Genomic DNA, 144,179 nt, shown 5'->3' with positions numbered 1-144,179 from the left:
CACAAACCGCAATCCTCTGTCTCAGCTTCCCAAATGCTGGGATTACAAGCGTGCGCCACCACGCCCAGCTCTCTCCACCATCTTTTATCCCATTAAGATATCTGACTATAATGCACCAATAAAAAAATTAAAAAAAGAAGAGTCATGATCCTACCAGGAAATCATTGCCTGGTACCACTGGCCCTTGGTGAAGCAGCTGATGGGAGATTAATTATGTGTAAAATCAAGCCAGGAGAAGGAAGAGCTGGACAGAATGAAGGCTCATTTATCCATCTGAAAAGCAGATATTAAGCACTGTGCTGGGAATAGAAACTGATGATGAATAAGAAAGATTTCCCCCAGGAGGGAAATAGACCAGTATCTCGACGATGAGTTCTATTATTCACACATTAGATATTTATGGAACAGCCACTGTGGACTGGGCCTTGCTCTAACATGGGAATATAGCTCTGAACAAAGCACGTGAATATTCTTATGTGTTTTATTGTCTAGAACTGTGGTGAACAAAAATAATTTGAGCCACATATGCAATTTAAAATTTCCCTTCTAGGAGGGTAAAGGTAGCTCATTGGTAGAGCACTCCCAGGTTCAGTCCACAATACTTTTAAAAAAAGTCCTCCTAAAACTGTCTTTGAGGTGGGCCTGGTGGCACACACTTGTAATCCCTGCATTTGGGAGGCTGAGACAGGAGGATCGTGGTTTGCGGCCAGCCTCAGCTACTTAGGCTCATTGCAACTTAGTGAGACTATTTCAAAATAAAGAGCCGGGCGTGGTGGCGCACGCTTGTAATCCCTGCACTTGGGAGGCAGAGACAGGAGGATCGCGCAGGTTCGAAGCCAGCCATGTGCGCTGGCTTAGGAGACCCTGTTTCCAAATAAAAATGTAAAAATAGGTCTGGGAGTGTAGCCCAGAGGTAGAAGGGCTTCCAGGAACCCCAGTACCACCAAAAAATAAAATAAAATAAGTCTGGGAGTATAGCCCAGAGGTAGAAAAGCCCCTGGGTTCCATCCCCAGTACCACAAAACAAACAAACAACTCTCTTTGAAGTCCTCTGTGTGTGTGTGTGTGTGTGTGTGTGTGTGTGTGTGTGTGTGTGTGTGAGAGAGAGAGAGAGAGAGAGAGAGAGAGAGAGAGACAGACAGACAGACAGACAGACAGACAGACAGACAGACATGGATGAAACCCAAGGGCATTCTACCTCTGAGCTACACCCTCAGTCCTATATTATTCTTTTATTTTAAAACAAGGTCTCGCCAGGCATGGGGGCGCATGCTTGTAATCCTTGTGCTTGGTTTGAAGCCAGCCATGCTGGCTTAAGAGACCCTGTTTCAAAATATAAAATAGGTCGGGTGTATTCATTTCCAGTCACCCCCCCAATGCCATTTTGGCATGGGGCTATATTTCTATTTTCTGTATTTCTATATTTCTAATAAACTTCTTAAAAAAAACAAAAAACAAAATATAAAATAGGTCTGGGAGTGTAGCCTGGAGGTAGAAGGGCTTCCAGGAACCCTAGTACCACCAAACAACAAAACAAAACAAAACAAAAAAACAGGGTCTCGGCCGGGCGTGGTGGCGCATGCTTGTAATCCCCGCTCTTGGGAGGCGGAGACAGGAGGATCGCGCAGGTTCGAAGCCAGCCACGTGCGCTGGCTTAAGAGACCCTGTTTCCAAATAAAAAAGTATAAAAATAGGTCTGGGAGTATAGCCCGGAGGTAGAAGGGTTTCCAGGAACCCCAGTACCACCAAAAAATAAAACAAGGTCTCAAAACAAAAACAAAACAAAACAAAAAACAAGGTCTCACTAAGTTCTGAGAGCTCACTCAGTTGCTAAGGCAGGCTTCGAACCTGCGATCCTCCTGTCTCAGCCTCCCAAGTTCTAGGATTACAAGTATGCACCACCACACCTGGCTTAGTATATATTTAATACTTACAGCACATCTTATTTTGCACTGTGGCTAGTAACCAGATTATTGTTCAGCACAGATTCAGATGGTAAGGAGTTCAAAGGCCACCAGAAGAGGAGTGCTTCAAGGATGCCTCCTTTACAGGAGAGCTGCCGTGTCTTATAGGGGCTTAAGCTGCTCCAGCCCAGGTCATCCATTCTCTGGCACCCCCTCTATCCTACCTTGGCAGAGCAGGTCCAGGTATGTATCAGGTGTGCTTTCTGGGTATAGGACCCCAAGGCTTGGATGCGCTTCTCCAACACAAGCCCTGCCTGCAGGAGGTCACCTCAGTGCACCCAGGGTTTGTTTCTTCATTTAGTAAAAACAACTTCTTCCCTCCTCCTCCTCCTCCTCCTCCTCCTCCTCTTCCTCCTTCTCTTCCTCCTCCTCCTCTTCCTCCTTCTCTTCCTCCTCCTCCTCCTCCTCCTCCTCCTCCTCCTCCTCCTCCTCCTCTTCCTTTTCCTTCTCCTTTTCTTGTGGTGTTGGGGATTGAACCTAGGGACATTTTACCTCTGAGCTACACCTACAGCCCTATTTTTATTTTTTACTTTAAAACAAGATCTTGCTAAGCACTGAGAGCCTTGCTAACTTTCTTGCTTTTCTTTTCTTTTTTCTCTTTCTTTCTTTCTTTTTTATTTCTTTTTTTTTCAGCACTGGGGTTTGAACCCAGGAGCATTCTACCTCCGAGCTACACCCCTCACCCCTACTTTTTATTCATTATTTTGAAACAGAATCTCACTAAGTTGCAGAGAACCTAAGTAGCCGAGCCTGGCCACAAACCGCAGTCCTCCTGTCCCAGCCTCCCGAGTACTGGGATTACAATCGTGTACCACCATGCCTGGCTGAGCCTTGCTAACTTTCTGAGGCTGACTTTGAACCTGCTATCCTCCTGTCTAAGCCTCTCACATACTGGGATTATAGGCGTGCACCACCATGCCTGGAAGTCAATCATTTTTTATTTACTGAGCAACTATTAAGTGCCAGCTCTGTGCTCAGCACTGGGAGGCTGAGCACAGAGCTCAGCCAGTGAGCGGCTGTTAGCTCATACAGTTATTCCTAGACACCCATAGGGGCTGGTTCCAGGGCTCCCTCTAGGGATACCAAAAATACACACATGCTCAGGTGATGATATAAAATGGCATAGTGTTTACACAGAACCTATGGGCATCGTCTCCTGTGCTTTATATCATCTCTCAGTTACTTACAATATGTAATAGAATAAAATCATTGTTACGTTACATTGTTTAGGAAACAGTGACAAGGGTGAAAAGTCTGTATATCCAGTAGGGAGATAGCCATCAGAGTCCTAACTATGGAGTACACAAATGAGACCCGAGGTGTGGTGATCAAGAGAGGGCCGGGGAGCGGTGGAGGGTCTGGAGCTGCAGGAGGGGACGGCAGGGGACAGTGGCGCATCATTTCATCCTCTTGGATTAAGCATTTTGCTCAGCCTGGGGCGGGGGGGGGCACTAAACATTTATTTTTAGGGACATTCTGGAAAATTTCCCCTCCAGATACCTGCAGATGCAGAACCCACGAATGCAAAGGAACCAGTTAGAGTGTCCTCCAGGTAGAGATGCTATCTCCCAAGAAGACACCATTAAAAGCCACAAGAAATGCAATGGAGAAAAGTGAAAGGCTCAGGCTTAACCCGGGCTGGACCTCTGTGTGTGCCGGGTGTCAGGAAGGAGGTTACCCCAGCAGAGGGGTCCGCATGCAACTGCAGCCTTGGGGATGCGGGCAGGAGCCTCCTGTAATGGGTGTGAGAGGCGCAAGCCACGCGCCTGCCGCAGCCAGGGGACCTGGGTGACGTTTCAGCCTCTCTGCACCTCAGTTACCTCCTTTAGAGGGGTATGGTCAAGGTTAAGCAGACTGATGTGTGAAAGTTCTTGATATAGCAGATGGCTCGATCCACGATTAAATTATTGATCTGTGCTATTAATTATTGAAGTTTCTTCTGTCCCATAGCCCGGTTTCCTGTGTGTTTCTGTGTCTAAAGGATTTGGGAGTTAAAGGCTTCAAACCAGAAATTTCTTGAGAAATGGAGACAGAACCTCCCCCCCCCCTTCTCTTTTTCTCTTGTTTTATTTTATTTCATTTTTGTGGTACTGGGGACTGAACCCAGGGGCATTCTACCTCTGAGCTACACCCTCAGCCCTATTTTTCTTCTTTTTTTATTTTGAAACAGGGTCTCACTGAGTTACAAAGGACTTCACTAAGTACCTGAGGCTGTCTGCAAACCGCGATCCTCCTGTCTCAGCCTCCCAAAGGCTGGGATTACAAGCGTGCGCCACCACACCTGGCTACCCATAGCACTATTTAATTAAAAAAAAATTTTTGTGGTACTGGGGATGGAACACAGGGGTATTCTACCTTTGTGCTACACCCCCAGCTCTATGTGTGTGTGTGTGTGTGTGTGTGTGTGTGTGTGTGTGTGTGTGTATACTGGAGATGGAACCTAGAGGCTTTCTTCCTCTGAGCTACAACCCTAGCCCTATTTTTAAAAATTCTTTTTTTTTAAAAATAGGGTCTGAGTTGCAAAGGGCCTCACTAAGTAGCTGAGGCTGTCCTCGAACCTGTATCCTCCTGTCTCAACCTCCCAAATGCTGGAATTACAAGTGTGAGCTACCACACCCGGCTCCCAGCCCTATTTTTTTTCTTTATTTTGAAACAGGGTCTCACTGAGTTACAAAGGGCCTCATTAAGTAGTTGAGGCTGTCCACAAACTGCGATCTTCCTGTCTCAGCCTCCTATTTTATTTTTTATTTGGAAACAGGGTCTCACTAAGTTGTTGAGGGCCTTGCTCTAGTGCTGAGGCTGGCTGCGAACCTGTGATCCTCCTGTCTCAGCCTCCTGAGTACCGGGATTACAAGCATGTACCACCAGGCCTGGCTTAAACTTGAATTTTTTTTTTAATGTGTGGTACTAGGGATTGAATCCAGGAGTGTTCTACCTCTGAGCTATACCCCCAGCCCTATTTTATTTTTTATTTTGAAACAGGGTCTAAGTTGCTGAGAACCTAAGTTGCTTTGAGCTTGCAATCCTCCTGTCTTAGTCTTCCAAGTACTGGGATTACAGGTGTGTGCCATCATGCCTGGCTGTAAACTTGATTTTTTTATTATTATTATTATTTTTTTTGGTGGTACTGGGGGTGGAACCCAGAGGCTTTCTACCTCTGGGCTATACTCCCAGACCTAATTTATATTTTATTTAGAAACAGGGTCTCACTAAGTTGCTGAGAGCCTCACTAAGTAGCTGAGGCTGGCTTTGAACCTGCGTGATCCTCCTGTTTCAGCCTCCCAAGCGCGGGGATTACAAGCCTGCGCCACCACCCCCGGCATGTAAACTTGATTTTTAAAACAAATCTTTTATTTTAGAAAAATTAAAGACGTAGTACAGAGTTCCCATATGCACTTCCCCTAGCTTCTCCTAACATTAGCATCTTATGTAACCAACTTATATTTGTCAAAAATAAGAAGTCAACACCAGCACATTGCCATTAACTGCATTATACACTATATCTGGATTTTCCCGGTTTCCTATGATGTCTCTTTGCTTTGCCAGGATTCTATTCATAACACCTCGTTACATGTACTCATCATGTCTACTTCATCTCCTCTAACGGGCACCGTTTCTTAGTCCATCCCTGTTTTTTGTGGCCTGTTTTTTGTGTTTTTTGTAGATGAAGTGTTTTTATGTGTGTGCGTGTGGGGTCCTGGTGATAGAGTGAACCTAGTACTTGGGAGGCTGAGACAGGAGGATCACAGGTTCAAGGCCAGTGCATGATAACTTTGGAAAGTCTGTGTTTCAAAATAGGAGATAAAAAGGGCTATTGGGGGTAACTCTCTGGATTCAATCTACAGACACACACACACACACACACACACACACACACAGTGTTGGTAAGATATTTGTAAGGTGTCTCTTAGTCTGGGTTTTTCTAGGTGAGGGATGGCCTATCACATCCTATCAGTGGATGCCGGGTGTCAACGTGGCTCCTCACAGTGAGTGTAACCTTGATAACTTGGTGATGGCACCGCCAGACTTTACCCCTGGTTAGTTACTGTATTTCCCTTTTCATACTCTAATCTTTGGAATATAGGCTTGATTTTAGAGGATATTTAAAAATATTCTGAAATCTTTCCTCAACAACGAAAGAATACTTTTCCGAAGTGTGCATTTACTAATATTATTTGCATAGTTATAATATTTACAAAATCTCTAGTATCAACATACAGACTATAATATGCAACTACAATGTAAGGTCCAAAGAATAATAATAAAAACAACAAAAAACGATGGAAACCCCTTAGAGCTGAATAGTAATGAAAACAATAGTTATCCAAGCTTGCAGGTGGCAGCCAGAGGTCCACAGGACAGATGCGCAGCCCCAACGCGCCCACTGGGAAAGACTCTCCCACCAGCGAGGGACGCGAGCTCTTCCTTATCCTAGCTTTGTGAAAGGAGTATCATTTCATTGGCGGTGCTGAAGGGAACAGGGTTTTTATGTTCCATTTGAATTATATTTGCTAGATACTGCTTTGTCTAGAGATACTGCTTTTGTCTAGTTTTATAACAAAACAAACAAAAACCCAAACCCCAAATGTTAGGAGTTGGCAATGCGGGCCCAGTGGTCGAGTGTTTTGCTTGGCATGTGTGAGCCCCTGGGTTTAATTCCCAGTACCTCGAAAACAAAAAACGAACACAAAAACCCCTGTAAGACAGACAGAGAGAGAGAGAGAGAGAGGGAGGGAGGGAGGGAGGGAGGGGGAGAGGGAGAGGGAGAGGGAGAGGGAGAGGGAGAGGGAGAGGGAGAGGGAGAGGGAGAGGGAGAGGGAGAGGGAGAGGGAGAGGAGAGAAGAGAAAAGAAGGAGAGAGAGAGAGAGAGAGAGAGAGAGAGAGAGAGAGAAATGAATTGGGGCCCCCTTTTTTTTTTTTTTTTTTTTGGTACTGGGTTTCCTGGAAGTCCTTCTACCTCCAGGCTACACTCCCAGACCTATTTTATATATTTTTATTTGGAAATAGGGTCTCTTAAGCCAGCGTGGCTGGCTCTGAACCTGCGCGATCTTCCTGTCTCCTCGCCCAAGCGCGGGGATTACAAGTGTGCGCCACCACGCCCGGCTGAATTGGGCCTTTTTAACTCAGAAGAGTGTGTTGTGGGTGCTTTGGTGTTCTGGGGCACGAGTGAGGGCCCAGGCAGCGCCCTTAAAAGCAGAAGAAGGCAGCTCAGGGGAGTTCGAGGAGGCCTTAGGTGTCAGGGAGAGCACACACTAGCTAAGGCAGACCTTGGGCGTGCAAGACCTCGGGCAAATATCGCTTACTTGGCCCATCTCTTCCTGTTCAAATCCAGACATTATTTCTTCATTTTCTTCCTTTTTATAAAATTGCTGTTCCTGCTTAACTTCCTATCTATTACCACACACAAATTGGAACTCCATATTGAAACAGTATAGATATTCTTGCTTTTGTAGTTCCCTAACCTTACATGCAGGCCCAATCATTACTCACGATGCTTTATCCTCTACGGGTGGGTGACTTCTTCTCAGAGATTGTTACTGCACCTCCCTGGTGAGAACTATGAATCTTAGTGTTACCCAGAGTCTGCAGAAAAGTCTGAATAATGTATTTTCTGATCATGCTCAATTTCTCATTTGAAATCTTGTTAGTTTGTTTGTTTATATTTGTGGTGCTGGGGATTGAACCAAGGGCATTCTACTTCTGAGCTACATTCCCAGTCCTATTTTATTTTTATTTAGAAACAGGATCTCGCTAAGTTGCTGATAGCCTCATTAAGTTCCTAAAGTGGACCTCAGATCTGTGATCCTCCTTACTCAGCCTCCCAAGTACTGAGATTACAAATATGCACCACCATGCCCAGCTTGTTTTATAAATATGGGAAGACACATTTTTCAACCATGTTATGAACTCTTTAGGCCCGAAATCACTGCATGCCCATAACACAATCACTCCCAAGGGTATTCTACCTCCAAGACACACACCTAGTTCTATTTTATTTTTATTTGGAAACAGGGTCTTCCTAAGTTGCTGAGAGCCTCACTAACTTGCTGAGGCTGGCTTCAAACCTGTGATCTTCTTGCTCAGCCTTCCAAGTACTGGGATCATAAGTATGCACCACCATGCTTGGATTTTTTAAAAATTTTTTTGATGCTGGGGATTGAACCCAGTGGCATTCTGCTTCTGCGCTACACCCCCAGCTCTATTCTATTTATTATTTATTTACTCATTTATTTTTGTGGTACCAAAGATTGAACCCAGGGACATTCTACCTCTAAGCTACCTCCCCCTCCCATTTTATTTTTATTTTGAAACAGGGTCTTGCTAGGTTGATGAGAGTCACTATTTACTGAGGCTGTCCTCAAACCTGAAACCTTTCTGTCTTAGCCTTCACAGGGGTGCACCACCATGCCCGGTGCTTCGTTTTTTATTTGGAAACAGGATGTTGTTAAGTTGCTGAGGTTGGCTTTGAACCCGTGACCCTCTTGTCTCAGCCTCCCACGTCCTAAGATTACAGGTCTGTGCCATCACGCCCAGCTCAACGTGATCACTTTAGATGGTGACGTTGCCCTGCCCTTCATTAAAGACATGATACTGTCAGTTGCTGTGGCAGTTCCTCCCTGGGAAGTACGTGTTGCTGTTATGGAGTGACATCTCAACAACCCCAGGAGGTTATGGACAGACAGAACGTGCGCGTATCACGTGCGCGTATCACTCTAATGACGGTCCTGGGGTGTGGCCTTGGGAGCTAAGTGGGTTTAGATGAAGTCGTGAGAATGGGCGTAGGGCCTTTATAAAGAGAAAAAGAGACAGCAGAGCTTCCTTTCTCTCCCACGCAAGGGGTAGAGAGAAGGCAAGCCAGGCAGAGGGCCCCCGCCAGCAACCAAAGCAGCTGGCACCTTGAACTTGGACTTTCTGCTTCCAGAACTGAAACAAATGACTTTGGTTTAAGCCACCCAGGCTGTGGCGTTTATCAGAGTAATCTGAGCAGACTAGGGCAGAGGAGACAGGCATTGCTGCTCCAGGACAGACTGACATGAGGCGTGGGATCTGCCAATGCACGAACACTCTGGGGCCAGTTGGCTAAGGGGGTGCACAGGTAATCCTGCCACAGCATCACCCTGGCTGCAGCAGGCCAGCTGTGGTACTGTGGTCTGAACACACAGGTAAAGCCTGGGACCCACACACAGCTCAAGCCCAAGCACTTGCCGGGACAGCTTGGTAGTCCAGAGCCCTGAACTCATTCTGTGTCCAAAATGAGGGAGAGCCACTCATAATCACCATAGGAACATCACTGGTGTGTGTGTGTGTGTGGGGGGTAGGTATTGGGGATTGCAAAAAAATTTTCAAGGTACACTGGGCATGGTAGCACAGGACTGTGTAATACCCGTACTTGGGAGGCCCAGATAGAAGGATCACAAATTCAAGGCCGATACAGAATAATTTGAAAGGGCCTGTTTCAAAATAATAAATAAAAGCCAGGTGTAGTGGTGTATGCCTGTAATCCCAGTACTTGCCAGGTGAAATAGATGATCAAAAATCTGAGGCCAAGCCAGGCGTGGTGGTACATGCTTGTAATCCCAGCATTCCAGAGGCAGAGACAGGAGGATCCCGGTTCACAGACAGCTTCAGCTACTTAGCGAGGCCCTTTGCAACTCAGCGAGACCCTGTTTCAAAAATAAAAGGACTAGCTGGGCGTGGTGGCACACGCTTGTAATCCCCACGCTTGGGAGGCATAGACAGGAGGATCGCACAGGTTTGAAGCCAGCCGCGCTGGCTCAAGAGACCCTGTTTCCAAATAAAAATATAAAATAGGTCTGGGAGTGTAGCCTGGAGGTAGAAGGGTTCCATCCCCTTCTACCTCCAATGAATGAATGAATGAATGAATAAAAAAGGACTCAAAGAGCCGGGCATGGTGGCGCACGCTTGTAATCCCAGCGCTTGGGAGGCTGAGACAGGAGTATCACACAGGTTCGAAGCCAGCCTCAGCTACTTACTGAGGCTCTCAGCAACTTAGTGAGACCCTGTTTCCAAATAAAGTATAAAATAGGTCTTGAGCCCGGCATGGTGGCGCACACTTGTAATCTCAGCATTCGGGAGGCTGAGACTGGAGGATCACGGTTTGCAGACAGCCTCAGCTACTTAGTGAGGCCCTCTGCAACTCAGTGAGACCCTGATTCAAAATGAAAAATAAAAAAAATAGGGCAGGGGGTGTAGCTTGGAGGTTGAATGCCCCTGGGTTCCATCGCAGTGGTAGAGACATAGTGGAATGGAGAAATCACATCATCAAACAGGAAGCCAGATAGGCTGGGTAGAGCCAGGAGCAGGCTCCTATAGCAACCCTCTGGAAGAACTAACCAGAGTCCTGGAGAAATACCTCAATCCCTTCCAAGGGCATACCCCCACTGACTCTCCCATTAGGCCCCACCTTTTATCCCAAAACATCAGCACACAGGGGACCAAGCCTTCAACTCACGAACTTTTGGGGGAACACACTTAAACTATACCCAAACTATATATGGGTAGTGCTATCTCCCCCTCTCCTTTCCAAAAGGAGGAAAAAGAAAACCAGAGAAATTGCCTACAGATATACTTCACAGGCAGCTGTCTAGTTAACAGTTTTTCTTTCTTGTGGCTCTTGAGAAGTGGTGTATTTACCATGACCATATAGTTTACCCCCAAACTTAGTGGCTAAAACAATTACAATGCCTATTTCACTCTGGAGCTGCTCTATGGAATGGGTTCCACAGTCTCTGCTCCTCTTGGTGGTGGGTGGACCAGAGCCTTAAAGGCTGAGGACTGGCGTCATCTGAGCCCGTCCTCGTGCATAGTCTAGCCATGGACGGATGCTATCAGCTGAGGCGTATCTAGGGCTTTCAGATGGAACACCTTCACATGGGCTCTTTATGTGGCTTGGGCATCCTCCCAACATGGCAGCTGGGGTCCCTAGGTGAGCAGAGCATAGTGATAGAGAGAAAGCCAGGTGGAAGCTGTCTCCTCTCTATGACCTATCCAGGGGTCACATAGCATCACTCCTGCCTGTTGGTTGGAATGGGCCTGGATTCAACCAGACTCAAGGAGAGGGGATGCTGATCTCACCTCTCAGCGGGAGGTGTGTCAGTCACTTTGCAGTAAGACTCGTGGGATGGGTCGTGCAGATTGGTGAGGCACCATCTTTGGAGAACAGTCTGTCACAAAGCTTATACCACTGCTCCTTCTCCTTTTCTCAGCACAACACCTTTCAAAAACTATGCAATGTGATATTTTGATATTTCAGCTTCTGACAAAGACATTCTCTCATTTATTCTATCAGTGATCAAGCTGTAGAACAAATATAAATTGTGTATTGTTTGAAGAATACAGAATGCTCTGCTCTGTATAGCATCTCATATGTTTCAAAGTTTATTGTACATATATGCTTTTCTCCTGTTCCAAAGTGTTTGAATGTTTATTTTAATTTTCTCTCGAGGGGTGTGTGTGTGTGTGTGTGTGTGTGTGTGTGTGTGTGTGTGTAAAATAACATAAAGATAACACTATTTTTATGTTGGTTTAAGTGAAGTCTTCAAAAGTTTTAAAAAATTAATCTGCAAAAAAAAGTTACTTTTTTTTTTTTTTTTGCAGTGCTGGGGATTGAACTCAGGGGCATTCTACCTTAAAGCTATACCCCTAGCCCATTTTTTTTTCTTTTTTGAAACAGTGTCTCACTAAGTGGTGGAGGACCTCATTAAGTAGCTGAAGCTATCCTTGAACCTGTGATCCTCCTGTCTCAACCTCCCAAGTACTGGAATTACAAGCATATGCCACCATATATGGCTTCTAAAAAGTTTATTCACAGCAAAGGAAACAATCAACAGAGTGAAGAGGCCACTTATGGAACAGGAAAAATATTTGCAAACTATTCACCCAATAAGAGATTAATATCCAGAATATATAAGGAATTCATCCAAACAGTAAACAAACAAACAAATAACCTGATTTAAAAATGGGTGGATTAGCCGGGCGTGGTGGCGCACACTTGTAATCCCTGAGCTTGGGAGGCGGAGACAGGAGGATCACGCAGGTTCGTCAGCCTCGCTGGCTTAAGAGACTTGTTTCCAAAAATAAAAAGTATAAAATAGGTCTGGGAGTGTAGCCTGGAGGTAGAAGGGCTTCCAGGAACCCCAGTACCACCACCAAAAAAAAAAAAAAAGGGTGGATTAGAGCTGGGTTTGGTGGTGCACACCTGTAATCCTCGAACTTGGGAGGCTGAGACTCTCAGCAATTTAGTGAGACTCTACTTCCAAATAAAAAATAAATAAATAAAACAGGGCTGGGGTTGTAGCTTAGAGGTAGAATACCCCTGGGTTCAATCCTCAGTGTCCTCCCCACACACAAAAAAACATGGTTGGATCACCTAATAGACATTTCTCAAAAGCCATTACATGGCTGGGCATGTTGATGCATGCCTGTAATCTCAGTTCTTGGGAAGCTGAGACCAGAGGAGAACAGGTACAAGGTCAGCCTTAGCAACTCAGAGAGACTGTTTCAAAATAAAAAATCAGCCGGGTGCAGTGGTGCACACCTGTAATCTCAGCATTTGAGAGGCAAAGACAGGGTGCGAAGCCAGCCTCTGCAATTAAACGATGCCCTCAGCAACCTAGCAAGACTCTGTTTCCAAATAAGAAAAATAAAAAATAGGGCTGAGGTGGGGTGTAGCTCAGAGGTAGAATGCCTCTGGTTCAATCCGTGCCCATGCTACCAGGCCCAGCTCTGTTCTGCCTTCCTTAGCACAGATCTCCTCCTGGTCTCATTATGTCTGCAGCATTTCCAGGGATTGCATCTTGGCTCCAACCATGAAGTAAGAGAAAAGTGAAAAACACAAACTTTTTCAAGCACTTCATTTTTATTCTAGGTCTCTCTTGGGACTTCAGTCTACATCTTATTGGCCAGGACTTTGTTTCACCACCACCCCTGCAAGGGAGCTTAGGGTCTGTGTTTTGCTCTTTAGCTTTTGTAGTGTATAAAGGGAAAAGAGATAGTTGGAATAGACATTGAGTGAGTTTTTTAAAGTATTTGTTACCCTGTCAACACCTAATGGAACTGTATCGTTAGATCCACAGTGTCCTGATATGTTCTTTTTTGTGTGTGTGTGGGTCTGGGGATGGAACCCAGGGGTATTCGACCTCCGAGCCACACCCCCTACCCTTATTTTTTTATTCTTTTATTTTGAAACCAGGTCTCACTGAGTTGCAGAGGGCCTCGCTAAGTAGCTGAGGCTGTCCACGAACCACGATCCTCTGGTCTCAGCCTCCCAAATGCTGGGATTACAAAAGTGTGCCACCACGCCCAGCCTGATATATTCTTCCTTCTTTCTTTCTTTCTTTCTTTCTTTCTTTCTTTCTTTCTTTCTTTCTTTCTTTCTTTCTTTCTTTCTTTCTTTCTTTGTGGTACTCGAGATGGAACCTAGGGACATTCTACCTCTGACCAACATCCCCGGGCCTATATTTTATTCTTTATTTGGAAATAGGATCTTACTGAGTTGCAGAGGGCCTAAGTAGCTGAGGCTGTCACCGAACTGCAATCCTGTCTCAGCCTCCCAAATGCTTGGATTACAAGCGTGTGCTACTATGCCCAGCCTGATATATGATATACTCATTCATTCAATCAATCTTTCTTTCTTTCTTCTCTCTCTCTCTCTCTCTCTCTCTCTCTCTCTCTCTGGTACTGGGGATGGGGCATTCAATCTTCAGCTATACCCGCGGTCCTATTTTTTAGTCTGTATTTTTGAAGCAAGAGTTTACTGAGTTGCAAATGGCCTTACTAAGTAGCTGAGGCTGTCCTCCAACCACATCCTGTCTTAGCCTCCCAAATGCTGGGATTACAAGTGTGCGCCACCATGTCTGGTTTATTTATTTATATATTCTCTCTCTTCCCCCTCTTTCTTTTGCGGTATGGGGGTAGAACCCAAGGGCATTGTACCTCCTCCGAGCTAAATCCCCAGCCCTAATTTTTAGTCCTTTTTATGTTTGAAATAGGGTCTCGCTAAGTTGTGGAGGGCCTCACAAAGTAGCTGAGGCTGTCTACATCACAGTCCTCTGGTCGCAGCCTCCCGAACGCTGGGATTAGAAGCATTCGCAACCATGCCCAGCTCCGGCTTATTCTTACTCATTTTTTTCTCTTCCTTTTTGTAGCTATTTTCCTGGAGGTTGGGTAAGGACCTTAAGGAATGCTTTTCTGTTTTATCGTTTTTATGAGGATACCAGTTTCCTTGTCAGTCCTTCCACGGTCCCTTCTGAGAGTGAGGAGTCTTATCTTCTTCGATCTTCTCCGACAACCTTGCTATAGCACTACTCAACAGCCTGATCTCTCTGAATATCCAAGGTTAGTCTCAAGGCCAGGCCTCTGAGAAGAATTCCACCATTCCTCTTTTCTAGCAGTTCAAGTTTCCTCCTTTATATTCTCAGGTGACATTATTTACCCCTCTAGTGCTATTGTTTTCTTTGTTGAAGTTGAAACCAAATTATTAAAGGAGGTAGTTTACAAAACATCCGGTGTGCAGCAGGTGCGCAAGCTCTTCTCTCTTGCTGCTCATGTCATACCTCCTGCATCATACTAAGCCATTCATTGAAAGGCTCCGAGTTGATGTCCATTTCATCTTCTTAACCCACATCAGTTCTGGCTAATTCCATGCTCATAATTAATTCTATGCCCATTTAACGAGGGGTCCTAGAACGGGCATCATTTCAAAGGAAGAGCGCTGTTATGGTGGACGTAAGAAATGCCTAGAACCTGGGTAGTAGCCAGAATTTTGCAGAGAAGCCTGTCACTCTTCCGCCCTAATAACAGGTAAGAGTCTGGACTTTCGTAAAGATTCACAGTGACCCAGGTGGACGTCTACCCAGCGCACGGAGAAGAGATTCCTGAGCCAGTCACTCGACTCCTCCCTCTCCACTGGAGCCGGAAAGGGACCTCGCGCGGCCTTCTGGGATCGCTGCGCACGCGCAGCTTCCGGCTCCTTGTCTCGGGAATTATTTGACGCTACGGGTCCGGCTCCGCTGAAGTCTCGGATCGGGCGCGCCGCGCACGCGCAGTGGCCCATTCGGCCGGGGAGTTATTTGACGCCGCCGCCCCTGGCAGTCGGAAGTTGCTTGAGCAGAACCCAGCCGGCCGGCCCAACCGGCCTTCGTCGTCCCCGGGCACCCAGGGAGAGTCACGGACCAGTGGACGCACTGACCGCCTGAAGGCTGCCGGCCGCGGCGGTGAAAGCGCAGACCCCATGGCGCGGGTCGCGTGAGGCGGAAGGCCGAGTGCGGCCGGCGGCGGCGCCCGCCCCGGCGATGCGGGCCCCGCCCGTCGCCTCAGGTAACCGGGCGGTGGGCCCCGCCGCGGCCGGACCCTCCCCTCCCCTGGGGCGGTCGCCGGGCCGCCGAGGCGGGTGTCCCGGCGCCGGGCGCTCCGGGCACCCAGCCTCCCGAGGCGCACCCTTGAGTCTCGAGGGCACCCACCGGGCGAGGGGAGCCTGGACCCGGTCCGGTCCGTGCAAGCCCCTTCTGGCTCCCGCGGGCCGTCCCGCCGGGCGAGGCCGTCTCCGGGCATCGGGGGAGGGGGCGGGTCTGGAGCCCGGGAGACAACTCCGCGAAGAATTTGGTCCAGCGGAAAGGTTGGTCCAGTTGCTGCCGCCCAGTGGGGATGATGCTGCCCATTGCAGTGACGCACGGATGAGGAAGAGTTAGGGATGAGAGTAAACAACTAACCCTGATGGAGTGCGTGCTGTCCGCCCGGCATTGTGCCCGTCCGTCCGTTCGGCACATCCAATTTCACAACCACCCCGTCAGGCTTTCCCCCCATTTTTCTGATGAGGCAACTGAGACCCTGAGCGGATAGGTGACTTCCGATCCCAAGGTCATAGCTGGCAATTTGAACCCAGGTAGTCTGACCCATTCAGAGTCAAGTTTTTAACAATTAGGTCAGTGGCTTTCTAACTTTGCTGCATGGTCGAATCACCTGGGGACCTGGGGAAAACTTTTAAAGATTCTTGGTGTCCACATAGCACCCTAAACCAAGTAAATAAGAATATCTAGGAGGAGGAAGCCAGATAGTGTTTTTCGGAGATCCGCTAGTGATTCAAGTGTGCAGAAAAGTTTTAGAGCCGTGACAGTGGATAACTGCATCTCAAAAGGTGGGTCAGTGTTTCTCCAGCTTAAGCCCGCAAAAGAAATGAGTGGACACTTGTGAGACCCTGTTTTAAAATAAGGAATAAAAAAAATAGGGCTGGGGGTGTGGCGCAGAGGTAGAATGTCCCTGGGTTCCATCCCCAGTACTGGGGGGGAAAAAAAAAAGTGCAAGTTCTACTGCAACATCTTTTCATTACATCCACAGACCACTACTGCTGCACCTTGTGAGAGGCTGTTGGAGTTGGGAAGTAACTTTATTGAAATTCTGAGTCACTTGGGCCTTTTAAAACGTGTATGTCTTGTAAAATTGGTTTGCAATTTTCCTAAGTAATGTGCTAATGTGCTCCTCACGGATACGGTGTCTGTAGCCTCTGGGTTTTCTTTGCCTATGCTGTTCTTCTCCCTGGACAGAGGTTGCCAGGCTTTCTCACCACACACACACACACACACACACACACACACACAATTTTCTCTCTTATACAACACACATACCCTTTTCTATTTGTCTCTACCTGTGTAACTCCCAACATTTCCTTCAGATGTTTTGTCCCTGACGCTCCACCTCACCTTTATTTTTCCTGTCTGCCAACATAACAGAACTTGCCAGTTATTCTTCTGTGTCGTACTGTCCTTTTGAGTAGGTTATGAGCAATGAGAGGACGGGTACCACATTCTCTCCATTTCTGTATTCTGCTCAGCTCTTCTTTATCTTTTGCACTATTGGGGACTGAACCCAGAGTCATTCTACCTCTGAGCTATACCTCCAGCCCTTTTATTCTTTCTTTAGAAACAGGGTCGCACTCAGTTGCGGAGGGCCTCACTAAGTAGTCAAGGCTGCTGTGAACCTGTGATCCTCCTGTCTCAGCATCTCATGTACTGGGATTACAAGCATGTGCCACAAGCCTGGCCCTCTCAGCGCTTTGACTTAAAAACCCAAACTTTTACTGATGGCGCATGTTTGTAATCTCAGCATTCAGCGGTGGAGACCGGAGGATCGCGGTTTGCAGACAGCCTCAGCTACTTAGGCCCTTCACAACTCGGTGAGACCCTGTTTCAAAAAATAAAAAGGATAATCAAGGCATGGTGGGCGCATGCTTATTATCCCAGCATTTGGGAGGCTGAGACAGGAGGATCTGTGTTCGCGGCCAACCTCAGCTACTTAGTGAGGTCCTCTGCAACTCAGTGAGACCCTGTTCCAAAAAATAAAGACTAAACTATCAGGCTGGAAGTGTAGTTCAGAGGTAGAATGCCCCTGACTTCCATCCACAGTACAGAAAAATAAAAAATAAAAAGACAAAAAAATAGGGCTGGAGCCGGGCATGGTGGCATGCGCTTGTAATCCCAGCATTTGGGAGGCTGAGAGGAGGCTCACGGTTCATGGACAGCCTCAGCTACTTAGGCCCTCCACAATTTAGTGAGACCCTGTTTCAACATAAAGAATAAAAAATAGGGCAGGGGATGTAGCTCAGAGGTTGAATGTCCCTGGGTTCCATCCCCAGTACTTAAAAAAAAAAACAAGAAAAACTCTTTTACTGAATACAGTATTTGAGTGTCCCATGTGTTGTAGATAGACTTCATGCTGTAAATAAGTTCTCTATTTTTCTTTTTTTTTTCAGCCCTATTTTATTTATATTTTTGAAACAGAGTTGCGCTAAGTTGATGAGAGTCACTCCTTGCTGAGACTGTCCTCAAACCTGTGATCCTTCTGTCTCAGCCTTCCAGGTACTGGGATTTGGAATTACAAATGTGTGCCACCATGCTCGGCTTTTGGTCAAATTTTAATGTCTGATCGTACTCAGACACAATCAGTTCTATAGTGGAAGCCTTTCTCTTTCCCTTAGGTTTTTGCATGTGTTACCCTGCTCATCCAAAAAGTGTTATCACCCACTAAATGTTCGTTCCTTGTTGGTATAGGTAATTACAAGTAGTAATTGTTGTAATTGGTAATTAAAATTGCAACTGATTGTAGTCCATCCTATTCACAAAGGAGAGATAACATGAAAAGTACTCTGTGAAGAGTAGAACCTTGATATCAGAAGAATTGAAAAACCTAGTATTTCAAAATTTCCAAACTGCCATTGCCTACATACTTATAAGTTTTAAAGGAAGGCAGGCCAGTGAATCAGATTATATTTGTTCTTGGTTGGTCTTAAAACCACGAAGGCTTATAAATGTAAGTAGGTGACTATGTTTGTGAAGATTATTATGAAGAGATAAAAATTGTTAAAGCAATTAAATATATCGAGGTAGGTAGTAGACCAAATATACATTAAATTAAATTAATTAATTAATTAATTTATTTATTTTTGTGGTACTAGGGGTGGAACCCAGGGGCATTCTACCTCCAAGCTGTCCCCCCAGCCCTATTTTTTTATTCTTTATTTTGAAATAGGATCTCACTGAGTTTCAAAGGGCCTCACTGAGTAGCTGAGGCTGTCTTCGAATTGTGATCCTCCTGTCTTAGCCTCCCAAATGCTGGGGTTACAAACGTGCGCCACAATTCCGGGCTTACATTTTATATAATATTCCTTACAGTACAAATACTGAGAAGAAGCCAGGTGTTGTGGCACATGCCTATAATCCTAGGACTTTAGAGGCTGAGACATGAGGATTACAGGTTTGAGACTCACTACACAGATTGAGCAGTGTAGCAAGACTCAGCAATCTAGCAAGACCTTGTTTTAAAAGCTCAAAGGTAGGCCGGGCGTTGTGGTGCACACTTGTAATCCCAGCGCTTGGGAGACTGAGACATCAGAGGATCACGCAGGTTCGAAGCCAGCCTCAGCTACTTAGTGAGGCACTCAGCAACTTAGTTAGATCCTGTTTCCAAATAAAATATGAAAAGCGGTCTGGGAGTATAGCCTGGAGGTAGAAAAGCCCCTGGGTTCCACCTTCAGTACCACACACTCACTAAAAAAAGCTCAGACACTAAAAAAAGCTCAGAGGTAGAATGCTGCTGGGTTCAGTCCTTAGCAAACCACACACAGATGACTGTTAAGGGATAATTTTTTTGGTTTAGTTAGGTATTATTTGCTCAGTTTTCAGGTTAAGACTAACATAGAAACTGATGGGGCAATTCATGTTAAATTCAGATACTCAAGAAACTTGTCCCTGTTTTTCTGATTGGATGTAGATAGAGTATCCAGTTCTGGCCTCAGCACATGGAAGAAACTCAATCTCTAAGCCTGAGGTTTAAGTCTCTAGTTACCCCCAAAATAAGGGTAAATAATTCCACATGTTTATATAAAGCCTAAAAGTGACTACTCATGATAGCCTGAGACCTAGGAATGATTTCAGGTGTGCTCCCTGACATGTACAAAGACCCTCTGGACAGAAGACATGATTTCCATTGGTGCAAGATGACTGAAGTTTTAGAATTGAGGTCTTTGGAGTTTAATTCAAACTTTGTATCTCTGTGCTACACCCCAGCCCTATTTTTTTTTTTTTTTTTTTTTTTTTTTTTTGCGGGTCTGGGGATGGAACCCAGGGGCATTCTACCTCTGAGCTACACCCCCTTCCCTATTTTTTATTCTTTATTTTGGAACCGGGTCTCACTGAGTTGCAGAGGACCTCACTAAGTAGCTAAGGCTGTCTGCGAACCGCAATCCTCCAGGTCACAGCCTCCCAAATGCTGGGATTATAAGCGTGTGCCACCACGCCCGGCTCCCCAGCCCTATTTTTCATTCATTCATTCACTCATTCTTTTATTTTATTTTTTGCAGTACTGGGGTTGGAACCCAGGGGAATTCTACCTCTGAGATACACCCCCAGCTCTATTGGTTTTTTTTTTTTTTTTTTTTTTTGGTACTGAGGGTGGAACCCAGGAGCTTTTCTACCTCTGGGCTATACTCCCAGACCTATTTTATACTTTATTTGGAAACAGGGTCTCACTGAGTTACTGAGGGCCTCACTAAGTAGCTGAGGCTGGCTTCGAACCTGTGCAATCCTCCTGTCTCAGCCTCCTAAGCGCTGGGATTACAAGCATGCGACACCATGCCTGGCCCTAATTTTTATTCTTTACTTTGAAACAGGGTCTTACTGAGTTGCAAAGGGCCTCGCTAAGTAGCTGAGGCTATCCGGGAACCCTGGTCCTCTGGTCTCAGCCTCCCAAATGCTGGGATTACAAGTGTGCACCACCATGCCCAGCTTTAAACTTTTTATAGTTGAAGAAATTACATATCTTGCCTAGAGCTACCTGGTTAGCTTTTAGCTTCTAATACATCCAGGACTAGGAAACTGGCCGCCTTCCTTTGGGCTCAGTGTCCTCAGTGCCCTGCTCTCACGTGAGAGGATGTCTTGTTTGTTGTTAGGAAGTGTGTGTGTGTGTGTGTGTGTATTGGAGATGGGGGAAGCGGGCAGAGTGATTTGCTATATTTGAGATATCCAATTAGATGTTAAGTGCTTGATATATGATAGGCGCTTTGGTGTGTAACCTGGAAATATGAAGATAAAAGGAGTCATTAAGACATGACTTCTTTTCCCCAAAAGTTTATAGTCTGGTCAGATTTGTAATGAAAACAAAAGTGTTATATCTAAAGCAGCTCTACAAAGTAGAATTTTCTGTAATGATGGAACTATATCTTTTTAGTCCAGTATGAGCTAAAAGTAGTCACTTAGTAGTAGTCTCTAGCCACATGTGACTGTTGGACACTGAAATGTAACTATTGCAACTAAGGAACTGAATTGTTAAATTCATATAGTTACATGTGCCTATAGATACTGTACTGGACAGAGCAGGTCTAAAGCAAAAACTATGGAAATATTTATTATGATGGTGCTGGGGGTGGCAGGCAGGGTATTCAAAATTTCTTTGTGTAGACTAGCAAAAACTGTTTGGGAAGAAATGTAAGCAGGACTTGTCTTTCTTTCCTATAACTCAGATGTTTGATAGGATCCTGAACAGGAGTGGTGCATGGGTGAAATCATTCCTGATTTTGCTAACTGGATTGATGTTGACTTTTAAGGGCAGTGGGACTACAAAAGAATTATGAGCTGTGGTCCTTTGTCTTTATTAACTAACAGGTTATATGGATTCTGTGTGCCTCAGAATCCAGCACAGTCCATTTCTTTGTTCACTGTTTGGACACCCTCTTTTTTGCAAGAGTGCAAGAGTGAAAAAGGCATGCCTTGTAATGCACACCTTTGTATGTTCCAGACTATGTTGACTTTGGTTATTTTATTTGATCCTTCTCCTGGGTCACTTGAGATAGGGCCTGTAGATATTCTCCCTGCTTTACAGATGAGGAGTCTATGAAAAAGAAGTGCCAAGTGACCTGTTGAAGGTCATGGGAAGGAATTGAGTCAGACAAAAGGAAGAAGCTTAGGACTTTGAGGCAAGAGGTGGAGTTTCTTGTCCTAGCCCTATGTTTACTTGATGTGACCCAAGCAAGTCATAACCTTACATTGTTTCTGTCTCTTACTTAACCTTCCAGGCTGTTTATTGGAATAGATTGAAGTAACATGTGAAAGTTGTTTCAAAACAGTTATACAAAAGTACATCATCAAACCTAGATCTCCAGTAGTTTTCTCTCATACTGTTTTCATAACTCACATCATTGGTCTTAGTAAATACTATTATACTGCAGTGTCTCACTGATTCTTCTTTCTCACTATGAAACCTTCTTTTTGATTACCATTGTGTCCTATTAATATCCGCATATGTACATTGTAGGACAATCATGACATGTAGCATGCATTTAGTAAGTGTTTGTGTGGTGAAGTAATTGGTGTGTGGATTTATTTCTGAAAGCTTAAATTAATTGTTCTCTCTAGTTAGACTTGAAGCTCCTTGGGAACAGGGATGTTTATTTGCTATTATATTCCCTGTGCTTGGTGCATAGAAGACATGTAATAAATATTGGTTGAATCAGTTGATGTAATTAATGTCAGGTTGTGGTCTTAGTGTGTTCACCACTGTATTGATTATTTTGATAATTTGTCATTTAGAGTATACCTGCATGTTACTCTGTGGTGGTGCTTATAAGCTGTAAGCTGTTACCCATCACTCAGTGACTTGAAGACAGAATACCTAGAACATGGGAAGAAAATCACTGGATAGATGGGGGCAGTATCATCTTCTTCCCATCATATTGCTTCTGGAGCACTGAGGGTGGAGCAGCTCAGGCAGGTGGCCTGTGGAAGAAGATTTATCACTGACTTTAGTTAGGTCTTCACATCTCACTACAGTGAGCAACCCTGCTTATGCATTGCCGGCCACGTTGGAGTTGGCTGTTCTGCTGCCCTTTTATTCTGTCTTGTATATGTCATCAGATTATTTTAATAGAAATGTAGTTCCTGTTGTATCATTCCTATGATAAAATTAAACTTTGATTCTCTGCCTTTTTTTTTTTTCCTTTCTGCATTGGCTGTTTTATTTAAGGGTTTGTAACTGTCATCTGTCCCTAACCTTGTCCTGCCTCCTCTTCAAAAGCCCCTGAGCGTGAAATGGGGCTTCCCAGTTGATATGGGGGGACAGGCTTCCTGTCAAGGTCCAGCCACGGGACCTGGGAAACAGGGACTTTGAATCCCAAGCCATGGGAATTGGAAGGGAGGGTAGAAGGGCAGGGAGTTCAGTTCAAATGGGCAAGGCGCTGCTGGAAGGGTGAGGAGGCTGGAGAGGTCCTGTTCTAGCCTCTGTTGGGCTCCATTTGCCTAGGATGACCCCCTGCAGGAGCCAGGGCCCCAAAGCTGGAGGGAAGGGAGGGGAACTGGAGAAGGGAGCAAGTGAAAGACTTTGGGACAAGTGTGTCCAGTTCAAGTCCTTCAGGCACTGCAGTTCCTCAGAACTTCGTCTACAAGCACACTCCCTACATTCACACTCGCAGACACACCAACTCACCCACACCTGCTCCACATGCACAAAAGACGGCGGCAGTCCTGATCCCACACCTGTGCTCCTGGAATGTCTCTGCATTGGTGCCTAAGAAGATGAGTCCATGGCAGGTGGAACTGCCAAGAGGGTGTATCCTCTGCATTGCCTCTGCCACCTTGCAGACAACTGTCCCACTGATGTACACATCCACTGGTTCTGACAGAGATGTGATGAACATCTGGAATTCGTTTAGACATTGTAGAAGAAAGTGTTGTGGGTGAGATCCTTTTTTTTTGGTACTAGGAATGGAACTGAGAGGCATTCTACCTACTTCCAAGCCTGATTTTATTTCTTATTTGGAAACGGTCTCACTAGATTGCTAAGAGCCTCGATGAGTTGCCAAGGCTGACTTTGAACCTGTGATCCTCCTGCCTCAGCCTCCCAAGTACTGGGATTACAAGTGTGTGTCACGGCGGCATTTTAGACTCATGAAGGAGTGGTTGCTGAACAGGCAGGCTGTCTGTCATTGTGGGGCCAGCTTCTGCTTGCTTTCTGTGTCCTGTGTCTGCAGATGGTAGATCTGCACTTGCCTCCCCTCGGAGCAAAGTTTCCAATCTGTTTCCAGCTTTTACTGAGTTAGTTATAAATCTCCACTTGTAGCATTCTAAGTCTCTGAAAAATGGGTCAAGGCTCAGTTTTAAAATCTTACTGGCTTCTCCATAAAGCCTTTCCCCTGCTCTCTGGGTGTTTGGCTTCTGGTGCTTTTCTGCTACCTGGAACGAGTGTCCTTCCTGTTAAGTGTTTTCCCTTCTTACTCCCACTCTTACCTACTCAGTTTTACCTCGGTCAGTTCACGTTTGTCCTGTCTGTATTCTTCCTTGATCCTACTCTTCTGTTTACCCTTTTCCTCTAACACCTGCAATTGCCTATAGTTACTTAGTTATGAGTCTTAATCTCCCCTTTGAGACTCTACACTTAACAGAAAACCAGGGCAAGTCCTTTAGTCATCCCCGTCATGGCCTTAACACTGTCCACTGTACAAGCAGATGGATAGTAACTATTTATTATCCAATTTGGTGGGTTTCTGCCTGTATAGTCTGGATGCCAACGTATACTTATAAATTCTATGACATAAAGATTTATTAGTAAAAACTTACTGCATCAATTTGTACCAGCAGTTCTACTACTTAGTTACTTTGTTTTTTTGGTGGTTCTGGGGTTCCTAGAAACCCTTCTACCTCCGGGCTACACTCCGGACTTTTTTATTTGGAAACAGGGTCTCTTAAGCCAGTGCGGCTGGCTTTGAACCTGCGTGATCCTCCTGTCTCCACCTCCCAAGAGCGGGGATTACAAGTGTGCGCCACCATGCCTGGCTACTTGTATTTCTCTTGTGATCCCTCCTCCTCCTCCTCCTCCTCTTCTTTTCTTTCTTTCTTTTTTTTTTTTTTTTTGTGTCACTGGGGATGGAACCCAGAGGCTTTCTACCTCCTGGCTACACTCCCAGACCTATTTTATATTTTACTTGGAAGCAGGGTGTCACTAAGTTGCTGAGAGCCTCACTAAGTATCTGAGGCTAGCTTTGAACCTGCGCGATCCTCCTGTCTCAGCCTCCCAAGCGCGGGGATTACAAGCGTGCGCCACCAAATCCAGTTTACAGATGGTAGAGTGGGATTTGGATCTAAGAAGACTAGTTCCAGAGTTCTGTCTGTTAACTACTCTCATGTATGTTTTCATGCGTTCATGTATAATGGCCCTTGACTTGTATATAGTGTCAGTGTTTAATGGTTAACATGTAATGTCAGTATGCTCTAATTATGAACTTATCTGTTACTGATGGGAAGTTAAGTTATACCCATTTTCCCATCTTATATAATACTACAGTGAACACCTTGTGCATTTTTTCCATTGAGTTGTGTTATAAGGATGAATGTAAGTGGTTTTACTGGGTCAGGTCACCTGATACACTTTCTCCTGTATTGGCAAAACATTCATGTGTTCTTGATTGAATAGTTTAAAACAATGGCATGTCTTCCCGAGGTGTCTTCAAGTATGCCAGTTTATTGACAGGATGGAGCTACCAACAGACCCACGACAACATTTGGTTTTCAAACTGGTGGTTTTCATCTTTTTAAATCTACTACTTGGTAATGACTACTTTTTTTTTTTTTTTGGTACTGGGGATGGAACCCAGGGGCGTTCTACCTCTGAGCTACACCCCCAGCCCTTTTTTAAATTCTTTATTTTGAAACAGGGTCTCACTGAGTTGCCAAGGGCCTCCCTAAGTAGCTGAGGCTGTCCACAAACCACGATCCTCCTGTCTCAGCCTCCCAAAGGTTGGGATTACAAGCATGTGCCACCATGCTTGGCTCGGTTAATGACTACTTTTTTGTCCTGAAATTGACAATGTATAGCCTACCAATACACAGTTAATCAAATCTCTGGCATATGAAAAACATAATTTATTGCCCTTCCAATAAAATTAATATTTCAATAAAAGACTTATGCACAACTATATAAAATAACATAATGGTTGGGTGTGGTGGTATGTACCTGTAATCCCAGTACAGGAGGCCAGTCTCAGCAACTTTCCAAGTAAAAAATAAAGTATGCCCGGTAGCATAGCTGGGAGGTAGGAGGCATTAATCCCCAGCAACACACACACACACACACACACACACACACACAACATAGTAAGACAAGTTTGTGATACTTTTTCTTCTATTTGACATTTTTGAAATGCAGGCTAAATAATATACGTTTATTCTTTGTGGTTATGTTCCTGAAGTAGTGTGCAGTATTAGCAACTTGTACCACAGTGGCCTGGCCATTGGTGATAAGATTTTCCGGAGTGGAGAACATTGTTGATATGATAAGATTCTAAACATAATAAATCACAGTTTTTCCTTGATTTATATGATTACTTGATTGCTTTACTAGAAAGTTTAATGTATTATAAAAGAAAAGTAATATGTAAAATGGAGTTGAACTTTTAGGCTCAGACAGTTAAAAACAGTATGATTTTCTGGCAGATGTTCAAAAGTCATGTGAGATGCAGTGTAATTGTTCTGTGCAGAACTGTCTCATGCACTGCAGGATGTTTAGATTTCCTGACTCTGCCTGTAAACACCAACAGCCCACCCCAGTCATTGTGTTAATCAGAACACGTTTAATATTTTCACTGTGCCACCCCGAGGACAAGTGTGTTGCTCTACGGTTTCAAGTATATTCTTATTCCTAAACAGAGTTGAGCTTATCATTTGTTTTCTTACTTTAAAAGGCACAAAATAAGGCTGGACAGGTGGCGCACACTTGTAATCCCAGGCTGGGACGGGTGACAGTTTGGAAGCCAGCCTCAGCAGCTTAGTGAGATCCTGTTTCCAAATAAAATATAAAAAATAGCTCTGGGGTATAGCCTGGAGGTAGAATGTCTTTGGGTTCCATCCCCAGTAGTATTCATGCGCGCACGCGCACACACACACACACACACACACACACACACAGTTTAAAGAATGGGAATTTCTTTTCTTTTTTTAAGTTTTAAGGAAGGATTTAAAAGCTCTTGAACAGCCGGGCGTGGTGGCGCACACTTGTAATCCCCACGCTTGGGAGGCTGAGGCAGGAGGATCAAAGCCAGCCTCAGCTACTTAGTGAGGCTCTCAGCAATGTAGTGAGACCCTGTTTCCAAATAAAATATAAAATAGGTCTGGGAGTATAGCCCGGAGGTAGAAAGCCTCTGGGTTCCACCCCCAGTACCACCAAAAAAAAAAAAAAAAAAAAAAAAAAATTCAGTAGGTAAGGTTCCTAATCAAAAAAGGCTGATATGTCTACATGGGAAATGGATTATCTAATGTGAAGCTTTATCTGAAGAGTCTGTAAAAAGGCTTCATAATTAGGAGGAGCTGGTTTGAGGAGTTAGAAAAGTTTTAGCAGAGAGAGGGTATTTGAACTGAACCTTGAAGGATGAGTACTTCCTAAGTGCTTCCTAAGGCCTGGCTTTTCAGCAGTGGGTGTGGCCTGGACAGTAGTTAATAGGATGAAAGAATTTGAAGTGTTTGAGCAGTCATCAGTATTTCTTTGTGGCCCAACTTGTGTGGTGTTTGTGGGAAGGTGGTAGTAGAAGGTGATATAATTAGAATTTCAGTTAGAATTCTAGCAGTGTTTTATTTATTGTTGGTTCTTTTGAATTTAAAAACAAATCATAAATTTTATATGGAAGAACAGATGTCTGGAATAACCAGCAGTTTTGAAAAAGAATAATGAGGGTGGAAGGGACCTTTTAGATACTAAAGCATTCCATAAAGCCACTGAGATTAAGTCATTATGTCGTTGGCATAGTTGAGCAGAATGAATTAATAGATTCTAGTATAAATGAGAATTAAATATATTACAAAATTATATTTTAGTTCACTGAGAAAAGGATGATTTTTTTTTTTTTTTTTTTTTTTTTGGTACTGGGAATTGAATCCAGGGGCATTCTACCTCTGAGCTATACCCCCAGCCCTATTTTATCATTTTTTCGAAACGGTCTCACCTATTGCGGAGGGCCTCCCTAAGTTGCCGAGGTTGGCTGCAAACCTCCAATCCTCCTATCTCAGCCTCCCATGCTTGTAATCTCAGTTTGGAATTACAAGTGTGCACCACCATGCCTGGCCAGGATGCATTTTTAATAGATGATGCTGGCATAGCTGACTGTATATGTAGAGCAAAATAAAATTCCGTATGAATATGAAACTCTGAGTATAAAGAAACACTTTTATCTTTCAGGACAATCTAGCAGACTACATATACTCATTAGGGTTATGTTTTCAAACTTAGGGACCAAGACCCATAATACGAAATGTATTCTACATTGTGTAATACAATACAGAACATATACTATATGAAAAAATGAAGGAAGTCTAACAGAACATTGCTTATCATTACTGTATGTGATGCCTCTATCATATGTCTTATTCATAGAATTAAAAATGATTAGGCTGGGTGTTATGGTACATTCCTGTAGTCCCAATACTTGGGAGGCTGAGACAAGAGGATCACAGATTTGAGGACAGCCTCAGCCAGTTGAGATACGTTCAGCAACCTAGTGAGACCCTGTTTTAAAACAAAAATAAAATTGGGCTGGGGTGTATCTTGAAGGTAGAATGCCTTGGATTCAATCCCTAGTAACACACACACACACACACGTATTATCTGTTAAATTTATTTTATGGCCCACAGTTTGAAAATTGGAGGGAGTAGGAAGTAGAAACCTTTTTTTTTTTTTTTTTTTTGAGGGTCTGGGGATGAAACCCAAGGGCATTTGACTTCCGAGCTATACCCTCTGCCCTATTTTTTATTCTTTATTTTGAAATAGAGTCTCACTAAGTTGCAGAGGGCCTCACTAAGTAGCTGAAGCTGTCCATGAACCGTGATCCTCCGGTCTCAGCCTCCCGAATGCTGGATTGCAAGTGTGTGCCACCACGCCTGGCTAGTAGAAACCTTTTAAGTAAGACTCAAAACCAGAAGCTAGCTGGGCGTGGTGGCACATGCTTGTAATCCCAGTGCTTGGGAAGCTGAGATAGGAGGATCATGCAGGTTTGAAGCCAGTCTCAGCTACTTAGTGAGGCTCTCAGCAACTTAGTGAGACCCTTTTTCCAAATAAAATATAAAGTAGGTCTGGGAGTGGAGCCCAGAGGTAGAAAACCCCCTGGGTTCCATCCCCAGTACCCCCCCCCCAACCAGAAATTGTGAAATAAAAGTAAATATTTGGCTAGAGCAATGCATTTTCAATTCATACTCATAAAGTTGACAAGTAAATAAATAATGCTGATCTTGGCAGGAGGTGGAGGGTAGATAATGGAAGGACTCCCACTGATCACTAATGCAAATGGAAATCATTACAGCTTTTTTGGGAGAAGCAATCCAGCAAAACTTACTAACATTAGCAATACATATACCCTCTGATCTAACGGTTTTACTCTTGAGAACCTATTTCATAGGGAAAAAAAAGAGTCACTGCTTTAAGGAAACATGAACAAGCATAGTTTCCTGGTGACAGAAGAAAAAGGAAAATGAAATAAATGCTCCTTACCAGAGATTGGTTGAATAAAGCATGCTATACTTATGCCATGGAATATTACACAGCCATTAAAATAATCTATTATTAGTTAAGAGAATATTCATGAGATACTATTGAGTGGAAAAAACAGATATAAAACATGTATAGTTCCTAGCTATGTGTGACATTAGTGTGTTTGAGTTAGGGTAGAGCAAAATGCAGTGAGCTTGGAATGAAGCCAGACAGGAAATGAAAAGGGTGAATAACACTCAAACAAAATTCTCTGTACTATAATATTTGTGTGCATTTATGTAGGAGACTAAGTATAGTATATGTGTATATGTATGTATATGCCTTTATGCTTTGTGTGTGTATATGTATGATATCCACATGTATGGATGTGTGTATGTGTTAATAAAAAAGGCAAAAAAATTTGTGAGAGTAAGTTGTCTTCTGATGGTGATAGCCCCTATCAGACTTCCCCCTTTTTCCCCCTTCCATTTCTGAGAGTGTTTATTTTAGGAAGGCACCAGAATATTCTTGGAGAAAAATTTTTTTTTTTTTGCATTACTTAGGATGGAACCTAGGGGCATTCTACCTCTAAGCTACACCCCCAGTCCTATTTTTTATTCTTTATTTTAAAACAGGGTTTCACTGAGTTGCAAAGGGCCTCACCAAGTAGTAGCTGAGGCTGTCCTTGAACCGCGATCCCAAATGCTGGGATTACAAGCGTGCGCCACCATGCCCGGAACATCCTCTCTTCACCTAATGATTGGTTAACTTGTTGGATGGCGATCTGTCCCTCCTGCCGTACCATTTTCAGGCAGAGATCCAGAGGAGATCAGAAGATCCTCAGACTGGCCTCGAGCCCAGAGTCCAGAGTCTCTCAGATCCCAGAGGAAGCTGACAGGGTTGAATAGGGTGGGAGAGAGAAACAGGAGGGGCAGGGAGAGCGATGGCTTCTGTGGGTGGCTGGCTCTCAGGCTGTGTGGGACTTTCATTCTCCAGTCCTGTGTCTCTCAATTGGGATCTGCTCTTGGGGAAACACCAATGTTTAGTGAGCTAGAATGGGCTTTTCCCAGATAAAATTAAGCAATGCTAGTCTCTTCCTACTTTGTAGAAAAAAGTAGCTTAAGAAGTAAAACTTATAAAAGATTAATTGTACCCATTATTTTGCTTAAAGTATTGGCTGGGTAAACATATTTCAGAATAGATGAGCAGAAAAGACTTAATTCAACTAATATTCCTCATTTTTCGAGAGACTTCGGCATTTCATGGAAAATGTGCAGCATAGGGAAAGCAGTGCTGCCATGGTGAGTGTAGGACAGGGGGGACAGCATGTGTGTGGTCAGGAGACCAGGCCTTGGAGACGGCTCAGAATCCCGCTCTGCCGTGTGTGTGTGTGTGTGTGTGTGTGTGCGCGCGCGTGCGCACTACTGGGGATTGAACTCAGCATTCTACCTCTGGGCTATATCTCCAGCCTTATTTTTATTTTGAAGTAGGGTCTGACTAGGTTGATAAGAGTCTTACTACTTGCTGAGGCTGTCCTTGAACTTGAGATCCTCCTGTCTCAGCCCAAGTGCTGAGATTAGAGGTGTGCACCACGTACCCAGCGTCAGCTCTGTCCTCTTGTAGCTCTGGAGCTCTGCGTAAGAAGCAGGCTTCTCTGGGCCTCTGTTTTTCATCTGCAGTAGGGAGTATTCACTGAGTAGGGAGTACTAGTGCTCTTAGTAACATGTAGTACATATGTAGAAGTGGCAGCTTTTTATATGTTTTCTAAAGAACACTGAAGTCCAGGTGTTTCATTATTAGAAAACTGAGTGCTGCTGTGGCAAGAAATGAAGTATTCTCAACAAATTTTGTAAGTCTAATTCGACAGTGCTGGTGAGGAAATTGCAGGGTGCTGTCTCTCCTTGTCCATGGAGATAGTTCAGAGACTCCATTGGATGCCTGAATCCTTGGATAGTATAGAAACCTGCAGGTTAGCATAATAGAGGATCCGTGTTTCCCGACACAACACATTGCTGTTAGAGCACTTTTTAAAATTTTTTTGTACCAGGGATTAAACTCAGTGGCATCCTGCCTCTGAGCTATACCCCAATCCTGTTTTATGTTTTTGAAACAAAGTCTTGCTAAATTACTGTGCACTTGTTTTGAACCTTCAAGCCTCCTGTCTCAGACTCCCAAGTACTTGGATTACAGGTACATGCTACCATGTGTGGCTTATAACACATTTTCTGTTCATGTCTTTTTACCTGGAAATTTAATAAGTTTTTTCATCTTTACCAAGCACTTCTCACTCACTGTGGCTGTAACTTTTGCGGTATGAGGTACAAAAGCAAAACATTTCTTTTTCTTTGCAATTTTATGGATAGAATATTCATTCTTACTCAGGATAAGATTTTTTTATTTCCATATTAACTTGAAAACTTTAATTTTTTTCTTTTTTGATACTAGGATTGAACCCAGGGGTGTTCTACCTCCAAGCTACACCCTCAACCCTGTTTATCTTTTATTTGGAAATGGTCTTGTTAAGTTTCTGAGGCTGGCTTTGAATCTTCGATCCTCCTGTCTCCACCTCTCAAGTCTAGGATTATAAGTGTGCACCCTCATGCCCAGCTGAGAACTTTCATCTTTTCACTCAATAGAATCATTACTCATAGATACACTCTTTGGTGTATCTGAACTGCCAGCGCTGCTACTCTTACACTTTGGGGCCATTATTAAGTAAAACAAGGGCGACTTGACCATGAGCGCTGAGATCCATGCCAGTTAACTTGATAACCAAAAGGACTTCAGGGACAGTGGGTGGGTAGCAGGTACAGTGTGGATCTGGTGATAGATGGGTCCCGGCTCCAGCAGGATGGGCAGGATGGCTGGAACTCATCATGCTACTCAGTACCACACAGTTTAGACTTATGAAATGTTTATTTCTTGAATTTTCCATTTAATATTTTTAGACTACCATTGACTGTGGTAACTGAAACTGAAAAGTAAAACTGTGAATATAGGGGAGTCATGTGTTCAGAACTGTTGACTGAGAAACCTAGATTTTCTTTTTAATTTGTGCGTTGTTGTCTTCCATCTGAATGGGGTATGAGATGGTAGAGGCATACTGCACGGGCTTTGTCCCTCATCTTCGGACTTTCCACCCCGTCCTTATTGGGGGGGAGGGTTCCTGTGCTCTAGATCCCCAGTTGATCACTTGATTGTGCTGCTTTGCTGCAGGGTTCTGAAGGTTCTCTGAGAGGTGCTCTGACAGCTGCTCCTCAGATCTGCCTTCTTACCTCATCCCTCTGAGCTATTTGGGGACATTCCCAAATCATGTAGATTCTTCTCCCCACCCCCGTTTTTCTAGAGGCAGTGTGTTTGCGGCCTTTCTCATCTTGCTGTCTAGCACATCTGCGTTTTCTTTAGACTTCATTTGCTGTAGTATAGCTTGACATGCCTTCTGTTCTGTCCTTCCAGGTGCCATTTGGACAGTGCGTTAGCGGCACCATGTACTCTGAGTGGAGGTCACTGCATCTGGTGATTCAGAATGATCAGGGCCACACCAGCGTGCTGCACAGCTACCCCGAGAGTGTCGGGCGGGAGGTGGCCAACGCGGTGCTCCGTCCTCTGGGGCAGGCACTTGGTGCCCCCTCAGTGGCTGGTAGTGAGAGTTTACTAAAAACTGACAAAGAGGTAAGTGTTTCATTTCATCTTATTATGTAAACATACAAAGTTGTTACTAGAGAATTTGTTTAGTGCTGACTTTTTAATGAATTTCTTCCCAATTTACTGTAACTTCTCAATTTGTTTGTTTCTGTGTACTGGGGCTTGAACCCAGGGACTTTCTACCTCTGAGCTAGACATCCAGACCTATTTTATTTTATTTTTTTTCTGGTGCCAAAGATTGAACCCAGGAGCATTCTACCTGTAAGCCACACCCCCAGCCCTATTTTTTATTCTTTATTTTGAAACAGAGTCTCACTGAATTGCAAAGGGTCTTACTAAGTAGCTAAGGCTGTCCTTGAACAGCGATCCTCCTGTCTCAGCCTCCCAAATGCTGGGATTGCAAGCATGCGCCACCGTGCCAGGCTTTCTATTTATTTTGAAACAGGGTCTTGGTAAGTTTCTCAGGGTCTCACTAAGTTGCTGAGATGGCCTCAGACCTGGGGTCCTCCTACCTCAGCCTCCCAAGCCCTGGGATTACAAGCACGTGCAACTTCTCAGTTTTGATCTCTCTTGGCTTGAGGGCTGGGTTTGGAGTCTGTGGACCATATGAGGAATGGATTGTACCTTTTCACTGCTGGGGCTTCTTACTAACCATGTCCCATTCTTCACTTGATCCAGGTGCCCAAGACAGATTTGATATGAAGCCTTTCCCCTAAATTCTGAGCTCAGACTTCTCATTTTCATTTTGAGGCATGTTTGGAAGGCCTCGTCCCTACATTTTAGGTAGCCCCCACTGAGCGCCTACCTTATGCTAAATTTTCAGGCCACATGTAAGTGCTGAGCTCGGACTCTCCTGTATCTCCTATTCCTGCCTCCTGCTGCCTGGTGTCCAGGTTTAAGAGAGCTGGAGGTTAATTTCAGCCTTGCTTATTCCCCTTTCCCACCCTAAAGAGGAGACAAGAGGGTAGTCCTGGAATCCAGTGTCATAGAACTTTACAGTTCAACTACTTTGTGAGGATATCTTTGCCTTTTTCTTTTATCTGATAACTAGGGACCTGCAACCTCCTTTCACTTGTGTGGCTAAAACCAGATACTCTCACTCCTAATTTCTCATACCTTTACTTCTATGCTATTACAGACTTGTTTAACATTTAATGCTGTGAGCCATTTATTTCACTGGGTGTGGTGGTGCATGCCTATAATCCCAGTACTTGGGAAACTGAGGCAGGAGGATTGCAGATTTATGGCCAGCCTCACAAGGCCCTCTGCAACTTAGTGAGACTCTGTTACAAAATAAAATAAAATTGGGCTGAGGATGTAGCTCAGAGGTAGAATGTCTCTGGGGTCAATCCCTATTACCACAAACAAACAAACAAACAAACAAACATATTTAATACTCTTAGTCTTTGTGCTTGTTTTTGACCTTTCATGTATTTATCTACCTTGTCAGATTCAATTTCCACTTTAGAAGCTATTGAAGAGTGTGTGTGTGTGTGTGTGTGTGTGTGTGTGTGTGTGTGTGTGTGTTTTATTGGGGATCATACTCAGAAACACTCTACCACTGAGCTATATCCCCACCACTTTTTTATTTTTTATTTTGAGACAGGGTCTCACTAAATTGCTCAGGCTGGCTTCAGACATGCCTCAGCCTCTCGAGTAGTTGGGATTATAGGTATGTACCACCGTGCTCAGCTGTAGTATTCATAGTTTCTTTCTCTCTTTTTGTGTGTGTGACTGGGATTTAACCCAAGGATGCCCTCCTACACTCCCAGCCCTATTTTATTTTTATATTTGAGATAGATCTTTCTAAGTTGTTAAGGTTGGTCTTGAACGTACAGTCCTCCTGCCTTAACTTCCCAAGTACTGGGACTAGAAATGGGTATCAGCACACCAGCCTTCTCCTTTTTTAAAAAATGGCCCTGGGGATTGAACCCAAGTCCTTGTGCATGCTAGGCAAGTTCTCTTCCACTGAGCTACATTTCCAACTCTTTATTTTTTATCTTGGTAAGTTACCCAAGCTATCTTGGAACTTACAATCCTCGTACTTCAGCCTCCCAAATTGCTGGGATTATAGGTGTGTGCCACCAAGTCCTGCTGAGGCCCTTTGAATCCTGAATTTCTCTAATAAGCTGGCCTTTATTTTTGTCTTTGTGATATCTATATAGATGATCAGCATATGGTTTATTCCTAAATTAAACCTTGGCAGGGGAGCTTGGGGCAGCTCAGTGTTAGAGCTTTTCTGCCCCCACCCCCCTAGATAAAAGAAAACCTGACAGGGCCTTTGGCATGCCCTAGGCAACTTTTCCAAAAGAATCCTAGTATATTAATCTACTGTTACTTTCTCACATAGTGTTTTGACCAGTTATAAATTTAGTCACTCTGCCATCCTATGTCTCTTTTCTGGTCCTAAAGGACATCCTATACCTGACAAAATTTCTTGCTAAAGTCCAGATACTCCTGTATTAGAGAAGGCTATTAATGGCATGGTGAGAATAACTTCATATTTCTAATTGGATGACCAGGGTTTAAGTGTTCAGCTCCACCATTTTCAAATCAGTGGGACCAAATTGCTTAAACTTGCTAAGCTTCAGCTTGCTTGCCTTTCTTTCTTTCTTTCTTTCTTTCTTTCTTTCTTTCTTTCTTTCTCTCTTTCTTTCTGGAACTGGGGATGGAATCTCTGAGCTACAACCCTAGCCCTATTCTTTATTCTTTATTTTGAAACAGGGTCTCACTTGTCGGTCGCAGTGACGACTCTTACACGATCTTCCTCAAGCAGTTTTATTACCCCAGGTTCTTATACAGTTCCCGTAGATCTTCTCCATCTTCTCCCCCATCACTCCACCAACCCTCCTCCGTGGCACTCTACGTCTCTGCTGCAGCACACACCGGTCACAGTGGTGGCTTTGTGAACATGTCCGTCCCAGCTCGGAGCCCAGAGCAGGTCGCCAAGAAACTGCTCTTCCTGTCCACCAACCCTCTTAGCTCCTGCCCGCTAGGGCATGCGCGCTTTTTAACCTTCTCCTGGGCGGGCAGGTGGTAGCATGAGGCGCTGCGTCACTAATCATCCGTAAGGCGCCTGATAGGGCTCACTGCGCAGGCTCAGGGCACCGCCAGCCTCGTGAGCCTGGTGACTTGGCTGCAAGCCCAGGCGCCATCTTGAGTCCACGCTGGCAACAAGCCTGGGTGCCACCTCGGTCCTGCCGAGTGGGCCCCGACACTCACTGAGTTGCAAAGGGCCTCACTAAGTAGCTGATGCCATCTGTGAACTGCGCTCCTCCGGTCTCAGCCTCCCAAATCCTGGGATTCCTTGCTGCGCCACCACGCCCGGCTTCAGTTTTCTTAATGTATCAAGTTATGATAGTTTGTCCTCTTACAGGAGTAATTGTGTTTGTTAGATGATATTTATGAAAGTACTTTGTAAACAACAAGGACTATACAGTTGTCAGCTCCCTTCATCGTAACCCAGTTAATAAAGGAATGAAACTTGTCTGGCCTGACTTGATCTTTTTGAGCAGGCTGGTTCTCAGAGGTCATACTTCTATAAGTGTTCATTAATCATCTGCTTAGTAATTTGTCCCAAAGTTTGTCTGGAATTCACCTAATTTCCAGGTCTCTGGCATCTGGAATATAGTTTCATCCTTGTTTCCAAATTGGGTGTTTCCCCTTTGTCCTGGTGCTGTGTTCAGTCTTAGTGACTGCAGGCAGTGCTTTAGCAGTCTCTTGGGCAGTTTCTTTCAGCCCTTAGTATGTGATTCAGTGGGTCATGAGGCTGGAACTCGTTTAGTGCAGCTAATTGCCTTGTTTGGTCTTACCCAACAGCAGTCCTTTCTCACCTGTGTGTATCCTCGCCTGTCCATTTTAAGTAGTGCTCACTTTGGCAGAGAATACAGTTGCAAATAAGAGTTGAATGATTCATCTTCCATCCTGTCATTTGTTCCTATAACTATTGCATAATATGGAGATGGAATGTGACTGCATTTATGTATCTGATTTCTCAAATGATATGCATTCCTATATGCAAATAAAGTAGAGGAGTAAATCTAAAATTTTCTATTTTTGCATCTTTGATATCTTAGGAAAACTGAAATTGCTTTTTATTTCAGAGTGATCAGTAATAATGTCTAAAGAGGAAAAGCAAGCATAAGCTTGATATTTATTTATTTATTTATTTATTTATTTATTTATCTATTTCTTTATTTTTGTGGTACTGGGGTTCCTGGAAGCCCTTCTATCTCTGGGCTACACTCCCAGACCTATTTTATATTTTTATTTGGAAACAGGGTCTCTTAAGCCAGCAAGGCTGGCTCCAAACCAGTGCGATCCTCCTGTCTCCGCCTCCCAAGCGCGGGGATTACAAGCATGCGCCACCACGCCCGGCTTATTTTATTTATTTATTTATTTATTTATTTATTTATTTTTGGTGGTACTGGAGGTAGAACCCAGAGGCTTTCTACCTCCGGGCTACACTCCCAGACCCATTTTATATTTTATTTGGAAACAGAGTCTCACTAAGTAGCTGAAGCTGGCTTCAAACCTGCGCGATCCTCCTGTCTCAGCCTCCCAAGCATGGGGATTACAAGCATGCGCCACCACGCCCAGCTATAAGCTTGATATTTAAAAGTAAGTAACTTAAAGCCAGGCATGGTGGCACATGCCTGTAATCCCAGTATTTAGGAGGCTGAGACAGGAGGATCGCAGATTTAATGCCTCAGCAACTTATCAAGATCCTTAGCAACTTAGGGAGACCTTGTTTCAAAAAAAGGGGTGTGTGGCTGTAGCTATAGCTCAGAGATAGGATGCCCCCGGGTTCAATCCCTAGTACCAACAACAACAGCAACAAAAGTAATTTATTCTGAAACTCTTTGCTTGCGAAATGTCGCGTGTCTAATCCATGAAAGGTAGTTTCTTGCTGGGCACTGTGGTGCACTCTTGTAATCCCAGTACTTAGGAGGATCACAGGTTTGAGGCCAGGATCAGAAACTTAGTGGTATTCTGTTTAAAGAAGAGCTTGCAGATAGAATGTCCCTGGGTTCAATTCCTAGCACAAAGGAGGAGGGGGAGGAGGAAGAGGAAGGGGGGAGTGCATTCTCAAGAATAAATCTAATATGTATATTGAGATGGATATTATTTTTTTATTTTTGTGGTACTGGGGATGGAACCCAGGGACATTCTATCTCCAAGCTACATCCCCAGCCCTATTTTTTATTCTTTATTTTGAAACAGGGTCTCACTGAGTTGCAAAGGACCTCACTAAGTAGCTGAGGTTGTCCGTGAACCACGATCCTCTGGTCTTAGCCTCCTGAATGTTGGGATTACAAGCATGTGCCACCATGCCCATCTGAGATGGATATTCTATCAATTTAAAGGTTTGGTAATAGCCGGGCGTGGTGGCGCACACTTGTAATCCCAGCATTTGGGAGGCTGAGATGGGAGGATCGCGGTTCTCGGACAGCCTCAGCTACTTAGTGAAGCCCTTTGCAACTCAGTGAGACCTGGTTTCAAAATAAAGAATTAAAAAAAAAAAAAATAGGGCAGGGAGTGTACCTCGGAGGTCGAATGCTCCTGGGTTTCATCCCCAGACCTGCAAAAAACAAACAAACAAACAAACAAACTAAAGGTTTAATAATAAAAGATGTGAACATTTTACATTAGTCTTCACACATACAGGTAGGGATATATAATAATTAATTATGAATCTTTTCTTATGCTTAGGTAAAATGGACCATGGAAGTAATTTGCTATGGACTGACCCTTCCATTGGATGGAGAGACTGTAAAATATTGTGTTGATGTATATACAGATTGGATTATGGCTTTAGTGTTGCCGAAAGATTCTATACCATTGCCAGTTATTAAAGAGCCTAATTTATATGTTCAAAGTATATTAAAACACCTACAAAATCTTTTTGTACCAAGGTAAGTTACACCTGTATCCTATTATCAAGATAATACCAAAATATTCATAAATGTTACTTTATTATATATAGGAGCTGATTTCATAGTTCTTTGAATAGTAACTTAGTCAATTAAAGAATATGTTAGTATGAATAAGAAAGATGGGCTTATGTAATGCTTACCAGGAGGTGTTCATAGGTATCTGTTCCCTTTAAAGGCTTTTATCTTTGCTTCTGAGATCTGATAGGTATTAGATGTTAAAATGTGATATTTTCCCATTCCATTCCAAAAAAATTGCTTTTGCCTATCACAATACTTGTCTCCGTTTAAGCTAAAGGCAGATAAATCTGCTACTTTTGAGAGAAGCAGCTTAGAAATAAACAAACTTGAAATTACTATGGGAAGATTTATGGAAGGCCAAAGATTACTCTTGAAAATTTTACTAATTTTTTTCTATCTTCTGAGGCAAAAGCCTTAAATTTCTCTTTTCTTTCCCTTTTTTTCTTTTTTTTTTTTGGTACTGGGGATAGAACCCAGATGCTTTCTACTTCCACCCCCAACCCGGTTTTATTTCTTGAAACAGGGCTTCACTAATTTGAGGAGGACTTCGCTAAGTTGCTGAGGCTGGCTTCAAACCTGTGATCCTCCTGCCTCAGCCTTCCAAGTACTGGGATTACGAGTATGCGCCACCATGCCCAGCTAAAGGCTTTAAATTTCATAATGTAGCATAGCTGCGTTACTTGTTCTTCAAATTTTTTTTTTTTCTGATTGTGAAAGAATTGTTTCTTTGTGGGATGCAGTTCAGTGGTAGAGTGTATGCCTATCACAGGAAAAAACCTGGGATTCATCCCCAGCATGTGTGTGCATGTGTTTGTGTACGTGTATGCATATACACATACATAATTATTATCTATCCTTATAATAGATTTTGGGAAATATAGAAAAAATGGAGAAGAAAGCACTAGTTCCCTACCTATTTGTGAGGATCCAGTTTAAGCATTCATTTGTATGTATGTGTGTGTGGTACTGGGGATTGAATACAGGGAAATTCTATCTCTGCCCCCCTTTTTTTTTTTTTTTTTGTGGTACTAAGGATTAAACCCAGGGGCATTCTACCTCCTAGATACACCTCCAGTCCTATTTTTTTTATTTTTTATTGTGAAACAGGGTCTCGCTAAGTTGCAGAGAGCCTCCTCACTAAGTAGCTGAGGCTGGCCACAAACCTGTGATCCTCCTGTCTCAGCTTCCCAAGTACTGGGATTACAAGTATGGGCCACTACGCCTGGCCCCCCTGCCCTATTTTTTTATTTATTTTGAAACAAGGTCTCAGTAAGTTGCTGAGGACCTCACTAAGTTGCTGAGACTGGCCTCAAACCTGCGATCCTCCCGTCTCAGGAGTTAGAGGTGTGTGCCACCACTCCTGGCTTCAGCTGTGTTTTATGACTGTCAGAGAGGCAGTTATGCTTGTCTTTTGGCAAAGTTCTCCTTAGGACCTTTGTTCTGTCAGATGGTGACGAAGTTTTGAATTATTCAAAACCAGCTCTCTAAATTTTAACTTTCTAAATTTAGAGGGAAGTTTGCTTTGGAAAACCTTAGTTTAAAAAACAAGTCTTAGATGGGCCTGGTGGTACATGCCTGTAATTCCAGTAACTTCAGAGGCTGAGTTAGGAGGATGGCAGGTTCAAGGCCAGCGTCAGCATCTTAGACTCTTATTTCAAAATAAAAAATAAAATAGTCTTGCGGGTGTAGCTCAGAGGTAGAATGCCTCTGAGTTAAATTCCTACTAAAAAAAAAAAAACAACAAATTTCCATTATAGACTTTATTGCGTAGAAGTTTATTCAAGTATAAACCTCTTATCTCTCATGAACTGCCAGCTGTAATCTGGCCCCTAACCAGATGAGTTGCTGCTAACGCTGTGTGAGCATTGCTCTTTAGTCAGACTCATGGATTCAACATACCCCTAAGACTCAAAGATATTTGCCATCATCACTTTTGTCTTCTTTCTTCCCCTTTTGTCTTCTTTCTTCTCCTTCCCATTACCTAGCTGTCCACCTCTCATTCTTACTATTCTGCCATGTAAGGTGAAGTCTTACCTGACCACTGGCCCACAGTGATCACACTTCTCAGAACCCATATGGTACTCCTTCTATCGCCTTTGTATTTCTTACTATTTTGTTGCTTGTCATTTAAAATGTGTATGTTAGCTGGGTGTGGTGATGGAGGTTTGTAATCCCAGTACTTGAGGAGGCAGAAACGCGAGAATCGCAGGTTTGCAGCCAGCCTTTGCAACTTAGACCATTTCAAAATAAATGAATAATATGGGGCTGGGGATATGGCTCAGAGGTAGAATGCCCCTGATTTTCATCCCCAGTACCACCACCACCACCACCACACACACACGCAGACACCTACACACGTCTCCTTTTCCCATTTAAACAGCTTGAGGGCAGGAACTAAGCTGTCTGTGCTTTTGAGTTTCCACAGCACTGGATGCAATAGGTATAAATTAAATACTTGATAGTTGCATTTATTGACCTCTAACGGAAATAACAGGAAATGAATGGCAGTAATTAGCAAATTGTGGATAAGCAATTTTTTCTCAAATGGTACAGCTTTAATTTTTTTTTTTTTTTTTTTTACAGGTCTGGGGATGGAACCCAGGGGCGTTCTACCTCCAAGCTATACTCCCTGCCTTTATTTTTTATTCTTTATTTTGAAACAGGGTCTCACTAAGTTATGGAGGGCCTCACTAAGTAGCTGAGGCTGGCTGCGAACCGCGATCCTCCGGTCTCAGCCTCCCAAATGCTGGGATTATTTGGGAGGCTGAAATAGGAGGATTACAGGGTCAAAAACCAGTCTCAGCAATTTAGTGAGACTGTAAGCAACTTAATGACCCTGTTTCAAAAAAAAAAAAAAAAATAGGGCTGGGGATGTATTTCGCAGGTAGAATGTCCCTGGGTTCAATCCTCAGTACCACAAACGCCCCTCTCTCCACATACACACATTTTTTATCATCCTAGTTACCAGGCTGATTACTTGGCTTCTTTGCATGGGATAACCTCATGAGTAATATTGTCACTGTATCTTTTCTTTGTATCCATAACATTCCTCAGTACTCAGTTGATTTGTTTGCTAAAAAAGCTAATGGCAATTGAGTTAATTAGGCTTTTGTGTTTACTTAGAGATTCTCTTTTAAGAAATATGAATTTCTTTTAAATTGTTTATTTTACTATTTGGTAATTAGCTTGTTTTTTCAAAAGCGTGTTTGCAAAAAGGTTAGTAGATTCTAAGCCGGGATTGGTGGCACACGCTTGCAATCCCAGCATTTGGGAGGCTGAGACAGGAGGATCGTGGTACAAGGAGAGCCTCAGCTACTTAGTGAGGCCCTGTGCAACCTAGTGAGAGTTGGTTCCAAAATAAAGAATACAAAATAGGGCTGGGGGGGTCGCCCAGAGGTAGATGCCCCTGGGTTCCATCCACAGTACTGAAAAAAAAAAGGTAGATTCTGAAAGAGCACTGAACTGACAATTCTCCTGGTCAGTGATGTCATAGGGAGATTAGTTGAATATTTTCAGTGTGAAATATTTGGAATTGTGTTCAATTTCCCATTATTGAGTGTGTCAGTTTTTTAAAAAAGTTTCACAGTTCACAAAATTGTCATTTAAATACACTGACTCTCAAAATAGAAGAAACTACCCCTACAATTTTGCTAGGAGATTAAGTCAGAGTAGATGTAACTTTCCTCTTTCCCATCAGTTTGACTTTTTTTAAGATTTGAGTGAAGAATAAAACATTTTAAATGATTAGGATTTAAGAAACCTAAGATTGTTCTGAAGCAGAGGCCAACAAACATTTTTGTTAAGAGCCAGACAGTAAATATTTTCAGTTTTGCAGGTCACGTGGTGTTGCGACTACCCCATTCTGCTGGTGTAGCCGGATAGTAGCCATAGACTACATAAATGAAGGAGCATGGCTGTGTTCCAATAGAACCTGATTTACAGAAGCAGACGGTAGGCCAGAGTTCACCGCCCATTCTAAAGCAGTTTTTCTCAATACCGCAAGTTACTTCTTTTTTTTTTTTTTGGTGGTGGTACTGGGGTTCCTGGAAGCCCTCCTACCTCCGGGCTACACTCCCAGACCTATTTCATACTTTTTAATTTTTGGAAACAAGGTCTTTTAAGCCTGTGCAGCTGGCTTCTAACCTGCGCAATCCTCCTGTCTCCGCCTCCCAAGCGCGGGGATTACAAGCGTGCGCCACCACACCCAGCTTGCAAATTACTTGTAAGAGTATTGTAGGGAAAAGAAAATCTGGTGTTCAGACCTTCTCCTCATTTTTATTTATTTATTTATTTTTGCGGTACTGGGAATGGAACCCAGGGGCATTTGACTTCTGAGCTACGTCCCCAGTCCTATTTTTTATTCTTTATTTGGAAACAGGGTCTCACTGAGTTTCAGAGGGCCTCACTAAGTAGTAGCTGAGGCTGTCCTCGAACCGTGATCCTCCCATCTCAGCCTCCCAAATGCTGGGATTGCAAGCGTGCGCCACCATGCCCGACATCCTTCTTCTCATTTTTCTGTAAGGTTATCTTGTTTCTCCTAGCTTTGGGAACTTGAATCCTGCTTCTTAATTTAGGCCTTTCGAGTCAGTGTAAATGAGCAGAGGAGCACTCATTTCCTGCTGCTGGGCAGGTACCTGGATGGAAGTGTAGTGGCTAGGCCTCAGTTGCTTTGGAGGAATGCAGTGTTACTGCCAGCTTGACAAATGTCAGCCCCAGGACCACTAGTGATATTTTTATTTCTTATTTGGGCTTCCTCTTCTGTAGCTAGATGAGGTTTGGGGCTCTTTGTGTAATATTTTTTATTTTTTCTCAAGCCATTGAGCAGACACGAGCCCAAGCCGCATAGCTTTAAATGGACTGGATTCATCTCCAGCCGAATGTGGGGTGTCTCCCGCCCTTGTGGGGCTCTTGGCTTTTCCTAGGTGATTGTCTCATCATTTTGCTTTTGCTTTGACTTCTTAAGGGAAAACTTAGTGCCGTCATTTGATTGTAGCTCCAGGCTAAGTGTCTAGTTTTCTGGGAAATGGCCCACTCTGTATTCTAAGGTTGGGGTAGGAGTTCTATGGGTACGTCCTTCATTTTCTAGAATTGCTTGAGGAGATTCTGACTTTCTCTTCTCTGATTTAGGCATATTCTTGGTGTTCTTTGTGAAAAGTTACAACATGTAGAAATTTGGTTTCAGAGTCTACGTTAGTAATAGTGTAGATGCTGTCCTGGGTTTCACGTGAGAGAGCTGAAGGCCGCTCGCCCCTTGCTAAAGCAGTGTGTTCCCACCAGTTCTCAAAGCCTCGTGTGCTCCACCTTGGGAGTGGGTAGGGCTAGTGCTGCGCTGCCTCATCTCCTTGTCAACCTTAGGCACAGTGCTTTGCCCTATTTCATAGATTGGCCTTCTTCCCTCAGGGAAAAAAGTAGTCCTGCAGACAAAAGAGAATTAAAAGATGATTCTTCTAGGATATCTCGGGGCACCTTTGGAGCCTCTTTTATGAGCGCAACAGAAGTAGGTGCTCGTCTCTGAGCTAGTACCCCCACCTCATCAGTTTGGGACATTCCATTGCCACCCCCCACCCCACCAGGCTCTTCTCTCACGGACGTCAGTTAGCTTCAGAGGAACCGCGAGCACTGCGAAGTCACTTGTGGAATTCTTCTGAAGCAGCAGGAGTGGCATGAGTCTTCACTCAGCCAGGCACATTTTAGTCATAGACACTCCCAGGGGGAGGTTTGCGTTCTAGCATCCCCTGCCTCCCAGAAGTTTCCTAAGTGCTCACGGGAGTGGTGGGTGTGAGACCTCACTGGTGGAGTGCGCAGCGTGGAGAGAGCAGCTTTAAACTGAGGCGGGTGCGCCCAGCTCCGTCTGCCTGTGCCTCACTGGACCCCGCTCGCTGCATCTGTATGTTGCCTGTCCTTTGGCTGTTGCTGTCTCTCTTCTAGGATTGTCAGTGATATCTGTCTGTCTTCTTCAGACAGGAACAGGGCTCCAGTCAGATCCGACTGTGCTTACAGGTCCTGAGAGCCATTCAGAAGCTGGCCCGTGAGTCATCCGTTATGGCCCGAGAAACCTGGGAAGTCTTGCTGTTGTTTCTTCTGCAGATTAATGACATACTTCTGGCCCCGCCAACTGTTCCAGGTTTGTTTATTTTTTTCTCATTTATTTCTGAAAATATAGTTTACATATAAATTCAATGAGTGATCATTTCATCGGGATTTAAATGTTGGCATGACAGTTCACAAGCTAGGCTAATAATTCTTAGAATGGAAACCCTGGAAGGCACAATTAGCTGATGAAGGCATTTAAATTCAGTGATGGGTGTACTGTATGTGAAAGGACTCTGAGTTTTTCAGATTTGGTAAGGGCAGAAACAGTAGCTTGTTCAGTGTATTAGGATAGAGCCTGTATAGGAAACAATAAACTAGTTAAACTGTCATCTATAAATAAAGTACTAGTGGCAAAGTACTTACCAGAGTAGAATGTGACCAGTACTTGGGAGGCTGAGGCAGGAGGATTGCAGGTTTCAGGACAGCCTCAGCAAGTAGTGAGACTCTCAGCAGCCTACCGAGACCCTGTTTCAAAACAAAAATAAAAAGGACTGAGGCTATAGCTTCAAGGTAGGATGCCCCTGGGTTCAATCTGCAATCTCACACACACACACACACACACACACACACACACACACACACACACGAAAACTTGATAATGACAAGGAGGTATTTTGTTCAGCACATAAAGCCTCCAGAGTCTTAAGTGTTTTATTTGGACATATGATAGTATGCTGTCCATTAGCTAGCCATTAAGAAGCCTTCTTTTTTTTTTTTTTTTTTTTGGTGGTACTGGGGAGGCTGGCTTCAAAACTGTGCGATCCTCCTGTGTCAGCCTCCCAAGCACGGGGATGACAAGCGTGGCCACCACGCCCGGCTAAAAGCCTTCATTTTTATAAAACTTCATAGAGTGTATCTCAGAAGTCCTGATGAATATGTTAAAGCACAGCGTACATAAACTCTGAGTTGATACCGTAGTTCCCAGTCCCCTCACTCATCTTTGTACTCTTTACCAACAAGTGTGTGCATCCTTGTGTAGTCACACAGATGCAGGGTTCAGGAAAGTATCTAAAAAGAATCATGGGATTTAGTGTGGGAAGGGACTTCAGGATAGGTGTCGTCAGTACCCTGTCTGGTATTGATCAGTTAGTTCTCTGCTGCCCCCCCCTTGTGCCATTGTTCTTTCAGCACGAGGTAGGCGGTTCATTCCTTCTTGAGCTCTTGATTCTTTTTTTTTTTAATTTATTTTTTAAAATTTATTTTTATTGGTGCATTGTAATCATACATCACATTGGAATATAAGACTTGAGAGGATATACAAGCACACATCATCCAATCAACCCTCATCCAGTCCCCATCTCATTCCCTCCCCCTCCCTCCATCCCATGCTTGTTTGGTGATTAACTTTGATACATATGTTTATGTACCTCCTGGTTTTTTTTTTTTTGGTGGTACTGGGGTTCCTGGAAGCCCTTCTACCTCCGGGCTACACTCCCAGACCTATTTTTACATTTTCATTTTGGAAACAGGTTCTCCTAAGCCAGTGCGCACGGCTGGCTTCGAACCTGCGCGATCCTCCTGTCTCTGCCTCCCAAGCGCGGGGATTACAAGCGTGCGCCACCACGCCCGGCGTACCTCCTGTTTTTTAAAGAGGCTCCATCCTCCCCTATTCCATACCCTCTGATTGGTCACCTTAATTGCTTCACTATAGGGCCCTTTCTATAGCCCGACCACTTCCTGTTGCCCGTTTCCTCCTAGTTATTGCTGATTAGGGGAAGCATCTGGTTTTAATTTTCTGCGATATTTCTCTGTGTATGCCGTGTTGCAAATACCGATCCCACTCTTGACGGCCCCAGTTGTGGCCTGGCTACCCGGTGGACTGATCCAGACCTCGCTGGCTCAAGCAGCGGCCTTGCCTCATGGGAGGCCCCGGTTCTGGCCTCGCTGGCCCCGACATCGGCCTAACCCCTCAGCTGGCTCCGATCCCGGCCTCAGAGGCCCCAGCTCCGGCCTTCCTCACGGCAGGCTCCGATGTTAGCCGATGGCCCCGGCATCGGCCTAACCTCTCAGCAGGCTCTGATCCAGGCCTCAGAGGCCACAGAGTCTTGATTCTAAATTGGAACTTTGGTTTTGTTCATTGGAGACATGCATCCTTATTACCTTTCCTTCTACATTCTGGAGCTACACCGAATAAAGTTCACCACAGTTGTGCTGGTGCCAGGCTCAGCGAGGAGCTCTGCTTTTGTGCTGTAGGTCTTGTCCTGCCCAGTCCCAGTCCTTTTGCTTCTTCTTTTTCTCTCTTTCCCTGGATGGGTAGTTTTCAAACACCTTGAACATTTTATGGCAGACTTTGGAGTTAGGGAGACCTGGATATTTATTCTCTTTCCTTATTGGCTACATGAACATTACTTAAATCTTCTGAACCCAAGTTTTCTTTCTTCAAAATGGGCATAATTAGTAATAGGTATTGTAAATACCTGTTCTGCCCAAATAATGAAAGGATTATGTCAGGTCTTGTGTATGGATTTCTTGGATTAGAAACTGACTTCTGGTAGTCACTCACTGTACACACTTAATCCTTTCCTCTCTCTCCTGTGTGCATTTTTCCTCACTGGAAGATTGAGGTCCTGGCTAAGAACTAGTAGGGCAATTGGAAAACTCTCAGAGTAATTTGTTGGTGTTATCTATGATTTCCTTCATAGGCCCTCATAAGGTTACTTCTCATTTTTACTATTAAGTAGTAATTTGAAAGTCAATACTTAAGGTTGCAGTAATTTTAATTTTTGACGAGTTTTCCAAACCAGTGAATTACAGGTTCTTCTTTACAAATGAAAGTGTGCCAAAGATGTATTTTCTTTTTGTTGGTCAGGTGGCATTGCTGAGAATCTAGCAGAGAAACTGATTGGTGTTCTCTTTGAGGTTTGGTTGCTAGCCTGTACTCGGTGCTTCCCAACACCTCCTTACTGGAAGACAGCCAGGGAGATGGTGGCCAACTGGAGGCACCACCCAGCAGTGGTGGAGCAGTGGAGCAAGGCCATTTGTGCACTCACCTCCAGGTAAGTCATTGTCCCCTTGTCTCACTGACCCGCTTCCTGCTTCTGGTCTTTCTGGATTCATGGAATATACTGTAAAAAGCCTGGATCTGTTATTACTGTTCTTCAGGTATCGAATTGAACCACATTAAAAAAAATAGATATAGCATTTCAGCCTGTGTACCTAAAACCTTTCAGAATAATCAAGTATTTTTGAGAAGCAGGGAAACTCTGTATCATATCTTTTCCTTTAAATCCCTGTCTTAAGTCTGATTACTAAAATAAATCTGCTAGCTGGTCAGCATGGCGTTGTCTTGTAATCCCAGTACTTGGGAGGCTGAGAAAGGAGGATCATAGGTTCATGGACAGCCTCACAAGGCACTATGCAATTTAGTGAGACCCTGTTTCAAAAATAAAATAGAGCTGGTGTTGTGGTTCAGTGGTAGGACACCCCTGGTTTCAATCCCTAGTATCACAAAATAAGTGAATAAGTAAAAAAAGGCTGAGTTATAGCTGAGAAGTAAAAAGCCCTGGGGTTCAAGCCCCAGTACCATGCACACACTATGATCTTTTTTTAAATTTTTTTTTATTTTAGTGGTACAGGGGGTGGAACCCAGGGGCTTTCTACCTCCAGGCTATATTATACTCCCAGACCTATTTTATACTTTATTTGGAAACAGGGTCTCACTAAGTTGCTGAGAGCCTCACTCAGTAGCTGAGGCTGGCTTCAAACCTGTGCAATCCTCCTGTCTCAGCCTCCCAAGCACTGGGATTACAAGCGTGCGCCACTATGCCTGGATGATCTTTTTTTTTTTTTTTTTTAAGGAAAAAAACAGAAAGATAAGTTGGGTGTGGTGGCGCACGCTTGTAATCCCAGCATTTGGGAGGCTGAGACAAGAGGATCATGGTTCCCAGATAGCTTCAGCTACTTAGTGAGGGCCCTTTGCAACTCAGTGAGACCCTGTTTCAAAATAAAGAATAAAAATTAGGGCTGAGGGTGTAGCTGAGAGGTAGAATGCCCCTCCGTTCCATCCCTGATACCGAAAAACAAAAACAAAATAGATAACAGAAAGGTTCACAGAAATGGGATCAGACTATATATGCTACTTTATAACCAAAGTAGATAGTTTTTATAATAATAGTTTTGCCTTTCTACCATTTATATATAATACTACCACTATTCTATGAATAAACTGTTAGGTTTCTTTCCCTTTTTTTTTTTTTGGTGGTACTGGGGTTCCTGGAAACCCTTCTATCTCCAGGTTACACTCCCAGACCTATTTTATATTTTATTTGGAACAGGGTCTCTTAAACCAGCTGAGACTGGCTTCGAACCAGCGCGATCCTCCTGTCTCTGCCTCCCAAGCGCAGGGATTACAAGCGTGTGCCACCACGCCCGGACAACAGAACATATTTTAATATATAATTCTAAAAAATTTTTTAACAGAATCACATAACCATTATAATGCCTTAAAAAGTAGGCAGTTCTTTTAATACTTGTTAGCCAGTATTCTAATTTTCCTGTAAACTTGATTTTTCTTAGACAGTTGAGTCTGTTAAATCAGAAAGCAAAGTTCAGGCAATGCATTTAGTTGACGTGTTTCTTAAATCTGTTATAGGTTCTCACTTTCTAATTTTTATGTATGTATGTATATATGTATTTATTTTTCATGGCACTGTGGATTGATCTCAGGGGCATTTTACCTCTGAGCTATACTTCCACTCCTATTATTATTATTAATTTATTAATTAATTTATTTTTTGTGATACTGAGGGTGGAACCCAGGGGCTTTTCTACCTCCAGGCTGTACTCCCAGACCTATTTTTATACTTTATTTGGAAACAGGGTCTCACTAACTTGCTGAGAGCCTCACTAAGTAGCTGAGGCTGACTTCGACCTATGTGAGCCTCCTGTCTCAGTCTCCCAAGTGCTAAGATTGCAAGTGCACTGCCACGCCTGACTTTTATTATTTTGCTTTATTTTATTTTTTTGCGATTCTGGGTATGGAACCCAGAAGCATTCTGCCTCTGAAATACACCCCCAGCCCTATTTTTTATTTTTTATTTTGAAACCGGTTCTCACTGAGTTGCAAAAGGCCTCACTAAGTAGCTGAGGCTGTCCGCGAACTGCAATCCTCCTGTCTCAGGCTCCCAAATGCTGGGAGTACAAGTGTGCACCACCATGCGTGGCAGCTATTTTTATTTTGAAACAGGGTATCACTAGGTTGGTGAGAATCTCACTATTTGCTGAGGCTATCCTTAAACCTGTAATCCTCCTCTCTTAGCTTCCCAAGTACTGGGATTACAAGTGTGCACCATCACACCAAGCTTCTAATTTTCATTCTTTGTAATTTTTTTTTTTTTTGGTGAAGAAACTGGGTTGTTTGTTAGTAATTACTGAGTTTCATATTTGGAATTTTCTAACTGTAGTCATTGTGTTAATTAACATGTTTCTCCTGTATTTTCTCTAAATATAAATCTAGAGACTTGATCTGATTAAAGTAAAAAAAAAAAAGAAAAAAAGAAATGGGGTCTTGCTAGGTTGATGCGAGATTCACTACTTGCTGAGGCTGTCTTTGAAATATAATCCTCCTGTCTCAGCTTCGCAAGTACTAGGATTACAAGCATACACTACCACCCCCAGTGAGACTGTATTTTGAATGGCTTTGTAGTTTTCCATTATATAATTAAAATTATAAGCAATTTTATAATTTCTCTGTTGTTTTGATCATATATTGTTTTCAGTGTTTTACTTTAGAAATATCATTGCCATAAATACTTTATACACTTTTTCTGTTCTCAGATTATTTTGTTAAGATAGAATGCCTAGATACAGTATAATTGAGTCAAAGGGCCTTGAAACGTTTTTAAATACACTTAGAATATTACTATTAAATTACCTGAGTTATCAAATTGAGTTACTTTTCTGGAAGTGTACCATATTCTAAAACTCTAAATAATTAAATTCTAAACTTCATATAAAGTTATTATGAAAAATCATAACAATCTTACTGAAGGATATGCATTGGGATGAATTGTTTAAAAATAACTTATAACCGGGAATGGTAATGCACACTTGTAATCTCAGTTCTTGGGAGACTGAGACAGGAGGATTGCAGGTTCGCAGCCAGGCTCAGCTACTTAGTGAGGCCCTCCACAATTTAGACCCTGTTTCAAAAAATAAAGAACAATTTGGGCGTGGTGGCGCATGCTTGTAATCCCAGCATTTGCGAGGCTGAGACAGGAGGATCGTGGTTCATGAACAGCCTCAGCTACTTAGTGAAGCCCTGGCAACTTATTGAGACCCTGTTTCAAAAAAAAGAATAAAAAATAGGGCTGGGAGTATAGCTCAGAGGTAGAATGCCCCTGGTTCTATCCCCAGTACCACCAAAAGAAAAAAAAAAAAAAACAACAACAACAACAGCTAGGCGTAGTAGCACATGCTTGTAATCTCAGCATTTGAGAGACTAAGACAGGAGGATTGCAGTTTGCAGACAGCCTTTGCTACTTAGTGAGGCCCTTTGCAACTCAGTGAGACCCTGTTTCTAAATAAAGAATAAAAAATAGGCCTGAGAGAGTATCTTGGAGGTAGAAATCCTCTGGGTTCCATCCCAGTATCACACACCCACAAAAAAAAAGAACAAAAAATGGGGCTGGGGTGTATAGCTCAGAGGTAGAATGCCTCTGGGTTCAATCCCAGTTCTAAAAAGAAAAAAAAAAACTTATAGTTTGTATTATATGATAATTTAATAATTATATACATGTACATATAATATACTATATAAAACTATAAAACTTACTACTTTTACATAATATATAATATAAATAATTATTTAAATAAATTTATGTGTGTGTGTGTGTGTGTGTGTGTGTGTGTGTGTGTGTGTATTGAATTGAACCCAGGGTACTCTATTACTGAGCCACTGCTGGCTTTTTTTTTTTTTTTTTTTTTTTGGTGGTACTGGGGGTGGAACCCAGAGGCCTTCTACTTCCAGGTTATACTCCCAGACCCGTTTTATATTTTATTTGGAGACAGGGTCTCACTAAGTCGCTGAGAGCCTCATTAAGTAGCTGAGGCTAGCTTCGAACCTGCGTGATCCTCCTGTCTCAGCCTCCCAAGCACGGGGATTACAAACGTGCTCCACCACGCCCAGCTCTGCTGGCTCTTTTTTAAACATTTTTTTATTTTGAGACAGAAAAACCTGCTAAATTACCCAGGCTGGCCTTGAACTTGAGATTCTCCTTCCTTAGTCTCCCAAGCATTTTGGATTATAGGAGTGTGCTACCTTGCACAACAATTTGAATATTTTAAAGAAAAGTTTATTTATTTTTATTTTTATTCTTTTTGTGGTACTGGGGTTCCTGGAAACCCTTCTACCTCCGGGTTACGCTCCCAGGCCTATTTTATACTTTTTAAAAAAAATTGGAAACAGGGTCTCTTAAGCCAGCACAGCTGGCTTCAAACGTGCGCGATCCTTCTGTCTCTGCCTCCCAAGCGCAGGGTGTGCCACCACGCCTGGCTTAAGGAAAAGTTTTAAAAATCTTTTTTTGTGTATGGTACTGGGGGTGGAACCCAGGGACATTCTACCTCTGAGCTACACCCCCAGCCCTGCTTTTTATTCTTTATTATTTGAAACAGGGTCTCACTGAGTTGCAAAGGGCCTCACTAAGTAGCTGAGGCTGGTCTCAAACCGCGGATCTCCTTTCTCAGCCTCCCAAATGCTGGGATTGATTACAAGCATGTATCACCATGCCCGGCTAAAAAATATTTTTAAAAACTGGAAATTATTTCCAGTTTGTTTTGTGGGAGTTTTTCCACATACCTTTTTTACTTAAGTAAGGTACAATTGTTTCATTTACTTTCTCTTATTCTATTTCTATGCTTGAATGTATTTTTCATATAGAAATCCCTTTTAGTTTGTCTCTTATGAGCGAGGGTTTTCATACATCTTGGTCACTTAAGTAAGGTACATATGTTTCATCTATTTTCTCTTATTGTTTTTATGCTTGAATGTATTTTTCATTCTGTTAAGAAATGGACTAGAGTTGTGCTTTTTTTTTTTAACGTTTCTAGATTGCTTCGCTTTACATATGGTCCTTCATTTCCTCCATTTAAAGTTCCTGATGAAGATGCCAGTCTAATTCCTCCAGAAATGGATAATGAGTGTGTTGCACAGACATGGTTTCGATTTTTGCATATGTTAAGGTATTGTTATTTTATTATTTCTTGTGCTCTTTACCCAGTACGTGTTTTTGGTACACGAACCATGTGTAATTGTCTTGTTGGGAATGTTGATGCTAAGGACAGTTTGTTAAATGGAACCAAACTGGACTACGGGCACATTTCTCCTGGTCTCTCCATTCCAGCAGGGTCAGGCTATCCTCATCCTGTTCCCTGTGGTAGATGACACACTTGTTCTTTTGCCTGCTGCTGGAATCAGATAATGATAGCTCTACTAGGACTTTGTCACATTCTATAGGGACTAGAGACTGCTTTACTCCTCTGTCTAGCAGAACTTTTCTCTTAGGAATAAAGAATGGCTCAGCCGGGCATGGTGACACATGCTTATATAATCCCAGCATTTGGGAGATAGGAGGATTGTAGTTCAAGGACAGCCTCAGCTAATTAGTGAGGTCCTCTGCAACTCAGTGAGACCCTGTTTCAAAATAAAGAATAAAAATAGGGCTGGGGCCGGGCGTGGTGGCGCACTCTTGTAATCCCAGCATTTGAGAGGCTGAGACAAGAGGATCACAGTTGGGGACAGCCTCAGCTACTTAGTGAGGTCCTCCGCAACTTAATGAGACACTGTTTCAAAATAAAGAATTAAAAACAAAAATAGGGCAGGGGGTGTAGCTTGGAGGTCGAATGCCCCTGGGTTCCATTCCCAGACCCACAAAAAAAAAAAAAAAAAAAAATAGGGCTGGGGGTATAGCTCAAAAGTAGAATATCCCTGAGGTCCACCTCCAGTACCACATACACACACAAAATAATTTGAAATAAGGCTGGGCATGATGATGCCCATTTGTAATCCCAATACTTGGGAGGCTGAGACAGAAGGCAAGATTCATGGCCAGCCTCAGCTACTTGGTGTGGCCCTCTGCAACTTAGTGAGACCCAGTTTTAAAAAAAAGAATGGGGCTGGGGTTGTAGCTTGGAGGTAGAATGCCCCTGGACTCGAAAAGAGTTTGAAATAAATGACCAGTAAAACTCTAGTCCTAGACTCTTGGTAGAAATTGTTCTTGGATAATCTTTTCTCATTTCTTCACCGTGTGTGTGTGTGTGTGTGTGTGTGTGTGTGTGTGTGTGTGTGTTGTATTAGGGACTGAACCCAGAGGGATTCTCCCTTCAAGCTATACTCCCAGTCGATTTTATTTCTTACTTTGGAAACGGCCTCACTAGGTTAATGAGAGTCTCAATACTTGCTGAGGCTGTCCTTGAACTTGCGGTCTTCCTGTCTCAGCCTCACAAGTACTCTCATTTCTTTACTTTTAACTGATTTCTCGGGCTTTTTTATTTTCTTTAACTGACTTTTGAATTTTATTTATTTTTTATTTATTTACTTTTGGTGGTACTGGGGATGGAACCCAGGGGCCTTCTACCTCTGGGCTACACTCCCAGACCTATTTTATATTTTATTTGGAGACAGGGTCTCTTAAGCCAGCTGAGGCTGGCTTCGAACCTGCACGATTCTCCTGTCTCAGCCTCCTAAGCGCAGGGATTACAAGCCTGCGCCACCATGCCACCACGCCCGGTTTGACTTTTGAATTTTAGTCAGGGTTCTTTTATTGTAAGTAATAGGAACCAACTAAGCAAATGCAGGTTTAAAAAAGAGAGAGATTAATATGTGTTCTCCCTGGGCTCTAAGAAGCAGTGAACAGCCAGTCCTCATGTGGGGGAGGGATCAGGAAGCCTTGGGACAAGCCACTGTGATCATTCTTAGCTTTGCTTTTCTCTTTCTTTCTTTCTTTCTTTCTTTCTTTCTTTCTTTCTTCCTCTTTTCTTCTTTTTTTCTTATTCATATATTCTATTCTTTTTCTCTGGCAGGCATCACCGTGGGTCCCTATATCCCCCTGCCTTTGAGTGGTATTTGGAACTCCATGAGAACTGCCTAGTGGTGTGAACAGCTGTGACACTGTTCCTTCAGCGTTAGCCCTTTCAGTTCAGTGGGGCTTCCCCTTTTCTCAGATTCTCAAAAGATATAATAGGGTCAAATTATTCTTGTTACAACCCGTAGGTCTCCTTTTGGACAAGCTTTACCTTCTTGCTTAAATGAGCTATGGGTGGATGGGAAGCAGGTCCGTGAGGATTACTCAGAAACGGCTTCTATGCTCATTGTCAAGTTTCCTGGGAAGAAGGTTGAATCTCACGGGGTGACTGGTGTCAGAGTTTTACCTAGTGTGGGAATGCTTTACTTTTCCCAGGAAAAACAAACTAAACGTTTCCCATTGATTTTACTAGTATGTTTCTCAGATGCTTACCTTTGCACTTGTGTACTTGCTTGTACATGACCACATGCACTTTGGGTTCTACTTGGCGGTTTATTTCAGTAAATTTAGGTGGAACTTAGATTTTTTTTTTGTAGTACTAGGGATTGAACGCAGGGACATTCTACCTCCGAGATAGACCCCCAGCCCTATTTTTATAATAGGGTCTCACTAAGTTGCGAATGGCCTCACTAAGTATCTGAGACTGGCCATGAACCTACAATCCTCTTGTCTCAGACCCCCAAGTACTGGAATTACAAGCGTGCACCACCACACCTGGCTGGAATTTAGATTTTTTTTTTTTTCAGTACTGGAGATGGAACCTAGAGGCATTCTACCTCCAAGCTACACCCCCAGCCCTATTTTTTATTCTTTATTTTGAAAAAGGGTCTCACTGAGTTGCAAAGGGCCTCACTAAGTGAGACTGTTCTCAAACCATGATCCTCCTGTCTCAGCCTCCCAAATGCTTGGATTACAAACGTGTACCACCACGCTCAGCTCTGGAATTTAGATTTTTAAAAGACTCCCTAAATGTGTCAGCTAAACAAAGCATTAGGAACTGCAGGAATACTGTATCTATTATCTGTTCCATATTCTCTGTTGCTTATTTTTGTTTCCAATTTTATTTCCTTGAATTTGTTCTCTGAATAATTAGGGACCAGTACAGTCATGTCTAGCCTACTTCTGGAGGAGCTGGTGTAAGTCTTTCCCCACTCTTCAGTATCTATTAGACATGAATTTAGCAGAGCTCTGCTGGACTGAAATACAATCTATTCCAACCTTACTGGCTGTGCTTCTAATTTCAGAACAGATAAACTACCAGCTCTGGCAGGCTGTTCTCTTGGAGACGTCTCACCTCTTCTGCCCCCAGGCATGGACTATAGTTCTGTGGATTCAGTATGCCAGCACTGGAAACTCATTTCTGTACAGGCACACATGTTCCCCTTCCCCACTTAGTTTTTTGAAATTAAAGGGTCTTTTGGTGGGCAGAAAAATAGGTTTCAAAGGGCAGAAAATTATAAACTATAATTTCTGTTTCTATGCCTAATTCTTTTGCTTTGTAGCTGTTGGAAATTGTTCTTACTGGCTATAAGTTATCAATATTACTTTGAATTGGATAAGCATTTTAATCAACAGTTAAACACTGTTTTGAATAGAAATCTAAATTTGTTTTTTAATGGAAACACTTAAAATTGTAAACAAAATATAAATCAAGTTTACAGCCGGGCGTGGTGGTGCACACTTGTAATCCCCGCGCTTGGGAGGCTGAGACAGGAGGATCGCGCAAGTTCGAAGCCAGCCTCAGCAACTTAGTGAGGCTTTCAGCAACTTAGTGAGACTCTGTTTCCAAATAAAATATAAAAAAGGTCTGGGAGTATAGCCCGGAGGTAGAAAGCCTCTGGGTTCCACCCCCAGTACCACTAAATAAATAAATAAATAAATAAATAAATAAATAAATAAAGTTTACATACATTGTTTTGAGATCTATGGCTCTAGTACATACACAAAATTACAGTTGAATGAATTGAATGAACACTAATTGTTTTAGACACCTTTTCTGTTGCTATGACCAAAATATGTACATGAATAACACAGAGGAGGAAGCGTTAATTTGGCTCACAGTTGTAGAGGTATAGTCTGTAGTTGGCCGACTCCAAGGTAGGCTCATGGCAGCATGGCATGGCAAGGGAACGCCTAACGGTGGTGGCCAGAAACATAGACAGAGACAGGCAGTGGCCAGGCACAGATATAGACCCCTAGGGCCACATTCCCAGTGATCCACCGCCTCTAGCCCTGTCTCACCTGCCCATGTTAACACCCTGTAAATCCACTGAAATTGTTAATCCTTGGGTAGATTTATCCATTAATGAAACTGAGCCCTGATTCAGTTGTGTTCACCTCGGAACATTCTTACATTGCTAATGTATGAATCTTTCCAGTGGACATTTATCTGTAAATCATGACACTAATTTTGATTTTTCAAGTAGTTTTTTAAAAAATTGAAAATGTTAATATTAAAGTTTTCTCCTTAGGATTCTCATTGACTTTATAGCTTAACTAGCCTATTACTTAATTGCAAATATGTTAGTAAAGATATTTATATATATTCTTAAAAAAATTAAAACTGTTTAAGTACTACTTTCTCATTCTGTGAAAAGCAATTCATGTAAAAAAAACCCAAAAAAACTGCCAGGTGTGGTGGCACACGTTTGTAATTCCTGCGCTTGGGAGGCTGAGACAGGAGGATCACACAGGCTCGAAGCCAGCCTCAGCTACTTAGTAAGGCTCTCAGCAACTTAGTGAGACCCTGTTTCCAAATAAAATATAAAATAGGTCTGGGAGTATAGCTTGGAGGTAGAAAGCCCCTGGGTTCCACCCCCAGTACCACAAAAAATAATAAATAAATAAATAAATAAATAAATAAATAAATAAATCTGTAGATAGCCAGGCATGGTGGCACATGCTTATATTCCCAGCAAGACAGGGAGGCTGAGATAGGAGGATCACCATTCGCAGGCAGCCTCAGCTACTTAGGGAGGCCCTTTGCAACTCAGTGAGACCCTGTTTAAAAATAAAAAATAGGGCTGGGGTGGAGCTCAAAGGTAGAATGCCCCTGGGTTCTATCCCCAGTACTAAAAAAACCCAAAACAAAACAAAAACTGTAGATAGATTTTTTTAGAGAAATGTTCATGTTTGAATCCTTAGCTCATGAAATATAGATTAATCTCCTCTGTGAATCAAAGAAACAGGCACAAAGTAGCTCTGTTCTTAAATTGCATTGCATGCGTTTTGTTGCTGTAGAAATTTCTAAATGTATAATCTCTCTCTTTTTTTATAGTAATCCCGTGGATTTGAGTAACCCAGCCATTATAAGCTCTACTCCCAAATTTCAGGAACAGTTCTTGAATGTGAGTGGAATGCCTCAAGAGTTGAATCAGTATCCCTGCCTTAAACATCTGCCTCAAATATTTTTTCGTGCCATGCGTGGAATCAGCTGTCTGGTGGATGCATTCTTAGGTGAATTTTATGTATGTTGCTAAATGTTTAAAGAACTATATTTAGATAACTTTAGAGTCTAATCTTAGAACGTATTCTGGGAAGCTCACAGGAAAAGCTGAATATATTTGATGACAAATAACAAACTAGGAAGAATTATTTGCAAGAAATAATAATAGTGTTATTGTCTTTATATAAATAGATCAGACAGTATGCTAAGAAAAAGAATAATACCTAGTAGATAAACTGATAAAAACTACAAATAAATGATTAGCAAAGGAGAATAATACTTAGTTGCAGTAGTCATGCAAGAGTGTCCAGTGTAAAATACACTAGAGACCAGTCTCATATATATTATTAGGAACCAAATCATACATTTTGTGAACCGCTGGTTTTTTTCTTTTCTTTTTAACGTGGCACTTGGGATGGAACCCAGTGTGCACTACCGTGCCTGGCTCTGATTGTTCTTGAAAGACCCATCCAACAATCATCTACTTCTCAGTTAGATGGCCACATCCAGCCGCAAGGGAAGCCTGAAAATGTAGTCATTTGTTGTGGTTATCCCTGTCTAGCTAAAATTTGTATTTTATTACTCAAGAAGAAAGAGTGAGTGAATTTGGGGAGCCATCTAGCGGTCTCGGCTATAGTGTCTCTCAAACCTTCACGGGTATTGCTTGTGAAAGATTTTCTGGTCATGTGGTCCTTTGTTTTTGTTTTGGTGGTACTGGGGATTAAACTCAAGGCTTTGCACATGCTAGGCAAGTGCTTTACCACTGAGCTACATCCTTACCTATTGATCACATATTTTAAGCTATGAAGAATAATTCTATTTGTCTTTTTTTAAAGGCATTTCTAGACCCCGATCAGACAGCGCTCCCCCAACACCCGTGAATAGGTTAAGTATGCCTCAGAGCTCTGCTGTCAACACCACCCCACCACATAACCGGAGGCACCGTGCTGTTACTGTGAATAAGACGACTATGAAGACAAGCACAGTAAGAGCTCTCACCATTGTTAAGCTGTATAAAATGGGATTTTAAATCTGCTATTTTAGAAAAACTCCCACCATTTTCTCAGACTTTTACATGCGTATGGATGTATTCTTGTGTTATGATAGGTTAGTACTGCTCATGCCTCCAAAGTCCAGCACCAGACATCCTCCACTTCTCCTTTGTCAAGTCCAAATCAGACGAGTTCAGAACCCCGGCCACTGCCTGCCCCGCGGAGACCAAAGGTTAACAGCATCTTGAATCTCTTTGGATCATGGTTATTTGATGCAGCATTTGTTCACTGTAAACTTCATAACGGAATAAACAGAGACAGCAGCATGACTGGTAAATATTGCTCAAGAAATACGTTATCATTTTTTTCCTTTCCTTTTTTTTCTTTTTAATCTTTCCTACCTGCAAGATTAATATGTACCTTGAAAAGCTCTCTGTTTTTGACCAAGCAGTGTCTGTGCTTAACCCCTTCCAGCTGTAGTAGCAAGAACTTTGGGAGTTTTCCTACCTGTCCTTTTTATGTGTGTTCTATGAGGTTTGGCCTTTTGTCTGATTTTATTAGAAGCACTTTGGGTTACCCACTTTTTGTTGACTCAAATTCCTTTCAGTAGGTGACCTGGAAGTTCCCTTCATGTCAGCCAGGATAATAGAATTTATATGAAGAATTAAAAGATTTGATTGGAAATGTACCCACAGAAGTATTAGATTTTTGAAAGCCATTCAATCATTATTACATATAAATATCAGGAAGTTTTGCTTCACAATAGACTTTAACCTCTCCCGTTTTAGTCTAGAGAACTTTCTTTGAAGGATACACTTTAGAAATATAATTTGCTAAAAGCCAGGTGTGATGGGTGCACACTTGTAATCCCAGCATTTGGGAGACTGAGATAGGAGGATTGTGGTTTGCAGACAGCCTCAACTACTAAGTGAGGCCCTTTGCAACTCAGTAAGACCCTGTTTCCAAATAAAGAATAAAAAATAGGGCTGGGGATATAGCTTGGAGGTAGAATGCCCCTGGGTTCCATTCCCAGTACCGCCAAAAAAAGAAGAAAAAAAAAAAATATATATATATACATATATATATATATAATTTTCTCTATAACTTAAGACTGGTAGAGAATTAACAGCTTTACCCTGCCTGATATCTTCATTTAGATTTTATTATAGAAATTAAACCATCTAAATAAAGTCTAATTTGTTTTTGTCATTCATCTTACCATTATTTTTGAAGGTAGTAGCATAAGATTCAGAATGATTGGCTAGGATAGTGCAGAATGTTCTAAAAATATCTTCTAAAGTATAATAATGGTTGGCATTTATTTAGCTGAAAATACTGCCAGTCACCATAGTTATACATTAATGAGTGTACTGGTTGTTTGTTATGAAAGCACTTTTCCACTGTGGTTAAAATTAGGTTGAGATAAAATAATGTTTGATTGCATCAGACACAATGGCATATACCTATCATTCCAATACGTGGGAGACTGAGAGAGGAGGATTTCAGGTTAGAGGCCAGCCTTAGGAACTTAGCATGATCCTGTTTCAAAGTAAAAACTAAATAAAGGACTGAGGATGTAGTTCAGAAGTAGAATGCCCCTGGGTCCAATCCCCAGTACCAGTATATATATGTATGTCCAATTGCGTTAGTTTTTTGTTTTTGTTTGCGGATTTGGGGCATTTGACTTCCGAGCTACAACCCCTGCCCTGTTTTGTTTTTTTAATTTTTATTCTTTATTTTGAAACAGGGTCTCACTAAGTTGCAGAGGGCCTTACTAAGTAGCTGAGGCTGTTTGCGAACCGCGATTTTCTGCTCTTGGCCTCCCAAATGCTGGGATTACAAGCATGCGCCACCGCGCCCGGCTCAGTTGCATTAGTTTTTGCATCTCTAGTGACAGTGTTAATTCTGGAGATGAAACTAATATAGTGTCCATAACAGTTTCTGTTTTCTTTCAGAAATGTATTCATAGCTATGTATCATCTCAGGATTAAATCAAATTATGTATGATTGTTTTGGAGATTCATAATATATATCTTTACATAATTAGAAAAGTTACAAATATAAAGATTTTTAGGAATAAAATTTGAGATTGCATGAATGAGTTTAGGGATTTCTTTGCTTTATTGTAAGTTTAAACACTATATTCTACCATTTTCATATTACAGTTTTATTTACAATTTTAAAAATAGTGCTTACTGTGAATGAATAAATGCTTACTTATATTGACTAAGTAAAAAAAAAACCTTAAGTCCACTTTTTGGTTATGTTTTCTTTATGTTCATATATCTTACATTCTGAGTTTTCTGAACCATGTTTATTATTTGTATTTTCTAGAGTGAGTCAGTAATATTTTATTTTAAAATTTTTGTTGAGATGCAATTCTTACAATGTTAAATTTAGTGTATGGAGCTGTTGACTCTGAAATCCCTGAATGTAGCTGGCTTAATCTGTTGCTTTGTTGGTAGACTTGCCTGAAGGGAATTTACAGAGCTTACCATCTCTAGGGAGTTTGTAGCAGCTTTGCTCACCCTTTTGTCTCAGAAGATAAAAATCAGAATTCAAATAATATGTGAACAACTTCTTATTTTAACATTTTCCCTGGAGGGGAAGATTGGAAGTCCCTCTCCTCCTCACTATGTGATAAAGGCTGTTACATTTCCTAGTAGATAGGAGGTGTCCAAGTAGTTGAAAGGGGTATAGAGTGCTGTTGGGTGCTGGTCAAGGTCCTGGCGGTGGGGGAGGCTTGGGTCTACTGAGTACTGGCTGTCATCAAGGAATTCTGCCATGCAGTTCACCTTTAACTTCAAATGTTTGCTTCTTTGAATTGGTTAGCTTTAGATTTACCTGACAGTACACTGTGCTTTGTAAAAGTAACACTGAGCTGGGAAGGGTTAATGAACTAAAAATTTAATGCACGTTATGGACAGTTCAAAACCTCAATTCTTTGTAGTTGTGTAATTTTATTTGTTCATTGTTTTGCATGATACAAAATCATAATTTTGGACCTGAATGCACAATTTCTGTGTTTTTGAACTAGCTTGTGGTATCGTAAAACTTTAATTCTAACTTTTAAAAAGCTAAAAAGCTTCTTATTGTAAAATTTCACCATCTTTAAAGTATTTTATAATTACTGCTGTCCTTTGATTTGTTTCCATTTATTTCTATTATCTTGCAGCATCTTTTATCCAAATTCTTCTTTCTTATAAATCTTGTAAGTAGGAACCAGAAGCTTCTCCTTAATTGCAGTCATGTTTTTATTTTTTTCATAATTCCATTAAAAACTTTGGTTGTCATTGTCTCTTGTAGTTTTTGCACTTGGGAAGAAAAATATTTTTCTGTCTTTTGAATGGGGAAGATTGTTGGCAAAAGCAAATTAATCTGCCTGAATCAGTCCCATTATTTCTGTATTACTAGTCTGGTCATGTCATGAATTCCAGGACTTTGCACTAACTGTGTTTTGGCTTTTTTTCTTTTTCTTTTCCTTTTCCTTTTTAAGCTGTAAGCTTACTTTTATACAGACTTAGTGTTTGATTTGTATGCATTCTGCATGTAGTGTTTTTCAAATGTATTATTTCTGGATAGCCTTTTAGGACTAAAAATGGCTCATGGGAAGTTGCATAAAGATTTATGCTCGACTCTGCATTCTATTAAGCCTATTATTCCAAAAGAATTTAAACATTTTATGTAGAGTGATAAAAGATTTCAGAGTGATTTTTCAATACACAATGAAATCTTTTGCTAAAAATCAAAGCAACTTTCGAAGGGCTTCTGTTTCAGTGACAACGAATGACCATGATAATCTTTCTTATCAATTCAATTTTATGGTTTATCAACCTCAAGTTAGCTGCTGTCTGTGGTTGTTAAAATTCATTCTCATTTTGCTTGGTTGGGCGATTCTTTGGTGTGTGTTTTGGAGGTGGGTGGGTGTGGGAATGTTCTCTCTTCCTCCCTACCCATTTCTCATCCTTACCTTGCCCTCTCCCTAAAATATACAGACTGGCATGGGGTTGCCTATTTAACTAGATGTCCACTGGGTCAGTGTGTAAATTGCAGTACCTAGTTACCTAATGTTTAAGCATCATTCTACAGGGGGAGAAAAAAACAGAAAATAAATGATAGAAAAGCCAAATTCTGTGTTATATATCTGTATGCAAATACAGATATATACAAATGTACTCTTCTGATCAAAATTCAGTTGAAAAATGTTTTTATAGAATCTGTTAAACTGATAATGCCACTGTAAATTGTTACCATTTTCAAAGAAGATTTCAGAGAGCCCTTTTTAAAAAAAAAATTAAGACATAGTTGCTGAACAAAAGCATTATTGGATTCTATTGAAGTAACTATTTAATGACATCAATATTCGATCTTTGTGTCCAGGGTCCCATGAGCCTATTCGGCATATTGACAAATATAATGAAACCCTCCCTTTCTCTCCCCAGCCATTACAACACAAGCTAGCATGGAGTTTCGACGCAAAGGGTCACAAATGTCCACAGACACCATGGTTTCCAATCCTATGTTTGATGCGAGTGAATTTCCTGATAACTATGAAGCAGGAAGAGCTGAGGCTTGTGGGACACTGTGTAGGATTTTTTGTAGCAAGAAGACTGGAGAAGAGATTCTGCCAGCTTATTTATCCAGGTCTTAGAATTTTTTATTTTTTCCATTTATATAGTTTTGAAGTGAAACTCTTATTTTGTAGCATTACCTGGTGGGTTGAATTGATAAGAAAATGTTGATCTGAAATACTTGCAATGCCTGTACATTACCGAAGTTTGCTTGGATTCTTTCATTTTAATTGCCTCATCAGATTTGGTAAAGATCTCTCAGATTTTTAATTTTAGAAATGCTATTTATTTTATCTTATTTGAATTTTATTATTTATGGAGAGATTTGCAAGGACCATAGTAATTTGTTAACAAAAATTTAGCTTAGTATTAGATACTGTAGACAGTCCAGAAATAAGTAAATCCTGTCTCCAACAGTTTATTTTCTGTAATGAACCTAGTCATGTAAATAAGCAACAGTGGCCGGATGTGGTGGCGTAAGCTTGTAATCCCAGCATTTGGGAGGCTGAGACAGGAGGATCGCGGTTTGAGACCAGCCTCAGCTACTTAGTGAGGCCCTTTGCAACTCGGTGAGAGCCTGTTTCAAATTAAAGAATAAAAAATAGGGCTGGGGGTGTAGCTCAGAGGTAGAATGCCCCTGGTTCCATCCCCAGTACCGCAAGGGGAAAAAAAAAAAAAAAAAAAAACGAACAGAGATTCAAGTAGAAACAGAGTTGATAGGAGAGAAGCACAGGTCAAGGGCTTTGGGCACTCAGAGGAGGATGCGGTACATGTTTACCTAGGAATTCCAGAGAGTTATGGGAGACTGCTTTTGTGCTGGACTTTAAAAGGAAGGGTAATATTTAGACTGTCTTAGGAAGTTGGGTAGGATCATTTTATCCAATATTTGGCTCCAGTCATCTTTTTGAATGGCTCTGCCATTCATTTAGCTGCTCAGGCCAGAAATTAGAAGGTCATTTTAGAGTCCCCTTCCTCATTTCTAGCTGATCAACCAACTCCTGCTTTTCTGCTACTTGTTTCTTTTTCTAATATCTCTCATCACTCTGTCTCCACCATGACACTTTGTCATTTTTCTCCTAAGAGAACTTACAGTGCCATCCTCTTTTTCTTGGTTCTGTTTTGCTCTATTCGGTTGATCAGTCATACAGCTGTTGAAGTGAAGTTAATATCGACCAGAGCCTTTAGATACCTGTATGCCTGCTGGGTTCTCAGGAGAGAGGAGTCAATTCAATTAAATTCACTCTCTCGGAGGGAACCAAGTGCAGAAGCATATTGGCATGAAAAAGCAAGAAGAGGCAGAGAAATAGGGCTATCTTAGCCGTATTGGCCCTAAGTAACAAAACCCCTCCCAATTTAGTCTAAGCGAAAGGGGAGTTACAAAAAGCTAGTGATATTTAATAAATTCTAAGATCCAGAAGTATAGCAAGAGCTTATGAAGACTAGGAAACAGGGACTAGAAAGCACTCAAGGACCAGAGCAACTTTCCTTTTTCTTCAAAGGCATAGCTTTGTCCGCTGCAGATCAGTTTTTATATTGCAGTATGCTTCTTAAGTTCTCACCGTACATAGCCTCGGTCTAGGTGACTAGCAGGGCTAACTGTCCCCTCTGAATTCTAATTTCAGATTCATGGGAAAGAGAATCTGCTTAACTAGGTTTCTGTCTCTGGTCTAGTTGGCTATAGCTGTGAGGGCAGGTCACATGAGGGTGTAGGAGCTTGCCCTGTATGGCGGGGGCCCATTTCTCAGGAGGGAGCCCAAGGTCTGAGAGATGCCCCAAATGGTATCACTAGCGGTAAGGAAGAAGGCTGTGGCTGTGAACGTCCTGTCTGGACGGGTGGTGCTATGATAAACTTTAGAACAAGTGTACGAGGAAGCAAATGATGCGTTGGGTTTCCAACCTGCTGAGTCTGAAGTGCGTGCCGGACATTTATCAACAAATAATATGAAGTGCGTGGCTTGTGCCAGACGTTATACACAAGAATATAATACTAATCAATGAACACGACCTGCCTTTGGATATTCAGTAAGCTTTTGTCTAATAAATCTGGAGCTCAGATGAGAAGTTGACTAGAATTGGTTTGGTGTATTCAGTGGCTTTAAGAAATTTTTAAAAGAGGCTTACAGAAGGGAGTTTAGAGAACTGAGGCTGGCAGCCTAAGCATGGCCACTCTTGGGGGCAGGTAGAAGAAGGGAAGCTATGAAAGAAATAGCATTAGATGTCAGAGAAGAAAAGGAGAAGAGGAGCAATCAAAGGGCCAACTGCTTTCAGAAGGTTCAGTGAGTGAAGGCTCAGCTGTGTCCTCTGGATTTGACAGTTGAGAGGCCATTGGTTGCTTGGGTGGTTTTAGTTTAATTCTAGGGAGAGAAGATAGATTGAAATGGGTTGATTAGTCATCAGCAGGTAAAAAATTGTTTCTGAAGTTTGCTGAGAAGGGGAAAGTGCCTCAGTAGGAAGAGAGTACCAGTGTAGGTGCTCTCAAAAGATGGGAGACTAAATGCCTATAGAGTCAATTAGATGTTGTGGGTGGTAAAAGTAAGATACATTCAGATATATTCTTTAAAGGTATTTTATTCAGAGTGACCATCCTACCATGATGACTGTGGGGTTTAATGAGATTTCTTTCATAAGTTCCCCAGAGATAATGGAGGGGCAAAATATAGAAATATACTCGTATTTCTCAGGAATTGTTAAATTCTGCAAAATTTTACTGCCACAGAATTTGATTTAGTAATTCCAGTCGTATACTAGTAAATACTGCAGTCATTTGTCTTGTTCTCTTCTGGTTGCTTCGTTTGCTGGGCACATATAACTTTGAGTTACAAGGGTTAAAACTTTAAAAAGGCTTATATAATAGACATTTTTTTTATTTCATTAGGAAAAGTTGGCTCTTAGTGTATATGATTCTAAATTGTTGGAATTCTGATAATGTCTTTTTAAGGATAGAAATAAGTGAAGAATAGAAAAAGACTTTCAGATGACTATGTAAATTTTTATTAATAATTATGAAACCTTTTGATCAGTTTGTTTAAAATTTTTTTCTTGCTTTCCTAGATTTTACATGCTTTTAATTCAAGGTTTGCAGATAAATGATTATATGTGCCATCCCGTCTTGGCCAGCATTATTCTAAACTCCCCTCCTTTGTTCTGCTGTGACTTGAAAGGGATTGATGTTGTGGTTCCTTACTTTATTTCAGCTCTTGAAACCATTTTGCCTGACAGGTAAGCTGTCATTCTCTACTACTATATTAGTTGTCTGGTTTGGCCTGGTCTGTTTTGGTGCTTTCTCCTATTTTCTAATTTATTCTGTCCAGTTGTCTTCATAGTCCAAGGGAACTCAGACCACATAAATGAGGGTAGAATATCCAAGCCCACCTCCTGCCCAGACACCTACAGTTATGTTTTGTCCATGGGCTTGCTCAGCCCTTCCCTTAGGCTAGAGGTGTCATTGCCAGCCTAGCCCAGAGGTCCTGCCTTTGTAGAGCAGGTCCTAGTTTTAAATAAAGAAATCAAGCCAGGCGTGGTGGCGCATGCTTGTAATCCCAACATTCGTGAGGCTGAGACCAGAGGATCGCGGTTCACAGACAGCCTCAGCTACTTAGTGAGGACCTCCACAACTTAGTGAGACCCCGTTTCAAAATAAAGGATAAAAAATAGGGCTAGGGGTGTAGCTTGGAGGTAGAAGGCCCCTGGGTTCCATCCCCAGGTCCACACACAAAAGAAAAGAAAGAACGAAAGAAATCAATCTATTAATCAAATTCTAGTTTAATTCCGTCAAAGTTTAACACAGAACTACACACACACACACACACACACACACACACACACATTCTTGGATTATAAAAACTTGGCATAGTATATATTTGGCAGTAGCTAATAATGTACTTTAGTTAAAAATACTAATATCTTTTTATCTTTTGGCAGAGAACTCTCAAAATTCAAAAGCTATGTAAATCCAACAGAATTGAGAAGATCCTCCATTAATATCCTACTTTCTTTGTTGCCCCTCCCTCATCATTTTGGCACAGTCAAATCTGAGGTAATGTTTTATTAAAATTTTTAGTATTCTGTATTCTGTTCTGTGTATTAAGTTGTATTTAAAAAATGGAACAGGGGTTTTAAAAGTATTCAAGTCATTTCAAGTGAATTAATTCCTTTGTTCTGATGGTTTTTCTGTGGGACTGCCGGCATGCCTTGGCCTGCATTGAAATGGTTGTAGGCTGTCACCACTTGTGGAGTGAATTAACAACAGACTTAACACAGTGGCTGGTGTTAGATTCCAAGCCTTACTCCAGAGACTGATCATGGTCCACTCTGGCTGTTTCTACATGGGCCGTTATGCACCGTAACAGCTGATATTAAATAGTATTTTTTTTTTTCCGTAGGTGGTCCTGGAAGGAAAATTTAGTAATGATGACAGCTCTTCTTATGATAAACCAATAACTTTTCTGTCTTTGAAGTTGAGACTTGTGAATATACTAATAGGTGCCTTGCAAACGGAAACAGACCCCAACAACACACAAATGATATTAGGTTTGTGTTCACATAGTTTTTTGTAAGTGAAAACCAGGTACTATTGGCCCTAGGCATGTTGAGGAGGCAGATGTCAGTGACAGAGACCAAGCCTAGTGTACTTCTTAGTATTATTAATTAAAGGAAGAGTTTGATTTTTTTGTTTTGTTTTGTTTTGTTTTTTTGTGGTACTGGGGTTCCTGGAAGCCCTTCTACCTCCGGGCTACACTCCCAGACACCTATTTTGTATTTTTATTTGGAAACAGGGTCTCTTAAGCCAGCACATGCGCCTGGCTTCGAACCTGCGCAATCCTCCTGTCTCTGCCTCCCAAGCGCGGGGATTACAAGCGTGCGCCACCACGCCCGGCAAGAGTTTGATTTTTATTTTTAATTAAAAAAATTTTTTTTTGGTTCTGGGAATTGAACCCAGGGTCATTCTACTTCTTATTTTTTTTTTGGGGGTGGGGTGGTGGTACTGGGGGTGGAACCCAGAGGCTTTCTACCTCCCGGCTATACTCCCAGACCCATTTTATATTTTATTTGGAAACAAGGTCTCAATAAGTTTCTGAGAGCCTCACTAAGTAGCTGAGGCTGGGTTTGAATCTGTGCGATCCTCCTGTCTCAGCCTCCCAAGTGCTGGGATTACAAGCGTGCGCCACCACGCCCGGCGAGTTTTATTTTAATATTTAAAAAAAAACCTTAAAGGTGTTAGACATAGGAAAGAAAGCATTTCTACTGTCTTGGCTGGTTGTTTAATTTGTGCTTCTTGTCTTTCTCTCTGCCTCTTTCTCTTTCTTCCTTTTCTCCTCCTTCCTCTCCTCTTCTCCTTTGTCTCTTTTTTTTCTTAACATCTCTCCCTCCTTACTTCTGCCTCTCCCACATCCCTTTCCTCCTCTTCCTCTTCCTCCTGCCCATTACTCACTTGCTAAAAAATCGGGGTTGGGTTTAATTCTGGAAGCCAGGCAGGCGCTGCCAGAGGTGTTATACTGTGGCTCTTAGCACCTTTCCCTTTTCTTGTTCCTTCCTAATCATAGAAGTTCTATCTTAAGTGCCTCCATGTCCTTATGGCCTCTGCCATGTTCTAGGTCCCCATCCCTCTCCACTTGGTGGCTGTACCCGTGTGTTACTATGCTTCTGCTTATATGAAAGCCAGAGGCACGGCCTGGGTGCAGGTACTTGGGTGCTACTGGAAAGCGTGCATGTTCTCACTCTTGAGCAAGTCTCCTCACAGAGACTGGCTGCACATTTTACTTGGAATAAATCCATGTTCCTTACTCTGGTCTTCAGAGACCCCGCATTCAAACATTCTTTCATCCCTTTATGGTCAGAAAAATAAACCTATAGTTTTTATTTTGTTCTTTTGTTTTATTTCTAAAAGACAAAAACCTGGTTTTAAAAATATTTCGTAACTAGGCGTGGTGATGCATGGCTAGCCTCAGCTACTTAGTGAGGCCGTCCACAACTTAGTGAGACCCTGTTTCAAAATAAAGACTAAAAAATCGGAGTAGGGCGTGGTGGTGCACACTTGTAATCCCAGCATTCGGGAGGAGGAGACAGGAGGATCGCACAGGTTTGAAGCCAGCTGCGCTGGCTTAAGAGACCCTGTTTCCAAATAAAATATAAAATGGGTCTGGGAGTGTAGCCCAGAGGTAGAAGGGTTTCCAGGAACCCCAGTACCACCAAAAAAAAAAAAAAAAAAAAAAAAAAATAGGGCAGGGGTGTAGCTCGGAGGTCAAATGCCCCTGGGTTCCATCCCTAGACCTTCCAAAAAAAAAAAAAAAATTGGGCTGGGATTGTAGCTCAGAGATAGAATGCCCTGGGTTTAGTTCTTACTATTGCAAAAGAAAACCAACCACTTTTTTATTTTTTGCTGTTGTAGGGGCAATGTTAAATATTGTTCAAGATTCTGCACTTTTAGAAGCCATTGGTTGCCAAATGGAAATGGTAAGGACCATGTGACATGTAATTTGCTAGAGATTATCAGCTTTTGATTTTATTTAATTTACAGCCAAACATTTTTTGTCCTTGTACTTTTAAAGGCATTGTATTTGTAAATCCAGCTCATTGACTCAGAAGTATCTTATTTTTTATTTATATATATTTTAAAATTTCTTACCTTCCAGTGTCTCATCAGCTAAATATACATCAGGTCCCTGGAGATTGTGTATCAGAGAAAGTCTGTTAAGTCCAGTTTTATTCCTGAACAATGTTTACTTAAAGCTCTTAGTTGTTTTGCTTGGCTGGCTAACTGGCCTAAGTAATCAAGGAAAAGCCTCCTACTACATTGTTTCTGCCATCCCTACTAAGCCTGGGGCTGGCTATAAGAACCACCTGTGATTTCTTTTTAGCCTCTATGGACCCAAGTTTCCAGGTCCCCAGAGCACTAATGCTTTTAAATAAAAACAGCTTCCCAGAGACTTCCAGTACCCTTCGCTTATGTCTTCAGGATAGGTGATCCTTATATCTAGAGTAGAGGGTGGGAGTAGGGGATTAATTGAGTGCATGGGGTGAACTGCACGGGTGTAGGGTGGGTAATCAAGTTTTTGCCAGGGAAATTATATATGTCCCAGTAGGTGGCTAATAATAATAATAATTTACTGACCTGGATATAATGAATTATATTTATATGGGTAAAAGTGAGGGAACTCTTCAGCGGATAGCTTATTAGCCCCTATATACACACAGGAATATGTACTAGCTGTAGTATTTTATTGTTCATGTTTTATGATATAACTATATTTGAAAGTTGTGCTTTTTAAAGATTGTATTTCTGTTCTGAAGTTAGTTAGTAACTAAGTTAGTTAGGCTTGGGAGGCACTTAGAATGCTTTCTTTAAGGATCCGTAGTCCTTAACTAGTAAAGTCTAGTGAAGATGAATACGGTGCTGGGCTAGCCCTTTGTAAACAGCAGCAAATAAACCCCAGTATGGACACCTACACTTGTCATGCCCTTCAGCAGGCGATGTCCTCAGAAGTGCCTCAGTGGTTTTAATCCCTTGTTTGTTTGTATGTGTGTATCACTTTGTGTTGTTTAGTTGGCACATTTCGTTTTATCAACAGTTTTAACTGATTAGCTTGTATTTATACTTGTAAATTCTGATGTAGCCTCCAAACATTTGACTGATTTTCATTTGACAGGGTGGTGGAGAAAATAACCTGAAGACTCACAGTCGCACTAATAGTGGTATCAGTTCAGCAAGTGGTGGAAGCGCAGAGCCCACGACACCTGATAGTGAGAGACCTGCTCAAGCTCTCCTGAGGGACTATGGTAAGCTGTTTAAGACAGGCGTATCCAGAACCATTTTAATTCTCAGATGTACAAAACACAACTAAAAGCAAATTCTAAAACAACTAAGAAACAAGAGTTATGCACCTAAGTATAATGGGATGTTAGTATAAAAAAAACTAAGAAAAAAATATTTTCAGTTTTATCTATATAGCTTTTTGTGTTATATTTTGAGTTGTTTATTAAATATTATAGAGGTTTGTAATCAGTGGTCAGGAGACATTCCTGGATTCTGTACCGTAAATACCGCATAGTACAGGGACACCTAAGATGTGGGCTCTGCCTCAGAACTCACCGTCCAATGGCAGAGATGTCCAGTAAATCTGTCCCTGCAGTGTGGTAAGGGGTCACGGAGCATGCTGTAGATGGGAACCCAGAGGAGCATCTGTCTCCATGTTGTGTACCCCACTATATTTTATTAGCTTGTTCAGTCACACATTTTAAGAAAGAGTAAGGAAACAATCTTATTTCCTACCCTGCCAAATAAAACATTTTTCACAAAGCATCCTGTTATATAATGTCCTTTATCTTGGACAATAATTTTATGAATTCAGTGAGTTTGTGGGTACCTTTATGTTTTTCTATATTATATACTAACAGTGTATTGGGTCTGTGAACACTTACTTACCCAACTAGATTGACATGATATTTAGTTCCTTAGATGTAAGCTAAATTTTTTAATCATCTGAAGAATTCATGAGCCACAGTCATGAGTTCATCAGGCATGTTTTTGTGGTTTAAGTTTGCAGTAAGTATCCTTGAGCATGTCAGATACATAAAGTCCTTGTGTGGATATTCAGTACACGTAAATATTACATTTATAAAGAAGTCACTTAAATTGCATCCTATTTATTGTGTTTGTAGATTTTGGTGTACTCTGGTTTGAAAATTTGTTTGCCATGCTTTCTATAAAAAGATAGTTTTGCCTTACTGCATGTGTTCTAATATAAGTGTTTGAAGTGACTATCGTTTGTTTCAGCATTTTGAACTGGTGTTAGTAAGCTCTGCTTGTAATGTCATGAAATATTTTTTACTAAGAATCCAGATTTGTGTTAGTGTCGCATGAATGTCTCTCTTTAATGATCATTCCTTTTTCTGTTGTCACTGCCCTCTTTCTGATAGGATTGACAGGTATAATGCCCCTAAAGTTTCCTTTATAAATTCAGTTTAATTTGTCCTAATTTAAGTTCCCCTAAGTTACTATTAGCTAAATAATAATTACTTTTAGATATAAAATTGGATACCAAATCAAATCACAGTGGCTTGGTTATTTAATTATTTTAGAATTACTAAAATAGTCTTGAAAGTTAAATATTAAAATGGGTTTGAAAAGGCATTGCATGTGATTTTTGATTGTTTAAATCTTGCAAGTGATTTCAGCAGATGCTCTAGGGTAATTTCCAGCATCTGAGGAGGTTATAAAAGTTGAATTCTTCCTCTGTACAATTCAAGGAAGTACCTGATAGCCTTTTCATCATTCCCTTTGAAAATGTAACTCTCTGAACTAATTTAGAAATCTTTAAGAATTACATCATTATAAGAATGGTAGTGAAATCGCCAAGTCCCACGTGGTCTGTGCCAGTTCGCGGGCTGGGAGAGAGGAGCCGCCCTGGCCCTGCCAGGCAGGCCTGGCGCTCAGCCAGTGGGGCGGGAGCGTAGCGCTGTGTGGTGCCGTCGTGCTCACTGTGGCTGCTGTGGTCTGTGCCTGGTGGAATGCCGTGCTTCTTGTTACTAATGCTTAGTTGTTTTCCCTCCCTGTGGGATGTGGCATTGGGGTTATATCCTAGCTCTTAATACAGATTCGGCCGCCGGGCTCCTGATTCGCAGCATTCATCTCGTCACTCAAAGACTCAACTCCCAGTGGCGGCAAGATATGAGCATATCCCTGGCAGCACTTGAGCTCCTCTCTGGCCTGGCGAAGGTGAGGGCGACAGTCCTTTTATTTTAACCCAGCAGCCCTGGGGCATGGCTTGTTTTTCTAGATGCCTCGATCCCTTTGTGTACGTTGTAGTTTTGGCCACACTCAAATATAACTTATATCCAGAGTGTGCAGTATTGAGCCTCTGAGTTAAACTGTACAAAGTGAACTGTATTTTAAAAGAATAGGTGTAAATGCTGAGTGTAGTGGCTCACTCCTATAATCCCAGTACTGGGCTGAGTTAAGAGGATCGCAGGTTCAAGGCTAGACCTAACAATTTAGGGAAGCCCTGTTTCAAAATAAAACGGGCTGAGCTGGGCGTGGTGGCGCACGCTTGTCATCCCCGCGCTCGTGAGGCGGAGACAGGAGGATCACGCAGGTTCAAAGCCAGCCTCAGCTACTTAGTGAGGCTTTCAGCAACCTAGTGAGACCCTGTTTCCAAATAAAATAGAAAATGGATCTGGGAGTATAGCCCGGAGGTAGAAAGCCTCTGGGTTCCACCTCTAGTACCACCAAAAATAATAATAATAATAATAATAATAATAATAATAATAATAATAATAATAATAAGCCGGGCATGGTGGCGCACACTTGTAATCCCAGCGCTTGGGAGGCTGAGACAGGAGGATCGCACGGGTTTGAAGCCAACCTCAGCTACTTACTGAGGCTCTCAGCAACTTAGTGAGACCCTGTTTCCAAATAAAATATAAAAAAGGTCTGGGAGTATAGCCCGGAGGTAGAAAGCCTCTGGTACCACCACCAAATAAATAAATAATTAATTAATAAAAAACAAAATAAAAAAGGGCTGAATGTATTTCAGAGGTAGAACACCTCTGGGCTCAGTCAGTTCCCACGCAACAAAGGGTTTGAAGAGTATGAACGTGTGCTAGTAAGTTACAGAACATATTTCAGTATTTGTTATTTATTCATTTGCACATAATAATACACTATCTGGTGGTTTTAGAAGAGTGATGTCCTATAGGATGCCATTTGGGATTATCTGTGACTCCTATCTTCTGTTATCAGCTAAGTAAAAAAAAAAAATTGACTATGTTCACATTTCTCACAGCTACGATTTCAGTTTTGTGGAACCTTAGAGCTGGATGGCCATTTGTGCTCAAGTGTTTTCTTTTAGGTGAAATTCGCATAACATAAAATAAGCTATTTTAAACAGTCTAGTGGCTGTTAGTAATTCAGTGTTGTGCAGCCACTACCCCTAGTTCTGAGATGTTCCCTCACTCTCAGAGGAGACCCTCCCCTTTAAGCACTTGCGTCCTAACCCCCTCACTCCCTGCTAACTGCCAGTCTGCATTTTGCCTTTAGAGATCCATCTTTTCTGGACATTTCATATAAACAGAACTTTAACATATGTCTCTCTTTTTCACGTAATATAATTTTTTGAGTTTTATTCCTCTGGCAGAATTTGCCAGAGTTTTAACCTTTTTATGGTTAAATTAATACCGCATTGCTGGGCGTGGTTGCGCATGCCTATAATCCCCGCACGTGGGAGGCTGAGACAGGAGGATCACACAGCAACTTAGTGAGACCCTGTTTCCAAATAAAATATAAAATAGGTATGAGAGTAGAGCCTGGAGGTAGAAAGCCCCTGGGTTCCACCCCCAGTACCACAAAAATAAATAAATAAATAAATAAATAAATAAATAAATAAAATTAATACTGCAATAAATTAAGCCACATTTTGTTTGCCCTTTTATCAGTTCGTGGCTATTTGGGACATTTCCATCTTTAAACTGTTGTCAGTAGTGCTGTTTTGAAACGTGTATGTACATGGATTTGTTTGAGTGGCAGTTTTTAGTTCTGTGGAGTATATACTGAGGAGTAAAATAGCTGGTTATATGGTAATCCTATGTTTTAAGTTTTTTTCTTTTTTTTTTTTCTTTTGATTTGTATGATACTGGGGATTGAACTCAGGGGCATTCTACCTCTGAGCTACACCCCCAGTCCTATTTTATTTTTTATTTTTGCATCAGGGTCTAAGTTATAGAGGCCCTTACTAAGTTGCTGAGGCAGGCCGCAAACCTGCAATCCTGTCTCAGCCTCCCAAATACTGGGATTTTAAGTGCGCACCACCGTCTCCAGCTCTATGTTTAATTTTTTTCCACAAATTAACAAGTTGTTTCCTGCAGCTACTGAATTAATTATATCCCCACTGGCATTATACAAGGGTTCACATTTCTTCATAGCCTTACTAGGATTTAAGTACCATTTTATCAGTAAAGTGGCAAGATTATCTTGCATATAATACCTACATTGTGAGGAGGATCAAATGAGATGAAATATATAAAATACTTTGTGAACAAAAGGTGATATACACATAAATTGGCACTGACTGAAATGATGTAGTTTAAGCCTTTGCTTTACATATGTGGGAACAGGTGATCAGAGGGTATGACTTGTAAGCCAGGAGAGACAAAATGGACAAGAAAACCCAATAAGTTCTTACTACCATTTAAAGTTTACCTCTAAAATCCTCAGGGATGCACATAATAGTTTTATGAGGAGTAGGCGCTGAAACAAAAAACAAGAACAGTCTTTAATGAGATGTGCAGAGCCACACTGAGAGCAGGTCTGTGTTCTGTGACCTTTAATGCCCTCTGGAGTGAGAAGTGAGCAGCCGCATAGATGGAGGCTGGACCTGCCTACCACGTGACAGAGGGCTGACGCTACCTGATCTCGTGACTTACTATACACCTGTGATACCACAACAGTCTGGTGCTGGAGCAGGGTTGGACAAACAGACCAGTGGAATAGAATAGAGAATTCAGAAATATATCCACATATATTACATGTGTGATCATCTGATTTTGACAAAAGTTTAAAGGTAATTCAAAGAGAAAAGGATAGTCTTTTCAACCAGTGGTGCTGGAATAGTTGGGTATTCATCTACTAAACAACAACAAAAACTTTGTGTAAAAATTAACTCAAAATGGATTTTAACTAAATGTAAAACCTAAACTCTAAAACTTCGAGAAGAAAATCTTTGTGACCTTGAGTTATACAGGGTTTTCTTAGAGCTGAACATGGTGGCACATGCCTGTAATCCTAGTAGTTTAGAGGTTGAGACAGGAGAATCACAGGTTTGAGGCCAGCCTTCACAACTTAGTGAGATCTGGGCAACTTAGTGAGTTCCTTGTTTTTCAAAATAGAAAGGTCTAGAGCCAGGCAAGGTGGCACATGCTTGTAATCCTAGCACTTGGGAGGCTGAGACAGGAGGATTGCACAGGTTCAAAACCAGCCTCAGCTACTTAGTGAGGCCCTCTACAACTTAGTGAGACCCTGTTTCAAAATAAAGAATAAAAATAGAGCAGGGGGTGTATCTCGGAGGTCGAATGCCCCTGGGTCCCATCCCAACACCTGAAAAAAAAAAAAAAAAAGAAAAAGGTCTAGGGGTATAGCTTAAAAGTAGAATGCCCCTGGACTCAGTCTCTGTACTCAGTACCAAAACCACAACAAAACAAAAAAAGAAAAACTTAGATGTTATATTATTGAAGAAAAATATTCATAAATTGGACTTCATCAAAATTACAACTACTGTTCTTCTAAAACACTTAAGATAATTAGATGACAGGTTATAGACTGGAAGAAAATCTTTTCAAAGCCCTTATCTGATGAAGGACTTATATCCAGATTACGTAAAGAACTCTATAAACTCAATAATAGCCTTTCCTTTTGGTGTCTGTGACAGTCATATAACAGTACAAATTTCTAAGAAGAAATTTGTTGTTGATGCCATCTTCAAAGCCAGGTTGAAGGCGGAGGCAGGAGGATCACAAGTTCAAGGACAACCTCAGTAAGAAGTGAGACTCTCATCAACTTAGTGAGACCCTCTTTCAAAACAAAAAAATAGCCAGGCGTGGTGGTGCACACTTGTAATCCCTGATCTTAGGAGGCGGAGACAGGAGGATCGTGCAGGTTCGAAGCCAGCCACGCGCGCTGGCTTAGGAGACCCTGTTTCCAAATAAAAAATGTAAAAATAGGTCCGGGAGTGTAGCCTGGAGGTAGAAGGGCTTCCAGGAACCCAGTGCCGCCGCCACACACACACACACACACACACACACACACACACACCCACCCACCCACCCACCCCAGGAGTGGTGGCACATGCTTGTAATCCCAGTATTTGGGAAACTGAGATAAGGACCAGAGATTTGCATCCAGGTTCAACTACTTGGTGAGACCCTTTGCAACCTGTTTTTACCTTGTTTCAAAATAAAGAATAAAAGATAGGGCTGGGGTTGTAGCTTAGAGGTACAGTCCCCCTAGGTTCCATCCTCAGTACTGAAAAAAAATAATAATAATCTGAAGCTGGGTGTGGTGGCTCATGCTTGTAATCCCAGCACTTGGGAGGCTGAGACCAGAGGATCGTGGTTCCCAGACAGCCTCAGCTACTTAGTGAGGCTCTTTGCAACTCAGTGAGACCCTGTTTTAGAATAAAGAATAGGGCTAGGAGTGTAGCTTGGAGGTAGAATGTCCCTGGGTTCCATCCTCAGCACCGCTAAATAAATAAATAATAAATAATAAATAAATAAATAAATAGTCCAAGTGTGGTGGCACACATTTGTAATCCTAGAACTTGGGAGGCTGAGACAGGAGACTCATATGTTTGTGCCCAGTGTCAGCAATTTAGCAACACACTGTTTAAAAATAAATAATAAAACAGGGCTGGGGGTATAGCCCAGAGGCAAAATGCCTCAGGTTTAATCCCCAGTGCCACAGAAACAAAACAAAAAATAAAACTGGGCCAGAGTGATATAGCTCAGAGGTAGAATAATGCCTCTGGGTTCAATCCCATCATCTCCTCCTCCAAAAAATAAATAAATAAAAACAACGTGTATTGAAGTGTATTGAATGAGTTTCTCCTCATTCCTGAGCCTGCTGAGGATGGCCATTGTGGAGTTCAGGGCCAGGTGATACCAACCAGAACAGAAATCAATACCTTAGCTTCCAGGATACAGAACATTCTTGTGAGAGAGAAGGAGTAGCAGACCTGTCAATTCGCCAGTGTAATTCAGAAGAGATCTGGCTTTCACAAGGGCAGGATATAGGCTTTATACTGAAAAGGGAGCCTGTAAGAGTCTGTGTTACTGATCCCTAGGCGGGCTTGTAGGGCAACAGGCCATGGTGTCAGGATAACTGATAAGGACAGTAAGCTGCACTGTTTACACAGTAAACTGAGTAAACTCTGTGGGTAGTCTGATGATCCAGGGCAGGGACTCCGGTTACTAATCAGCACCACCATCCACTGTGCGCAGTTGACACATGGTATACGGCATCAAAGTGAAAGTTGTGCTCTCCTGGGACCAAGTGGAAGGACTGGCCTTCAGAAGCCCCTGCCTAAACCATGCATGGTGGTCCATGCCTATAATCCCAGTACTTGGGAGGCTGAGACAGGAGGATCACAGGTTTGAGGCCAGCCTCAGCAACTTAGTGAGCCAGTGTTATAAAATTAAATATAAAATAGGCCTTGGGTTATAGATCAGATGTGGAATGCCCCTGGGTTCATCTCCAGTACCAAAAAAGAAAAAAAGCCTCTGCCCAACCACATGAGCATCATGGACCTGGAAGAGGAGGTATTTACTTTTCATCACCTTCCTCTCAAGGGAGAGATTGGGAAACCGGAGCCACATGCTATGCTCTAGTCATGAAGAATAGAGTCCCTTTGGCAGCTGGATCTGGAGCATGGGTCTTGCTTAATGAGACCTAAAATCTTTTTTTTTTTGCAGTACTAGAGATGGAATTCAGAGGCATTCTACCTCCGAGCTACACCCCCAGCCCTATTTTTAATTAATCAATTAATTAATTAATTAATTAATTTATTTTGGTGGTACTGGGGTTTCTGGAAACCCTTCTATCTCTGGGCTACACTCCCAGACCTATTTTTATTTGGAAACAGGGTCTCTTAAGCCAGCGCGGCTGGCTTCGAACCTGCGGGATCCTCCTGTCTCCGCCTCCCAAGTGCGGGGATTACAAGCGTGCGCCACCACGCCCGGCTATTTTTTATTTTTTGAAACAGGGTCTCACTGAGTTGTGAAGGGCCTCACTAAGTAGCTGGGGCTGTCCGCGAACCTCGATCCTTTGGTCTCAGCCTCCCAAATGCTGGGATTACATCCATACCTGGCTTGACCTAAAATCTTTTTAAAAGGCCAAACAAAAGCTGGGCATGGTAGTGTACACCTGTAATTCTAGTACTTGGGAGGCTGAGACAGGAGGATCTCAGGTTTGAAGCCAGCCTCAGTGAGACCTTCTGCAACTTAGTGAAACCCTGTTTCCAAATAAAAAATAAAATAAGAAATAGGGTTGGTGGTGTAGCTCAGAAGCAGAATGCTGCTGGATTCAATCCGTAGAAACATACACAATAGGCAAAAACAAACAAACAAACAAACAAAGAAATCCTCAAGAGTAAAACAAATTGAAAAAGCAGGAAAAGAATTTGAAGATACCTTGTCAAAGATACAGGTTAAGAAGCCCATGAGAAGATATTGAATATCATTATTAATTAGATAAGTATAATTAAAAATATAAGATAGCATTACACACTTATTTGAATGGCTAAAAATAATAAGATTAATCATACCAAAAGTTGGTGAGGATGCAGAGGAACTGTTAATGGGAATGTTAACTGGAATAATTATTGTGGAAAAGTGTTTGTCAGTTCCTTAGAAGTTAACTTATATCTTTTTTTTTTTTCAATTTTGGTGGTACTCGGGGTGCAACCCAGTGGCTTTCTACCTCTGGACTATACTCCCAGACCTTTTTTTATATTTTATTTGGAAACAGGGTCTCACTAGGTTGCTGAGACCCTCACTAAGTAGCTGAGGCTGGCTTCGAACCCGTGCAGTCCTCCTGTCTCAGTCTCCCAAGCGCGGGGATTACAAGCGAGCACCATCACGCCCGGCAAACATATATCTATTTATAAGCAAGTCATTTGCCGGGCGTGGTGGCGCACACTTGTAATCCCCACACTTGGGAGGCTGAGACAGGAGGATCGCGCTGGTTCGAAGCCAGCCTCGCTGGCTTAAGAGACCCTGTTTCTACATAAAAAAAAAAAAAAGTAAAAAATAGGTCTGTGAGTGTATCCTGGAGGTAGAAGGGCTTCCAGGAACCCCAGTACCACCAAAAACAAAAACAAAAAAAAAAAAACAAGTCATTCACTCCCAGGATATAAGAGAGCAAGGTATCCGCTTAAAGACTTGAACATGAGTCTGGGCGTGGTGGCGCATGCTTGTAATCCCAGTGCTTGAGAGGCTGAGACAGGAGGATCGCACAGGTTCGAAGCCAGCCTCAGCTACTTAGTGAGGCTCTCAGCAACTTAGTGAGACCCTGTTTCCAAATATAAAATAGGTCTGGGAGTATAGCCTGGAGGTAGAAAGCCCCTGGGTTCTACCCCAGTACCACACACACACACACACACACACACACACACACACACACACATACATACTTGACCATGAATGTTCACAGAAGCTTTATTTGTAGCATCCAGAAGCTGGAAACTAATGTCCGTTAGCAGGTGATTGTATAAATCAACTGTGGTATATCCATGTGATGGAATACTCCTTAGCAATAAAAAGAACAAATAATTGATACATACAAAATATAGATAAATCTGAAAAAATTATGCTGAGTAGAAGAAGGAAGAAGCCAGAAGGAAAGAAAAGCATGTAATATATGACTTTATATAAGCTCTAGAAAATCAAGCTAATCTATAATGATACCAGATCACCATGCTCCTTACGGAGGGGGCACAGAAGAATGGGAGAAAGGTTTCAAAGGTATATGAGGAGATTTTGGGGGTAAAGTATATGTTCACTTTTCTGATTGTGATAACAGCTTACAGGTGTGTTCTTATGTCAACTTTGATCAGATTGTATACTTTGAATGTGTGCAGTTTCCTGTATAGTAATTATGCCTCTGCGTAGCTATAGAGGACTTGTATAGAGCATAGAATCTTACTCTGAGGTTGGGTGGGGAGCTTTAAAATGTGCACTTGTTTCATTGCCAGCTTTTCTCATAGGGTCTGGCAATGATGAGTAGGTATACCCAAGGGATTTAGGGTTTAGGGCAAGAAAAACCATGCTAAAATGAAATACTGTTTAGGGTGTGAATAATGCCACTATTTTTATAGAGTACGATAGTATATCTGAAAGAGTCTCTTTCTGTTTTTAAAAAGCAAGGCCTTTTGTGGCATTCTCAAATAGCCGCAGACTCAGTACAGATGCTTTGAAATTGGTACAGTGGTTCCTGGCTAACTGATTGTGTTCCTCAAATGAACGTGCTCAGGCGAAGGTGATGGTGGACTCAGGAGACCGGAAGCGAGCCATCAGTTCCGTGTGCAGCTACATTGTGTACCAGTGCAGCCGGCCAGCTCCTCTCCACTCCCGGGACCTGCACTCCATGATAGTGGCAGCTTTTCAGTGTCTCTGTGTCTGGCTGACAGAGCACCCCGACATGCTTGATGAAAAGGTGAGTTTATTCAGTCTTAAAACATTAAGTAGAAACAAAACCATATGTGGGGAGAGAACCTTTTCAAAGAAAATATTTAAGTTTAAATACATTATCACATACTTTGAATACCCTTGTTGATTTCAATAGGACAATTATTCTTTTGGGTACAATTATTTTTTCAGTACTGGAAATTGAACCCAGGGACATTCTACCTCCAAGCTACACTCCCAGCCCCTTTTTATTCTTTACTTTTAAACAAGGTCTCACTAAGTTTTAGAGAGCCTCACAAGTGGCTGAGCCTGGCTGCAAACCTATGATCCTCCCTTCTCAGTCCCCCAGGTACTGGGATTACAAGCATGCATCACCACACCCAGGTTGGGCACAACTTTTAAAGTTTTATCATTCTGCCGGGCGTGGTGGCGCACGCTTGTCATCCCCGCGCTTGGGAGGCGGAGACAGGAGGATCGCGCAGGTTCGAAGCCAGCCGCGCTGGCTTAAGAGACCCTGTTTCCAAATAAAAATAGAAAAAATAGGTCTGGGAGTGTAGCCTGGAGGTAGAAGGGCTTCCAGGAACCCCAGTACCACACACACACAAAAAAAAGTATTATCATTCCTATATTTGGTTGTTAGTTAACCCACAAAGAAATTCTTTTAAAAAGGGGCCTGGTCTATTTGATCTGCGCTATCAAGACTGCCCTTGTCGGTAGCCTGGAGATAGCTGGTGAGCACTTTGGTTACCCATCAAACCAAGGAGATCAGTTGCTTGATAGCCTGCAATGCCAGAGCATACTTTGCCTGTACAGGTTGCTTTTATTTAAATATTTTATTTCCTACACATTTATCCGCTGTTATGTGGGTGCGGATATCTAGTATGCATTTTCTGCTCTTATTCCTTATGCTGAAGCAGGCGTTATAAAGAACTCCCACTGAAAGTAAAAGAAGAGATACCAGAGTCAGTCAGTGTTTATAGAGATCTTTATGCAGTTTTTAAAATAATGTTGTGGATAACATTTTAGTCATTTTCATTAAGGCTTCTAAAGTTATGATACCAGAAGTTACTCAAAATATTTATCATTTATAAGCTTCCCTTTGATATATTAAATAGTGCAATATGTCTTAAACTCTCTGAGGTTTAACAAGATTACTTTTCTCTTTTATTTGGCCTTTCATGATCTGTAATAATTTTTTTAAAGATATGGCCAGTAGAGCTAGGCATGGTGTCTCACGCTTGTAATCCCAATACTTGGGAGCCTGAGACAGGAGAATTGCAGGTTCGCGGCCAGATTCAGCTACTTGGTGAGGCCCTCTACAACCTGTTTTGACCCTATTTCAAAATAAAGAATAAATAGGGCTGAGGGTGTAGCTCCAAGGTAGAATGCTCCTGGGTTCCATCCCCAGTGCTGCAAAGAAAAAAAAAAAAAAAAATTGTGACCAATAAAATTTATCTTTATAAAGCATCTTTCTTTCTTTCTTTTTTGAAGTACTGGGGATGGAACCTAGGGGCATTCTACCTCCGAACTATACCCACAGCCCCATTTTTTTGTTCTTTATTTTGAAACAGGGTCTCACTGAGTTACGGAGGGCTTCATTAAGTAGCTGAGGCTGTCGGCAAATTGTGATCCCCTGCCTCAGCTTCTCAAGTACTGGGATTACAAGCATGCACTACTATGCCCAGTTTATCTTCTTTCTGACTGAGCAAACTTAGTTCTTTATAAAGAAATCTGATAGGGTGTTATGTTTTGTTATATTATTAATATATACTTATTAAGGAAAATTAGAAACTGGAGCCCCACCACCAAAACACAACCACTGTTAGCATTTTGATGGGTTTCTTGTTTTAAGACAGATATATTACATACAAAAGTTGATTTGCTTTTCCTGCTTTAGGACTGCCTTAAGGAAGTACTGGAGATTGTGGAATTGGGAATCTCAGGAAGTAAGTCCAAGAACAGTGAACAAGAAGTCAAGTACAAGGGAGATAAGGAGCCAAACCCTGCGTCTATGAGGGTAAAGGATGCTGCGGAAGCCACCCTAACATGGTATGGAAGTGCCTGTGAGGGGCTGTGCCTAGGGAATTAAACAGGACGGCTGTGATCCATACTGTTTCACCTCTTCTCCTGTTGTTCAGCTTTAAGCCGCTCAGCCCCATTAGGATACTTTGTCTATAGAAGTAAAATTAAAAAATAGAGCAGATGCTCTATTTATTTAGGCAGTACTGGGGATAGAACCCAGGGGCATTCTACCTCTGAGTGATACCCCCAGCCCTATTTTTATTCTTTATTTTGAAACAGGGTCTCACTGAGTTGCAAAGGGCTTCACTGAGTAGCTGAGGCTGCCTTCGAACCTGCATGATCCTCCTGTCTCAGCCTCCCGAATGCTGGGATTGTTAGTGTGCACCACCATGCCCGGTTTACTCTATTTTTTTTTACTTTTTTTTTTTTTGACCAAAAGAAATCAGGCACATGGGGCTAAAAGTTTGGGTCTCTCTTTTTTTTGTACTGGCACATATTAATTTAAGCCAGATCATGTTAAAACTGGGGAGGACCTTAGACCTACTCCACACCCTCAGTTTGATGGCTGAGTCCAGAAACAAGATGTGTCTGTGGTCATACTGGTTTTTCTACCTGGTGGTATGACCTCAACTGTGAACATCTATAAGTTCATTTAGCCAAGATTTATGAATACCCTCTTAAGAATTGTAAAAATAAATCAGATTCAGTTACCACCACCACCACCCCCATCACCATCCTGTCCATTAGGGAAAAAAAGATAGGAACATAAACTGCTATAAAATGAGGTAAATGATAAAGACTCCAAGACAAGAGGTACAGATAAAATATTGTGAAGTTAGAAGGAGGAAAGAAGTACTTCTGATAATGGAAATCAAAACAACATCAAATGACACTGGAACTGAGGATAAGAACACGGGTAAAGTGTGAGCTGCCAGCCAGAGGACAGGTGGATAAGAAGGAACCGAGACTGCTGTGTCAAGCATGTTGGTAGTAGAGGTACAGAGGCAGGGGACTGCCCATTGTAGGAGTAGCAGAGAGCTGGTATTTGGCTGGTTGCTAAGGAGAGTGGGGAAGAGGCCAAGAAGGCAGTTTAGGCACGTTTACAAACTGAAGGGAACAGAAAGTTATGTGGAATCACAGGACTGATGAAAAGAAGGAGCTCATGAAAGGGTAAGTGTAAGCCAGACGAGGTGGCATACATCTGTAATTCCCAGTACTTTGGAGACTGAGACAGGAGGATCACAGGTTTGAGGCCAGCCTCAACCATTCAGCAGGACCTTGTTTCAAAAAATAAAAAGGAGCTGGGCGTGGTGGCGCACGCTTGTAATCCCTGTGCTTGGGAGGCGGAGACAGGAGGATCGCGCAGGTTCGAAGCCAGCCGCGCGCATTGGCTTAAGAGACCCTGTTTCCAAATAAAAATATAAAAATAGGTCTGGGAGTGTAGCCCGGAGGTAGAAGGGCTTCCAGGAACCCCAGTATCACCAAAAAATAAAAAATAAATAAATAAAATAAAATAAATAAAAAGTGCTGGAGTTGTAGCTCAGAGGTAGAATACAACAGGATTCAATTCCCAGTATCAAAAGTAAAGGATAAGTATAAATGAAGACCCAGAAAAAATGTAAAAACACGAAGGAGGGATGTCAAGTCAGTCCGGACTGGCTTGTTTTGGCTTTCGTAACTCAGCAGGCGAGACCACTTGAAGGTCTGTGTGTAAATCAGTCTTCCCAAGATCCCAGTGTCTTCTGTGCATTCCGTTGCTTACTGGGGATGTGCACAGAGAAGTTATATTTGTTTCTGTTCTCCACTGCTCGGGTCATTCAGTACGTTTTTGGCAGGATGTTTGTTTTAGCTTAGTCCTGCTCACTGTACTGTACCTTCAGTGTCTCTGTGGAGGTTTGCCTAATAGCTGGGAAATCAAAAACGTGAGTGCAGCTATCGAGCCATATGCGTATGCCGATGATGAGCCCTGGAGGTTCAGAAATGAAGCTGCACTTGGCGTGGGCTAGGCCTCAGTGTGTGCCTTCAAGAAGAGAAAGGATGTGGAAGAGGTGGGGAGGGCATTTCCACTGGAAATCGTTAACGGTACAAAAAGAGGATTGCTCCTAGCCTGAATGGGGTGTTTTGAGAACATGTTTGCCAGTGAGGATTGGAAATGTGCTATGGATAAGTCGAGAGCCCTGGACCGCTCCTCCCCAACCTAGATAGTAGTTATCTAGATGGCTCATCTCTTTCTCTTGTGTGGTCTTGTCTCTGCTGGCAATTTCACAAGTGGAATCTCCTTTTCCAGTCGAGAAGAGTGCCGTGAAGCATTCTGTCATCGTGGAAGATGACCTCACGCAAAATTCTTTGTTTTTTATGGTTGCTGCTGTATGTCAGAGTCGCCACTGTTTTCTGGTTATGCAAACACAGAACGATGGCCTTTTCTCTGATTTATCTCTCTCATTCTCCATATGAAGCCAGCAACTGAGTCCAGAAAGTTTTCCCTTTTGAAGTGTCCCTTCACCTTCTAACCTCAGACAGACCCGGGCCCTGGCCTTCCTCGCCTCTTGCCTCATTTCCCTGTTTTCACTCTCTCAAACCTTCTTGTTCACCCTGCATTCCACGGCTGGGCTCCTCATCCTTCCGCACAGTGCTGAGTGCTGCTCGAGTGCTCAACAGCCCTGAGTAGATCTCTCTTTCCCTGTTGTCTGGATTTCAAGGGGGCTATCTGATTTTTCCTAGCACTGCTTTCCAGCACCCCAGCCATAGTCAGGCTGTGAACTGGGCATGCTGAGATGCTCCCCTCCTGCCTTTCATGGCCTCTGTCTTCTTCCCCTGGCCACATCCTCCGCTGTTCAGTGCTCACATAAAATCTAGCTACTTCATGGGAACCTACTGCTTATTCTGCTTCTGAAGAAGTATGGTTAGTCATGTTCCCGGAGCAGCAAATTCTGAGAGAAATTTTGTTGCAAGTTTATTTAAGAGTGTTCTCAGTTTCAGTCTCTTCGGGGGAATGGAGGAAGCAGGGTGGGGCAAAGGGAAGACTAAACTGATGCAGTTGCTGCGTCGTGCTTTGCAGGTGACAGGCCCTCGGCGTTCTCGGGCTGGAACTTCATAACCCAGCATCATCCACTCATTGTCCCAGAAAGAAACTGTACTCATGAGGGAGGTGGTTGTCTTTGGATGAGAGCTGAAAGCTGTGGTCCCCTCTCTCCCTACATCTGGGGAAGAGGGCCTTAGAGGGCAGGGGCTGGACAACACAACATGGCATTAGCCACAGGAAGCAAATCTGACCTGTCAGAGGAAGCATGGTCAATTCAAATGGAGAGGAGTAGAAGGACACGTGGGTGATGCATGAGGTAACCTTAAAAGTCTGCTTTGGGAATTAACTGTTCTCTGTTCTGTTCTCCTTAGTATTATGCAGCTGCTTGGCGCATTTCCTTCACCCAGTGGTCCTGCCTCTCCTTGCAGCCTGGTAAATGAGACTACTCTGATCAAGTATTCCAGGCTGCCAACCATAAATAAGCATAGTTTCCGGTACTTTGTCTTGGACAACAGTGTCATCCTGGCAATGTTGGAGCAGCCTCTTGGAAATGAGCAGAGTAAGTTGTAGCACTTCAAGCCTTTTCTGCTGCTACTTTATTATGTTATCAGTACTGGCAGGGAAGGAAAAGACCATGAATTCTAAGTAATTGTGCATTTACCAGAAGGACTTTGAGCAATGGGACAGGGACACCTGAGAAAGAATCCGAAAATAGAATATACATATTAAGTAGGATTGTTTAAAGGTTCTTTATGTGTGTCTGAAATATAAGAAAAAAATCTGGGCATGGTGGCACACGCTTGTAATGCCAGTACTTGGGAGGCTGAGACAGGAGGATCTGGGTTCGCAGCCAGTCTCAGCTACTTAGTGAGGCCCTCCACAGCTGAGTGAAACCCTATTTCAAAAATAGGGCTGGGAGGTAAAATGCTCCTGGCTTAGCACTACAAAAAAAAAAAAAAAAGAAAGAAAGAAGAAGAAAGAAAGAAAGAAAGAAAGAAAGAAAGGGAGGGAGGGAGAGAGAGAAGAAAAAAAGAAATATCAGAAAAATAGGTCTATAAAGAGCTGGGCGTGGTGGTGCACGCTTGTAATCTCAGCACTTGGAGGCTGAGACAGGAGGATCGCACAGGCTTGAAGCCAGCCTCAGCAACTTAGTGAGACTCTGTTTCCAAATAAAGTGTAAAATAGGTCTGAGAAGCCCAGAGGTGGAAAGCCCCTGGGTTCCACACCCAGTACCACCAAAAAAAAAAAAAAAAAAAGTCTATAGTTTTATAAGAAGTTTGTCTTAGTGGGCTATTTGTTTCTGGTATATAAAAACCATTGCCAGTCTTTGTTCCCTGTGGACTGTGGATCATGCCCCCCACCCTCATTGTTCTGTTTCAGTAACGGCCACCCACAGGCTAGACATTGAGGAGTCCTCTTTGCTTGCTCCTTCTGTTGTACCCTTGTATAATTACTTTCTTTTCTTCCTTTTTTTTTTTTTTTGTGGTACTGGAGATGGAACCAGGGCATTCAACCTCTGAGCTACACCCCCACCCTTGTTTTTTATTCTTTATTTTGAAACAGTGTCTCACTGAGTTACAAAGGGCCTCACTAAGTAGCTGAGGCTGTGCACACACTGTGATCCTCCTGTCTCAGCCTCCTAAATCCTGGAATTACAAGCGTGGCCACCATGCCCGGCTATATAATTATATATAATTATTTTCTAAGTCTTCTACCTCCCCAGTAGCTCTCGACTCCTTCCTTTTCCTCTGTACTCCTGCCAGTGCGTCCCAGTGCAGGACTTAATACTTCCTACCTAGGTTGTTGCTTCCTACCTGCTCTGATCCCCCCTGCAGTTCCAGAGTGTGTTTACCCCTATGTCTGCCCTACTTCAGGGATTTTCCGTTGATAAAATGCACTATTGTCTTCCCTTCCCTCCCCTGGCTAGAAACCATTTCAAAGTATGTGACTACTACTGCCGCCCAAACCATTCCAATTATGTTTTTATTTTCTTCTTCTGATGGTAATTGGCAGTCTCCAGTATGTAAAGACACTGTTTTCTCAGGGAAAGCCTTTGCTGGCAAGGTGAAAGAAAGTGAAGGCTATAGAATCTATGGGCTCAAAAGGACCCAAGGGCCTGGCACAGTAGTATGTGCCTTCAATCCCAGTCATTTGAGAGACCAAGGGAGGATTGCAAGTTTGAGGCCTGCCTGGGCAACTTAATAAGACTCTGTCTTGAAATTTAAAAAAAAAAAAAAATTTTAGTACTGGTGATTGAACCCAGGGGCATTCTACCTCTGAGATATACCCCCAGCCCTATTTTTTATTCTCTATTTTTCAAACAAGGTCTCACTAAGTTGCAGAGGGCCTCACCATGAACCTGCGATCCTCCTGTCTCAACCTTCCAAGTATTGGAATTATAAGCATATGCCACCAAGCCTTAGGTTCAGTTCCCAAATTTGCAAAAAATAACTTAGAAAAGACCAGGAAATCACCTGGCATGCTATTCACTCATTATAGGTGAAGAAGGAACTCAAAAAGAGTATATAACTTGGCAAGGGAAACTTAAGAAGTAATGGTATGGTTAGGACTTGAGCCTAGATTTTCTAAACACAATTGTTTAATTGTTGTTCCACCATGATTACATTTGCTTGGTGGTTAAAGAAACCTTGTCTTTACAGAGGTAAACATGAAGTCTCATGCAAATACTGTTGAGTATCAGTAGGACTCAAATTTTCCATAAAATGATTTTTATTTATTTATTTTTTTACTTTTTTGTGGGTTTCGGGATGGAACGCCAGGGCATTTGACCTCTGAGCTACACCCCCTGCCCTATTTTTTATTCTTTATTTTGAAACAGCGTCTCACTAAGTTGCAGAGGGCCTCACTAAGTAGGTGCGCAGTCCTCCAGTCTCAGCCTCCCGAATGCTGGGATTACAATTGTGTGCCACCATGCCCGGCTTCCATAAAATTATAATTTTTTTTTCTTTTTTTGCAGGTCTGGGGATGGAACCCAGGGGCATTTGACCTCCAAGCTACATCCCCTGCCCTATTTTTTTTTTTTTTTTTTTTTTTTTTTTGGTGGTACTGGGGTTCCTGGAAGCCCTTCTACACTCCCACGGGCTACACTCCCAGACCTATTTTTTTTTTTTTTTAATGTGGAAACAGGGTTTCTTAAGCCAGCGAGGCTGGCTCCGAACTAGCGCGATCCTCTTGTCTCTGCCTCCCAAGCGCGGGAATTACAAGCATATGCCACCATGCCCGGCCCCTGCCCTATTTTTTATTCTTTATTTTGAAACAGGGTCTCACTAAATTGCAGAGAGCCTCACTAAGTAGCTGAGGCTGTCCGCGAACTGCGATCCTCCAGTCTCAGCCTCCTGAATGCTGGGATTACAAGCACGAGCCACCACGCCTGGCTCATAAAATTATTTTTAAGTGAGACATTGCCCTATAATTTGAGATAAAAGAATATCATCAGATTTCTGTCATATTGTGATAAGATTTAGTGACTTAATATGAAAGACAACAGGACCGTTTATCATTGCCCACCTCCAGAAGTGCTATGCTAGTCCCAAGTCTGTTCTGTAGGTACCTCTTCATTCTTTACCCAGATAGATCTAGGGCTCCTCTAGCCAGTGCCCCTTATGATTCCCTAGCCTCCTGCTCCTAAGCCACCTGCTCATGAGTCTGCAAATTCCCACTGTCCTCTTCAGATGTCCTAGCCCTTTTCCAGCTTTTTTTTTTTTTTTTTTTTTTTTTTTTTTTTTAGGACTTCTTACTCTCGTTCCAAGTAATTTTATTGCATAGGTAGTCTAGCAAACATAAAAACAATGAGCCAGGCTTGGTGGTATGTGTCTATAACTGGTTACTCTGTAGGCTGAGGCAGGAAGATCATAAGTTCAAGGTCAGCCTGGTAACTTAGACCCTGCGTTAAACTAAAAACAGAATAGACTGGGGCTGCAGCTCAGCGGCAGAGCTTGCCTAGCATATGTCAGGCCCTGGACTCAATCTTTAACAAAAGAAAAAAAGTATATATATGTATATGTCTATAGGCATACATATATACTTACATATACACACATATATATGAAAATTTTGAATTAGTCTAGATTATAGGAATATTAGTTTATTGAAATAGTGAACAAAAGAAAAAACAAAAGAAGTTTGAACAGGTTTGATTCCCATACCTGAGACAAAAGAAGGGAATAAAAAGACACTGGGTCACTAAAGTGGTCCACTCAGAAGTCTTACACACTCTCCACTTCTGAACTTCTGTTGGGAAGAATTAGAGCCTGCTGAGGGTGAGCAGCAGTCCACGAAGCCACTGGCAAATGTACACCCGCACTCCGGCGCCCGCCTGTCTTCCTGCGTTTAGGCTGCTCCCTAGGGCTAGGAAAGTTAGGAGTATTTATTAAAGAGAGCGTTTGCCAAAAATGTGCGTATACCTCTGGCAGCATGTGAGATGATATTAGTTAAAACTGGTGGAGCCGGGGCATGGTGGTGCACACTTTTAATCTCAGTATTTGGGAGACTGAGACAGGAGGATCGCAGGTTCGCGGCCAGCCTCAGCTACTTAGGCCCTCTATAACTTAGTGAGATCCTGTTTCAAAATGAAGAATAAAAAATAGGACTGGGGGTGAAGCTCGGAGGTGAAATATTCCTGAGTTCAGTCCCTGGTACCGCAAAAAAAAAAAAAAAAAAAAAATGGTGAAAGTTATTTTATGATTTTTAAACCTGTGTTGTAAAAATACACCGCTGGGTATTGTGGTACACGCCTGTAATCCCAGTACTTGAGAGACTGAGACAGGAGGATAGCCTCAGCAGTACTGGGACTTTATTCAACCTAGCAAGACCTGTTTCTAAATAAGAAATAAAATCAGACTGGGGATGTAGCTCAAAGGTAGAATGCTTCTGGGTTCAATCCCTAGTACCCCCCCACACAAATTAGCACACCAAAAATTTATGGTTTTTCATTTAAAGTAGATGTCCACAGTTTCCTTTTTAAGTAAAATTAAAAACTGAGAGTGTTTGGTATGAGGCCAGGTGTGATACATACCTGTAATTCCAGTACTTGGGAAGCCAAGACAGGAAGATCAGAGGTTTGAGATCAGCTTCAGTAACTTAGGCCCTTAGTCACCTAGTGAGATCCTGTTCCAAACTAAGAATAAAAAGTAAGGCTGAGTGTATACCTCAGAGGTGGAATGCCCCTGGACCTAAGCTGTAGACCTGCTTAAAAAGAAAGTGGCACAAAATAAGATATAGTACTCATGGTACTTGGATATGTCAGAAACTACAGAAGGGGTACTTAGAATCAGAGTTTAGGAAACACTATGCTGGGAATTTGACTATGAGAAGCTCTGCAGTTGATAACAGGTGTTTTTATAATGGTTGTTGTCTGAAATAAAAACTTTTGCACAAACATTTTATTCTAGATGATTTTTTCCCCTCTGTCACTGTGCTGGTCCGGGGAATGTCTGGAAGACTTGCTTGGGCACAACAGCTTTGCCTTTTACCCAGAGGAGCAAAAGCAAATCAGAAGGTATCCATCAGAAGTTAAAGGGAAGTGAGTGATGAGGCGTGTGTGTGTTCATTTAAGATTAAATAACAGCCAGGTACAGTGGCACATACCTGTAATCCTAGTACTTGGCCAGCCAAGACAGGAGGATCACAGGTTCAAGGCCAGCCTCAGCAGCTTTAGACCATTTCAAAATAGAAAATAAAACAGGGTTGGGGATGTAGCTCAGAGGCAGAATGCCCTGTGTTTGATCCCCAGCAACACACACACACACACACACACACACACACACACACACACGTAAAAGGTCAAAGAACATTCTATCAGAAATCATAGATAAAATGAATATTCTGATTCCCTTTCTAGATCCTCAGTAAGTCCACATCAAAGCCATCTCACGAACCTAGAATCCAGGTCAACTGCCTTAACTTTTTAAAGGCATCTTCAGGGCAGATTGTATTTTCCAGACCTTTTCAGGTGATTCTGACATCCACATAGGAATGGAAACTACTGCCCTAAACAGGGATTCAAGGTTTTCCATGCAATTCAAAGTATAGGAAAAGTCAGATGCACAACATACTTTGGAAAAATTTTGGCCAGACTTTTGATGTGTCTAGCGATAGGACTTAATTTCAAAATGTTTTACATGATATATTCCTGTGTAACTGGTAGTATGCTGTATAGTTTTTAATAAGCTATATTATTCAATGCAGTATTTTATGACATTTGTAATCATGTGAAGGAAATCAGTTCTCCTGGGAGAAAGTTGGAAAATTCAGATAATAAAGAGGAAATTTAAATTACCTATGCTCACTTTCCAGAGCAGAATGGCCATAGTTAATATTTTATTGGAATTCCGTCAATTATCATTTATTTCTGTGCATAGTAACACTTAAATGGGAATCAAGTCATTTGGTATAGTACATTTTTCACTTACTACTTTGTAAGCTTACATTTTTGTTACTGAAAAGTATCTTAAAATATGACAAAGTTTTCCAAACATTTAAGAGAGACACCCACAGAATTGGAACTTGGGCCTAAAATCATGAACATCCTAGACATCTGCTAGGTAAGCTGCTCGTGTTGTCCCCTGAGGCGCACACCCCTATTTTCTTTTGGTGCCACAATGTAGATCATACTCTTTCAGTTGCTCTGTAAGCCTCTACATAAACACTGAAGACTGAGAGGAAGGGGAGCAGGAAAGGAACTAAAATGTATTGCTGTCTCAATGCATACCATATACATATTAAAACAGGGCTTCAGAGCAGTGTGAAGACCTGGGCTTGGCACCCATTCACTCTTAGTTAAGCCACCTAAGGCTCAAATTGAACTACTTTAGAGGTGCTCAGGGGCCTGAACTCAGACTTTATTGTGTGGGATGGTTTGAGAGTTCGTGGGGAGGAAGGGAGTCTGCGTCTCACTGTCTGAAACACCTTACCCACTGGCTTGCCACTGACCGTGAGAGATTCAGGCTGGGCCAGTAGAGGTCCTCAGCCCACATCAGTCACAAAAATCTGTAATAAGCTAATGAATATTTTTAGAAAAATAAAATAAATTTGAGTGTACAAGTATGCAGGTTGCCTGTCTTTGCTGTTAGTGGAATCATTTGCAAATTCTTACTGAATTTTTGTGACATGTAACTAGGGAAACATAGGCATCAAAGCAGACCAGGGAAATATGTGTCATTACAGATTTGTATTAGACTGTATACAGTAAGCATTGTTTATATTATTTTAACAGCTTTTTGTGCCTGAACCTCGCCCAGTTCCTAAAAATGATGTTGGATTTAAATATACTGTGAAACATCGGCCATTTCCTGAAGAAGTGGACAAGATTCCCTTTGTGAAAGCAGATCTGAGCATTCCAGATTTGCATGAAATTGTCACTGAAGAAGTAAGATAAATTACCTTTAACTGTTGTTAAGGGGTAAATATAAATATTCTTTAAAAAACAAAACAGGGTCTTGCTAAGTTGCTGAGGCTGGTCTCAAACCTGTTTCAGCTCCCAAGTACTGGTATTATAGGCATGTACCACCATGCCCAGCTAATATAAACATTCTCCCCCCCCTCCCCCGGTCGTACTGGGGGTGGAACCCAGAGGCTTCCTACCTCCGGGCTATACTCCCAGACCTATTTTATATTTTATTTGGAAACAGGGTCTCACTAAGTTGCTGAGAGCCTCACTAAGTAGCTGAGGCTGGTTTCAAACCTGTGCGATCCTCCTGTCTCAGCCTCCCAAGCGCGGGGATTACAAGCGTGCACCACCGCGCCTGGCCTATAAACATTCTTAAATGACTTCTATGTTTAAGGCATTGTCTCTAGTGTTATGGGAGGTGATTGAGATCTGTCGTCCAGGAGTTATACCATGTAGCAAGAGAAGTGTGAATAAAATTTGGATGGCACTTAGGGCATCACTGACTGTCTGGATTGCTCATAGTAGGTTTCAGTAATGTGACATGACCAGACTCTGGTACTGTAGGATATTTGGAGAAGAGAGACCAGTTCAGAGACCAGCTGATAATCCCGGCAGGAGAAAGGAGGGGCTATGTCCCTGAGAGTAAAGTTTAAGTCAAGCACAGGGTCACACGCCTGTAATCTCAGTGCTCGGGGGGCTAAGACAGGAGGATCGCAGGTTTGAGCCCTATGTGCAGTAACTTAGTGAAATTCTGTTTTGAAATAAAATAAAGAGAGCTAAAGGTGTAGCTCAGAGGTAGAGTGCCCCGGATTTGATCCCCAGAACACGTTGTTGAAGTAGATCCAAGCAGTCTTGGGTTGCTGAGGGAAGGAAAAGAGCCAAAGGCTTTTAGGCTTTGAGTTTGAGTGACAAAGAGATGCTGTCGCTTTGTTCGGAAATACAGATCTTAGGAAGAATGCTGGTTTGGGAAATGGCTAAAACTAGTTAGTCTTTGATTGATTCTGTAACTAATTAGACTATGTAACTGATCGCAGGTCAAGGGAGGAGATCCTCCAGAAGTGGGGGCAGAGGCCTGGCAGGGCCTGGGAGAGCTGAAGGGAAGGAATGGAGAAAGGGCTGCCCTGCCTAAGCTGGAGGATCAGGGAGAAGAGAGGTGGAGAACAGGCCTGGACTGGGCATGAAGACTAGGTGACCTTTGAGAGCAGCTTCCAAAGCATTGAAAGTGCTTTGGAGGTAGAGAATAAGGAGCCGGGGAGTGAATACTGATCAAGGCAAGGCGCTGACTATGCGCCGTGCTGTTAGCAGTAGAGGGCGAGGGCACAAAATGGGTAACACTGTGAGGAAGTAGCCTTGCGGAGGACAGGCAGGTTGTCTGTTCTTAGTAATAAGGATTGAACCCAGGGACATTCCACCTCTGAGCTACACTCCCAGCCTTTTTTTATTTTGATTCAGGACCTTACTAAATTGCTGAAGGTCTCTCGGAGTTACTGAGCCTGGCCTCACACCTGTCTCAGCCTCCCAAGTGCTAGGATTATTGGCATGCCCCACCAAGCCCAGCTAGGCTATCTTTTTTTATATTTGGATGGGAGGTTGAATGCAAGTAACCAGTGGAGAGTGGTCTTCAAACACTGAGATGGGCAGGGGGAATTAGAAGTAACAGAGGGAGCATGGTCAAGAGTCTAGGTGATTATATCTAGAAAGGGGATATTTTGATAAGACAGGAGAGAAGGAGAAGGGTATAGGTGAAGGTTTGGAGACATTTAGAGTGGAAAGAAGGGAAATTGAAGCTTATGTAAACTTTAATTTCAGTTCTTGACAGTGTTCCAGAGGGATCAAAGACGGTTCTTAAAATTGCCTCATAGTCCAGATGATGTTAGGTAGCATCATATGTGGTGAAGTTATTTTACTCACGGTGTGGCCTCAGATCCTTGGTATCTGGGAATATAAGTAAGGAATTTTGGTGGTGTAGAGATTGACAGGGGTGAGAACTTGGGGGAATAAGATTGAGCACAGCCATTTTACACTTGAGAGGGCATTGAGATGTTAGATTGGGGGTTTAATCGGGAAGCCTAAGAAGCTAGAAGGATGCTTATGGTATGCAGTGTATGGGGAGGTATTGAGCATCCCACAGTGATGGCAGTGTATAGGCTCAGTGCAGGAAGCGGCTCAGGATTGGAAAGGGCATTTCAGGGTTACAGCCCTTGCAAGTAGGTCACATCTGAGTTTCAGGATGTGCTCATGAGTGATCAATGTCATGTAGGTTGAGGAGGGTATAGAATTTAGCCAGGTGGCTAGAAAGATCATTGTCCTCCAAAAGATGGAAATGTAAAGTAGGATTGATCAGAGGGAGGGAAAGGGTTGGGTGGCATCTCCAGTAGTTCAGTCATGGAATGGATAAGGACTTTAAAGCATGAAACAGGCTGGGCATAGTGGCTCATGCTTATAATCCCAGTACTTGGAAGGCTGAGACAGGAGGATGGGGTTCATGGCCAGCTTCAGCTACTTAGTGTGGCCCTCTGCAACTTAGTAAGACCCTGTTTCAAAATAAAAAGAATAAAAAATAGGACTGGGGGTATAGCATGGAGGTAGAATGCCCCTGGGTTCAATCCCCAGTACTAAAAAAAAAAAAAAAAAAAAACCATGAAGGAAGCCAGGCAGGTATGATGCTGCATGCATGTAATCCCTGCTCCTTAGGAGGCTGAGGCAAGAGGATTGCATGTTTGAAGCCAGCCTGGGCAATTTAGCGAGAGACCCTGTATCAAAATAAAATTTTAAGGAAGCCAGGCGTGGTGGCGCACACTTGTAATCCCAGCATTTGGGAGGCTGGGACAGGAGGATCACAGTTTGCAGACAGCCTCAGCTACTTAGTGGGGCCCTTTGCAACTCAGACCATTTCAAAATAAAAAATGAAAAATATGGCTGGGGGTGTAGCTTAGAGGTAGAATGCCCCTGGGTTCCATCCCCAGTACCTAAATAAATAAATAAATACATAAATACAATTTTAAAGAGGCAGAGGATGTAGCTCAGTGCATGCTTAGCATGTGGGAGGCCCTAGGTTCAGTCCCTAGTACCAAGTGGGGGGCATGAGGCAGTGGTACCGGGTGAAGGTGGAAAATGATCTGGAGGTGGGGCTCAGAGCAACAACCCTCCCTTGTGTCTGCCTGTTTGCAAGGAGCAGGGATGGAATGGTGTCGTTACAGAAAATGAAGGAGCAATTGTTGAAACTGCGGGGAAGTTTTTATGGTTTGGTTTTAACCTTCAAGTATATTTGCTTAATTACATCCTCTGTATTGAACCGAAACACCGTGTTGATCACTAAAAATCATCTTCATTTCCTTTGTTGCTTTTAGCTTTATTTTCACTTTTAAAATGAAAAATAGCCCTATTTTTACCATAGTTCCTCCAAATGATATATTTGGCTTATTTCAGTTAGAAGAAAGACATGAGAAGTTGAGGAGCGGCATGGCGCAGCAGATTGCCTACGAAGCGCACCTGGAGCAGCAGAGTGAGGCCGAGCTGCAGAAGAGAAGCTTCCCCGACCCCGTCACGGACTGCAAGCCCCCGCCTCCCGCCCAGGACTTCCAGACGGCCCGCCTTTTCCTCTCCCACTTTGGATTCTTGTCCTTAGAGGCACTGAAGGTAATTTTTATGAACTTATATGAGTAAATATATTCATAAAGTAGCATTGTTTTCTGAGGATAGAAGAAAAGGATTTTTTTTTTAACTGCATGCAAGTAAAGTGAAATTCTGTGCTGTCATAGGTTACAACATGAACTCCAGGGCAGTTAACCCCATGAAGTCAGTCAGAGTTCTTCTCTGAGGGAACTGGTTTAATAATACATTTAGTTCTGAATTTTCTTGGTTAATATCAGACCCATATTGCACATATAAATAGAATCTACAGATAATTCAAAAAGGAATGGGAAAAATCTTTCTCTAAAGCTGGATATCGTGGTGCATGCTTGTAATTGCAGTACTTGAGAAGCTGAGACAGGAGGAACACAGGCTCGGGAACAGCCTCAGTGAGTAGTGAGACTCTCATCTACCTAGTGAGACCCTGTTTCCAAATAAAAAATAAAATCTGGTTGGGAGGGTAGCTTGTAGGTGGAATGCTTCTGGGTTCACTCCCCAGTACCGTACCCCCTCCCCACCCCAAACACACACAAAATCTTTTCCTAGTAAACTTGATTACTGATAGTTTGGGCTACAGTTGACTTGGTTCATTCATGCAACTTTTAAAAAGCATGAAGTAATTTTATGTTATTTGTCAGCCAGTCTCTTATGTTGTGTTAGAGTTAAGATCTGACTTTCAGCTGGGTGTGGTGGCGCACGCTTGTAATCCCAGCATTCAGGAGGCGGAGACCTGAGGATCAGGGTTCCTGGACAGCCTCAGCTACTTAGTGAGGCCCTCTGCAACTCAGCAAGACCCTGTTTCAAAAATAAAAAGATTAAAAAATAGGTGTAGCTCAGAGGTACAGTGCCCCTGGGTTCTATCCCCAGTACCACAAAAGGAAGAAAGAAAGAAAGAGAGAAAGAAAGAAAGAGAGAAAGAAAAGAAAAAAAAAAAAGAAAAGAAAAAGAACTGAGCATGTAGCTCAGGTAGAATTTCCCTGGTTTCAATGCCCAGTAACAACAACAACGACGATGATGATGATGATGATGACGATGATGATGATGTAATCCTACTGGTGGCAGATTAATAAAAGAATACATAATTATTTATTGGACCAATATTGTGCCAGTATTCTAGCTCAGAGGTACAATGCCCCTGGGTTTTATTCCCGGTACCGCAAAACAAAACCAAAACCTGACTCTAGTGCCATGCCTTGTACTCTCTGCTTGCCGGCTTTGTGGTCTTGGGTGGACTATCCAGTATTGTCTCATTTACTTGCCTGAAGGCGGGAGTGATTAGAGTAGCCACCTCATTGGTCAAGTGAAGATTGAAGTAACTTGTAAGATTCTTTATGTAGTACTTAGCACAAAGAAGCCAGCCTATAGGGTGCTGTAAGGTGGTAAATATTGCCATTCTTAATTCTATTATCTTTTTTTTTTTTTTTTTTTTTTTTGCAGTACTGAGGATTGAACTCAGGAACATTCTATCTTTGAGCTACACCCCCCCAGCCTATTTTTTATTCTTTATTTTCAAACAGGGTCTCATTGAGTTACAGTGGGCCTCACTAAGTAGCTGAGGCTGTCCAGGAACCATGATCCTCCTGTCTCAGCCTCCTCAGTGCTGGGATTACAAGCGTGAGCCACTACGCCTGGCTGTATTATCTTTTTAAAAACTTACAAGGCAAGCAATGCTATCCTTGTTTTACAGGTACAGAAATGGGCTTAAAAATGTGAAATAATTTGCCTGAAGGTGTACTGGGGGTTTATTCAAAGATCTGTTAGTTTATTTATTTATTTATTTTTATTTTATTTATTTATTTTTTTGTGTGGTACTGGGGTTCCTGCAAACCCTTCTACCTCCGGGCTATACTCCCAGACCTATTTTATACTTCTTTTATTTGGAAACATGGTCTCTTAAGCTAGCGAGGCTGGCTTCGAACCTGCGCGATCCTCCTGTCTCTGCCTCCCAAGCGTGGGGATTACAAGCTTGCGCCACCATGCCCGGCTATTTATTCATTTATTTATTTATTGTGATCCTGGGGATTGAACCCAGGGGCATTCTACCTCTGAGCTACACCCCCAGCCCTATTTTTCATTTTTTATTTTGAAACAAGGTCTTACAAAGTTGTGGAGGGCCTCATTAAGTAGCTGAGGCTAGACAAGAACCTGCAATCCTCCTGTCTCAGCCTCCCAAGTATTGGGATTACAAGCATGTGCCACCACGCCTGGCTAGAAAACTTTTTTTTTTTTTTTTTTTTTTTGTGGTACTGGGGGTGGAACCCAGAGGCTTTCTACCTTCAGGCTATACTCCCAGACCTTTTTTAATTTTATTTGGAAACAGGGTCTCACTAAGTTGCCGAGAGCCTCACTAAGTAGTTGAGGCTGGCTTTGAACCCTTGTGATCCTCCTGTCTCAGCCTCCCAAGCACGGGGATTACAAGCGTGCGCCACCACGCCCAGCCAAAACCTTTTTTTAAAAAGTTTAGAAAGCCAGGCGTGATGGTGCATGCTTATAATCCCAGCATTTGGGAGGCTGAGACAGGAGAATCGAGGTTCGCAGACAGCTTCAGCTACTACTCAGTGAGGCCCTGTTTCAAAAATAAAGATTAAAAATATAGGGCTGGGAGTATAGCTTGGAGGTAGAATGTCCCTGAGTTCCATCCCCAGTACCAAAAAAAAAAAAAGTTATAGAAAGCATGATAATCTAGAGAGAACAAGATCCCAAATTATATATACACATTATAATCTCAAATGTCTTTAACAACAACACAAAAAGGCATTAAGAGACCTGGAAGGAAGTATACAGAAGTGTTAAGTAATTTCTTTAGGATTGTGATTATGTTTGTTCCTGCAACTTTATAACCTTTTATTTAATGTTTATTAAACTGTGAGCAAATATTGCTTTATAATTAGAATAGTACAAAGATAACAATTTCTCCTTTCTTCCTTTGGTGGTAGGAGCCTGCAAATAGTCGTCTACCTCCTCACCTTATTGCACTTGATTCCACGATACCTGGGTTTTTTGATGACATCGGGTATCTGGATCTCTTGCCCTGTCGTCCTTTCGACACAGTTTTTATTTTCTATATGAAGCCAGGTCAGAAAACAAACCAAGAGGTAAGAATCCTGGGGAAAAAAAAATTGGGAGGGGCAACTTTTTTTGCTACAAATATACAAGATTTTACATGAAGGGTTTGTATTTGTCTTTGGTAAGAAATTAATACTTTATACTTGATGCTTAGAGATTTGCTATGAACCCGTTCAGAAATGGAATGAATTAAAGCTATGATGCTTAATGTCCTGACTCTTGTCTTTCAAGGATTGTGGGTTAGAGTAGAGCTATAGAATATTTTTCTTCCCCTTAAGGAATTTATATTCATAATGCAAGAGAAACTAAAATACAGAAGAATGGCCACAGTAAACTAAAGCTAGGCCTGATTACTCTTTTTTTTTTTTTTTTTTTTTGCGGTACTGGGCATGAAACCCAGGGGCATTCTACCTCTGAGCTACACCCCAACCCTATTTTTTATTCTTTTATTTCAAAACAGGGTTTCAATGAGTTGCAAAGGGTCTAAGTAGTAGCTGACATTGTCCTCGAACCTTGATCCTCCTGTCTTAGCCTCCCAAATGCTGGGATTACAAGCGCACACCACCACGCCTGGCTCTGATTGCTCATTATTACCACCACTTTACAGATAAAGAAATTGAGACAAGTTAAAAGACTTGTCCAGTCTAAATCTAACTCCAGAGCACACACTTTTCTTTAGAGTGATATGGCCAGATTTATTCTGAACCTGGAACTTGGTTTGTCAGAAACATCAAAGCTAACCAATTTTTATGAACATTATTTTAATATGTTCTTGTGTTGCCTTCATGATAGCTAATGATGGATGTGTATTTCAGATTTTAAAGAACGTGGAGTCTTCCAGAAATGTTCAACCACATTTCCTAGAATTTTTGCTCTCTCTCGGTTGGTCAGTAGATGTGGGCAAACACCCTGGTTGGACGGGACATGTTTCCACCAGTTGGTCAATTAACACTTGTGATGATGGTGAAGGGTCTGAACAAGGTAAAACACATAATAGCCGTTTGTTTATCTCTTGTTTTGTTACTCTTCATCTTCCTTTCCCTCTTTTACTGTGAATTTAGAGTTCTTACACAGTCCCATAGTAGTTTGTATATGTTTCTGGAAATTTCCTGTGTATGTGAAAGATATCTATACGTTTAACAGTAGGGTGAATACAGAATTAGTGACTTAATTTTTACAGTGTGGATAGGTTCATCTTTTATAATGTGAGTAAAAAATTCACTTTTCTATAAAAATATAATAAGTCTAGGTTACCTATGACAAACAGTACAGTTTTTTTTCAATAGCAAGTTTTGTCTAATAAATACATTTTTCTGTTAACAGGTATTATTATTAATATTATTATTGTGGTGGTTTTTTGCGGGTTTGGGCATGGAACCCAGAGGCATTTGACCTTCGAGCTACACCCCCTGCCCTATTTTTTATTCTTTATTTTGAAATAGGGTCTCACTAAGTTGCGGAGGGCCTCACTAATTAGCTGAGGCAAGAACTGTGATTCTCTGGTCTCAGCCTCCCAAATGCTGGGATTACAAGCTTGTGCCACGATGCCCAGGTATTTTTTATAAACATTGTGGCTATCAAAAAAGTCAGTCAAAGGTTACATTCTTGGGACATTATAACAAAACCTTTGTAGCACACAGCTGACTATCTCAGAGATTCTTGCCCACCTCTACAAATCATTTTGAGGAATTGTAATCAGGATAACAAGGATCAGAGCAGTATAAATTTAAACTTAAGACCTTTGTTCTACCTGGCTAATACATTTTGTTCCTGGGTTCCTGAGGTCACTGGAAAGTTCTCTTTTTGAAGTGAGTAATGCCTATGTCCAGTGCTTCAAATTTTCAGAGTTCTTGTGTTAACAAGATTGTACTCTCTCAAGGTTTACATTAAATACCCTGTCACTTGACCTCTGACTTTTTCTAATTTTGACAAAAGTTGAAGCTATAGTTTTAATTTTCATATGCCCTTGAATATATACTTGAGTATACACAGAACCATGTCATCATAAGTAGAACTGATAAATCAAAGCTGTGTACATTTTTCATTTTACAAATATATAGCTTGAATGCTTGTACTTTCTAGTAACAGAAAAAACTGGCTTGGATATTGAAGGTCATTTATGGCCTCATGTAACTGATTGGTTAAGTTTTCAGTATCATTTGGTCAGGACTCCTGTTTTATTCCTCCCTTTCTTCTCTTCTTTCTTTCTTTCTTTCTTTCTTTCTTTCTTTCTTTCTTTCTTTCTTTCTTTCACTAGAGGAACCCAGGGGCTTTTCTCTAAAACTTTTTTTTTTTGGTGGTACTGGGGTTCCTGGAAGCCCTTCTACCTCTGGGCTACACTCCCAGACCTATTTTATACTTCTTAAACTTGGAAACAGGGTCTCTTAAGCCAGCACGGCTGGCTTCAAATCTGCGTGATCTTCCTGTCTCTGCCTCCCAAGCATGAGGATTACAAGCGTGCGCCACCATGCCCGGCTCTATTAGACTTTTTTATACTTTATATAGAAACAGGGTCTTACTTGCTGAGAACCTCACTAAGTAGCTGAGGCTGGCTTCAAACCTGTGCAATCTTCCTGTCTCAGCCTCCCAAGTGCTGGGATTACAAGTGTGTGCCACCACGCCTGGCTTTTTTTATTTCTTTAAAAAGTTCCCTTAGCCTCTGTCCTCCAAATCTTAGCTTTGTCCCTGCCTGGCTTTTCTTTTAGTACAGAAAGGTACTAAAAGATAGTTCCAGGCTATATATGCCACCATACTAACCTGAAGGAGAAATTAGCTGGGTCTCAGAATGCCTCTGCTCTCCACATTCTAAATTACACAGTGTGCTTAGTGAGGCTTTCAGCAATTTAGTGAGACCCTGTTTCCAAATAAAATAAATTACACAGTGATTAGCCCGCCCTGAACCTACCCTAGCAGCAAGAGAGATAGGATGACTTTGGTAGAGAGAGGCAAGATAGAGCCAATCCCATGTGCCCTTGAGGCCTGCCAAGGGAGTAGATACCAAGTGCCTGCCCAGAGCCCAGGCTGTAGCCCATGCCTGCTTGTGTAAGTAGTGTAAAGGGAACTCCACCACACTCTCATGTGTATGTTGTGTGTGCTGCTTTCATCCTGCAGTGGCAGAAATAAGTGTTTGTAGCAGAGACCAAACGGCTTGCAAAGCATGCATGTCTACTAGCAGGCTCTTTAAAGCTCATGTCTGCTAGCCTCTACCCGAACTTCCCATGCCCGTCTTCACCAGCATCAGTGTCTTCTACTGTGTTTGAGGTTTTCTGTTTTTAATATGATTGAGCGTATTCCTCTTTTTCTTTATTTCACGAGAATTGCTTGTTCATTTCCTCTGCCCAACTTTTATCAGGTTGTCAGTTTTCCATGTGTTATTGTTAGGACATTGTGTCCATGTTAATTGTGAATTATAGTAGCTCCCAAAGAGTGTTTCTTTTATTTCATTCATGGTGGCTCAGAATGGATACTGTTACCAAAGCCGGTGTGTTTTCATTGACAATTGGGAGTGGTGGAGCAAATGCAGCGCTGAAGAGTAGCAGAGCTCAGGGCCAGCGGAAGTGCCTGGAAGCAGTGTCTGCGTGTGCTGCCCTCCAGGTGGAGGCAGTGGAGCTCTTCCTTTTGGTGTCCACCTGTTCCAGAAGTGCTGCTGCTGTTTGCCACGTCCAGACGAGTTGATGGCCTGTCCTAGAGTAGTTTCAGAAACTGTGGAATTAAGATTTTATGACTTAAAGTTGGTATAAAGGGTATAAGTTCTTCATTCTTTTACACTAATTGGTTCTTATTGGAAACATATATTCTTCTATTTAATATCACTTTATTAACCACTTAACATTTCATTAAACACAGAGATTGGTTTTTCCCACTTTCTGAAAAATGCAGTATTTCTTGTTCTTAGATGAAGTCATTTCCTCTGAAGATGTTGGGGCTAGCATTTTCAATGGACAGAAGAAGGTGCTGTATTATGCAGATGCCCTGACGGAAATAGCTTTTGTGGTTCCTTCACCTGTGGAGTCCTTAAGTAAGAGCATTCTTTTGCATGATTTTATATTCAGTATTCTTACATTGGGAAAGATTTGTAAATTGTCTAAAGGATTCTTCAGCTTCTAAGGCATTATAATAGTAGGTTATGCAAAGGTACTAGCTTCTCAACTTTCTGATGGAAAGTAAAAACAAGCAGACTCACCCTCTAATAATCTTTAAATAGTAGAATCCCACTTCAACCAAATTATTATCTCTATCTATTTTAGTCACTATATATATGCCTGAGTTTCAAGTTTGTTTTCTGTTTGTTTTGGTACTGGGGATGGAACCCAGAGGCATTCTACCTCTGAGCTACACCCCCCAGCTCTATTTTTTTTTCCTTTATTTTGAAACAGGGTCTTACTGAGTTGCAAAGGGCCTCACTAAATAGTAGCTGAGGCTGTCCTCGAACCAAGGTCCTCCTGTGTCAGCCTCCCAAATGCTGGGATTACAAGCATGTGCCACCACGCCTAGCTCTTAGGTTTGTTTATTTCTCTCACAAATTATGGATAAGCCCCCACCTATTTCTCTGTTTCCATGTGAGAGCCTTTCTATGTAACCCCATAGAATTTCACAGCTGGAAGACTCTCACAGTGGCACTAGGCTGTTCTTCTCACTGAGCAAGAGAAAGCTCAGCAGCAGTGGGCACCGCTGTCATTCCAGTGCTTGGGAGACTGAGACAGGAGGACCAGCCTTAACTTAGTGAGACCCTGTGGGAAAAAAACAAGTGGGGTGGGGGCTGGGATTGTAGCTTTAAGGTAAAAATGCCTCTGAGTTCAAGCCCCAGTACTAAAATAAATAAATAAATAAGAAATATGTGTAACAGACCTATATGGGCAGCAAATAGCTGATCCTTGACTAAAAGTTTGTCAGTACTTGCTCTAGAGACAGGACTTAGCTAAGTGTCTTGCATTAGACTAACTAGCACAATTAGACTTGACTCTAGAGAAGTAGCAGGTATTATATTTATTCTTTTCTTTACCTCATAGCTGATTCATTGGAAAGTAACATCTCAGACCAAGATAGTGACTCAAATATGGATCTTATGCCAGGAATTCTGAAACAGCAATCCCTGACACTTGAGCTTTTCCCCAATCACACAGACAATCTTAATTCCTCACAGAAGGTAAGTCATTTTGTTGATAGATCTCCAAAAATGTATAATGAAGTGGGAATAATTGTAAATTCATGTCTGAAAAGCTTTTAATCTTAACCCAGAGAGTAATTAGACTAGAGTACTAACTCATTAGTAACTTAAATTTTTTACTTTTTTATTTTTATTTATTTATTGTAGTACTGGAAATTGAGCCCAGGGGCATTCTGCCTCTGAGCTATACTCCAGCCCTATTTTTTATTCTTTATTTTGAAACAAGATCACACTCGTTGTAGAGGGCCTCTCAAGTACCTGGATTACACGAGTGTGCCGCCACAGCTGGCTACCCATCCCTTTTTAAGCCTAGGGGTGTGTGTGTGTGTGTGTGTGTGTGTGTGTGTGTGTGTGTGTGTTTTACCATTTTACCTCTCAGCTACTTTCCCAGCCCTATTTTATTTATTTTGAAACAGAGTTTCACTAAGTTGTAGAGGGCCTCACAAGTTGCTGAGGCTGGCCACAAACCCAGGATCCTCCTGTCTTACAAGTTTGCGCCACCACACCCACCTTCTAGGTTTTTATCTGTTTGTTGCAATATCTAGTAAAGGTATAGCAGTAGCTGTACATTCTACCTCTATAATTATGTAATTATTCAACTTAAACAAAGTGTGACCTTATAGAAATGGCAACATTTTGGAGAATGGCTCAGAACAGTAGTACCCTCTTTTTTGCTGTTCACGCTCTACCGATTTGTTACCCATGTTCAGCCATAATCCAAAAACATTCAATGGAAAATTAAAAATTGAAGCCGGGCATGGTGGTGCACGCTTGTAATCCCAGCATTCGGGAGGCTGAGACCTGGAGGATCGCGGTTCACGGACAACCTCAGCTACTTAGTGAGGCCTCTGCAACTCAGTGAGACCCGGTTTCAAAATAAAGAAAAAAAAAATAGGGCAGGGGGTGTAGCTCGGAGGTCAGTGCCCCTGGGTTCCATCCCCAGACCTGGAGGGCGGGTGGATTTGATAGCCAGGCATGGTGGTGCATGCTTGCAATCCCAGTACTTGAGAGACTGAGAAAGGAGGATCGCAAGTTCAAGGCCAGCCACAGCAACACAGTGAGGCTCTCAGCAATTAGCAAGATCCTGTTTCTAAATAAAAAATAAAATAGGCTTGGGGATGTAGAATGTTCCTGGGTTTAATTCCCAGCACCACACACACACACACACACACACACACACACAATCTCCTCTCTCTCTCTCTCTCTCTCTCTCTCTCTCTCTCTCTCTCTCTCAGTTTTAAATTATACACCATTTTGTATAACTTGATAAAATCTTGGAGTCCTGATTTATTCTGCTCAGGATGTGAGTTATCCCCCATTTATACTCCCCCGTTAGCAGTCTTGGTGTAGCTTCCTGGTATATAATACTGTAGTGTGTTCAGGTAACTTTAATGAAGTAGCCCAATACTGCATCACAGTACCTTACTTCCTCTTACCATATAGGTACTATGTCATTTCACATCATCACAGGAGGAAGGATAAGTTCAGTATATCTTGAGAGAAAATACATCCACATAGCTTTTATTATAGTATATTAAAATTATTCTATTTATTAATCTTAATATGTTACTATTCTAATTTATAAATTATCATGGGTATGTATATATAGGAAAAACATATGTAAGATTTCAGGCATCTACTGGGGGGTTTGAATATACCCCCCCATAGATAAGGGGAGGCTTTTGTATATGCGTAAATACATACCAGGGCAGCCAACCACTGGACATATGCTCTGGCTGGTGTCCTGAACTTCCACTGCTCCTCTTAAAATCATTCTATGAGGCCTTCAAAACTCCTCATTTTAAGCCAGGCATGGTGGCACACACCTGTAATTCTAGTACTTGGGAGGCTGAGACAAGAGGATCGCAGGTTTGAAGACAGCTGTGGGTGACCAGGAAGCCAGAATCACATTGTGCTCAATAACGAAGGCTCAAGAACTCTTTTTGCTGATAAAGAAAAGGAATTAGTTATAGATTGCAGGACGGAATATTTAGATTGGGAAGTAGGAATAACTTGCTGATGGGGCAGTTTGAAGATCTGGATCTCAATAGGTGTGGTGATACACACATGTGATCCCAGGAGGATTGCAGTTTTGAGGACAGGCTCAGCAAGTAGTGAGCTTTTTTTTTTTTTTTTTTGAGTCTGGGGATGGAACCCCGGGGGCATTCTACCTCCGAGCTACACCCTCTGCCCTAGTTTTTATTCTTTAATTTGAAACTGTGTCTCATTAAGTAGCTGAGGCTGTCCGAGAACAGTGATCCTCCAGTCTCAGCCTCCCAAATGCTGGGATTACAAGCGTGCGCCACCACACCCGGCTGGTAGTGAGCTTCTCATCAACCTAGGGAGACTATTTAAAAATAAAACAAAATTGAGCTGGGGGTGTGTCTCAGAGGTAGAATGCCCCTGGGCTCAATCCTCTGTTCCACAAAACAAAAAAGATTAGGATCCCCCAGCAAAGTAGTGATGTTTTAATGGGGAAAGCATACTGCTTTCTGGCCATAATAGACTCAAGTTTCTGTAAGCCCTCTTTAAAACATTACATACATATTTTATTGCTCTATGCATATTATAATTTCTCAGTATCCCTTTTTTCCGTTGACAACTTTAGGTCTCAGTTCCTTTTTCTAGGTTAAGACTGATGAACAGAAGCCAAAGAAGAGTTTTTAGGCAAATAATGTTTTTTTCTTTGTGTGTGTGTGTGTGTGTGTGTGTGTGTGTGTGTGTGTAACTGGGGATTGAACCCAGCTCCAACCCCATTTTTTATTCTTTATTTTGAAACAGGATCTCACTAAGTTGCTGACAGCCGCACTGAATAGCTGAGGCTGGCAGTGAGCCTGTGATCCTCCTGTCTCAGCTTTCCATGTCTTGGGATTACAAGCGTGGGCCACCATGCCCAGCTCAAATAATGTGTTTTATATTTTGTTCCTAAAGTGATTTCCATGACCTAACACTTAATAATTGGATGACTGGGTAGTTTTATGGAGCCAGTTCTTTTTCTCCTCTTCTTCATATAGCTCAGTCCCAGTTCCAGAATGAAGAAGCTGCCTCAGGGTCGCCCTGTGCCTCCTCTCGGACCTGAGACCAGAGTTTCCGTAGTCTGGGTGGAACGCTATGATGATATAGGTACTGTTTAAGGATCTCATTCATAAATAAAATGGTAGTAGAATGACAGTGACTTGCCAAATGTCTGAAAAGAATGGGAATAGAGGCCAAATACTGTGGCCACGAGCAGGTCGGAGCTGAGCAAGCCTGGCTTTGCGTCTGTGCTCCACTGCTCAGCAGCACTAGCCCTGAGATTGGCCATCTGTTAACGGAGATTCTCATTAACTTACTCCATAGTTGTGAAGACTTGATGAGACGCATATATACAAAGCTTTTAACGTTTATTCTTACTTGTATTGATCTCATCCCAGGACCTCTGGAGAAAGGGGAAGCACTTCACTCACCCTCTCTCCACAGACTCTCCTTTGAGGACAAAGGTTATCTTTAAGCTAAGCGTTCTGTGGATAAGCTTCTCATGTTTTTATGTAAGCAACATAAGACCATTAGAAATGCATACGTAGCCTAAAATCCCATCCAGGTCGGCATTGGTGGGAGAGTATGGTAGTTGCTTTCTGATTCAGCCTTCACAGGCGATGAATCATGTTCTCTAAAAACCCTCTTGTTCAATGAATTTGGCTAAAACATGTCCGGAGGGAGATTTTTTTCCTCTAATTTGGGAGAATCATTAGAATTACATATTTAGGATGGTATAATCTACATATTTATTGCCTACCTGTGTAAAGAGATCTAAAAATTAGATTTCCTATTGTTTGTTTGGGAATGAGGGAGAAATATTAATTGTAATGCTGTCATTTTCTTCCAGAAAACTTTCCCCTTTCAGATCTAATGACAGAGATCAGCACTGGTGTGGAAACCACTGCAAACAGTAGCACTTCTCTGAGGTACACGCTTTGTATTTACCTGAAGCTGATCAGCATGTCTATCTCCTGTGTGTCAGCTGCAGCTTAGTGAAGAATTATAATGAGCCAGGTGGAGTGGTGCACATTTGTAATCCCAGTACTTGGAAGGCTGAGACAGGAGGATTACGTTCATGACCAGCTTCAGCATCTTAGCCAGGCTCTCAGCAACCTAATGAGACACTGTTTCCAAATAAGAAATAAAATTGAGCTGAGGGTGTAGCTTGGAGTTGAAAGCCTGTGGGTTCAATCTCAAGTGCCACACACAAAAAAGAAAAATTGTAATTAAACAAAAAGGTTGAAAGCAAAGTATTAAAAGAAAGAATCAAAGAAGTTTGGACTTTAGCCAGGCATGGTGGCGCACACTTGTAATCTCCATGTTTGGGAGGCTGAGACAGGAGGATCACACAGGATCAAAGCCAGCCTTGGCTACTTAGTGAGGCCGTGTTTCCAAATAAAATATAAAAAATAGGTCTGGGAGTAGAGCCCAGAGGTAGAAAGCCCCTGGGTTCCACCCCTAGTACCACCAAGAAAAAAGAGAGAGAAGTTTGTACTTTAATGGACAAGGTTATCAAATTAGAGAGGTTTTAAAAAAAAAACTTTATTGAGTTATGATTGATGTATAAAATATTGTACATATTTAATGTTTATTGTTATATTTAGCCACTGTGCTAATACAGTTGATCCTGAGAACTTATTCATCCTGTATAACTGGAACTTTGTATCTGTTCATTAATATCTCCCCATTTTCCAGCCCCATTTGTGTGTGTGTGTGTGTGTGTGTGTGTGTGTGTGTGTGTGTGTTACTTAGGGGTGATTGAACCCAGGGGTGTTCTACCTCTGAGACACACCCCAGTCTCGTTTTATTTTTTATTTTGAAATGGTCTCGGCAAGTTGCTGAGACTGTTCTTGAACCTGAGATCTTCCTGTCTCAGCCTTCTAAGTACTGAGATTATAAGTATGTGCCTCTTCATCATCCAGCTTGCCAGCCCTGTTTTGCCCTCTGCTTCTATGAATTTGATTATTTTAAATTTATCATGTAAGTGGTATCATAGAATTTGCCTAAGTGGTATCATATAGAATTTGTCTTTTTTTTTTGGTGGTGGTACTGGGGTTCCTGGAAGCCCTTCTACCTCCGAGCTACACTCCCAGACCTATTTTATTTTTGGAAACAGGGTCTCTCAAGCCAGCACGCTGGCTTTGAACCTGCGCGATCCTCCTGTCTCTGCCTCCCAAGTGCAGGGATTACAAGCATGTGCTGCGCCACCATGCCCGGCTAGAATTTGTTTTTTAGAATTATTTGGTTTGCCTATACAATGAATTTATTCTATATTGTTTAGTTATTATTATTAAAGCAATAGTACAGATAGTTTATTTTAACATCTTTTTTTTTGTGTGTGTGGTACAGGAGTTAAAACATATGGGCATTCTACCTCCAAGCTACACCCCTAGCCCTAGTTTTTATTCTTGATTTTGAAACAGGTCCTCACTAAGTTGCAGAAGGCCTCACTAAGTAGCTGAGGATGACCACAAACCTGCAGTCTTCCTGTCTCCGCCTCCCAAGTGCAGGGATTACAAGCGTGCAGCACCACACCCAGCTTTAACATTATCATTTTTAAAAAACTTTCTAGAGGTTATCCTTAAAACTTGCATTTTCTTATGCTGAAGGATTTTTTTGTTGTGATACTGGGGAGGTAGAACCCAGAGGCATTCTACATCTGATTTACTTTCTCCTAGACCATTTTTGTTTTGTTTTGTTTCTGTATTGCTGAGGCTGTTCTTGGACTTGCAACCCTCTTCTCCCAGCCTCCCAAGTACTGGGATTGCAGGCATGAGCCACCACCTAGTTTATACTATAGTATTTTTGAACAAATTAAAAATATAACATTAAAGATATAAAATTAAAAATAGTAAAGATATGAAATTAAAGATATAACAAATTAAAGTACATCAGTATGCTTCTCTGAAAATTAAGAATTTCTTCAGATAGCTAAAGATAACATTATGCCAAGCACACACCTGTAATCCTAGTACCTGGGAAGCTGAGATAGGAAAATCATTTTCAAAGCCAGCCTCAGCAACCTAGTGAGACTCTGTCTCAAAACTAAAAAAAAAAAAAAAAGATTGGGGTGTATCTTGGAGGTAGAATGCCCCTGAATTCAATTCCCAACACCAAGAGAAAAAATAAAGAAAAACATTATAATTAGTAGCAGTTTCTTAACATCATCGACAGCCGGTTCATATTTCTATTTGTCTGTTTTCCCTAAAATTCCCTTACAGTTGGTTTGTTCAAACCAAAATTCACTTCAGGACTGTACATCTGGTGTTAACTCCTTTAACCTGGAACAGCCCTTTCTTATGTTCTTATGTCGCTGGCTTGTAAAGAGACTGTGAGGTAGTTGTCATAAGGTTGACTTTTCTAGAGCTAATTGGGGTGAGAATTTAGCTGTCTTAGAGTTTTTGTTGTTTTAATCATTTTAGGTCAAGAGTTGTAATAAAATCTCCTAAAAGGCTATATTTTATTGGTAGATTAGCAAAGTTTAGAATTTGGGGGGCAGAATTACTCTAGGATTCATTGTTTATGTCTTGAAAGATTAACTCAGTGTTGCTTTTGCTGAAATCCCTTTACCTCCACGGGCAAAAAACTCATTGTGTTGATAAAGCCTCCCACTCACAGCATCAAAGAGTAACAAGAGTACCTCTGGATGCTTAACTCATAATTCACTCTTCCAAGGGTGCCCTTGGTGACCTTAGCATCTATCTGCCCTTTGGTCAGAAGCTCTGAGAGCTCTGGCCCTGCAAGGCGTGGTTTTTTGTCAACTCAGCTGAGCAGGCACTTGCAGCTAGTCCAGACCAGTGGTCTTCCCAACCTTTTCCTCTAACTTCTGGGGGGGGGGGAAATATCTCCAGGATTCTCACATTGGACTTTCACTTCTGCACTGAAGTGCGTTGACTGTGCTGGAGTTTCCTGCACTCTGGAAGCCACACTTTGTTCCCTGCAAAAGGGGAGCTAAGCAAAGTTCCGTGTGTGGCTGCTGGATACTCCCCATGGTCTTCTAAAGCAATTTTCCAGCTTTTTTTTGTTTGTTGTTGTTGTTTTGGCACTGGAGGTTGAACCTAGGGCATTGCACTTACGCAGTGAGCACTTTTCCACTGAGCTGCATCCCAGCCCTCAGCCTGTTACTTAAAAAGTCTAACGCTGAGCCAGGTGCGGTGGCACACGCTTGTAATCCCAGCATTTGGGAGGCTGAGACAGGAGGATCATGGTTCGAGGACACCTTCAGCTACTTAGTGAGGCCCTTTGTGACTCATGGAGACCCTGTTTCAAAATAAAGAATAAAAAATAGGGTTGGAGGTATAGCTTGGAGGTAGAATGCTCCTGGGTTCCATCCCCATGCCACACACACACAAAAAGGTGTAACTCAGGTAATGAGCACTCAGGGCCAGGTGTTTGGGAGCAACATGGGCTCCCAGAGAGGATGCTGCTGGCAACAGGCCCCCCTGGTATTCTCATGCTATGAAGGAGGACTTCAACGCTTGAGTGTCTGCACTGAAAGAGTTTTCTTTTCTTAAGATCTACAACTCTTGAAAAAGAAGTTCCAGTCATCTTTATCCACCCTTTAAACACTGGATTGTTCCGAATCAAAATTCAAGGAGCCACTGGAAAATTTAACATGGTCATCCCTCTCGTGGACGGGATGATAGTCAGCAGGAGAGCGCTTGGTAAGGTCTGCACATGTGCGGAAGGGTGGAGGCTCCTTTCCTTCCTTCTTTAATACAGGAAATGATGCTGTTACTTAAGAGGTTGCATATGTAAAAATGCAATGGTCCTTGTTAAAAAGGGATCACGATTGGTTGAAACTGTCTTTGATCTAGAAAGCACAGCGAGACCTTCTAGTATCGGAAGAGGCATTTTCTTAGTTCTGTGCCTGCCTCTCTCAGGACAGGAAGTCAGCCAAATGGAATCAAGCAGTTGGGGTGCAGAGGGTGGTCGCCTTCACTCAGCTGCCTGAACACTGACAGTAATTTAACTCTTTTTAGGCTTTCTCGTAAGGCAGACTGTAATAAACATTTGTAGAAGAAAGAGACTGGAGAGTGACTCCTACAGCCCGCCACACGTCCGCCGGAAACAGAAAATCACCGACATTGTCAGCAAGTACCGTAACAAGCAGCTAGAGCCAGAGTTTTATACTTCGCTTTTCCAGGAGGTTGGACTCAAGGGCTGCAGCACTTAGATGACCGTCTGTCTGGGCAACGGAACTCCATTGTGGGGGCTGTAACATCAAAGCAAGACGGTTTGATAGGTGATCACTGTAACAATAAACAAATCACTCCCCACGAGCTTACCGTTAATCACCAGAATAGAAGAAACACATTGTACACCCATCGGATAGAAGACTTCCGGCTTTCTAGTGAAATGGGCTCCCAGACACAATCATATTCCTGCTGGTAATGATGACAAACATTTTAGCCATAAACTTTATTTTAAAAGTGATCATTTTAGTTAAATATAAGCCTTTTTGAGGACAAAGGCTTTTATGCATCTCAGTTAAACACATGCATTGGTAGTATCAACAAATTTTCAAATTAGAAATTGAAGATAGTTTTATATCTTACTTTTTAGGAGGTTATATTGAGAATTAAAATGTCTCAGAATCTTCCAGAACATTTAAAGGCTTGTGTTGACAACATGGAGGAGAAGGAAAGAAGTTTTTGTCTTCTGCTCACTTGTAGGTCCATTTGTCATCAAATTGACAAAAAGAAAATATAAGTGGTTTTTGCTCAGATAAGTCTGACATTAAAATATTTCATATTTCCTCTTCATATTTAACAAAGCTGTCATTCTCGTCACGACGCAGATCTGTCTGAAGACTCAGCTTCTGAGTGAACAGTTTTAGAGTGGAGGCTCAGCCTCACCCTTGGGGATCAGTGAGGCCGGTGGGGCCGGGAGCTGGAGGACAGCGGCAGTGCCTCTGCTCTCCCCATTATTGTCCAGCCGGTGACAGCACAACAGGCTAAATGTTTGTGATTCTTTGATTAAATATCAAAAAACGTAAATTCATAACAGGGGCTGAAAATAGTTTGATCCATTATCTCTTATTTCAGGACCAAGCAGCAAACTGCAATAGTTGGTGAAGGATTCTAATTTGGGGTTCGGGAAGTAGCCTCAATACTGCTTCTTCAGTCTCCTCCAGAGAGCTCTTGGATTGTATCACAATTGACAGATGCGCGTGGCCACCTCATTGGTGCTGCCGGGAAAGTGTCTGTCGCTGTCTTGCTTTCTAGACTTTGCAGCCAAAAGCACAGCATGTCTCTGCCAGGGTTTTGGAAATAACTTCTGTAACCTCACTGCTGCTTTTCTGCCAGGGATAAAGCCTTTGGGGTGGCCAGACCCAGACCATCACAGTGCTATCCTGTGCGCCACTCAGTCATCTTTTGTAAGATTATTTTGTGTGAAGAAAACAAGTGAACGCCGGGCGTGGTGGCGCGCGCTTGTAATCCCAGCACTTGGGAGGCAGAGACAGGAGGATCACACAGGTTCGAAGCCAGCCTCAGCTACTGAGTGAGGCTCTCAGCAACTTAGTGAGACCCTGTTTCCAAGCAAAAGTATAAAATAGGTCTGGGAGTATAGCCTGGAGGTAGAAAGCCCCTGGGTTCCACCCCCAGTACCACCCAAAAAAAGAAAAAAGACAGAGAAATAGGGCTGAGGGTATACCTTGGAGGTAGAATGCCCCTGGGTCCCGTCTCCAGTACTGAAAAAAAAGAAAAGAAAACAAGTGACATTCGAGTAGAAAGAGGAGTGATCAGAGTTGTACCCGGATGTTTCCCACATGCACGCTGATGTCAGTAGATTCTGTAGGTCAGGGTTATACTTGGTCGGTTTGCACAGACAATTCTTACCCCAGAAGTATGCAATGGTCATCTCTGAGCAAGAAATGGGCACAGCAGCTCTTGGTCTGCAGTTGGCCACACCCTTTTGTTCATGTTTGTTGTTAGCTCAGGTAAAGATAACCTCCCTCTCCTCCTCTGTGACTCCAGTCTCTATTCAGGGCATACTGTTATTCAATAATTGGTCTTTTTGAGCTAGGCAATAAGTTGATGTGTCCAGATGGTAGCTTGGGAGAGAGGGATGTACGATAGAGATTAGTGCGTTCTACTCTAAAAACGTTTTAGTACCTCAGCAAGAACAAGGTGAGGTTTAACCTTCAAGGAAATGCCAGGCTAATATTCTAAGAGGGACATGCCTTTGTTTTAGCTGAAGTGAACAAAGGAAGCTATAAATGAATGTGTAACTTATAACATTCTGGAGGTTAAAAATAACTGATGTAGATGTACTTCCTCTCTGTGATTCTTCAGATAAATCTTTTACTTTGGGCATAGTTTGAATGTCAGAAAAATATATAGTATGTGTGTTGAGGGTGGGCTTGCTGATCTTTCAGTTAGCTTTTACTTCCTGGCAGTGTTTGTGACCCTGATGACTTTGATAGGTAAACCATGTTGAGTACAGCTTGAGGTCTGGGGCACTTGGTGGGCCCAGGGGAGGAGGGAGACATGGCCTCTCAGTGTGTGCAGAGCCAGCATACTATGACGCGTACCTCACCAGGTGCTGTTTTCCTTCTGCTCAATATCACATTTGCCCAGAAAGTGAGTGTGGCACGAACCCTTGGATACGCACTAGCGTGGTCAGAGTTCATGATCATGAACTTTACCCAACTGCCTATATTAAAACCACTCTGAGTACAAAAATGCCAGAGGGATATATTTAATATTTAATAGTAATCTTTTGTGGTCCACTTGATCAGTGTGTCCACCTCTGGTCAGAACCTTTGAGGGGAGGCTTAGTCCTCTCTGCTTTGTGGCTTTAACAGTCCAGTGGCTACGTGTGCCAGGGTGGATGAGTGTCATTCTGGGAAGGGGGGAGCATCCCCAGGAGACAGGAGGTCACCCTCATACTGCCTTCTGAAGTTCCAGGAAGGTGAGGGCTTTCTTCCTCTCTGTGAGCAGTAAGACAGAAAGGAGGGCTTGTAATCCTTTTAACCCTCTCCATAGCTAGCCATTTCTCCCTTTGTCGGGGCTTCCTCTTAGGATTCACTCTTATCCTTTAACACATTGGTCCCCCTCTCCACCACTACCACCACTCTTCCCCTCACACTCACACACACATGCGCGTGACTGATCTCCTTCACTTCCAGGTTCTGTCGTTCAGAACAGCTTATTCTCCTCTGGACTCACTCATCAATATAAGGTGCCTACACCTTTGGCTAACGGGTGTAAGTTGCTCACAGGTGTGTGTAAAGACCTTCATGAACGGCTCTTTCCTGTGGCATGGGGAAGTGTTTCTAGAGAGGCCAAGTCTTTGAAGTGTTTCTGTTGAAAAGTGAAGCTGGATGCCAGGTGTGACACACGCTTGTCACCCCAGTACTTGGGAGGCTGAGACAGGAGGATCACAGGTTCATGGGGGTCACAAGGATCACCAGCCTCTGCTACTTAGTGAGGCCCTCCACAACTTATTGAGACACTTTTTCAAAATAAATAATAATAGGGCTAGAGTTGTAGCTCGGCCCTGGGTTCTATCCCCAGTACTGAGAAAAAGAAAGAAAGAAAAAAAAATGTGGAGCTAAAAACCAGGCCTGGTGGCACACGCCTGGAATCCCAGTACTTGGAGGCTGAGACAGGAGCATCGGAGGTCCGAGGTCAGCCTCAGTAAGCAGTGAGACTCAGCCTAGCAAGATCTCATTTCAAAAGTTAAAAAAATAAAATAGAGCTGAGAATGTAGCCCAGAGGTAGAATGCTCCCAAGCTCGATTCCTAGTACTATAAAAAGTAAAAGAAGAAAAGTAGAACTTCCCCCAAAGTAAGAGTCGGCCTTACACAAAGACATGGCTTGTGCAGCTGGTAGGGTGGGTACTGGGGTTCAGATTAAATCTTCCTCAAGACTGATGTGTGTGTGTACATGAAGTGGTCACTGGGGTCAGTGGGTCTGTTGCAGGGTCCCTGGCAGCTTCTCCTGAGGCAGAGGGATTGGCGGGTCCATCGGGCAGAGTTGAGTCAGACTGAGTCTTTGAGCAGCTAAGAAGCCATGCACTGTGTAGTGTTTTTCTCGGAATATTACCACTTGTTCTTCAGACACTTCGTTTTTTAATGGTGAGGGAAAAGGTATACTTTGGGATTCCACAGTGCCTTGCATATAGTAGGCGCCCAATAAATATTTGTTGAAGCAAACCAAGTTTCCCGAGTCCTTGTCTCCTGCAGTGACCAAGACATCTTTCTCCTCTGAAGGGCTTGGCAGTTGTGGCTAAAAACCAAGCAGTATCATTGTTTGCTTGAAACCGTAGATACGATTTGTATGAATTTCGGTATGTTGCCAAGACATCTTTTTCTTACTGTATTTTCTGTAAATATTTCTGGCACTGAACTGTAAAGTAAGGGCGAGATGTAAATATGAAGGTGTACCTGTGTCTCCTCGCTCCTGTGTTTGATCTTCGTCAGCTAGAGAAGAAGGTCTAGAGGTCTGTTTGTATTTATGCCGATCCTTTGTCCAGAAGAAACCCATGGAATATTGAATGTAATACATTTAGTCAATTAAATTTTAAGGAGATTCTTATCTAATAACTTGGTGTGTGCTTTTGGCTCAGGTTGGGGGTGACTCCTGCGGGGGAGCTCTTAATCCACTCTTTCCGAGGGATTCTGCTCAGCGTTGACTGACATTCATAATTTACTGATTTTCACCCTGGTTTTGTAGTTTCACAGAATACTCAAAATTAGACTGGTTTCGAAAGAAAAGCGTTTGGCTGTCTATCCTGGAAGGGGCTTTTATTGTCAACGGAGGCTAGGAGTTGCCAAGGGTGGATGGCTCTGAGACAGGATTTTCTGCCTGCAGAGACTGAGCTCCACCAGGGCCAGGCATTTGGAAAAGGGGGAGATGCCCCTCTGCAGGGGTGGCTGTGAGGCCCATGCTCTGATCCCGAGACCACGTGTGGTGGGCTGAGCAGACCACTTGAAGTAACCATGAACCATCCCGGTGCTTGCCTGCGCCCAGAGCTTCCCGTCCCACCTGGCGCAGACCCTCTGAGCTGCTGCTGTGCTGGCCCAGGCCCGCCCCGCCTGTTCACCACAGGACCTCCACCTGGGTCTCTCTGGTGGCCAGGGAAACCAACTGTATGATGGCCTTGTCTTGGTTTCTGGGAAGGTTTCATAACCAGAATATGTTTTTTCAAGTCTTTTCCAACTCGGGCACCCAGCCCTCTGACCTCCCCTTTTAGGGCCCCAGCACCTACAGATCACCCTGGCCCAGCCCTCCTTGCTCTCGGCACGGCGCTGCTCTCGGATGCTTGTTCACGTACCACTTGTTTAGACCTCCTCTTCTGGGGACTGGCACCCCACGGCAGCCTGGGACTCCCCTCACAGCTGCTCCCGGCTTCAGGCAGTTCAAACTCAGCTCTCACCATGAGATGCCAGGTCTTCACATCAGGCTGCCTCCGGGGCCTTCTGCACTCAGTGTTGGATCTGAGCCTCACTGACCAGAGGTTTGCATTCAGCGGATGACGTGAACCTAGGCAGTGCCCACCCACCTGCAGCCAGTGGCCAGGTGGGTGCTCCAGGGACCCAGCTGAAGAGCGCACAGCGGCTCATTTGTACGGGCCGCCTCGCACCCGCCGGCCGCCGGGCTGGCCTCGGTCCCTCCTCCAGCTTGAACTGCTGAGCCCTCGGAGGCTGAGAGCCACCTTCCTGCCACTAAGTTTTACTAAATTCTCACGAATGTATGGACAACAGGTGAGGTGGGAGAAGACAGGAATGGCACTCTGGAGCGTTCTGCCCACTTAGGAGATACGTGAGCAAACCTTTAGAAGTCCCTCACTGAAACCCCAGTGAGGACAAGGGTAGACGTTGCCACGTTAATCCTTTATGGGAGCCTAAAGTGTTTAAACGGCAGCCCAGGGACCTGCCTCAGCCTGGAAGGTAGATTTCGTTTTCCAACAATGTTTTAACAAGGTTTGATCCAACACTGAGTTTGGGAGATTTCACATAAAATCCAGACTCTAGCTCTAAAATCTAGACACTAGCGCTCTCGGGCAAGATCGGAAAGTGGCAGTCCTGCACCTGTTTCCTGCAGCCGTTTTTCCATCAGCTGCAGTCCCCGTCCCCACAGATGTGGGTGTGTGCATGTAGTTGGCGGGCAGGGCCCGGGGAGCTGGCAGGCTCCTGGTGGTATCTGTAGCCCCAAATATGTGAACACTCTCTCAGGACTCCTTTTTATCACATCACCTATTATTCTAGCTTACGATATCATTCCGCTAATAAGAAAGAGAATCAGAGAGGTATTGTGTGAGTCCAGCAGCTGCTGACTGGGATTCAAGCCTACACCTGCCTGCCTAGAAGCCTGGGCCTTTGTCCTCAGCCACGCCGTCTCTCTCCAATGCTCACCCATGCGTCCAAGCCAGCCCTCCCTGGGCTTCGTCCTCTGCAGGCTCTGCCCAAAGGACACCAAGACTTCCTTGTTACATCACAGTGGCTCAGTCGCAGTTGGGCTGAGTGCAGAGCACGCCCCGCCTGCCGGGCCCCCGGCCACCTTGCCAGCCCTGCCCAGCCCCGCCGGCCCTGCACAGCCTCACGCACGCCATGAAGTACCCTCTGGTGCCGCTGGTGAACGACCTCACGTTTTCCTTCCTGGTCCTCTGGCTCTGCCTGCCCGTGGGGTTGCTGCTGCTGCTCCTGATCGTCTGGTTACGCTCCCTACTGAGCCAAGGTGAGCGTCTTACCTGCTAGGCAGGGCCTCTTGGAGCCGGGCAAGGTGCCGAAGAAGTGTCCCCAGACAAGTGCAGAAAAGGGTTTTTCCCAGGTATTCTAAGTGCAGCTGGGAACTGGCTTGATAGTTTAGGACGTCATAACCTAGAGTCCAAGAGTGAAGCCCCGAGTTTGACTTGAAGCAGTATGTTTGTGTGCAGGTCAGAGTCCCCTAAAGACCACCACTGGTGTTTAGGCTCTTCGGAGCAAATTAGAAAGAGGTGGCCCCTCTGGGCCAATGGATTCAAAAAAAGTTCCCTTTCTGTGCAGAAAGCTCTGGAAGCAGAGAACAGGCTTGATTTTGTCCTGCCTTCTACAGCTGGATATTTTTGTGCAGTAAACAACTTACACAACAGGACATGGCCACTTGGAGCAGTTTCTGGGTGTCCAGAGACTATATACTGTTTCTGCCCAGATTAGACCTCAAAGGAGATCTGGGCTTCCCTGGGATATGAGACTATGATAGGGGACGGATGGACGTCCTGACCTCAGCCAGTCATTAAGAGGAGCAGGGGCAGGGCGCGGCCAGGCAGGAGGGCAGCCAACGCAGGCGGGCTGGGAGACAAGCTGGCCACGTGGCAGGGTGACTCCACCCCTCAGGCATCCCGAGCACCCCTTTACCCTCCGCTTGATCTCCCACCTACAACCCCCCAGCTCCGTGACCTTTGGCCATCTTGGCACAGGGTGCTGAGCCTGCTGCCAGCTCTGGTCACATGCTACTGAGAGGAGGTGAGCAGGGGGGTCCCACCCCCTCCTGCCCCGTGTCTCAAATGTGGGGGCTGAGGGTTCCTGGCAAGAGCTTACAAAGTCTTGCTCTCAGGAAGTGTGTGCTTGAAGCCTTTCTCCTATTCCCAGGGTGGACCACAGCCCTCTTCAGGGGCAAGGCTGGGCACCAGCCAGAATCTGGTGGGAGCCAGAGGGCCTGTTTGTGTCCTGGCTGTAGAAGCTGTCTCCGGGGCCTAGAAAGCTCCCGTCTTCAGGCTTTATTCTTGTCCCTTAATAGCTTATTGTAATAGTTAGCCTTTTTTTTCGGGGAGGGGGAGTTATTGGGTGTTGAGCCCAGGGGCATTCTACCTCCCGCTACACCCCCCAGCCTTTTGTTTGGGTTTTTTTTTTTTTTTTTTGGGTGATACTGGGGTTCCTGGAAACCCTTCTACCTCCAGGTTACACTCCCAGACATATATATATATATATATATATATATATATATATATATATATATATAAATTTTTTTTTTAATTTGGAAACAGGGTCTCTTAAGCCAGCGCGGCTGGCTTCGAACCTGTGTGATCCTCCTGTCTCCGCCTCCCAAGCACGGAGATTAAAAGCGTGCGCCACCACGCCTGGCACTTGTTTCGTTTTGAAATAGGATCTCTCTAGGTTATGAGTCTCACTACACTGCTGAGGCTGTCCTTGAACCTGCGATCCTCCTGTCTCAGCCTCTCAAGTACTAGGATTACAGGCATGCATCTCCATGTCCGGGATAGCCTTTTTGAACCCTATGTATTAAGTCCTGTACCAAACACTAGACAGGCACTATCTCATCTAATCGTCAGTGCTGTAGAGTAAGTAATCCTTAATTTATAGTTGAGGACACCGAGGCTTGAAGAGGGGAAGGAACCTGCTGGGAGTTGCACCTGTGAAGTACTTGAGTGTAAACGTGACGTCGTGGCCCTGCCACCTCTCGGCCCCATGGCTTTGGGCAAGTCCTGTCTGAGCTTCAGTTTTCTCATCTGTGAAATGGAGATAGGGCAGGACCTGGCCTTGGGGCTTCTAGGAAGGCCTCAGCGCTCAGTGCTTGCAAGACAGGACACGTGGTGCACGTACACACGTGGCATGTAGCGGGTGCTCCGGGCTGAGAAAATAACCCAACCAGCGCTGATTGCATCACTGCTGGTTTGTCACTGTGGGGCGGAGCGTAGGAGTGGCTTTGAATAGCTCTCCAGAGGGGACACCTTGCAGCTCTACCATCACATGGCATTTTGAAACGATTTCCTTGTAAATTTCGCAATGAAGCGAGACCTCCTTCAAGCAGGGCGGGCAGTCCTCTCTCGGGGCCCAGTCTTCTTGGAACTCTCAGCGTGGCGTGTGTTTTGCCCATGTGCTGGGGACTGGCTCAAGTGCAGATCTCAGGGTTGCAGGCTGAGGACACGCAGGCTCATGGTTTTCCATTTGTCTATGTCTCACACTTTATGGGAATCAGTTTGGTCTGGAATTGCTTAAAAAAGCAGGTGACAAGATCCACCCTTATGCCTCCTGCCTCCTGCTCCTGCCTGGCTCAGGGCAGTTTCAGGGCCCAAAGCTGGTCAGAGGGTGTACCTCCCGAGCTGAGGGAAAGCAGGGGAGGAGGGAGCCAGCTCCCGGGCATGCGGCCAGCGGGGACGCTGCTGGCCCCTGGCCGTGATACGGGAAGCTGGTAGAGCTACATGGAAGACACTCCGCTGTGGCCTCCCCCTGCGCAATTTGAAAGGGAGATACCAGAGACGGATTTGGGCCGAGACAGGCAGCCACAGCAGGCTCTGGCCACCCGTGAGGTGGTCTTGGGAGCAGAATGTTCAAAGCTGCGTCCGAATGCTCTGACTTCAAATCAGCGTACCGTAGCTAGGTGCAGCAGGGCACTCCTGTAATCCCAGTTCTTGGGAGACAGGAATGTTCCTGTGTTCAACCCCTAGTACCACCCAAAAGAAGGGGGCACCCACTGGAGCTCCACGGGCCTATGCAGTTGGGAGGCTGAACTGGATCCAGGGCTACCACTTCTCAGACTTCCTTGTCTATAAACATGAAAAATACTACAGATTCAACATCCCTAATCCAAAACGGGACAGAACATTTTGATTTTTGATTTTCAGATTAGATGCTCAATCATTAAAATCTATGCAAAATTTCAAAATCTGGAAAATAGCCAAAATCCAAAACACTTCTGGTCCCAAGCTTTTCTTTTCTTTTTACCTTTTTTTTTTTTTTTGGTACTAGGGATGGAACCCAGGGGCATTCTACCACCGAGCTACACCACCAGCACTATTTATTTTTTATTCTTTATTTTGAAACAGGGTCTCACTGAGTTGCAAAGGACCTCACTAAGTAGCTGAGGCTAGCTGCAAACTGAGATCCACCTGTCTCAGTCTCCCAAATGCTGGGATTACAAGTGTGTGTCACCACACCTGGCTCCAAGCATTTTGAATAAGGAATAATCAAAATGTCACCTGGTAGGGGTTTGAAGACCCCCAGAAGGGAGAAAGTGACCTCAGCTCAGCTCTTTAAGTTCTTGACTTATGCCACAGAAAGAAATTTCAGCTCACATTAGTGTTCTTCTCTAGTCTTATGTAGTCTAAAAAATGCACTGTGTCGTGCCAGGTGTGATGGCACATGCCTGTAATCTCAGTTCTTGGAAGGCTGAGACGGGAGGATCATAGGTTGGCAGCCAGTCTCAGTAACCACAACCCAGACCCTGCTTCAAAATAAAGAATAAAATAGAGCTGGGGGTGTAGCTCAGAGATAGAATGTCCCTGGATTCAATAATCAGTTATCAGTAACACACACACAACACACACACACACACACACACACACACACACACTTCGTATACAGACATTAATTATCTGGACTCACAGTACTCTAAGATTCATGGGCTTTTTTTTTTTTTTTTTTTTTTTTTTTTTTTGGTGGTACTGGGGGTGGAACCCAGAGGCTATCTACCTCCGGGCTATACTCCTAGACCTTTTTAATAAATTATTTGGAAACAGGGTCTCACTAACTTGCTGAGAGCCTCACTAAGTAGCTGAGGCTGGCTTCGAACTTGCGTGATCCTCCTGTCTCAGCCTCCCAAGCGCGGGGATTACAAGCATGCGCCACCACGCCCGGCTCAGGGGCTTTTTAAGAGTTCATGTCTGGAGGAAAACGGGCTTAGGGAGTAAATGTAAAGACATTCATGAAGCTTCGTAGGTTTAAAGTTACAGTCTCTGTTCTTCTTCCCAGTTAGTCTCCTTTCGACCTATCCTTATTTCTTCTACCTCAGATCTGTAGCAGTTGTGTTAGGAAGTTGGTAAGAAGGTTAATTGAGAAAGTGCATGTAAAACCCATAGTATGCATGTATATGTATAGACATATATCTGTTCAAAGCACAATTCCTGTCTCCCGTGAAGAACAGTCATTCAGGCCATCTTACTGGTTCTTAGGGGGCACCTGCCAGCATTGTTGGACCCCTGTGGAGGCCCGGGCTGAGCCGCGCCTCTTACCTTAGCTCACCCTCAATGTGGGAGGCACTATTACTGTGCCCACCTTGCAGATGAGGCGGAAAGGTGCTCGTGTCTATCTACTGCTCTTGGTCACAACCCGAGGGTTCTATTTGGCCTCCTTTACTTCTCTGCTGCCAGTAACACGGTACAGTAAGGAAAATGTCTTCCCATCGACTCTTTCTCACCTGACCTTCTCAAGATAAGCCACATTAGCAAACTCATGCACATGCTTAATAACATGTAGGCTTTCAAAAACAACAGGAAGAAGAGCAGTATTTAAAACAGAGAGAGAAGCCAGGCGTGGTGGTGGCGCACACTTGTAACCCCAGTACTTGGGAGGCTGAGACAGGAGGATCGCGCAAGTTCGAAGCCAGCCTCGGCTACTTAATTGAGGCTCTCAGCAATTTATATTTTATTTGGAGATCCTGTTTCCAAATAAAATATAAAATAGATCTGGGAGTATAGCCCATAGGTAGAAAGTCCCTGGGTTCCATCTCATTACCACAAAAAAAATTAATTAATAAAAAATGAAACAAATTTTACCATATACATTTCTCTGCAACTTGTATGTGTGTATGTGTGTGTGTGTGTGTGTGTGTGTTACTGGAGAACCCAGGGGCATTCTACCTCTGAACTACACCCCCAGCCCTATTTTATTTTTGAAATAGGATCTTGCTAGGTCTTGCTACTTGCTGAGGCTATCCTCAAACCTGCATCCTCCTTTCTCAGCCTCCCGAGTACTGGGATTACAGGCGCGCACCACCACACCCAGCTCTGCAACTTGCTTGTAACATTTTGTGGGTACCCTACAAGTCAAACAATACAGATACCATGCAGTCATCTGCGTGGCTTCATGACGTGCCACCAGGTGGAGAGACCAGGTCTGCCTTAGGTCAGTGTGCCTGTCTCCTCCCGTGATGCTGTGCCTGCAGCCTTGGGGCCTTTGTCTGTGTGTTCCTGCGGTGGGAATCACTGTACACACAGACCCAGGGATTCAGTAATGAATGAGCGAGTGGAGAAATGGGCGGTTGGGTGGCAGGCTGGCTGCGTGTCTCCTCGGTGCCACCTCCTGGATGGTGCCCAGGGCAGTAGGTCATTCGCACACCTCCAGGTCCGTCCCCTTCTGCAGGTGGACGTGGTCACTGTCACAGGAGCAACCTTCTTTCTAGGTTCTTGGTCATCATCCGAGGCCCTGAATCCTTCCTGAGGTCTCAGGGCTGGTCCAAAACAGTTCTGCCTTGGCCTCCTGGCCTCAGAAAAGGCCACAAGGATTCCAGGCCTGGCAGGGGACTCCTTTTGGGCTGGGGTGGAAGATGAGATGTGGCCACCCCACGAGGCTTGCTTTGGACCTCCACAGATTCAGAGAATGACTCAGACTTATGCTTTAACTGGGAGCCCTGGAGCAAAGACCGGGAAGAGTTTTCCTGGAGGGGGACAGATCAGGACCAAGAGGAGGAGAGGCCCTGCTGGTGAGTCTGCTCTACCAGGTATGCCCGTCCTAGGGGATCAGCCTGCCCCTGCTGTAGCACCAGCCACCTCTGCCTGAGGAGATTGCTTACAAAGGCCCCTGCTCTCACCCCGTGACCTCGCTTCCCATACTCTCCCAGGGCCTTGGCCCTGCCTGTCCTCTCTCCCTGGGACCCTCTCCCTTGGACAGCTGCCTGGTCACCTTCCCACCTCCAGGGCCTTGCTCAGGGGTCGCCAACCACTCTGTGGTGTTGCAGCGGCCCTACTCTGCGCTTGTCACCTCCAGTTGCCAGGTAACGGGGTACCCAAGCACCCAAAGCACTTCTGGCCCACACCGGGCTCAGTGTGTATTTATGGAAGGAATGACACCGTAGTATTCACGGTAATAATGACAACAATGTGCTGACGGTGACTGGGACCTGTGTCCAGCACTTCCCTTTTACACGCTCACTAATGAAATCCTACAAAGAAAATATAGAAACTCACAGTCAGGCAGTTAAATAATTTGCCAGAGCTGCGTGTGGTAGCACACACGTATAATCCTGGTACTTCAGAGGCTGAAACAGAAGGGTTGCAGGTTTGAGGCCAGCCTCAGCAACTTAGCGAGACCTTAGCAACCTAGTAAGACTGTTTTCCAAATAAAAATAAAATGGGGCTGGGGGTAGAGCTCAGAGGTAGAATGCACCTGGGTTCAATCCCCAGTATCACAAAATAATAATAACAATGATGGAGGCTTGCCCAGAGCTCTTGCTCCTACTGAACACCTCAGAGGCCTCATCCGTTCCCATGAGGCTAAATGGCATCTTCGGTCCTGTGATCCCAAAGAGACGTGTTTCTCTTTGGCCGCCCTTCTGAGCCCCAGAAGTTGCCTGCTTTGCATCCACGTCCAGAATGAGAGTCTTGATTTTCATCATTATCCATCAAAGCAATACAACAGCCTGGCTTTCTGCCCGCTTTTCCTAATTCCCATAAACAGCAGCACCACCGACTGAACAGGAGCACGGTCCTGGGAATCCTGCAGGCCTGCCCTCCCACCCCCGGAGCCCAGTGGGTAAGGATGCTGCTCTGTGTCCCATGCATCGCCTCTGTCTGTGCCACGGCCACCGGAGCCTGCCCGATCCTGAGTCGGCCCAGCTACCACATTCTCCAATCCCAGTGCAGGGAGGAAGTGGGGCCAGGAAGCAGGGACCTCACTCAACCACGGTGGTACCAGGGATTGGATCCAGGGCATTCTGCCTCTGAGCTATACTCACAGCCCTATTTTACTTTTTATCTGGAGACGAGGCCTCACCTGCAAACCTGTAATCCTCTTCCTCAGCCTCCCCAGTACTGGAGGTTACCGACGTGTACCCTCATACCCAGCTCTTACTTAGCCTTTCTTGGTCCCAGCCTCAACAGTTGAGAGTCCTTTCCACAGAAAAGCTCACGCACACGCGTGCACTGAGATTTGTGCACTGGCGGCCTCATAAGCTTGCAGTCACACGAGGTCCTGTGCTCCGCAGAGCCTTGTGCTTGGTTTGATGCCCAGGTGTTGCTGTCTTGAAATTCCTGGCATGTGCTAGGCAAATGCTCTATGACTGATCTTCACCCCCAACCACAAATTCTTAAATTATGAACCAGAGGCCTCGCCTGTTATTTCGTTAACGAGCCCCGTGTCTTCTGCAGCCTGTTTCATGTGTGTACAATGAGCAGGGCAAGAAAATGAGATTTGAGACTCCACAAAGAACCCTGTCCATTTCCAGAGAGCCCTCCCCTCCCAACACTGACCGTGCCCCCCCCCCGCCCCATGTCCTCCCTAGACTCTGTCACCCGCTGGTTTGGGGCTCACTCATCCTGGTTTCAGCTGGGCTATGGCAGTGGCAGAAGTGGCTGAGAGAGGCTGGCCGGGGAGGGAAGAGACCTTTGGCGACGGAGGCACCTGCCCGGGACCCCAGCCCATCTCCTGTGCGGTCAGACCTACGAAGCCTCCAAAGAAGCCACCTCTTCATCCTCACAAACGACCTCCCAGCCTCGGGAGGGGACCCAAATCCACGAAGACAGTGTGAGCAGGCGCGGGGACAGGGCGCTCCACTGAGCTCAGGAGCCCTTAGGGCAGGGCGGGGCCATATTAAAGCAATGAGGGGTCTCCTGTGCCCAGGGGACCCCCGGAAATCCTGCTGGGTCTGCCCAAGTCCGTTCATTCACAAGCCCTGGCCCAGGCCCCGCCTTGCCGCTTGCCAGGACATCCCCTGCCTGCTGTGCAGAGGCTGCGGGCTTGTCTGACTCAGGCTGCTTGCTTAGGCTCCAGGTTGATTTAAGACCAAGTGTCCACTTGAGTAGCTGCAGCATGTCCACCGTGGTACCTCCTTCAGTAGGCATTGTTCCCGTCTAATGAACAGTGTGCGTGCCAGGCACCTTTCCACATGCTTCACACGCGCGCGCGCGCGCGCGCACACACACACACACACACACACACACACACACACACACACGTGTTGCTCATGGGAATTCCAAGAGGCAGAGTCTGGTTGTTCCCCAGGCAGCAGGGTTAATGGGCTGGGGAAGAGGACAGGCTCTCTCGGGTACCACCTGGAGATCGTCTTTGTCTCCTCTTTCTGCCTCACCCACATCCCACCAGACACCACGAGGCTTTTTAAATCCCCAAGGAGAGAGAATGGAGCCTGAATTATTAGCTGACCTCTGGCTTTCTTCTCTGTTAGAACAACCCATCCAAAGCACATTGGAACATGTTCCCCTGCCTAGAGCCCCCGGCGGCTCCCTGTCGTCCCTGGGCTAAAGTCCCAGCTTCTCATCCAGCTACTCCCTTTGGGGTCCCAGCCCCACTGACTTTGCCAGATGAGATTTCTCTCATCAACAGGATGTGTTGAGCACTGTTTTTTACACCTCCGAGCTACACCCCCACTTTTTTAAGACAGGGTCTCGCTGAGTAGTCGAGGCTGTCCACCAACCACGATTCCCCCAGCTTCTGCTGGGGTTACAAGCGTGCACCACCACGCCCAGCTGTTGAGCACTCTTGAACTTAATCTTTGCACAAAAGAGCATCTTTGCTGCTCTTGTAAAGAGGATGCATTCTGAAAGGAAAGAAACAATGTTGAAAATAAGATCTATGCATTTACATTCTGCAGAAGTTACCATGTTGGCCCACCAAAGGGTGGCGCCAAGGGCGTTTTTGCAAGACCTCTTCCCACAGCTGTTTGCTCTCTGCAGTCCCGAAGCACGCATGTGCACACACACACGCACACACACACACACACCAGCACTTTCTCCACAGGAGCTTTGTTCTGGCTGACGAGATCTTGTCTTCCACCCCTCCATCCACCCATGTTTGAATAAGCCCTCACGTCTCCCACACAGAGCCCCTCCAGCTCTGAAGTAGCGCTGTGCTCACGGTCCCTGCTATTCCGTGTCCACGTGGGGAGGAGGCCGGGCCTCTTGGCTCCTGTGGCTGGGTTCCAGTTCTCCCTTGAAGAGGAGGCTCATCTGCACAGCGCGGCCAGTCTGAGCCAGTCGGCAATGGCCGCCTGTGACTGGGGCTCCTGAGGGCCCTCTGTCTTCTGGGGCCTTCCCTATTTTGATGCCAGGTCCAGGCATAGTCCTGGGACCTGTGGCTCCGTGGGTGATGTTTCCAATTCCTTGGGCCCATGCCTTGCCTTTCTTTGGAGTTAAGGTCCCCCCTTGAGTACCATGGACCTCCCTTCTTTAAGGCAAACATGCTGTGTGGGGGTGGGTGACATCCAGAGCCTTTGGGGAGGGCAGGGATGGCCAAGGCGTTCTATCCTGCTCTGGAGGGAGGGACCCCTGGTCCGTAGCAGAGGCGGGAGGAATGTTCCTCTCCCTGGCCCCTCCCTGCGCGCCTCTATCTGGCCTTCAGCCTTTGAGTTTCATTGTGGCTGAGAAGCCACCTTGTCAGAAAGCCTTCATGCAACGGTCTCCACATGAGCCCGCAAATCCTAGTTGATCAATAGATGAGCCCCCTCTTACAGTGGGAGCTGAGGTCCCAGCCTTCAGCTTCCGGCCCAGCCTTTGCGGGCCAGCTTCTGCGCCTCCACATTCCAGCCCGATGCTATTTCCCAGGAGGCGCTGGAAACTGCAGTCTGCCTCTCCTGTGTGGTCCTCCACCCGCCCCAGGGCCTGGCCTCCATGTCCTGACACCTCTGGGCCAGTGTCCACCTCCATTCACAGAGGAGGAAACCAAGCTTAGAGGGACGGCCACGCCCAGAGGAGACCCCAGGTCACCACCCTTGCCCCCTCACACCAGCTAGGAACTGTATTCACTAGGTTTGGTTTTATCTTAAAATCAAGATGACTGTAAGACATAAAATGGTAATACAAACATTTCGAGACTTTTTTAAGTGTGCCATTTTCTTTCCTTTTTGTGGAAGGGGGCGGGGCTGGGAATTGAACCTAGGGGCATTCTACCTCTAAGCTATACTCCCAGACCTTTTATTTAAATTTTGAAACAGGGTCTCGCTAATATGCTAAGGATCTTGCTAGCTTACTGAGGCTGGCCTTGAACCTATGATCTCCGTATCTCAGCCTCCCAAGTACTTACCTGAATTACAGGTGTGCATCACCACCCCACTGAAGGTGGCATTCCTGCCTTACAGTTCTCCTTCAGTCAGAGGAGCCCACGTGTGTGTGTGTGTGTGTGTGTGTGTGTGTGTGTGTGTTACTGGGAATTGAACCCAGGGGCATTCTACCTCCGAGCTACATCCCCAGTCTGATTTTTTTATTCTTTATTTTGAAACAGGGTCTCAGTATGTTGCGGAGCGTCTCAGTAAGTAGCTGAGGCTGGCTGCGAACCTGCGATCCTCCTGTCTCAGCCTCCCAAGTACTGGGATTACAAGCGTGCGCCACCATGCTCGGCTTTTATGTTTTATTTTGAAACAGGGCTTCACTAAGTTGCCGAGGCTGGCCTCAAACCTGTGAAAAACCTGGAACCTCTTGTTTCAGTCTCCCAAGGACTGAGATTACAGGCAAGCACCACCACAGCCGGCTGCTCTACTACATTTTAACGCTTTTTATGTAGTTTACCATCATTTGAAAACAAGGAGTTTTAAGCCAGGTGTGGTGGCACACACTCGTAATCCCACTACTTAGGAGGCTGAGACAGAAAGATCAGAGGTTTAAGGGCGGCCTCAGCAAATAGTGAGACCCAGTTTCAAAATAAAAATAAACAAATAGAACTGAGGGTGTAGCTCAGAGGTAGAATGCTCTGGGGTTCAATTCCCAGTACCCCACCCCCCCCAAAAAAAAAAAGAAATGAGGAGGTTTCACATTTTTAAATTCTCTAGTTCTAATTTCTCTCCTCCCCAAATCAGAGGAGTCGACAAGCCTGGGTTTCTGTCCTAAGTTGCATTGGCCCAAGCAGCAGTGAGCCCAGGGCACCTGCCAGGGATGTTCTGAAAGTTGTTTTTTTTTTTTTTTTTTTGGTACTGGGGTTCCTGGAAACCCCTCTACCTCTGGGCTACACTCCCAGACACCTATTTTTTTACATTTTTATTTGGAAATGGTCTCTTAAGCCAGCGAGGCTGGCTTCGAACCTACGCGATCCTCCTGTCTCCACCTCCCAAGCGCGGGGATTACAAGCGTGCGCCGCCACGCCCAGCCTGAAAGTTTCTGAAGGGACCTGGGGCTTGCCCCGTTCCTTTCTTCCACAGAGTCATACTTGCTTGTCCTCTCCCAAGGCTCGCTCCCACCTCTGCGGATCTGAAAGCAGCAGGTGCAGAGGTGCGCTGTGCCCCCGGAAGGGCCTGGCTTTGGAGTCCCAGGGACTCCAAATCATTATTACTGATTATATTTCAGAATGTCTTATTCTTGTCTGTAACACAAAATAGCTGTGCTTGTAAACTCCACCGCCCAGAGACCAGCACTAGTAGAACTACTATATGGAGTTATCACTGTGTAAAAAAATGTTCCCCAAACTTAGCAGCAACCAGAGTTAATCAGCAATCATTTATTCAAGTCCGGGTGGCTGAGGGCTAGCCTAGGCTCTGCCAGGCTTGCCCAGGGCCAGAGGCACGGCCCAGGCCGTCCCACCACTTCCTCATGGGGCATCTCTGGCACTCAACTCCCCCACCTGCCGCCCTCCCTCTCTTCAGCTCGGCTCAAACCTTCCCTGCTGCCCCACTCGGCAAAGCCAAGCCTGCTGTTGCCCCAGCAGCGGCTGCTGGCTGCTCACCAGCAGGGCTTTCGCAATCCATCACATCTGCGTAACATTACCCAACAAGGATTATGAGCCAGGAGAGGCTCCCAAGGAGAAGGCAACCCCCAGTGTAATAGGGAGAGGGTTCTGAGCCAAGAGGGCAGAGCCGGCCATGTCCCTCTCCAACCACAGGCCAAAGAAAGGAAAGTCACGAGTAGGGGAAGGTCACGCGAGACTTACCACACAGAGGTGGGACCCGGCTGCCCAGCCACACTTCCAGGACTGTGAGTTACTAGTGCGGTAACCTTGGACAAGGGACTTTGTTTTCCTATGCCTCTGTTTTGTCGTCTGCAAAATGGGATAATAATAACAGGAAGTTGTGAGGATTCAGAGACTTAACCCATGTAAAGTGATGGTTCTCAATGAAGACGGTGTTGTCCCCTAGGGGAAATGTGTTTGGAAACATCCTGGTGGTCACAACCGAGTGGGAGGCTATTGGGATCCAGCGTGTGGGGGCCGGGGCGCTGTGTGCCGCCGCAGGAGCTGGGCCCTGCCGGGCCGCGGTGCCAAAGCCAGACGCCCCGAGCCGCGGGGTTGGAGCGGAGGCCTGCGCGGTGATGGTGAGCGTCCGTGCCTGCTGGCTGCGGGCCAGTGCCGGTTCACGCCAGGGCCTGCCGGAGTCACTCGTCATGGTGACCACCTGGCCCGGGCTTGCGATCACAGCCTTTTTTTTTTTTTTTAACCCATTATAGCCTCTAACATTTATGATGATGACAGTAGCTATGCTGCTACTAATTATAATAATTTTTTTTTTGGTGCTGGTGATAGAACCCGGGAGCTATACTCCCGGCCCTATATTATTATTATTATTTATTTATTTATTTATTTTTGGTGGTACTGGGGTTCCTGGAAGCCCTTCTACCTCTGGGCTACACTCCCAGACCTATTTTTACATTTTTATTTGGAAACAGGGTCTCCTAAGCCAGCACCCGCAGCTGGCTTCGAACCTGCGCGATCCTCCTGTCTCCGCCTCCCAAGCGCGGGGATTACAAGCGTGCGCCACCACGCCCGGCGTTATTTTTTTAATTAGGGTCTCACTAAGTTGCTGAGGCTGGCCTGGAACCTGTGATCCTCCTGTCTCAGTCTCCCAAGTACAGAAATTACAATTGTGCACCACCACGCCCAGGTCATAACTATTATTAGTAGTAGTGTGGAGTCCATTCCTTGCACACCTCAGATAGGCCAAATATTTAGCCAGGCATTTCACCTACATGTCTGGTGATGTAGTGAGGACAGCTCTGATAAACCCCACTGTGTACAGGAAGTTGAGGCCTCGAGGGGGCCATGTCTCACCCAAGATGCCAGGGGTCAGGACTGAGCCTTGCCTGGGGAGCCTGCATGGTACACCTGGAGCCCCTGCCCTTTTATGTTAGTATTTCATCACCCAGGGAGTCAAGAGCAAGGGCAGGTGCTCAAGCAATTACGTATCACCCCGAGGCCCTGTTACCGCTGTCGGGATGCCTAGTGAGGCCAGGCTCCTGCCCTCCCAGGGGCAGCTGGGGACCTCGGAGGCAGCTGGAGGAGCGTGGCCTCCTTACGCGCTGCAGTCTTGGTCTTGGGTCATGCTGGCCTTGGTTTCTCAGGACAGATTTCACTTCTACAGCTCTCAGCCCTCCCTGGGTTCCACAGCCTGCCCTTCAGCTGAGGCCCTCCCTTGCTCCATGGTCGTCTGATGAGACTATCTTTTGAAGTTCCCACCTCTACTCCCTCTTCCCATTTTATGGTTATGGAAACTGAGGCCCAGAGAGGGAAAAAGACATGTCCACGGTCACTCAGAGCGTGAATAGTGGGGGTGGAACTGAAGCCAAGGACTTCCGGGCCCTGCCTTCTCCCCGGGCCTCACGTGGGTGCAGCTCTGACTTGCTGGGGAACACATTCCTCCACGGGCCAGGCTCACGAGCCCCTGGCCACTGTACGGGAACTAGCGGCCGTGTGCTCGCGGGACAGCTTCGGGCTAGTCACTCGCCTTGTCTGATCTGAGCCTGGAAGAGCCCAGAGCAACACGTACCTGTCACACTAACACTTAGGGGAACGCCCTGCTCCAAGCACCTGGCCTGCATTCGTTTGCTAGTGGCTGGCCGTGGCAGGGGCTCGGTGGGTACCTGCTGATTGGATGATGAGGCCCCTGAAACGTACTGCGCTGGGTGGTCTCTCCTCTCTCAGCGCCCAGGAAGACGAGGAGATGAGGCTCCGCCACAGTCAGGGACTCCCCAGGGTGGTTCTCTAGAGGTCCAGGAGTGAAAGCGCGGCCTGACACAGAGCCAACGTTCTTCTAAACTTACGGCGCTGGTTGTCTCTTGCTCAGTGGGTTGGAGACCAGGCTGTGATCTATGCCAGGATTCTGTGAGCCAGGCGCCCGGACAGGGCAGGAGGGCTGGTCCTGCCTGGGAAGACTGAAGGCTGGGATGGCTTCATGCTGGGGACTGGAATTGCCTGGAAGCTTCTCCTGGTGTCCTGTGTGACCCTGCCCATGGCCTGGACTTCTCAGTGTAGCAACCAGGTTCTAAGAGAGACCAGCAGAGAGAAGAGAGCCAGGCAGTCTTGGTGATGGGCCCAGAGGGCTGAAGTTTTCTTTTGGCTGCGGCCGACATCAGCCGATCAGACTCAAGGAGAGGGGACACGGACCCCACCTCCCCATAGGAGGAAGGAGTTGGGGGGGTCACCTGTTATATCTGCGAAACCTACTGTGCACCAGGCAATGTTCCAGGCCCTGGAGAGACAACGGTAAGGAGGGAAGACAAGAAATAATATTTGCAACGGAAACTGAGTGCCATGCAGAACACAGGCAGACCCTATCCAGGTCAGGGACAGAGGCGTGTCTGAGCTGGCATCCGGGCTGCGGGCTGACAGACGCGTGGCCACACCAGGGCAGAGGGAAGAAGGGAGGGTGAGGATGCTGGCAATGTAGGCTGGTCAGACAAGGCCACTGGAAGGTCCCCGAGGTCCTGGGATACCACCTGAAGAGAGGGACAGGCCAGCTTTGTGAGCTTGGGGGACCTCTCTGAAGCAGGAAGGTGCCTGGAAGCCATGCAGCGAGACTGAGGAGGCCGTCGGCGAGAGGCGATGGTGGCTTGAACCTGCACCGTGGCCATGGGAACAGAGAGATGTCACTGGCAGAGAAGCATGCTGGGTAGAGTTGCTTGGTGATTACTGGGATGTAGACAGGTACAAGAGTTCTCAGGGTGGCTCTCAAGAGTGCTGGATGGTGCCATCTGGTGAGACGAGGGACTCAGAGGGGACCAGGGGTCACGGTGGGGAAGATGGTACATACACATCCCGCCACTGACACCTTGGGGCCGCCCTAAACCATCGAGCATAGCTAGTGGGAACACCGTGCTGCAGTTTGCAACCCGGGTTCAAATCCTGGCTCTGCCACTTGCTAACCGGAGGCGAAGGGCCAAGTGTCGTCCTAGGCTGTTTGCTTTTCTGTAAGTGGGGACATCGGTGCCCACCCAAGAGCTGATGTAGTAAACTGAAGCTTAGATGCGTCTGCATGTATTAGGTTCTCAGAAAATGTTTAAAAGACAAATTACAACTAGAGACAGCTGGGTGTACTGGCGCACATTTGTAATCCCAGCACTTGGGAGACTGAGACGGGAGGATCGCAGGTTCGCGGCCAGCCCCAGCTATTTAGGTGAAACCCTCTGCAACTTAGTAAGACCCTGTTTCAAAGAAAAAAACAAAAAACAAAAAACTAGAGACCGTCACACCATAGACTTAGGACTCGGGCACTCCTCTGCACACCCACTACAGCACCAACAAAATGTCAACAAAACAAACAAGGCTGTCTATTTGCAAAACTCTGGGCAAATTTTGAGGATGTGCTAAACACACACCCTGTCATCTCTTGCTCAAAGGGGACTCGTGGTGCCATCTTAGAACAACGGCCCCTTTAGAACTGCGGGTTATATTTCATTTTATTTTCCTCTGCTCCCCCAACCTCCCCAGAAGACTCACCCAAAGAAATGATGGCTCCCCACTCGCTGTTTAGCTATCAAGTGGTGACACAGTCGACGGCTTTTGTTTTGGGTTAGTTGTGGCAGTTTTCAGATTGTCACGAAAACACACAGATGCCCGTAATTTCCAAGCGAATCTCGAAGCAGCTTAAGGAACGAGCTGTGCACCAGCATGGGGTGCAAAACAGATTCGCAGGAGGCGCCGACACGCAGTTTTGTGGAAAGCATAAATAGAGCGCAACAGCCAATTTTATAATTAACTGGGAATTGGTCTCCGGTTAAGCTTCTGCTAGGTAAAGATGGCCAAGCTGTTGCCAGGCGAAGGCCGCGCCTCCTCTCTTCCCGGGGCACAGGCAGGCTGGAGATTGCAGATTGTATTGCTTTGCCACCGCGAGTGGGTTCAGAATGGATTTTGTTTTTTGGGTGCTTTTTTTTTGTACTAAATATTGAATCTAGGGCCATTCTACCTCTGAGTTGTACCCCCAGCCCTATTTTATTTTTTATTTAGATACATGGTCTTGTTAAGTTGCCAACGGTCTCAAACATGTGATCTCTCTGTCTCAGCCTCCCAAGTACTGGGATTACAGGTGTGTGCCACCCTGGTGGGCAGGATGGAATTCTTTTTTTTTTTTTTTTGTGGTACTGGGGTTCCTGGAAGCCCTTCTACCTCTGGCTACACTCCCACAGGTTACACTCCCAGACCTATTTTTATACTTTTTTTTTTTTTTTTGGAAACAGGGTCTCTTAAGCCAGCACGGCTGGCTTCGAACCTGCGCTATCCTCCTGTCTCTGTCTCCCAAGCGTGGGGATTACAAGCGTGCACCACCACGCCCGGCTAAAAACATGTACTTTTGCCGGCTGGTTCCGGCATAATCCCAGTACTTGGGAGGCTGAGACAGGAGGATCACTGTTCACGGACAGCCTCAGCTACTTAGTGAGGCCCTCTGCAACTTAGTGAGAACTTGTTTAAAAATAAAGAAAAAAAATAGGGCTGGGGGTGTCGCTCGGAGGTAGAATGCCCCTGGATTCAGTTTCTAGTACCGGAAAAATAAAGCAAAAAGGGGGGAGGAAGGGAGGGAAGGGAAAGGGAAGGAGGATTTCAAGATGGTAGCAGGTAGCAAAGCACAAAGGACCCCAGGCATGGCACCTCCTGTGTGAGCCCAGCCCTGGATCACACCTCCAGAGGTGGGGGGATACCAACCAGAGGAGAGGTTCCCAGGTTTTAGCTTCGGGGACTCCAGGTCACAGGATCCCACGGCAGGGAGCCCAGGGAGGCAGCAAAGTCAACACAGAGCAAGCAGAGTCCAGCTGAGCGGTCCTTTCTCAAGGTTGGTTTTCAAAAAGTGTCAAAACTCCAGGAACCCTTTGGCTCAGCACTTGTTTCCCAGCATGCTCCTCTACTGTTCACCTCTGCACAAAGGCTCCGGTAACAGCAGCAGGACATCCGCTGCCGAGGACGTGACAGGTGCAGATGCAAACAGCGGGGACATCCAGCAAAAGGACCCGATTCGCCTTCCCAGAGGAGTATTTCTTTTCTTTTCTTTTCTTTTTTTTTTTTTTTGCAGGTATGGGGATGGAACCCAGGGGCATTCGATCTCCGAATGACACCTCCAGCCCTATTTTTTATTTATTTATTATTATTATTATTATTATTATTATTATTATTATTAGTGGTACTGGGGTTCCTGGAAGCCCTTCTACCTCTGGGTTACACTTCCAGACCTATTTTATACTTTTTTTAAAATATGGAAACAGAGTCTCTTAAACCAGCGAGCTGGCTTCAAACCTGTGCCATCCTCCAGTCTCCGCCTCCCAAATGTGGGGATTACAAGCGTGCGCCACCACGCTCGGCTTATTCTTTATTTTGAAACCGGGTCTCACTGAGTTGCAAAGGGCCTCACTAAGTAGCTGAGGCTGGCCTCGAACAGCGATCTTCTGGTCTCAGCGTCCCAAATGCTGGAATTACAAGCATGTGCTACCACACCCGGCTCCCAGAGGTGTATTTCAAGTAAACTGCGGTGTGTGTGTGTGTGTGTGTGTGTGTGTGTGTGTGTGTGTGTGTATGTGTTGAGGAGGGTTGTGCATGTGAATAGATGCAGGTCTTTGCTGTGCGTACCGATGCCCTTGAGTCTGTTGCCAGCGTGTGTCCTTGTGTGGGCCTGAAAGCTTAGGTTCTTTCTAATAAGTATAAATATACTTTCTTTGTGTGCATGTGGTACTGGGGTTCAAGCCAGGGGTGTTCAAACTCTGAGCTATACCCCCCAGCCCAACTTTATTTTTTAATTTTGAAACAAGGCTAGCAGGGAGTGGCGGTACACATCTGTAATCCTAGTACTTGGGAATCTGAGACAGGAGGGTCACAGGTTCAAGGACAGCCTCAGCAACTTAGTGAGGCTGTCAGCAACGTAAGTGAGACCCTGTTTCTAAACAAAAAAAAAAAAAAATAGGGCTGAGGGTGTATCTCAGAGGTAGAATGCCCTTGGGTTCAATCTCCAGCACCACAAAAAAAAAAAAAAAAAAAAAAAGAAATGAGCTTTCACTGAGTTGGTGAGGGTCTCACTAACTTGCTGAGGCTGGCCTCGAACTTGAGATCCTCCTGCCTCAGCATCCCAAGTGCTGTGATTACAGGTGTGCACCGCCACAGCCAGCTATGATACTTTTTATTGTCACTTGCATATCATGCTGCCCCTTGAGGTTGTGGGTGTCTTCCTTTTTGGGGTAGACACTGGAACTAGATATCCCTGGGTCCCAATGCTCCCCCACCACCCACCCAGTTAGCTGCTGTGGGATCTTGGGCAAGTGACTTGGCTTTTCTGAGCTGCTCCGTCTGTGGAGAAGGGGCCATGAACGGTTTCTGTCTCCCAAGATTATGTATCAGCTCCTGACAGGACTAATTGGCACCATCTATAATTTGCATAGAAAGAATCTTCAGAGGATGGAACTCAGGAATGAAATGGACCCAGCTCAGTTCCAGCTTTTTTTTTTTTCTTTTTTTTTTTTTTTTGTGGTACTGGGGATGGAACTAAGAAATGTTCTACCTCCAAGCTACACCCTCAGCCTTATTTTTTAATTCTTTATTTTGAAGCAGGGTCTCACTGAGTTGCAAAGGGCCTCACTAAGTAGCTGAGACCGGCCACAAACCACGATTCTCCTGTCTCAACCTCCCAAATGCTGGGATCACAAGTGTGCGCCACCACGCCCAGCTGCAGTTTCAGCTGTTAAGCCTCCTCCAGGTAAGTGTTCTTCATTCTCCAAGGCCCTGGGAACCCTTCATGCTGCACAAAGGGCCCTTCTGTGAAGTAAGAAATACGCACATCTCTGAGCATTCCCCTTCTCTTCTGGTTCTTTCCTTTCCCCACTTGAGGGCAGAAGGAAGCCCAGAGGGGACAAGTTAGGCCCTAAAGTGGACTATTACCATCTGGCCCATGGGCTTCAGCCCAGAAAAGACCTAGCTAGGAAATCACTTCCTGGGTAATAGGCCTTGACTAGGAAATCACTTCCTGGGCAGTGAGCCTCAGCCAGGAAATCACTTCCTGGGCAGTGAGCCTCAGCCAGGAAATCACTTCCTGGGTCATGGGCCTCAGCTAGGAAATCAGCTCTTAGGGTCAATGTGATATAGGATAGAAGAGATAAATAGGTAGAAAGAAGACAGAAAGGAAAAGTAAAATATAATTCTATTTTAATTTATTTCATTTTTTGGTGGTACTGGGGTTCCCGGAAGCCCTTCTACCTCCGGGCTACACTCCCAGACCTATTTTATATTTTTGAAACAGGGTCTCTTAAGCCAGCACGGCTGGCTTCGAACCTGCGTGATCCTCCTGTCTCCGCCTCCCAAGCGCGGGGATGACAAGCGTGCGGCACCACGCCCGGCTAAAATATAATTTTAATATGAGAACCTGGAGCTGAAGTGCTTCACCCTCTAATTCACAAACCAGTTCTCTTTCCCAGGCCTGACTCTTCCAAATTCCTGAGAAACCTGTTGATCCTAGAGTTAACTAAAAGAAACTACCCTGTGCACTGATAACAAGACAGATATGATATTTTGAGAAACCTATAATTTAGGACACTCCAGCTTATCTGTCAATCAGCTAATGAGGACCCCAATCAGCCTTAGGACCCTAAGCTTAGCAGACCACCAGACTACCAGAAACTGCCTCGAGGACTCCCGGACTGAGCCCATCCTCACACACCGCCTCTAGCCCACCCCTCACAAAAGCCCCCTATAAGAAGAGAGCCCTGAACTCCCCAATATGCCTTCCTCATCTTGAGATTGATAGGTGGGGTCCCTCCCTTCCCCCATGGGACCCCTCAGTGGGGACAGGAGGCAGAAACTCGAAAGCCAGAGCAGAGATGCCAGGAGACTCCCAACACACGGGAGTTAGACTCCAGAGGTTGTGGGACTCCGGATGTCTCGAGATATTTGGCATTCCCACGCCGCTAGCTCCACCCAAGATAAATGCCCTCGCTTGCTCTCTGCCTGTGACTCTGCTGACCACGTGAGTCTGCTGCTTGGTCATTGGTCCCTTCCCCAACGGGCAGACCGCGCCAAAGGTGCCAGTTTTATTTTATCTTTTTTTTTTTTTTTTGAGGGTCTGGGGATGAAACCCAGGGGCATTCTACCTCCAAGCTAGCTACACCCCTTGCCCTGTTTTTTATTCTTTATTTTGAAACAGGTCTCACTAAGTTGCAGAGGCCTCACTAAGTAGCTGAGGCTGGCTGAGAACCTGCGATCCTCCGGTCTCTGCCTCCCAAGCACTGGGATTACAAGCATGCGCCACCATGCCCGGCTCTTTTTTTTTTTTTTTTTAAACAGGGTCTCAGTAAGTTGCAGAGGGCCTCACTAAGTAGCTGAGGCTGTCTGCAAACCACAGTCCTCTGGTCTCTGCCTCCCAAATGCTGGGATTACAAGCGTGCACCACCACACCTGTCTTCGAAGGTACCAGTTTTAATTAAAAAGGCCTTTAATAACTTGGCTGGTGCTTGTCTCCTTTGTGACCCCAACTCAATTTATTTATTTATTTATTTTTGGTGGTACTGGGGGGGGCAGAGGCTTTCTACCTCCGGGCTATACTCCCAGACCTACTTTATATTTTATTTGGAAACAGAGTCTCACTAAGTTGCTGAGAGCCTCACTAAGTCGCTGAGACTGGCTCTGAACCTGTGCGATCCTCCTGTCTCAGCTTCCCAAGTGCGGGGATTACAAGCGTGCGCCACCACGCCCGGCCCCCAACTCAATTTAAATGTAACAGAGATGGCTCACATTCTCTCTTGACTGTGTATTTCTTCCTTTTCCCTCTGTCCATGTCTCTGACTGGCTTGTGCTGGCATTCTTTTCCATCCTATTAACCAAGGCCCCTGCAGACCCTGAGCTCCTGAGCCGAGGACTCACCCCGGCAAATGGGCTTGAGAACTCGCTTCCTGGTAGCCAGTCCTTCCTGCCTCTCTGCTGTGAGCCCCACGAGCAGCAGCAGAGCCTGGTGTCACAGGAGCAGGCGGGAGGGGGGAAGGTCCTCAACATGAGCTCCACCTACTGTGACAGCTGAGCTGCTCCTGCTGAGGGCCAGGCCTCCGCTGGGAGGCACCTGTACCCCGGGGCAGAGACTCCCTGTCAATGGCGCCCTGGGGTCCTTAGGCACCAACACATCCTGCCTGGCCTTCGTCACCCCTTCCCTGCTGCCAGGCACCCAGCATGAAAGCTGTCGAATCATCCATTCATGTAGTCTGTACCATGAGTCTGACCTGAGTGACTGCTGGAGTCAGGGGCTGGGGACAGGAGCGCACGCCTGATGGTGCTGCAGGGATTTTCATCGATGCTCTTTGCTTTTAGCCTTAGAACATCTTCCCTTCAACAGTTTGAAAACGCCCATCCCACAGCTTCATCTTCAGCATTATACATTGTGATTCTGCCTGGAGAGAACCGTGTGTGTGTGTGTGTGTGTGTGTGTGTGTGTGTGTGTGTGTGTGTGACTGGGGATTGAACCCAGGGCATTCTATCTCCGACCTACACCCCAAGCCCTATTTTCAACTCTTTATTTGGAAACAGGGCCTCACTAAGTTGTGGAGGATACTCACAAAGTATCTGGGACTGACTGCGAACCTGCCACCCTCCTGTCTCAGCCTCCCGAGTGCTGGGATTACAAGTGCGCGCCACCGCGCCCGGCTTGAAGCCTTCCTTTTTCGTCGCTAGGCGGAAGCCTGCACCCTCTGCTCATCCTTCCGCATCCTGTCCAGCTGCCAGCTCCTCCTCAGACCTCCATGGATCTGTATGGATCTCTGTACTCAGCCCTTTGAGTAATGTTATTAAGAAAACACAGTGGATTATAATTTTTATTGTAGGGAACTATTAACGTTAAGAATTCCTAAATGCTATCTTTTTATAAAAGTTTGAGACAGCACAAATGTAGATAAAACCATCGTCTTCTTTAGCCACCCCCCAGCAGTTCTGTGAGACCCCAAGAGAGATAGCTGTCAACAGGGGGTAGAGGTTGAAGGCCCAGTCTCTGCTGGCTCCCGCAGCCGCGAAGGCATGGGTTGATCTGGGTCTCCAGGGGTCCCCAGGGCCCGCTGATGGGGGAGGGGCTGCCACCGAGAGCAAGCGGTCACTCCAGGTGTGCTTTGGAGACACCCTGCCTCCTGTGCCAACCAGCAGCTGTCACCGGACAAGCACAGGGTCCCCCAGCGCCTCAGGGTGGCTCCACTCAGACCCCTGCTGCAGGCCTGATGGGGCTAAGTGGTCTCCCTCCCGCATCAGCCCCTAGTTCAGCTAACAAGCATATCGTGGCCCTAGAGGCTCTGCCTGTCACCCCAGCGGCCCAACCAACCCCCGCCCATTTTTTCTGGACACGTTGCCTCTTTCTTAACCCAGGGGCAAAAACTGAGGGACAGTAGAAGTTGGTGCCTTGAGACTTGACTACGAAGGATACAGGCGGACCGGGACGAGGTGGGGGTGCGCCACGGGGGCGAGTGCCTCCGGGCCCCAGGGAGGATGGAGACTGGGCGGAAGCAAGGCGCATCCCCAGCGCTTGAGCTCCAGGCTCCCGCCCGCCGGCGGCTAGAAACGACTGGCTGTGGCCATCAGGGGGCGCCCGGGCCCCATCGCAGAGAGCGAGGAGGCTTCTTGGGAATTTGGGAGAGGCCTGGCGGGGAGGGGGACCTGGCGCGGAGAGGCCACTTCGCCACGGAGATATCTACCCCGCCCCGGGCTTAGGCAGACTCCTGTGAGCCTGGGAGAAGGCCGGGAAAGTGGAATCGCTTTCTGGAGTGCAGGGGGCGGGGTGCGGGAAGGGCCTTCCGAGAACATAGGAGTGAAAGTGCAGACAGAACCTGCCTGAGTGTGAGCATGAGCGCCTGTGAGTGTGTGCACACACCGTGTCTGCGTGCATGCACGCGCGGGG

The 144,179-nt window shown here is 44.1% G+C and overlaps 2 protein-coding genes across 2 annotated transcripts; both read left to right on the top strand.

Annotated features, from left to right (window-relative positions):
- Positions 1 to 32,460: 32,460 nt before the first annotated feature.
- On the top strand, positions 32,461 to 114,373 carry RALGAPB (Ral GTPase activating protein non-catalytic subunit beta; the record flags this gene model as incomplete). The annotated part of the gene is made up of 29 exons (XM_080716508.1): positions 32,461 to 32,646; positions 38,332 to 38,534; positions 44,534 to 44,697; positions 47,476 to 47,662; positions 52,713 to 52,844; positions 57,963 to 58,141; positions 58,967 to 59,115; positions 59,238 to 59,454; positions 63,565 to 63,766; positions 66,745 to 66,912; positions 67,615 to 67,729; positions 68,076 to 68,223; positions 70,082 to 70,146; positions 71,340 to 71,469; positions 73,287 to 73,408; positions 81,707 to 81,889; positions 83,759 to 83,910; positions 87,277 to 87,464; positions 92,317 to 92,423; positions 94,140 to 94,292; positions 97,743 to 97,952; positions 100,883 to 101,041; positions 101,828 to 101,993; positions 104,908 to 105,030; positions 106,022 to 106,158; positions 109,194 to 109,302; positions 110,045 to 110,123; positions 113,713 to 113,861; positions 114,180 to 114,373. The coding sequence occupies 29 exons, from the start codon at positions 32,461 to 32,463 to the stop codon at positions 114,371 to 114,373; spliced, it is 4,476 nt and encodes a 1,491-aa protein (XP_080572634.1).
- A 6,381-nt stretch (positions 114,374 to 120,754) lies between these two features.
- ADIG (adipogenin) lies at positions 120,755 to 126,630 on the top strand (the record flags this gene model as incomplete). Its single annotated transcript, XM_080716189.1, has 2 exons — positions 120,755 to 120,884; positions 126,515 to 126,630. The coding sequence occupies exons 1-2, from the start codon at positions 120,758 to 120,760 to the stop codon at positions 126,628 to 126,630; spliced, it is 243 nt and encodes an 80-aa protein (XP_080572315.1). The 5' UTR covers positions 120,755 to 120,757.
- Between the last annotated feature and the right edge of the window lie 17,549 nt (positions 126,631 to 144,179).

This window comes from Muscardinus avellanarius (genome assembly GCF_963383645.1).
Source record: "Muscardinus avellanarius genome assembly, chromosome: 19".
NCBI lineage: Eukaryota > Metazoa > Chordata > Mammalia > Rodentia > Gliridae > Muscardinus > Muscardinus avellanarius.
Note: the sequence above shows the minus strand (reverse complement) of the source record. Positions and strands in the feature narration are given on the sequence as shown.